At 40.6% G+C, this 130,422-nt stretch overlaps 5 protein-coding genes across 8 annotated transcripts in view; 3 read left to right on the forward strand and 2 right to left on the reverse strand.

Annotated features, from left to right (window-relative positions):
- The window catches only part of lrwd1 (leucine-rich repeats and WD repeat domain containing 1), a 14,060-nt gene extending 7,328 nt beyond the window's left edge, over positions 1 to 6,732 (forward strand). For 2 of the 3 annotated variants that reach the window (XM_058613517.1, XM_058613519.1), the window contains exons 11-16: positions 353 to 425; positions 1,584 to 1,727; positions 3,016 to 3,122; positions 3,214 to 3,375; positions 4,591 to 4,685; positions 5,585 to 6,732. In XM_058613517.1, the coding sequence (XP_058469500.1) occupies positions 353 to 425; positions 1,584 to 1,727; positions 3,016 to 3,122; positions 3,214 to 3,375; positions 4,591 to 4,685; positions 5,585 to 5,743 (740 nt within the window). In that variant the 3' untranslated portion in view covers positions 5,744 to 6,732. The remainder of the gene's footprint in view (positions 1 to 352; positions 426 to 1,583; positions 1,728 to 3,015; positions 3,123 to 3,213; positions 3,376 to 4,590; positions 4,686 to 5,584) is intronic. The other variant, XM_058613518.1, reaches the window with a different exon arrangement.
- A 25,342-nt stretch (positions 6,733 to 32,074) lies between these two features.
- On the forward strand, positions 32,075 to 69,237 carry kcnk10a (potassium channel, subfamily K, member 10a). Its single transcript, XM_058613520.1, has 7 exons — positions 32,075 to 32,580; positions 34,204 to 34,589; positions 53,198 to 53,315; positions 54,578 to 54,738; positions 59,886 to 60,078; positions 61,196 to 61,338; positions 63,339 to 69,237. The coding sequence occupies exons 1-7, from the start codon at positions 32,526 to 32,528 to the stop codon at positions 64,005 to 64,007; spliced, it is 1,725 nt and encodes a 574-aa protein (XP_058469503.1). The 5' UTR covers positions 32,075 to 32,525; the 3' UTR covers positions 64,008 to 69,237.
- A 5,792-nt stretch (positions 69,238 to 75,029) lies between these two features.
- Positions 75,030 to 79,180, reverse strand: LOC131443681 (prostaglandin E2 receptor EP2 subtype-like). The gene is made up of 2 exons (XM_058613526.1): positions 78,284 to 79,180; positions 75,030 to 77,563 (listed from the first exon to the last, which is right to left on the reverse strand). The coding sequence occupies exons 1-2, from the start codon at positions 79,058 to 79,060 to the stop codon at positions 77,228 to 77,230; spliced, it is 1,113 nt and encodes a 370-aa protein (XP_058469509.1). The 5' UTR covers positions 79,061 to 79,180; the 3' UTR covers positions 75,030 to 77,227.
- A 6,160-nt stretch (positions 79,181 to 85,340) lies between these two features.
- On the reverse strand, positions 85,341 to 101,040 carry LOC131443682 (mRNA decay activator protein ZFP36L1-like). 2 transcript variants are annotated; one of them, XM_058613528.1, is made up of 4 exons: positions 100,838 to 101,040; positions 98,329 to 98,406; positions 97,931 to 98,085; positions 85,341 to 90,567 (listed from the first exon to the last, which is right to left on the reverse strand). In XM_058613528.1, the coding sequence occupies exon 4, from the start codon at positions 90,463 to 90,465 to the stop codon at positions 89,572 to 89,574; it is 894 nt and encodes a 297-aa protein (XP_058469511.1). In that variant the 5' UTR covers positions 90,466 to 90,567; positions 97,931 to 98,085; positions 98,329 to 98,406; positions 100,838 to 101,040; the 3' UTR covers positions 85,341 to 89,571. The 2 variants fall into 2 exon arrangements, with proteins under 2 accessions (XP_058469511.1, XP_058469510.1); XM_058613527.1 differs by lacking the exons at positions 97,931 to 98,085; positions 98,329 to 98,406.
- An 8,133-nt stretch (positions 101,041 to 109,173) lies between these two features.
- nus1 (NUS1 dehydrodolichyl diphosphate synthase subunit) lies at positions 109,174 to 117,326 on the forward strand. The gene is made up of 5 exons (XM_058613532.1): positions 109,174 to 109,742; positions 110,760 to 110,888; positions 114,398 to 114,550; positions 116,328 to 116,427; positions 116,791 to 117,326. The coding sequence occupies exons 1-5, from the start codon at positions 109,343 to 109,345 to the stop codon at positions 116,879 to 116,881; spliced, it is 873 nt and encodes a 290-aa protein (XP_058469515.1). The 5' UTR covers positions 109,174 to 109,342; the 3' UTR covers positions 116,882 to 117,326.
- Positions 117,327 to 130,422: the final 13,096 nt, after the last annotated feature.

Genomic DNA, 130,422 nt, shown 5'->3' on the forward strand with positions numbered 1-130,422 from the left:
CAGAAACCCCCTGGAAGAAGTGGGTGTGTGTTTGCCTGTGTCTCATTTGCATGTAAAGGGACCATGCACGAAAACCGAGCGTTCTGAAAGGGGCGGGTTTAGCAGGGTTATTGAACTGCTATGGTGCTTCATCCTTATGGTATTTTGACCAAGGCATGTCACTGACATGTTCATTAGGACACCAGGGAACTATTTTAATGGGGGAAATAGGGTATAATATGTCCCCTTTAAATAAAGGGAAAACACTTGAGTCCTCTCTGAAACACTGAAGTTGGTTTCTCATCGTTCTATTTACACCAGTAAAGTTTTGAGGTGTCACAGACGTGGTATATTTCTACATCATCTCTTGCAGCGGGATCATATGATAACAGGATATTGATGTGGGACATTGGTGGAGTGGACAGCCAGTACAACTTCAAAGTTGTGTGAGTATAGAAACGTTTGTAATTCTTAAGTTGGAAAAGTGTTGATATGTACTGTTTGCACTAATGACAGCAGACTCACGATTCCTGTAGAGATGTTTTTGGCTGCACTGGACACTTTTCATTTATGTATTCCATAGAATTTATACTGTCCTTAAAACTTGTAAGTTCACGGATGGTAGGAAGCTGCTATACTGGGACAAAGTCAGTAGTCCAGTCACGATGTGTCGCTGCAGTAGCTTGACTTCATTGTGAATGGAAATGAACTCGGTGACTCACATGAGTCTAATGTGGACTTTATGAGGTGAGCCACGGCACTGCTCAGTATCTACAGTATAAAGCTCGTTATTAGCTTCCTGCTAATGACTCAAAGTTGAGTTTCCGCTGCTGCATCTTCACATCAAAAATATTTACAGTGTGACTTTTATTTTGAAGTACTTACAGGAAGTGAAATGTGTGCTCAACTCAGTGGAGCTGTGTTTAAATTATCAGGTCATATCTTTGTTTGTTACAGCTTACGTTCATTCAGAGATGTGAACGTTGTTGTTGTGTGTTGTGTGGGAGGATGGTTTCAAGTGTCTATGTCACTATTGGCACATTTCCACCGGCTCTACTCGCCTCGCCACGGTTTAAGTAGTATTTCCACAGTATTTTTAGTACCTGCTCAGGCGTGCTGACTATGTGATGATTGGTCAGAGTGCCGTCACAGGAAGAGACGTCCCACACACAACTCAAGCCGAACAGTGCTGAACTGTAGATCAGTTAAAACGACTTAACAATCCTAAAAACATGGTTTGATCTCCAACAACTACAGGAGTCTGGTGTAAAGTCACTAGTCACTGCAGTTTCACTCAGCTGTTCAGTGATGACTCCGCCCACATTAAGTAGGTACTTTATTTTTGTGCAACCTAATGGTGTCGTGTGTCGTGTCGTGCCGAGGCGAGGCGAGTAGAGTGGTGGGAATACGTCATGTGACCCTCTGCAACAAAGACAAAAGTCATCATATGATTCCTTTGGTTCTTTGTTGATATGGTACCACACTGTCTGTCCATTTTAGCTGTAACACTTTCCATGATAAACCTCTCTTTCTCCTTCTGTTACCATAGTTTGTGTCTGTGTCTGTAATATTTGAATGAGATTGTGATATTTCTGCTGGTTCAGTCAGTTACTGCTGTTGGAAACCAGTGCCACACCTCTGCACATCTGCCTCCCTCCCACCTCCCCCAGCACTCACCTGCTCACAGGCTGTGAGGACGGACTGCACTGCTTCAACACACAACTTGGTGCCAACAGCACCACCAAGAGGTAAAGACACCAAAGTGTGACCTGCAGACATTGTTACTAAAGCATTTCTGGATGAATCAGGTTCAGCTTACATCAATACATACAAATAAAAGCACAGGAGTCTGTTTCCCCACATCTCCCTCTCTCTGTTGCATGTCTGCTCTGTGCTTTAGAAAAGGAACGTGTGCTTTTAAAGTCAATGAAAAACATTCCCTGTGGTGAAGGCAGAGGCCTGTGATTGTGATGAGAATGAGAGGCTTAACGTTTTGTTCTGTGTGTGATTTGAGTTACAACATTGTTTTTAAAGCGTAACCAAACCCCTGGTCTGAGGCTGACTCCGCCCAATGCCTGATTTTGCTAATCTACAAAAAGTGGACATGGAGTTATCAGTGAGTGGGGGGGAGGGGTTTGCACCGCAGGGGGGCGCGGTGATCCGGTGACAGCGGCTGCTTGCTGTGTTGTTTCCACTGGCAGTTTAGAGTAGGGCTGTAACTAAGGATGTGGTTTGGAGAGGGTTTTTATGCTTCCATTTTTATTTTTGTGTTGAGGTACACTATTAAATAAATACCAACAATGGTTCTCATCAATTTCTTGTTGGCATCTGCTAAGCTTGCAATCCTGAAGAGCTGCACAAACCAGGTGTCAGGTGTTGGCTGGACTGAACCAGGCTCAGGTTAAAGCACTCGTTCTACAGACTGACCTGTAACCTGGTCCTGTGTTCAGGGTCAGTGCAGTTTGTGTGTGTGTGTGTGTGTGTGTGTGTGTCTTCTTCTAACTTATTAGGGAACATTAGGGAGTAGCAACGGTATGTGAAATAACATAGATCCAACTAATGGATTTTTAATTAGTTGCCAACTATTTTAGTAATGGAATTGAATCGATTAGTTGTTTGAGCTCGAGCTGCGTTCAGCGTGAGACACGCATTTCACACGCCACACATGACATGTCTCACGCTAATGAGTGATAAAAGTCACCACACATAAATGAGTCATCTATGAATCGATGATGTGAAGGCAAACTACTCTGTGTAGTTCGTTCATACAGCTGTCTTGAATTAGCGACCGATCAGCCAATCAGAAAATAGCACTCCCTGTTGCCGGGTAAATACACAGGTTGCAGAGTTTTTTTGGGGTTCTTCTCACACGGAAATACTCTGTAAATGTTGTAAACACAACAAACAGCAGTATTTGTACAGAGTGAATAAACAGGATTCTTTCTCAACACGGGATCTTTTATTATGAAAAGTAAAGCAGATGTTTTATTTTCCTACGTCCTCTGATTACTCACAAGACTTGATATAATCTGACAGCAGGTCCAATGAGATGGAGATAACCTTCCCCATATACGAGAGGGAAGACAAAGACCATGACTACCACACTGTGGATGGCCTGAGTTTCCTTTCTGATGACATAGTGGGTAAGAGAGTCTCTGCCTGTGTTCCATTCTTACACACTCAGCAGTTCCTTTTTGTATTGAGGCACTTGCCTTGTTTTTCTTTATGCTGCAGCCTCCAAGAACTACTTGCATGGTTCAATTTACCTGTGGAGCTGGAGCAGGACTAAGGCTCAGCGGCCTGATAAGAAGAGCAGGACAGTGGTTGCTGTGGTTCTTGCTGAGCTGCAGTGGGCCAACACTGAGATTCCATACCTGGCTCTTAACACATGTCCTGGTAAGTCCACTTCATCATATCTGCAGAGCCACTTTCATCATTTGGGTTTCATTCTTTAACTGGAGAAAGGACACACACACACACACAGACAGACAGACAGACACACACACACACAGGCAGACAGACAGACAGACGCACACAGACAGGCAGGCACACACAGACAGACAGACACACAGACACACACACACAGAGACAGACACACACACAGAGACAGACACACACACACACACACAGACGCACAGAGACAGACACACACAGACAGACAGACAGACACACACACACAGGCAGACAGACAGACACACAGACACACACACACACAGACAGACAGACACACACACACACAGGCAGACAGACAGACAGACAGACAGACGCACACAGACAGGCAGGCACACACAGACAGACAGACACACAGACACACACACACAGAGACAGACACACACACAGAGACAGACACACACACACACACACACACACACAGACGCACAGAGACAGACACACACAGACAGACAGACAGACACACACACACAGGCAGACAGACAGACACACAGACACACACACACACAGACAGACAGACACACACACACACAGGCAGACAGACACACACACACACACAGACAGACACACACAGACAGACACACACACAGACAGACACACACAGACACACACACACAGACAGACACACAGAGACAGACACACACACACAGGCAGACAGACACAGACAGACAGACAGACACACACACACACACACACACACACAGACAGACAGACAGACAGACAGACACACACACAAACAGACAGACACACAGACAGACACAGACAGACAGACACACACAGACAGACACACACACACACAGACAGACACACACACAGACAGACACAGACAGACAGACACACACAGACAGACACACACACACACAGACAGACACACAGACAAACACACACACAGACACACAGACAGACACACACAGACAAACACACACACAGAAAGACAGACACAGATACTTCCCTCCCACTCTGTGGGATGAATCTCAGTGGCCTTCATGCTAGGACACCAGATCTCCAGTAATATCAAATGACTGGAATTTTGATGTGAGATTTTAAATTTGTTTAATGATACAAACTTTAAATGATCTGACGTTTTTAAAAGGAAATGAGGCGACGGGTGAGTACACTTGTCCCACACAGTCACTAACGTGTGTGTTCTTCCACTTGTAGGTCAGGTCTATGTCGTGTGTGGTGATGACAAAGGCAGACTGTGGACATACCACATCTCCCACCTCCACACTGGGAAAGCCATACCACCCACTGAGGTATCATCTTCTTTAAATGGTCTCTCACACACACAGGGATAGTTTGAGTTTTTTGAAGCATGCTTGTATCAGTTACTGAAGCAGTCAGCACCAAGTGCACTGTGCAACCTCTGTCCCGAGAACCTGCCTGAGAAACGGAGACTTGCTCTCAGGGATACAAGGTACATGATCACCTAATGAAGTCTACAAGACTGTAAGACCACATTTTCAACTGTTTCAGCAATTCATTGATTACTAAATTAATCACAACTGCTTTTATAATCGATGAATTGATTGGATTTTATATATATTAATATATAACTCCCATTATACAGTTCTAGCACTAACTTGGCTCTACTCCACTTGGTTAGGTGTCACGCATGTACCTCGTCAACACGGGTGGGCGGGGCGTTCATCATCCTGCATGACTGCATGACTGCGTATCGTGACAAATGTATTTTAGTACAGTCCCTATACTAAAATGCGGCTGAATGAGTTTGTGATTGGACTCGCTGGCTTTCTGCAGTGTTGTTACTAAAGACTTTTCTGTTAAACACTGAGATTTTAGTGTTGGAGAATAACATGTTTCAGGATCTCAATTCTTTTTAAACGATTCTTGTGTCGTCATGACACCAGTGACGGTAGTCTCTGACCAATCAGTGGCCGGCCGGCGTGCCAAGTACTGACCCTCATGGAGAAGCAAAAACCAGATCTGAGCCGTGCTAGAAAAGCAGATAAACTCAGCAGATAAACTCTGAAAATAACATGATTAAACAGAGATGGCACACTTCATCCCATTCACGCAACAAGCATCTGGCACCCTCTTTTGGTCATAGCGGCAAGTGCAAGCAAGTGCGGAAGCGCACACACACACACACACAGAGCCACCAAAAACAATAGTTGACTTATTTGTTTTGCAGGTGCTCGAGTGGCCGACGCCTTTAAGGACGGATCACAGCCAAATGGACGGCCCCTCCATCAACAGTGTAGCAATGGACCCTGAGCTCCAGTACTTGGTGGCTCTTAGTGACAAGAATATGGTGATGGTGTGGAAAAGAGACCAGTGCTCCTCCTCCTGACCAACGTTCCTCCTCCTGACCAGCGTTCCTCCTCCTCCCGAGCAGCGTTCCTCCTCCTGACCAGCGTTCCTCCTCCTGACCAGCGTTCCTCCTCCTCCTGACCAGCGTTCCTCCTCCTCCCGAGCAGTGTTCCTCCTCCTGACCAGTGCTCCTCCTCCTGACCAACGTTCCTCCTCCTGACCAGCGTTCCTCCTCCTCCCGAGCAGTGTTCCTCCTCCTGACCAGCGTTCCTCCTCCTCCGGAGCAGTGTTCCTCCTCCTCCTGACCAACGTTCCTCCTCCTGACCAGCGTTCCTCCTCCTCCCGAGCAGTGTTCCTCCTCCTCCTGACCAACGTTCCTCCTCCTGACCAGCGTTCCTCCTCCTGACCAGTGTTCCTCCTCCTGACCAGCGTTCCTCCTCCTGACCAGCGTTCCTCCTCCTGACCAGCGTTCCTCCTGCTGAGCAGCTGAACTGACAGACACAAAGTGACTGATCTTCTCTGGGAGAGATGATGATGAATCTGTTACCGTGTGTTGAAGCTATCATTCACAATTTTCTTTATTTTCTAAATGAAAATATCTCATGAACTTCTGCACCATAAAATTGCAGAATTTGATTCTCATGAACGAGTTTAGCTACGATACGCCATTGTCTTTATGTATCTTGAAAGAAGAGATAGAATTTAGTACTTTACTTTATTGTTATTGTACTTGTTGAGGATAGAAAGTGTAGAAAGAGATCAAATCTAAAAGGTCCAAACAAAACATGGTTCATTTGATCTAATGTGTGATTTAGATCACAACAATCTTTATTTGTGCCAAATAACAGTTTCAGTTATGGCTGAGCTTATATTTATATTCAGTCGTGTCTTTTGTTGATCTTTGCCACTCAACATGATTCCATTTATTATTGTAGGCTTTCAGCAATTCATTGATTACTAAATGAATCACAAATGCTTTTATAATCAATTGGTTTGATTTGTTTTCAATAATTAAAACATTGAAAAAGATTTTTCAGCTTCTTAAGTATGAATATTTGGTTAGTTTTTGCTCCAGATAATGAAGAAATCCTTCAAACTTGATCATTTTGGATTTGTTAACAAAACAAGACATTTGGGAACATCGTCACTTCCAGGTTTGAGAATCAATATTTTATGGACCAAACAAGTAATTAATCACAACATTTACTGAAGTACCCACAAGAAACAGTTAGCTTAATGCACATGATAAGCAGAAGCTCCATGTGAAATCCTCCCTGGTGTGCTGGTAACATTTACAGTGTTATGTTACCTTGTAATGTGCTGGTGATCCAATCAATCCAAGTGCTGTACAGAATAAATAAAAGACATAATAAGTAAAAGGTTCAAAATGAGAAAAATTTAAATAAAAAACATAAGAAATCGTAGCCATACAATAAAAAACAATAATTCAAATAAAAATCAGCGTCTCATGAAGTGTCAAAGGCCAAAGAAAAAAGTTGGGTTTTCAGGAGGGATTTAAAAACAGACGAGGACGAGGCCTGTCTTATGTGCAGAGGCAGATCATTCCAAAGGTTTGGAGCTGCGGCAGCGAAGGCACGATCCCCTCTGAGCTTCCGCTTGGTTTTAGGCTGATCAGCTGACCTGAGAACGAGCGGGTGAATATGGGTGTAGAAGCTCAGCGAGGTAGGGCGGGGCTAGGCCATTCAGGGATTTTAAAATGGATCCTGAAGTGTATGGGCAGCCAGTGGAGTGCCAGTTAAAAGACGTGCAGCAGCGTTTTGTACCATCTGAAGACGGGCAATGGAGGTCGCACTAACCCCCACATAAAGTGAATTACAGTAATCCAGCCGAGTAGTGTGAAAGGCGTGAATTACCATTTCAAAGGGTTGCCTTGAAAGAATTAGCTTTATTTTGGCCAGCTGCCGCAATTGAAAAAAAGCTTGATTTAACAACAGACCTGATCCGGTTGTCAAGCTTCAGATCAGAGTCCATTTTAACCCCCAGGGCATCTTTATGCATGTCCCTCTGAACTGAGAACCACTTTTCATGAACATAAGATCCAGACACGTAAAAGGCATGTTTAGCCTCTGCTTTGATCCTTGCTGCAACCCAATTGCATCTCCCTGACATCACTGCTGACCCATCATAACCTTGACCTACAAGATTAGACTTGTAATCAAGGCCATATCTTTCCAGACACTGTATTATTTTCTTACTGAGTCATTACATTACATGTCATTTAGCAGACGCTTTTATCCAAAGCGACTTACAATAAGTGCATTTAAACATTTGGGTACAAATAAGAGCTAGAAGTAAGTAAGAGCTTCAAGTAAATCAAACTATGAAGTGCTAGTCATAAGTGCGATATATATATATATATTTTTTTTTTGTCGTCGTCGTTATCGTCTTAGTCGAGGTAGAGTCGGAAGAAATGTGTTTTTAGTCGGCGGCGGAAGATGTGGAGGCTTTCCGCTGTCCGGATGTCGATGGGGAGTTCGTTCCACCATTTGGGAGCGAGGACAGTGAACAGTCTCGAGTTCTGTAAATGCCTCTGCGATCCTCTCAGTGAGGGGGCAGCGAGCCGGTTTGCCGATGCAGAGCGAAGTGGGCGGGCTGGGGTGTAGGTTTTGATCATGTCCTGGATGTAGGCTGGACCCGATCCGTTTGTAGCATGGAACGCAAGCACTAGAGTCTTGAAGCGGATGCGAGCAGCTACAGGAAGCCAGTGAAGGGAGCGGAGGAGAGGTGTAGTGTGGGAGAATTTTGGTAAGTTGAAGACCAGTCGAGCTGCTGCATTCTGGATGAGTTGCAGGGGTCGTATGGCACACGCAGGGAGACCAGCCAGGAGGGAGTTGCAGTAATCCAAGCGTGAGATGACAAGAGCCTGGACCAGAACCTGTGCCGCCTTCTGGGTTAGAAGAGGCCGTATCCTTCTGATGTTGTACAACATGTATCTGCAAGATCGAGCTGTTGCAGCAATGTTGGCAGTGAGGGAGAGATGGTCATCAAGTGTCACACCCAGGTTCCTTGCGGTATGAGACGGAGTTACCACAGAGTTGTCGAGGGTGATGGTCAGATCTGTGGTGGGAGAGCCCTTTCCTGGGAGAAAAAGAAACTCAGTCTTGTTGAGATTGAGTTTCAGGTGATGGTCAGACATCCACTGAGAGATGTCGGTCAGACAAGCGGAGATCCGTTCTGCTACATTTGTGTCGGAGCTGGGAAAAGAGAGGATGAGTTGGGTGTCGTCGGCATAGCTGTGATAGGAAAAACCATGAGAGTGAATAACAGAACCAAGAGAGTTGGTGTATAGAGAGAAGAGGAGAGGGCCCAAGACAGAACCCTGAGGGACCCCAGTAGCTAGAGGACAGGGTTCCGACACAGATCCTCTCCAGGTTACTCTGTATGTTCGGTTTTGAAGATAGGACGAGAGTAGGGTAAGTGCAGATCCTGAGACACCTAGTTCTTGAAGGGAGGAAATAAGGATCTGGTGGTTAACTGTGTCAAACGCTGCAGAGAGGTCCAAGAGGATGAGCACAGAGGAGAGAGAGGCAGCCCTGGCAGTGTGGAGTTGCTCAGTGACAGCAAGGAGTGCAGTTTCGGTCGAGTGACCTGCTTTAAAACCAGACTGAAGAGGATCAAAGTCCTGCTGCATCTAATTCAGTGGCTCTCTGGAAATCTATGAAGCTCTCGTGAACTGCACCATTATAATTGTGGTGACTATCCAAAAACAAAAACTTATTTGTCACCTGATGGTGGTTGGAGGAGGAACTTTACTCGAGTTCAGAGGAAAAACAAAACGGAAAAAAGGTTGTGCAAGGTTGGTCTCTTTGGGTGATGTTCCCATTTATTGCAGCAAAAAAAGGTTATTAACAAACAGAAAAATTGAAGGTGTAGATGTGGATTGTGGCAAACAAAAGATTCCTGGCTTTCCTCTGACTGTCGGTAAGAACTGTGAGCCCACCACCATTCATCTCAAACTAATTACACCTCATTTCAGGCAGCTCGGCTGCTGCTGTGTCAAGCAAACAAAAGAAAACAGTACTGCACCCTTGTGGTCAAAAATAAAACTTGCACAAGACACTAACTCAAAAGTGGCTCGTACACCCCAGCCCCATAATTGTGTTGGTGTGCACTTACAATTACATATGTACATACATTTCAAAAGGAGCCAAAAAAGGTGTATGTGCAAATCTTCTTTCTTCATTGGTCAGAAGTCAATGTCCATATTTCAATCTTTATTAACAGTCCTTAATTACATATATATCCAATAACATGCAGAGCTTTGTGACAGGTCTCTCCAGAAAGCCTGTCTTGGTCCTAAGCTGGACTGACCGTACAACTCCTCTCCTGTCTGGAAAGGTTTTGGTCACTTTGCCCATCAGCCATGAACTTCGTGGAGCAGAAGGATCCATGATAATAACAGTGTCATTAACAACGAAGTTCCTGCATGGTTTGGTCCATTTTTGTCTTTCTTGGAGAAGTGGAAGATACTCCCTTACCCACCGCTTCCAAAATAAATCTGACAGATGTACTGCTCGATTAGTCATGCATGTGAAGACCACTCTGTATCTTTTGACCAGGCTGCGACCTCTTTTGATTTCAAATGGTCCAAAATAATCCACACCCACGTTAGTAAATGGTGGCAAGTCTGGCAAGATTCTTTCCACTGGAAGGTCAGACATTTTCTGTTCTCCAACTCTCCCCTGAAGACGACGACAAATAACACAGTCAGCAAGGATTTTTCTGCAGGCAGAGTTTGCATTCGTAATCCAGTAGGTTTTTCGACGAGCAGATATCATGTGATTACGTCCAGCATGACCCACTTGCTTGTGAATGTGTTGTAAAATGAGTTTAGATATTGGCTGATCCTTAGATAGAATTATGGGATGTTTCATTGTCTCAGGCATGGATGCCTTCCTAAGGCGGCCTCCTACTCTCAACAGCCCATCTTGGAGTACAGGATCCAACCTGTAGATGTCGCTGTTGGTCTGTACCGATAATGCTCCTTTCTCCAAGAGAGAGATTTCCTTTTGAAATCTTTGCTGTTGGCAGAGGCGAACAATTTCCAGTTCTGCATGATGTAAATCATCCCGGGTCAACATTGTCTTTGCTTTGTGTTTCTGATGTCCTTTGTTTTTATTGCATGAGTGTTCATGAGGTGATTTACCTTGTTTCCTTCGTTCTTGAAGCAGATCTTTAAACTTCAAAAACCAGGCGACTGAAGTTTTCAGTTTTTCCCAATCTGAAAAATAGTTGAGAAGCTTGTTCGTAGCATTGGATGCATCATCAACAACAACACAAGCATTAATCATGATGTCTCATTTGACCTCAGGGTCATCCAGGGTGACAACAGGTGTGTTCACCTCCTGTTTTGGCCAGTTTCTTTCATCAGTCAGCAGAAACTCTGGTCCTTTGAGCCATCGCTCACATTTTAGAAAATCATCACTCTGTTTGCTACAAATGTGTGGAATCTCTTTGTTTCACTTGAAATGTAATTGAGCACAGTTGTGCTATCGGTCCAGAAAATTGACTGGTCCAATTCCAGTTGAAGCTCCTTTGTAATCATCTTGTCCAGTCTGACAGCTAATACAGCAGCTGTAAGTTCAAGTCCGGGTATTGTGGTTTGTTTCATGGGAGCAACTCTGGACTTTCCAACCATGAAAGCAACGTTTACTTCTTTAGAGATGCCTTTCAGTCTCAGATAAGAAACAGTGTCACTGTCAGCCACTGTGTCCACTTCTGTAAAAAGGTTTGTGATATTTTGTCATCCCAACCAATTTTTCTTTTGCACAGCTCATGTAGCATCAGCTTGGGAGGCAGTGTGAATGCCTCCCAAGCTGAGGATCGTAGATAGAATTAACCACTGACAAGATTCCATGGCGTGTACACGGACGACTTTCAAGTGCAATCTTGAACATGAACATGTCTGATTTTGCACACCAGTGCAACCCAAGAGCTCTTTCCACAGGTAAGTTGTCTTTATCCAAATTGAGCTCTTTGGATGCTTTAGAACGATCTTCTTCAGGGATGCTTGCTATAACTGCTCGACTATTGCTCATCCACTTGAGCCAAAAGCCTTCCTTTGCACATGCAGAAGTGAGATCTTGCACCATCTGCAAAGCTTCTTGTTCTGAGGACACAGACTTTAAACAATCGTCCACTTAGAAGTTTTGTTTGATGGTCTGTAACACTTTGTCACTGTAATGAGCCACGTTGTCATCAGCAACTCTCTTTAGTGCATAATTGGCGCAGCTTGGCGAAGATGTTGCCCCAAAAACACAAAACTTCATTCTGAAATCCACCAAAGGTTGTGTCACATCTCCATTATGCCACCCCAAAAAACGAAGAAAGTCAACATGTTTCTGGGATACACTCACCTGGTGAAACATAGCTTGAACGTCGGTCATTATGACAACTGGTTCCTGTCTGAATCTCAGAAGAACACCAAAAAGGGAATTTGTGAGATCCGGGCCTTGTAACAGCTGGCTGTTCAAGGAGGTGCCTTTGTAACTTGCTCCACAGTTGAATACAACTCTTAATGTTTTCTTTTTAGGATGATACACCCCATGATGTGGTATATACCAGATTTAGCCTTCAGTTGTTGTTGAGGCACCTGCTCCGCGTAACCAGTTTTAATGACATCATCAAGGAAGTGCACATACTCCTGATGATATTCCTTGTTCCTCTGAAACTTTCTTTTCAAGCTCATGATACGTTGTTCAGCAATGCACCAATTGTTTGGCATTATGACATCATCATCCTTAAAGGGAAAGTCAACACAGTAGTGGTTACATTACATTACATTACATGTCATTTAGCAGACGCTTTTATCCAAAGCCACTTACAATAAGTGCATTTAAACATTTGGGTACAAACAAGAGCTAGAAGTAAGTAAGAGCTTCAAGTAAGCCAAACTATAAAGTGCTAGTCATAAGTGCGATGTTTTGGGGTTTTTTTTGTTGTCGTTGTCGTCTTAGTCGAGGTAGAGTCGGAAGAAATGTGTTTTTAGTCGGCGGCAGAAGATGTGGAGGCTTTCTGCTGTCCGGATGTCGATGGGGAGTTCGTTCCACCATTTGGGAGCGAGGACAGTGAACAGTCTCGAGTTCTGTCAATGCCTCTGCAATCCTCTCAGTGAGGGGGCAGCAAGCCGGTTTGCCGATGCAGAGCGGAGTGGGCGGGCTGGGGTGTAGGTTTTGATCATGTCTGGATGTAGGCTGGACCGGATCCGTTTGTAGCATGGAACGCAAGCACTAGAGTCTTGAAGCGGATGTGAGCAGCTACAGGAAGCCAGTGAAGGGAGCGGAGGAGCGGTTGGTAAGTTGAAGACGGAGGAAAGGAAGAAGATCAGAAGCAATTGACTGAAGAAGGTGAGAAGGGATAGGGTCAAGGGGGCAGGAGGTGGGGCGGGAAGAGGTTATTAGGGAAAGAACTTGATCATGAGATAGTGGTTGTGTTCAAGACAAGTTGTTTTTTCCATGATCTGGAGAAATCGCATATCCTCTCTTGACATTAAGATGTCATCACATGACCTTTCATTGAAGTCTTGATTGTATTGTGTAATCAACAACTGTTCCACTTTATCAATGGAGATCCTATTGACAGTGACAGTAGGGCAGCCGTTCTTCCCCATATCACTTCCACTTCCTCTAAGTGGGCCGTTCACCACCCATCCCAGTAGGGTTCGAACAGTGTAATGTCCATCGCTACAGCTGTTAATGATTTCCCAAGGTTCCAAAAGCTTTGGGGCATTTGTGCCAATCAACAAATCCACTCCAACATCAAGATTGGGAACTTTAATCCTTTGCAGATATGCCATTTTTTGATATCCTTTTCTGTTACAATATTGTGTCTCGTAACCGGCATGGTTTGCTGAGTGTAAACCTCAGGTAAGTCTAGAAAACTGTTGTCATCATAACCAGCTACTTCCAGTCCAGTCAGAACATGAGTTTTTACAGTATGTGCTGTCCCATAGTTCGCAGGAAGATGTGTGTTTGGATGCTGTCCATGTTCAGTTGTCTCATCAAGCGTTCTGTACAAAAGGTAGCCGAGCTTCCTGGATCAAGGAAAGCGTAAGTTGTCAAAATTTTATTTCCATTCTTAACCTTTAATTGCACAGGTACAATTGAGAGAACACATTCCTGTTTACCGGCCCCAGTACGAGCACGGGTCTGCTGAGGGACAACAGCGTTGTTTGGTTGTTCAGATGTGGTGAATTTAGCAGCAATGTGAAGCATTGTGGGATGCTTGGAGTTGCATACATTACATGTTAGAGGATTTTTGCAAGTCTTGCTGATATGACCTGGAGGGTATTCCATCAACGTAGCTAAGAATTGCCAGACTTAGGTGTTAGCTTGAAGCTTGACTAGGCTCCACTTCCCAATCTAGCTCCAAGTCGTTCCATCAAGTGAAATCAGCTGGCTCCACCTGACACTTAGTCAAGTCTCACCTGTTAAGCCTCAACTTGTGCACGCCCACAGGGAAAATAAAAAGCCCATTCTAGTCGAGCGCGAAAACTGTCAAAAATGCCGAAAAGCAAGAGGAAAAGAACGTGCAGAGATGTTCTCTGCAGCGGAGCAAACCCCCCTCATGGAGGTATATGAGGATTACAGCCACATAATCCCAAAGAAGGGCAATACCGCGGCAATCAATAAAGCGAGGGATGTGGCGTGGCAGAATATTGCCGACAGGCTGAATGCGTAAGTGACAAAGAAAATGAAGTATTTCAGCATCATCATGTTATATAAATCCTCCATCAAAGGGACAAAATATATGCAGACAATAATCTACCAATTGATTTCTTGATGGATTTTGTTTTAAACTAATCAATTATGTGGACCTATTAATGCAACCAAATCCCTAAAATGAAAAGGAAAATCCCCAAAGAACAAAAAGACAGCCCTAATAAGTAACATTCATATGAACATAATTAAAATAGCATTATTGTTTCACTGCAATGTATGTGAAATTCTCCATATTTGATCATTTGGCAGCCCTAGTAGTAATGTTAGAAAGTGATATTCATCACATTTATCAACTGAATGTTATGCAAATCGATGGGATAGCTTTCATTTATTTCCTGCATGGCCAATTGTATAGAATTGATATCCTTTTCATTTAAGCCTGTCATTTTTACATGCTGTATTTGTGCTACTTCTGTATTTGGTCCCAGATGCTATATGTTGAATTGTTGTATTTTCATCTTATTTTATGTAAAGCACTTTGAATCACCTTGTGCTAAAATGTGCTATATAAAGTTGCCTTGCCTACATTTTTGATAATAATAGGCTACATTTAATCAAAGTATTTTACATGACTCATCACATTTATCATACAATTGATGGTAGATTATTACATGAAGAAATGCAATGTTGGTTATCATTCTATAGGAAATAATCCTATGACAGATCTATTGATTATTTATCTAGAATCATTTTAGCAAATCAAGCAATTCAATGGAGACGAGGACCCCTATTACAGTAAGTGAATGCAGGTGACAGCAAATCAATCATCTATCTCCTATCAATCGGAGGCCCTAACCCTTGTTACAGCAAAAGAATGATGATCTCTTTAAATTTCCTTTTATTATATTTTTTTGCTAATTAATTTAATTTTGTATTTATTTGTGTCTTATTTTTTTATTATATTTTATTTTGGTGATAATGTTCTTTCATGTACTTATAGATAATATATAATTATTAGTTTAAATCATTTCTTTAATACATTTTATTATATATTTTATGTTTTACATATTATTTTATCATTCCATGACAGTTGTGTGTCTCTGTTTCTGTCTATTGGACATTCTTTGATCATAGATGGTGCTAAGCTTCACTTTTAGCCTGCTACAGACCAGGTTTGCCCGGCAGCATATGTTACCATGGTTACTTGGCTGGCATTCACATTAGCCACCTTGGTGGAACAGGGTTGAGCCTCAGATTGATGGAACGGAAACCTGAGCCACAGTTATGGCTTAGCCATGGTTGAGGCTTAGCCAGAGTCATAGTTTCCATGGTTACTGAGTTGGGGCTAATCTCAGCCTCTTTGATGGAACCAAACTCTCACTCATATTAGCCAGACTTGGCCATTTAAGGCTCTGTCATAGCCTTGATCATTTGGCATATGATAGCAGCCTCTGATCAGTTCTCTTGGCTGCCCCCTGGTGTACTGTTCTAGGTAGTACAAGCAGTCCTGGAGATTACTGACCTTTCTTTCAACTCCCTGTTCAAATGCCATGATAAAAGATCCATACTGTAGAGGGTCACCATCAAATATGTGTATTGCTCGAGGTGGAAGTGATGCTGAGTGCTGCTGTTGAACTAACTGAGCAGTGATTTCTGTCTGTCGCTGCATAATGTTGCCAATGTCCTGAATTTCGTTTTCATTTGTGATCATTTGTGGTGTGTTAGCAACATTGAATGACCTGTGGTCTTGTAGTGAATTGAAGACAGGTGTATTGCCTCCTAGTTGCCTTTGTAAGGATTGCATTGGTTGTACTGAAGTGAGTTTTTCCCATAGTTGTGTTTGGGCAGGTTTTTCTTTCCTTATGACGTGCATCACGCAGGTGTGAGGGTTGTTGTTGTTGTTGTTGTTGTAATGGTGGCTCTGTCGTTGGACTTTGTGATTTGTCTGTTTTTGATTTTGTAGCTTTATTGAAATATGAGTTCATTCCATCGGCTGGTGCAGAGCCACTTCCCACCACGCTGTTTTCCAGTATGGATATTTTAGCTGTAGCAGCAGCCAATTGTGTTTCCATTTCCAATTGCTCCTTTTGTCCTTTTGTCTGTTCAGCATGCAGTTTTTCCCGAAATACTGTCATTGGGTTGAATATCACCCTCCTGGTCAGCATTTGGTTGAATCTCATCCTGAATTACAGACTCTTTGTCACAGTGTTTTGGAGCATCCTTCAACCATTTGTTCACATCAGACATGACATTTTTATTTGCTTGAATTTTCAGTTTAAACCATGTTTGCTGCCTTTCATACTCTTCTTCAGGCAGTGGCATTTTCATAAATGCACCATGAGTTTCAGCAGCAGCATCACATAGCTTATTAAACTCCTTTAAAAGGTTCTCAACACTGCACAAAGTATCAGTTGTTATTTTGACAAATAGCAGATTATCGATCTGCAGCTTAATTTTGGATGCTTGCTTCAAGGTTAACTTCCAGTTCTTTTGTAGGTTTTCCATTAGAAGTGAAACACCTTTTACAGTTAATTTTCTCTCTCTTTTTTCAACATTACTTTTTGCAGCACACTCCTCTGAAATAACATTTTCAACATCAGCGCTTTCTTCCATTTTCAAACTGTCAATATGTCAACATGTGACGTCAGCAGCAGAACAATATCAGTCATTCACAGGTGGTAATTATTTTCTCCAGTTTCCAATTAACTTGCATTTCATATTTCTTTTCCATCCCATCAACATCCATGAAATCATGAAATCCAGTTCCAACAACACAGTCCAGTTTCCTTAAATCACTCAAACAGGCTCAGGTTTTTCACGCAGTTTTTATTATCTGCTGTGTCTCATTTTACCTTCATCATCTGCAGCACTGTCTGGTGAAGAGAGGAGGTGTTTGCGAGATCCATGGTTCCCAGCAGCCTCCTTCCAATAATGTCCTTTTTCTCCACAGGGCTGGTGAGTTCTTACTTGTGTGGTGACTATCCAAAAACAAAAACTTGTTTGTCACCTGATGGTGGTTGGAGGAAGAACTTTACTCAAGTTCAGAGGAAAAACAAAAAGGAAAAAAAGGTTGTGCAAGGTTGGTCTCTTTGGGTGATGTTTCCATTTATTGCAGCAAAAAAGGTTATTAACAAACAGAAAAATTGTAGTTGTAGATGTGGATTGTGGCAAACAAAAGATTCCTGGCTTTCCTCTGGCTGTCGGTAAGAACTGTGAGCCCACCACCATTCATCTCAAACTAATAACCCCTCATTTCAGGCAGCTGGAAAATGAAAATGGTACTGCACCCTTGTGGTCAAAAATAAAACTTGCACAAGACACTAACTCAAAAGTGGCTCCTACAATAATAGTACCTCAGTACTAATGACAGTTGTTCACTTTTCTTAAGATCTTTTGTTTCATCTGCAATAACAGAAAAAAACTCGCTCTCCTTCACTTCCTGTATTATGGATTCCCGGACCATATCTGACAGGCATTCAAAAATTTCATTCTGGATTGTGTTACTGAGATACTTGGCATTGCCTGATGCATTCATTTATTTTTGCAATCAGTGGATCGTGTCATGCAATCAACTCAATCAGTTGATGGAATTTCCTTTGTTTTGTGAGCCTTCAGTTTCAATGTGTCTGTAAGACGAAGCACTTCAGCAATTGTTTTTATGTACGTCCGGTTTTCCTCCACTTTTTTTTTGTAGGCTTGGTCCAAAGCGTCTCGTATAGAAGAATCTGTGAGAATACTGAATTCAATAACAATCTTGTGAACAAAAGCTGGGTCTTCTGTTGGAGTAATGCACTAGACTTGATCATCATTGATAAATTATTTGTATACGTTTTCTGAAATCTTAAAGCAAAAGAGATCAAATACCCAGTTGGTGGGATGGTGTGGGGGTACGAAGCTTAGGGGGCCTCTTCAGTGTCACTGCAGCTTTGACTATGAGACTCCATCCTTCGTGATCCAACTTATGACTAGGGGAAGTGTCTGATCACACAAAGAAATATTCAATTATTGCATCAAGAAGTTATTTAAACTCTTTTTATTTAATTGCTTAAGGTTATCCATTATGACTTAAATATTTAGCCTACCTGCAGAATGCTGAATTGCAGATGATGGGCCCTCAACCTCATCATTATGCAAAGTTGCATAATGCAATTTTAAAGACATCCTGCTGCCTTTCTTGACATTGTGGACATATCCTGTTCAGTTCAATTAACCTTCTTATGCTATAGGCTACTATCTTTTCCTTCCTATTTGATTGATAGACAGATAGATAGATTCAACTTAGCTCATAAAAACAACAACCATACTTCCTCTCATCAACAATAAAGAGTATTAATATAGACGTAAAGTAATAAAACAGAATTGATTTAATAATTCTGATTAAAGGCGACTGGAAGCTCCAATTAACGCTGCGTTTGTGTGTGTGTATCTGCGTCATTACCTCGTTTATGAAACCCTAGAGTTTCAGAACAAACAGTTCAGCCACTGCTGAGAAAATAGGCTTTTATTGTTTTCCTGGGCTCTGCGAAGCGGATCGGCACTTCCTTAATTTGATGTCGTCATCAGAAATCCTCACCACTCCTCTCACCACCGTAGCGCCTCCTGGTGCGGGCACTAGTCTGGGCAAATCCGGTTGCGTACATTCAACCGCAGAAGAAGAAGAACTACTCTCGTTGTAGCTGCTGAGATGCAGAGCATCCACCGTGCCAGAGGGGGAGCTGTGTATCTGAGAGCTGGCCTATCTATTACGTCACTTCCAGGTACTTGGCCAATCACAGGACAGTGGGAAAGCTCTCGTTGGCTGGCCAATCACAACACAGTCCACGTTCTGGGGGTGTGGTTTTGGTCTGAAACAGCGCAGCTGACGAGAGCGTCAGTGAGGAGATATTTTGATCGGCTCGTTTGCAGCGATTAGGAGGTTTTTAACCATGAAAACAAGTTAATATATGTAAGTAGACCTCCATAACTCACATATACGTGACCATGAAAACAAGTTAATACATGTAAGTAGACCTCCATAACGAACATATATATGTGACCGTGAAAACAAGTTAATATATGTAAGTAGACCTCCATAACTAACATATGTGTGACCGTGAAAACAAGTTAATATATGTAAGTAGACCTCCATAACTAACATATGTGTGACCGTGAAAACAAGTTAATATATGTAAGTAGACCTCCATAACTAACATATATGTGACCGTGAAAACAAGTTAATATATGTAAGTAGACCTCCATAACTAACATATACGTGACCGTGAAAACAAGTTAATATATGTAAGTAGACCTCCATAACTAACATATACGTGACCATGAAAACAAGTTAATATATGTAAGTAGACCTCCATAACTAACATATACGTGACCATGAAAACAAGTTAATATATGTAAGTAGACCTCCATAACTAACATATGTGTGACCGTGAAAACAAGTTAATATATGTAAGTAGACCTCCATAACTAACATATACGTGACCGTGAAAACAAGTTAATATATGTAAGTAGACCTCCATAACTAACATATACGTGACCGTGAAAACAAGTTAATATATGTAAGTAGACCTCCATAACTAACATATACGTGACCATGAAAACAAGTTAATATATGTAAGTAGACCTCCATAACTAACATATACGTGACCATGAAAACAAGTTAATATATGTAAGTAGACCTCCATAACTAACATATACGTGACCATGAAAACAAGTTAATATATGTAAGTAGACCTCCATAACTAACATATACGTGACCATGAAAACAAGTTAATATATGTAAGTAGACCTCCATAACTAACATATATATGACCATGAAAACAAGTTAATATATGTAAGTAGACCTCCATAACTAACATATACGTGACCATGAAAACAAGTTAATATATGTAAGTAGACCTCCATAACTAACATATACGTGACCATGAAAACAAGTTAATATATGTAAGTAGACCTCCATAACTAACATATGTGTGACCGTGAAAACAAGTTAATATATGTAAGTAGACCTCCATAACTAACATATACGTGACCGTGAAAACAAGTTAATATATGTAAGTAGACCTCCATAACTAACATATACGTGACCGTGAAAACAAGTTAATATATGTAAGTAGACCTCCATAACTAACATATACGTGACCGTGAAAACAAGTTAATATATGTAAGTAGACCTCCATAACTAACATATACGTGACCGTGAAAACAAGTTAATATATGTAAGTAGACCTCCATAACTAACATATACGTGACCGTGAAAACAAGTTAATATATGTAAGTAGACCTCCATAACTAACATATACGTGACCGTGAAAACAAGTTAATATATGTAAGTAGACCTCCATAACTAACATATACGTGACCGTGAAAACAAGTTAATATATGTAAGTAGACCTCCATAACTAACATATACGTGACCGTGAAAACAAGTTAATATATGTAAGTAGACCTCCATAACTAACATATACGTGACCGTGAAAACAAGTTAATATATGTAAGTAGACCTCCATAACTAACATATACGTGACCGTGAAAACAAGTTAATATATGTAAGTAGACCTCCATAACTAACATATATGTGTGACCATGAAAACAAGTTAATATATGTAAGTAGACCTCCATAACTAACATATATGTGACCATGAAAACAAGTTAATATATGTAAGTAGACCTCCATAACTAACATATATGTGACCATGAAAACAAGTTAATATATGTAAGTAGACCTCCATAACTAACATATATGTGACCGTGAAAACAAGTTAATATATGTAAGTAGACCTCCATAACTAACATATACGTGACCGTGAAAACAAGTTAATATATGTAAGTAGACCTCCATAACTAACATATACGTGACCGTGAAAACAAGTTAATATATGTAAGTAGACCTCCATAACTAACATATACGTGACCGTGAAAACAAGTTAATATATGTAAGTAGACCTCCATAACTAACATATATGTGTGACCATGAAAACAAGTTAATATATGTAAGTAGACCTCCATAACTAACATATATGTGACCATGAAAACAAGTTAATATATGTAAGTAGACCTCCATAACTAACATATACGTGACCATGAAAACAAGTTAATATATGTAAGTAGACCTCCATAACTAACATATACGTGACCATGAAAACAAGTTAATATATGTAAGTAGACCTCCATAACTAACATATACGTGACCATGAAAACAAGTTAATATATGTAAGTAGACCTCCATAACTAACATATACGTGACCGTGAAAACAAGTTAATATATGTAAGTAGACCTCCATAACTAACATATACGTGACCGTGAAAACAAGTTAATATATGTAAGTAGACCTCCATAACTAACATATACGTGACCATGAAAACAAGTTAATATATGTAAGTAGACCTCCATAACTAACATATACGTGACCATGAAAACAAGTTAATATATGTAAGTAGACCTCCATAACTAACATATACGTGACCATGAAAACAAGTTAATATATGTAAGTAGACCTCCATAACTAACATATGTGTGACCATGAAAACAAGTTAATATATGTAAGTAGACCTCCATAACTCACATATACGTGACCATGAAAACAAGTTAATATATGTAAGTAGACCTCCATAACTAACATATACGTGACCATGAAAACAAGTTAATATATGTAAGTAGACCTCCATAACTAACATATACGTGACCATGAAAACAAGTTAATATATGTAAGTAGACCTCCATAACTAACATATACGTGACCATGAAAACAAGTTAATATATGTAAGTAGACCTCCATAACTAACATATGTGTGACCATGAAAACAAGTTAATATATGTAAGTAGACCTCCATAACTAACATATATGTGACCATGAAAACAAGTTAATATATGTAAGTAGACCTCCATAACTAACATATATGTGACCATGAAAACAAGTTAATATATGTAAGTAGACCTCCATAACTAACATATATGTGACCATGAAAACAAGTTAATATATGTAAGTAGACCTCCATAACTAACATATACGTGACCATGAAAACAAGTTAATATATGTAAGTAGACCTCCATAACTAACATATACGTGACCATGAAAACAAGTTAATATATGTAAGTAGACCTCCATAACTAACATATACGTGACCATGAAAACAAGTTAATATATGTAAGTAGACCTCCATAACTAACATATACGTGACCATGAAGACAAGTTAATATATGTAAGTAGACCTCCATAACTCACATATACGTGACCATGAAAACAAGTTAATATATGTAAGTAGACCTCCATAACTAACATATACGTGACCATGAAAACAAGTTAATATATGTAAGTAGACCTCCATAACTAACATATATATGTGACCGTGAAAACAAGTTAATATATGTAAGTAGACCTCCATAACTAACATATACGTGACCGTGAAAACAAGTTAATATATGTAAGTAGACCTCCATAACTAACATATACGTGACCGTGAAAACAAGTTAATATATGTAAGTAGACCTCCATAACTAACATATACGTGACCGTGAAAACAAGTTAATATATGTAAGTAGACCTCCATAACTAACATATACGTGACCGTGAAAACAAGTTAATATATGTAAGTAGACCTCCATAACTAACATATACGTGACCGTGAAAACAAGTTAATATATGTAAGTAGACCTCCATAACTAACATATACGTGACCGTGAAAACAAGTTAATATATGTAAGTAGACCTCCATAACTAACATATACGTGACCGTGAAAACAAGTTAATATATGTAAGTAGACCTCCATAACTAACATATACGTGACCGTGAAAACAAGTTAATATATGTAAGTAGACCTCCATAACTAACATATACGTGACCGTGAAAACAAGTTAATATATGTAAGTAGACCTCCATAACTAACATATATGTGTGACCATGAAAACAAGTTAATATATGTAAGTAGACCTCCATAACTAACATATATGTGACCATGAAAACAAGTTAATATATGTAAGTAGACCTCCATAACTAACATATACGTGACCATGAAAACAAGTTAATATATGTAAGTAGACCTCCATAACTAACATATGTGTGACCATGAAAACAAGTTAATATATGTAAGTAGACCTCCATAACTAACATATATGTGACCATGAAAACAAGTTAATATATGTAAGTAGACCTCCATAACTAACATATACGTGACCATGAAAACAAGTTAATATATGTAAGTAGACCTCCATAACTAACATATACGTGACCATGAAAACAAGTTAATATATGTAAGTAGACCTCCATAACTAACATATACGTGACCATGAAAACAAGTTAATATATGTAAGTAGACCTCCATAACTAACATATACGTGACCATGAAAACAAGTTAATATATGTAAGTAGACCTCCATAACTAACATATACGTGACCATGAAAACAAGTTAATATATGTAAGTAGACCTCCATAACTAACATATACGTGACCATGAAAACAAGTTAATATATGTAAGTAGACCTCCATAACTAACATATACGTGACCATGAAAACAAGTTAATATATGTAAGTAGACCTCCATAACTAACATATACGTGACCATGAAAACAAGTTAATATATGTAAGTAGACCTCCATAACTAACATATATGTGACCATGAAAACAAGTTAATATATGTAAGTAGACCTCCATAACTAACATATACGTGACCATGAAAACAAGTTAATATATGTAAGTAGACCTCCATAACTAACATATACGTGACCGTGAAAACAAGTTAATATATGTAAGTAGACCTCCATAACTAACATATACGTGACCATGAAAACAAGTTAATATATGTAAGTAGACCTCCATAACTAACATATATATGTGACCGTGAAAACAAGTTAATATATGTAAGTAGACCTCCATAACTAACATATACGTGACCGTGAAAACAAGTTAATATATGTAAGTAGACCTCCATAACTAACATATACGTGACCGTGAAAACAAGTTAATATATGTAAGTAGACCTCCATAACTAACATATACGTGACCGTGAAAACAAGTTAATATATGTAAGTAGACCTCCATAACTAACATATACGTGACCGTGAAAACAAGTTAATATATGTAAGTAGACCTCCATAACTAACATATACGTGACCGTGAAAACAAGTTAATATATGTAAGTAGACCTCCATAACTAACATATACGTGACCGTGAAAACAAGTTAATATATGTAAGTAGACCTCCATAACTAACATATACGTGACCGTGAAAACAAGTTAATATATGTAAGTAGACCTCCATAACTAACATATACGTGACCGTGAAAACAAGTTAATATATGTAAGTAGACCTCCATAACTAACATATACGTGACCGTGAAAACAAGTTAATATATGTAAGTAGACCTCCATAACTAACATATATGTGTGACCATGAAAACAAGTTAATATATGTAAGTAGACCTCCATAACTAACATATATGTGACCATGAAAACAAGTTAATATATGTAAGTAGACCTCCATAACTAACATATACGTGACCATGAAAACAAGTTAATATATGTAAGTAGACCTCCATAACTAACATATGTGTGACCATGAAAACAAGTTAATATATGTAAGTAGACCTCCATAACTAACATATATGTGACCATGAAAACAAGTTAATATATGTAAGTAGACCTCCATAACTAACATATACGTGACCATGAAAACAAGTTAATATATGTAAGTAGACCTCCATAACTAACATATACGTGACCATGAAAACAAGTTAATATATGTAAGTAGACCTCCATAACTAACATATACGTGACCATGAAAACAAGTTAATATATGTAAGTAGACCTCCATAACTAACATATACGTGACCATGAAAACAAGTTAATATATGTAAGTAGACCTCCATAACTAACATATACGTGACCATGAAAACAAGTTAATATATGTAAGTAGACCTCCATAACTAACATATACGTGACCATGAAAACAAGTTAATATATGTAAGTAGACCTCCATAACTAACATATACGTGACCATGAAAACAAGTTAATATATGTAAGTAGACCTCCATAACTAACATATACGTGACCATGAAAACAAGTTAATATATGTAAGTAGACCTCCATAACTAACATATACGTGACCATGAAAACAAGTTAATATATGTAAGTAGACCTCCATAACTAACATATACGTGACCGTGAAAACAAGTTAATATATGTAAGTAGACCTCCATAACTAACATATACGTGACCGTGAAAACAAGTTAATATATGTAAGTAGACCTCCATAACTAACATATACGTGACCGTGAAAACAAGTTAATATATGTAAGTAGACCTCCATAACTAACATATACGTGACCATGAAAACAAGTTAATATATGTAAGTAGACCTCCATAACTAACATATATGTGACCATGAAAACAAGTTAATATATGTAAGTAGACCTCCATAACTAACATATACGTGACCATGAAAACAAGTTAATATATGTAAGTAGACCTCCATAACTAACATATATGTGACCATGAAAACAAGTTAATATATGTAAGTAGACCTCCATAACTAACATATATGTGACCATGAAAACAAGTTAATATATGTAAGTAGACCTCCATAACTAACATATACGTGACCATGAAAACAAGTTAATATATGTAAGTAGACCTCCATAACTAACATATACGTGACCATGAAAACAAGTTAATATATGTAAGTAGACCTCCATAACTAACATATATGTGACCATGAAAACAAGTTAATATATGTAAGTAGACCTCCATAACTAACATATATGTGTGATACAAGCATTCGATGTCGCCTTTAAATTAAAATTGCCCATTCCATTCCACAGTCCAGCCCAACCGCAGAGGTGGTATTTGAGTCTAAGTGTGACTGATTCAGGATGCAGTGACTGATACCTTGATCACCGTTATCTGCAGCCTTTTTTTTCTGCAGTCCTTTTCATCCTGCTGTTTTCTCTCTCCCTATCACTGTCTGCCCCTGAAGAAATCATGCATATTGTTTGGTTAAAAATAATATTGTTAAGTCAGAAAATCACTTTCCTTAAACTGAAACACACAGGATAGGTATCATGCAATTATATCATCCTCTATTGATATGTTACAGCAGCCCAAGTTGTCTTGTTTGCACGTGTATGAAATAAATCTTTTTGAAGACTAAAAACAAACTAACGCTAAATGGCTATCCTCCACTCTAGAAAAGCCTTCACACTTATATGTTATGAAGCAGCTTGTAACTTTTGTTTGAAAGGCGACAGACGCACACACACATACACAGTATGTGCACACTGTTATAGTCCATTAGTCTAGCTTGGGGTTGCTGTGACATTTTTGTTTTTTTCAATTTTTCAATTCATTATGCTAAGCTAGCGACTTATAGGACTTACTTATCAACTTAATTTTAACATTTGTAAATCATTTAACACTACACATTGTGAGCGACTGTTAACTTACCCTTGTTTTCTCCTTTTTAGATGAAATCGTGCAAGTCTGCATGAGAGTGCAGAGAGTTGTGCATCCCGTATATTTTTTGAATGTCGATCCGGACAAACTGATTGGCAGCTCTGGTGGTGGGGCAGGCAGGGTGGCCAATCATATTCCAGGGGTAGCCGGTGCCACCCCCCAGCCACGCCTCTGACCTTTACTCTGCGATCAGGATGAATCAGATCCAGAGTAGACCTTAACTTCCTTCATTGCAACATTTCTGCAGGTGAGAGCCCTGTGGTGGACTGTGGTGTAACGCGATAATTAAACAGCACTCTTGCACACTTTAGTAGCAATGCTGCCCCCCCCCCCCCCCCCCCGCCTTTTTCATCATTGACTTGAACGTCTGGACTGCGCGCTCAGCCCAGCCGCTGGATGAAGCATGATATGGAGCAGATGTGAGGTGCTCAATACCATTTTTTCTCAGAAAGTCTTTGAATTCCGCACTCACGAAACATGAACCATTATCGGACACAATTGTCTCTGGTATCCCCTGATTACTGAAGCTCTTTCGCAGGCATTCAACTGTGATGGCTGAGATGGAGGTTGTTACAGGATAAGCATCCATCCACTTTGAATGCACCTCCATCAGGATCAGAAACATGTGTCCCATAAAAGGTCCTGCATAATCAATGTGTAATCTCTGCCACGGTTTGCTTGGCCACTCTCACAGGGCTGGAGCAGGCAGGTTACGGTGTTCTTGGCATGTGACACAACTCTTAACTACAGTCTCAATGTCTGCGTCCGATTTTGGCCACCAGAAGTAACTTCGTGCCAAAGCTTTCATCCTAGTGTTGCCAATGTGACCATGATATAATAATAATAATAATAATAATACATCAAATTTATATAGCGCTTTTCTAGACACTCAAAGACGCTGTACAGTTGAAACCAGAAGTTTACATACACTATATAAAAAGACACATATGTTTTTTTTTCTCACTGTCGGACATGAAATCAGACAATCACTTTTCCTGTTTTAGGTCTGTTAGATTACCAAAATTATTTCTATCAGAATAATGAGAGAAGGATTTTTTTAGACAATTTTTTATTACTTTCTTCAAAGTCAGAAGTTTACATACACTAAGAATATAATGCCTATATTGTATGAATGAAAAATAAAAGCAATGTGTTTAAATGTGGAAAGAGTCTTGAATTATGGACTATCTGCCGTACAACAAAGAAAGGAACAGAAAAATACTGTTGTCAGCTCCGTACACAGATTTATTCTGAAGTGCCTGAGCAGCACCGGAGTGTTTATAGTGCCACCTGCTGTTCAGGTGGTGTAATGTGTACTATTTTTAACCAAAATAAACATTAACAGTTTATAGTATATAGAATAACCTTTTTTAATTTAGCACAATATACTCCAAAAAAATGAGGGGGTGTCTGTTTTACTTAAGACACATGTTCCAGCCCTCTACAATAGCACAGAGAGGTCATCGAGAGTCTGATGACTAACAGTAATGGAAACTTTTCGCCATATTAGATGAAATAGCAAAGCATGAGCATTTTGGATGCATGTGTCAATGCAAAATACACATTTAAAATACACATCCTGGTTTATCTGCAGGATACAGACACATACACAGCATGTCGTAATCTGAGAGGCAGACTTCCAGCAGTTCTGACACTGTTGCAGGATCTTGCACTTGAAAGACATGGTGAAAGATCAGTGGAGGCGAGGGGTTTTCGTTCTCGGATAGATTTGCAGTTCTTAGGGATTTTGGTTACCTTTGGTTAAGGGCTTGGTGATGCCAAATGTCTTTCTGACATGCTCCAGTCCAGCACTTGTGATCAGTGGCCATCAGGAGCACCGGGACGCTTCCCGATGGCCTGATGGTCATCCTGGCCTGACTTGAACAGTCGCCGGACTGAGTGGACTGACATGAGTGACCGGACGCCCGGGCCAATCAAATCAATCCATCTAGTTACGTAACGACGCCGCTCGGCGACCTGTCGGCGTCACACAACAATCAATTAGCTCCGCTGTCTTCACTCTAGTAGTCGAGAGAAATGGAGGGACAGAAGAAAAGGAAAGGTGGAGCAGAGAGAGGGAGAGGGACAGCAAATGGAAAACCTTTGCCATAGACACAGTGACATGTAAAATAAGTGACATGTTCACCAGGAGGGAAGGTCAGTCATAAACACTATAGCTTTCATTGTGTTTATCGTTCAATCACCGTCACCACCGCAGACTGTGTGTCTCACGGAGGGTTAATTCCATCACCTCTTAAGCAACAATAGTGGAAGTCACATGCGCCGCCCCAGCCCCCTCCACACACACACACACACACACACACACACACACACAGGGCCGGCTCTTGGCATAGGCGATATAGGCGGTCGCCTATCAAAAAAAAAAAATTCCCAGTCGCCCTCATTTGTGTGTTCTCTCTTGAAAATAATAAATATTAACAAATGAATAAACAATAATGTTCCTAAAATGTGGTGCTGCTGAATCACATGACCGGAGAGCAATCTCGCCTAGGGCACAAAATTAGGTAGAGCCGGCCCTGCACACACACACAGGCACGCGGCCCGACAATCAATCCAGAATACCTAAAGATGAATGAAAAATATGATTTTGTTGCATAATGTTTGAGCCACTACACGATAGTTTATACATGCTGAAATAATAAATCATAATTAAATACAGCTAGCTTTGTTTTTTACTCTTAATCTATTAGGCTGCAGTTTTCTTTATTGTAATTCTGCACCATAAATGATAGTTTGACTATCATTATAATATATACAAGCTCTATATAGTACGACTGTAAACTTTATAGGCTGTGTTCACAGACACCTGTCTTTCTGGGTTGTGTGTGCAATCATTAATAATATAAAATCAATCAATGAATATATATATATATATATATATATATATATATATATATATATATATATATATATAATATATATATATATATATATATGTGTATACCCAGAGACCATTGAGCCAAATAATAACACAAATTTATTTTAACTATCAAATAGGGTAAGAATACACAACTAGAGGTATGGTGGTCTGCATGAGAAGGGTGGCCTGGAATGGCATCTGAATTATTGTCCCAGTCTGCCACTGCTTGTGATCTATAGCAAGGCCTGTGGATCGGGTCGGTGCCCTTCCAGACACTTTCCAGGACTACGGAAATGAGAATTAGTTGGAAAAAGGTTGAGGAGCTTACTGAGCAGTGCAAAATCAGTGTACAAACACAGTATAAAAGACATCCTAGAATAAGCTCACGATTGCTTGACTCACTGGTGATGAGCACTGTAGGACAGAGAGACTGTGATGATGAGGGATTCCCAGATCACTCTTTTATCAGGTGATTGTCTCATAACTGAGCTGAAGAAGCATTTTTCAAAGAAATGTTGTGAGATCATACAAGGTGCACCGTCTCTAAACCCAAAGAGTGCAACTTTCTTGAATGAGGAATCTTTTTTGTTTCTGGCCTTTTCACAGACATTTGAGTCAGATTCGGGTGACTTCAAACATGAGGTTCACCAAACCAAGCGACTTCATTATATGTCATTAACCTTGTTCTTTCTCTACCTAGTTTGTGTATTTCCTTCCTGTCCTCTCTCTCTGTGTCCTCATCTTGCAGGCTGAAGGATCCAGAGCTCAGATTATTATCTTATTATTATTATTAGCAGTAGTATTATTGGCACTATTATAATGCTATAATCCAAGTTGATATCAGTAATTTTTTATTTTTTAACAGTCTCTGCTGCTGCTTGTATAAATGATATTGTAGTTCTATAAACATGTCATCACTGACTCAGAACTGACTAGAAACCTATTGACTTTTTGTCGTGTTTCATTATTATTTTAATTATTATTATAATTATTATTATTGTTCAGTCCTTTTTGAGGTGGTTAACATGCATAAAAACTCTGGAAACTTTGCATGGATGTCACGGCTATAATAAGGCAGCTGATGCCGCTCAAAGTATACGTGCAGGTGCTTCACTAAGCAAGTTACATCTAGATTAGATTACTGTAACTCCTTATTATCAGGATGTTCCAACAAGTCTGTTAGAACCCTTCAGTTCATTCAAAATGCTGCAGGACGAGTTCTGACAGGAGACCATATAACTCCAGTGTTAGCTTCTCTACACTGGCTCCACCCACAGTTTAGAATTCAATTTAAAATCCTCCTCCTCACATACAAAGCACTTAATGGTCACGCCCCTTCATACCTGAAAGACCTAGTCTTACCTTATCACCCTAACAGACCACTTAGGTCACAAAATACAGGTTTACTTGTGGTTCCCAGAGTCTGTAAGAGCAGAATGAGACAATTTCTGCTGCTGCTGCTTATATAAATGACTTTGTAGTTCTATAAACATGTCACTGTCATCACTGACTCTGTATAAACTTATAACTTTATACAATCTCCACTGATGCCTCGTGCTTGCTCTCTCTGTGAATTGTTGGGTTTCTCTGCTCTCCATTATGTTGTTTATGAGATTATGTATCTTGTGATTTGGCATTATACAAATAACATTGAATTGAAATTCTACTTCTTATTATTGTTGTTGTTGTTATTGTTATTATCATCATTATTATTGTTGTTATTGTTATTATTATTATTATTATTATTGTTGTTGTTGTTGTTATTAGTATAATTATAATAAGATCAACTGTACTGGAGTGTGCCTAAGCTTACACCAAGGAACTGCGCAATGAATTTTTCGTCACAGGAATATTAGCCATTAGTTTGACTTTACTTCGATCTTCTGTCTTCACCTTTCCCTATTTTCTTTTCTTTTCTTTTCTTTGTTCTCCCTTTATTCCTATTCCCCTTTCATTTAATTTCCTTTTCTTTCGCTAGAGAAAGAAGACCTGTCATGTGTTCAATGTTCCAATAAACCGAAGTCGTGTCTCGTACACGCAGCCGCCTGAGCACGCTGGTGCGGCGCATCGTGGCGTGAAGACCCAACCAAAGCGCAGCAGCATCAGAAGCATCAGCAGCAGCAGCAGCATCAGCAGCATCACCAGAAGCAGCATCAGCAGCATCACCAGAAGCACCAGCAGCATCAGAAGCAGCATCAGCAGCAGCATCAGCAGCAGACGCAGCAGCATCACCAGAAGCAGCATCAGCAGCATCACCAGAAGCACCAGCAGCAGCAGCAGACGCAGCAGCATCAGAAGCAGCATCAGCAGCATCACCAGAAGCAGCATCAGCAGCATCACCAGAAGCACCAGCAGCATCAGAAGCAGCATCAGCAGCAGCATCAGCAGCAGCAGCAGCAGAAGACGCAGTCTTGCAGTGGATCCTGTTGTGATCACTCTCAGTGTTGCACTGCTATTACAACCTAACGTGAATACGCTAGAGAGGACAAACCTGCACAATGTAAAGGTTAGATTTCTTTAATGGGCACCGTGTCCCGCTGCGCGCCCACGGATGGTGTTTACTACACACTGCAGACGGTGATGCGGCGATCAGTGGGTGTGCGCTTCTTAACACCGAACTGCATCCAGCATCTACAGCATCTACAGCAGCAGCAGCAGCAGCATCTACAGCAGCAGCAGCAGCATCAGCAGCAGCTGAGGGCGATGTGTTTTTACTCCCTGCCCTACCACATCCTCTCTCGGTTAAAGTGTACGGATCCGAGCTACAGAACAGATTAAAACGTTTATTTTCCGCAGCAGCAACAGTCAACGAATCAAGATGAAATTTCCCTCTGAGAATCCAAGAAAACCAGGGAGCATGAACCCTCCACCAGGTTAGACCATCAGTTCAACTCATGCATTGTTGTTGTAAATGCTGCAGTGTGGGATTCCAGCTGTTCCCACACTTCATTCTGGACATGGTTAGTTGTTTCTCTGGTGTAGTGGTTAGCACTCTTGCCTTTGCACCAAGGAGACTCGGGTTCGAGCCCAGTGCAAAAACATGCAATATGGGGATTAGGTAAATCGGTCACTGAACGCTTGTTTGTCTCTATGTGTGTGGCCCTGATGGATGGACGGTCAGTCAGTGTTCCTGTCTTTATCATCACTGAGCTGAACAGTAAATGAACAGCCAGCCTATACATGCTGACGTTTACTGTGGATCAGTGTGAACACACACACACACACACACATTTACGCAGCTTTTCTGGTTAGGAATAGTCTCATTTAGAACCAATTCTAAATTCCTTGAACTGTGGCTGCACAGAGGCTCTGGAAGAAGACGTAAACACGAGTGTTCCAGGGTGATGCAGTAGAGAGAGATGTGCTCTCCTCACATTACCTCATCCAGCCCCTCAAATCCAGCATGTGTGTCACGTCCTGCACCACATGTTCAACCAGCCGTTGCATCTTGTGCATATGCAGGTGCAGCGCTATGAGGGGCCGTCAGGGACATTATTCAGAATAACCTCTCTCACACACACACACACACACACACACACACACACTAATGAAATGCTCTCACACATACAAGTGAAATGTCAGTATATTATATAAGAGCATTTCAGTGTGATGTGTGGGAGGATTTCTGTAAAACTGGAACTAACATACGCCACACACAGGTGAGCGGCTGCTGATCGTAGTGTTCCACAGTGATCGTAGTGTTCCACAGTGATCGTAGTGTTCCACAGTGATGTCTCGTCTCACACTGAAATGCTCTCATATAATATACTGACATTTTACTTGTATGTGTGAGCATTTCACATGTGATCTCAGTGATCACGACTCCCCAACTGATTATATCTATAGATATATCTATATATCTATATCTATAGATATATAGATATAGATATATCTATATCTATACCTATAGATATAGGTATGACTTTTTTGATTCAAGGTTTATTCTTATTTTTCCGGAGCTTTCAAATGCTCCCTAACCTTTATGCTCCACCTGTTACTGAGCAGTTAAGTTGCTGAACAAGATCACGATAAGCTCTTGAAATTCTTAGATAAAACAGACACAAGAATAAAGGGATAGTAAAGGTTTTTGAAGTGTGGTTTGTATTCGTGTTGTAAAATATTCTATGTAGAAAAATAAAATGAAAAATAATTTATACAGTGATTGGCTTCAACAGATTGAATGATTATTTGTAACTACTATAGCTATAGAAGCTGTGTATCATTCGTTCTTTTCATATTCAATTGAGATTCTAAAATCAAACAGTTTGTTATTTCCTTATTCGTTTATGAATCTGACACCAAAAAAACATGTAACGGGTCATTTTTTGTACTTTTGATTTATTGCTCAGATCAAAAATAGGAAATGAAATAACGGCCACGGAAAGATTTTGATTTTGATATTTAAGTTGTCCGATTTGTCTGAACCGGAAGTTATTGTCTTCTTCGTGTGTTGCACTTTCATCTGTATGACACAGAGTGCATTTTCTTTGTTTCAGTGCCAGTCCAGACCAACTTGGTCCCCCCAAAGAAGGTGCAACCGGGCATGCTTCAGTCCAGCCTGGTTCATGCCAGTGTTGCCACCATGCAGAACCCAATGGGCTGCTCCCTGCCGCGGCTTTCCGCTTCCCCCCGCCCCCCCAGCATGGTGGCCAGCATGGAGGCGGCGGCTGACGGCTCTGCCCCATTCACCATGATGAAGCTGAAGACGGTGCTGGCAGTGTTTGTGGTAGTGGTGGCCTACCTGGTGGCAGGGGGTCTGGTGTTCCAGGCACTGGAGCAGCCCTTTGAAAACAACCAGAAGATTGCCATCACAGCAGAGAAGGCTGCCTTCCTGCAGAAACACCACTGTGTGACCCCAGATGAGCTGGAGGCGATCATAAAGGTAAGGGCATCTGCCACTCCATTCTCCAGCCTTTCCTTGGTCCTGCATGCGCTCCCTAGTGGCCATTCAGGTCTACTGAAACCTGAGATTCATATTGATCTGAAGCCATCCAAACTCTGCCAGACACCCTGGAAGTGGATCCAAACCGCAGTGACCTGTCTCACACACTGACACACCCACACACTAACTTCTGAAAGTCTTAATGGCTGCTGTACATCCTTTAAACTTATTTTTTGATGTTTTGGTCAGAATGAAAGGCTTAAACTTCAGGTGAATGATTCATTGATGAACTGGATGTCTTTGTCTTATCTCATAGATTCCAGTTTGTTCATGTTAATGATAAAGCTCACTGCAAACAAAAGTTAATTGTGGAGTTCCACAAGGCTCAGTGCTTGGGAATATACTTTTTACCTTATATATGTATATATATATACATACATATACATATATGTATATGTATATGTATATATATACATATACTGTATATATGAACACGCACACACAGCCTATGTATTGTGGACACTGTGTTTGAGTCTGGAAAGATGCAACAACATAATCACTTCATTCACAATTGTGCCAGAAATACCCTATTGTGCCATTTTCCAAGCCACAGTTGTATATGTTTTGTTTTCTCATGGATTTACACAGTGCACAGTACATTGTTCATTTCTCTTTAGTTTGTCTTGTTGTCATTCTTAACTAGCACTGAGAGACTCGGACTCCTACATGTTGTGAAGCCCTGAGACAAATAAAACTCCAATGGGAGCAAAATTCTATCTGATCAGGAAACAGACTTCAAAATAACACTAGCAGCGTGCTGTAAATCCAACTGCAGCACTAGGAGATTAAACTGTATCGAAACGTTTAATATACAATAAAGAGACATTTTTGTTCAAGAAAAGAAATGGTTTTTTTCTCTAGAAATATTACATAATACAGCTACAGTTAAGGCGCATTTCCACCGGCTCTACTCAACTTGACTCGTTTTGCCAAGGCACAGTTTAAGTAGCGTTTCCACTAGCCTAGTACCTGGTACCAGGTACTAAAAATAGTTCCTGGTACCAGGTACTATTTTTAGTACCTGCTCAGGCGAGGTACCAAGCTTGCTTAAAAGCAGGTACTATGCGATGATTGGTCCGGCTGCCGGCCGCTGAGTCCCGTCACAGGAAGAGACGTCCCATGCACAAACTACTTTACTACTTAACAATCCTAACAACGTGGGTTAATCGCCAACAACTACCAGGGAAACCTCTATATTTAACAGGAGTCTTTTAAAGTGGAGTGGTGTATTTAGGGACAGCGCCGCTGATCGTGAGCCACAGACCACTGCTGCTGAAGTCAGTGCCGAACTGTAGATAAATTAAAACTACTTAACAATCCTAAAAACGTGGGTTAATCTCCAACAACTACAGAAGTGTGGTGTAAAGTCACTAGTCACGGTGACTTTGTATAAAACAAAGTCACTTTGTATAAAACAAGTCACCGCAGTTTCACTCAGCCGTGCAGCGATGACTCAACCCACGTAGGTACAACTTTTTTGTAGCTGACCTGAGTGAGTGTGATCAGAAATGTGCACTTTCTTGCTCTGTTCAGCTCTATTATTTGCCTCTGATGAACAAATGCTGTTGAGACAGCTGAGTTTGTGGCATTTTTCATGTGATTTATGTGAAAAACCATATTTGAATATTCAGCCCAGTTGCTAGAATCACATTGGTTAATTGTACCTCATTTACTTACCAGTGAGTGAATTCTACTATAAAATACGTTGTTTGGTTACCGTGGTTGCCTATAGTTAGGATACTAACCCGATTTGAAAACATATTTGAAAGAATGATACAAACATTGTTGAACCTCGTGTCAAGCAAACAAAAGACTCAGTGGAGTCGAACCGTACAAGGACAGAATACATTTTTAAGTCAATCAATGTGTGGCTTTCAGTGTTGATACTGTGTCAGTGACCACAGAATCAATCAATGTATGTGAAACAAAATACTCACATTCATTGTGAAATGATAGCAGCATTTAGACAAGGAGGCGAGTAAATAAGGAGAAGGTGAGAGGAGAAGGAAGCAGTAATGCAACACCACTGATCCCAAATGCCAGAAAATACAACACAACCAAATATCTGAGGCAGCAGAGTTTGACACATTTGTGTTCACTGCTAAAAGTCTCAGAGGTCCGTTAGGTTCAACACTCTCTCTCAGTAGAGCAGTATACAATTATTGAATTACTTTATTCACCAATCTCTCCCGCTCTCCTATCTATACATGCAAGGGACATGTCCAACAGGTCTCTGAACAAGCTTCAAACTTACTCAGGGCACCAGTGTGATGGTGCTGTGCTAATATAAAACACCAGGGGACATATACGGTATGCTCAAGCAAGGAGGAGCCAGGACGACAGGTCATCATTCATACACTCTTGAGATTGCGTATCAAGCCACAGTAGCAGCTGACCTAAGAGATGAGATCATACTCCTGGAGGAACGCACACTCTTGCCAAGGCCAAGTGAAAATGTACCATCAGAGTCTCTACGACAGGACTTGAACTTGGCACTTGTAATTCTCCTTATCGATGATATCACTGAGAGCCACGCGCTGATATATGCAGCAGCAGCATCAGTAATCATCAAAACCCTTGTACTCAATTCCATTGTAAGTCGCTTTGGATAAAAGTGTCTGCTAAATGAAATGTAATGTAATGTAATGTAATGTAATGTAATGTTATGGTCGATCACTCTCAATGTTCAATCTGTCAAAATGACCGGAGAATTCTTTGTTAGTGCAACCCCAGATATAGTGCTATCATTTTATGCAGCTCTTGTGTTTTCTAATTTAAAGGCAAGATGGAAAATGAGGGGAAAAATTAAAAAAGATCTTAACTATGTCAGCATTTAACAACAGTATGTAATAAGAAAATATAATGTAGTCCCATATGTAAAGATATGGAGCTTTCATCCTTAAAAAAGCCTGGAAAATAGAAATCTTTGCAATCATCCCAATTTATTTTTCACATGCCTTTCAAGGCTTCCATACTAACTGAATCTAAACTGCATTATTTTTGCTTTATTGTTTATTCAACACGGATAATGCATGACCCAACAGTGCACCACGTTCATTTCCATCTGTCACCCCTATGAAATTAGACATTTGAGTTTGAAACCAGACAAAGACGAACATTAATATTACAACCATGAAAAAAATAAACAAATAACAGAGAAATAATTCATGCACAGCCAAACAAACAAGTTTCATACATGCTTTCGTCTCTGGGTGGTCTGCTGTGTTAAAGCTCTTACTGGATTTGATCAAATGTTTTGGAAACAAAGGAAACGACCAGAGGGAAGATGCTTATTATGCTTATTATGGACTATACATCTTCAGGATGGATCATAAGCTGCATATGTGCTGGGTTAGTGTGTACACTCACATTTGCTAACACCAGCCAGACACTTGTAAAGCAGCGTAAACCACAATAGTTTGGCCTGGACAATGATTTCTCTCAGCAGCAGTGAAACCCTGTATGATAATGTCCAGCAGCATAAAGCAGAGCACAGCCACTGCAGCGGAGTGTGGATTAGTGCCAGCATCACTTCATAGCCCACACCAGCACCAGCAGCAGCAGCAGCAGCAGCAGCAGCAGCACATAACAGTCTCAGCTCTAAAACTAACCATTCACATACCTTTATAAAGAAAGTTTAATTCTACTTCACTTATAATGAACTTTTTTCATGTTCATTTCTCTGTGTATATTTATCTTATATGTAAAAATGACATTTATAATTATGAGATAATGATGTTATGTCTGTTTCGTTGTATTGAATTTATCTCTATCTGTGAGCATTGTTTAAAGAGGCCATAGCATGGTCCTATCTCACATGGTCCTATCTCACTCCATATCTCACTATGTGAGATATGGAGGTGTACTTACAAACATGAAGTCGTTTTTATGGTCAAAAACCTCCTTGTCGCTGTAAACGAGCCGATGTAAACGTCTCATCACTGACGCCCTCGTCAGCCGCGCTGTTTCAGATCAAAACCACACCCACAGAACACGGACTGTCTCGTGATTGGCCAGTTACCTGGAAGTGACGTCATTGGCACGTCAGCTCTCAGACCCGCGGCTCTGAGCCAGAGTCAGAAGACACTGTGACAGTGAAAGACTGCTGCAGGACGCCTGGAGCTTGGATAACGTTGTGGTTACCGATATGATAAACACACATGCTAACACTAGCGTAGCGTGTAGCTTAGCGTGTAGCCGACTATCGCTAATGCTAAACGACAAAACGTATTGTTGGCACTACTCCTTCTTTAGGTGAAGTTTGGTGCTGTGTCCTGCTTTATATTGCTACTTTCAACCATAGAAGAAGAAGAAGAACTACTCTCATTGTAGCTGCTGAGCGTATCGCTTGTATGGAGCATGACATGGTAAAAAATAAAATAAATTGTGCCCATGAAATAAGTATGACGTGTGCACAAAATACTAATGAATAATATTATCATTCCTGGACACCTGGGTAAGCAAATCGAGCGGTGTTGTGTTGTTATTGTTGTACCTGCGGCGGTAAAGAAACCTGCCTCTCGGTAATAATGGTTCCTTGCAATGACAGGCTTTTCAGAATGTCTTTGTAGCTCATTCCCAGTCAGTGGCGGACTGGCCATCGGGAGCACCGGGACGCTTCCCGGTGGCCTGACTTGAACAGTCACTGGACTGAGTGGACTGACTGGAGTTACCGGACGCCCGGGCCAATCAAATCAATCCATCTAGTTACGTAATGACGCTGTTCAGCGACCTGTCGCTGGAATGGCATCAAATTCCCGGCCTGAATTGTTGTCCCAGTCCGCCACTGTTCCCAGCCTAAAATAAAACTCTATCACGCTATCTCTGTCCATCGTGTAGCTTTAGCCACTCTACTGCCTCTACCTTTGACCTTAAAGGGGGTGCACTCGATTTGCTTACCCAACTGTCCAGGATTTAAATGTTTTTGGACAGTGGATGGAAACCGGAGTACCTGGGGAAAACCCATGCATACACAGGGAGAATATGGAAACTCCACACAGAAACTGGGATTTTAAACGGCAACCCTCTTGCTGTGAGGCAACAGTGCTAGCCACTAATCCGCCATGTGGTGGTTTATATAATAAAGGCATTCTTTATATAATAAAGTCATGAGAGTCTGAGGAATTGATTTACATACCTTGTCAGTGCTTCCAACAGGTACAGCTCTTTAAGGCACTGACACTTATTTTGCCTCAATGAGTTGTGAAGTCAGCTCTTCCACCCGTCTTCCCTGTACACGATCTCTTTATGGATCATGTGCAGGGTTCATTTAGGTGGAGCAAAAATGCAAAAAGGAATACTCTTTTGTCCCTGCAGGCTGCTGTAGACACATGGCGTATATTATTAAAGCCTATAAAAGACTTATTCTAAGAAAAAGCATAATTTTTCATCAAACCAGGTCAGTGGTGCAATTGCTTTTCATTATTTTTAGCTCGCGATCGATTGAATACAAGTGCATTTTTCTATTTTAACAATGTTTACAGTCGAAACAATAGTGTGGCAAAGGCACAGCTTTGCTCCACCTGAACTCATAAAATGCACAATTGGAAGTTATTTCTGCAGTTGCATGCGTTAGTTCTAAAAGCAGAAACTAGAAGAGGTCATTAGGAAAGTGGGCTAAAACCATGGAGCTATCATGTATCAGATCAATTCCCTCTCTAGAAAGGTGTGGAATGGAGATTGGCTGAGTGCAGCTGTTAAGCCTCACTGACTTCACATCATCATTCTGGGATCTGGGATGCTGCTAAAACAAGCAGCTACTCTTTTAACAGCCTCCATTGAACAGGCAGATATCACACACAAGTGCTGCTCTTTTAATTCATTTGAACTTTATCAAAAAATAGTGTGACCAATTGCTATTGTGAACTGCTACTAAATTGGTGTCTCGTTTTTCAGTGGTGCTGTCAATGTTATTTTCATTATTTCATTAGAATGGCTACGATGGAAATCAGAATGCTAGCAGACTTCCTACTACCCTTAAAGTTGATGATTGTTTGAGCTCACGTTGCTAAATTTTCAACTTGTATTATATGGTAATTAAAAATGTGTATGATTAGGGCTGCACAATATTGGAAATCATGCCATAACATTGCTCAATAATCAATAATATGAACTATAAATCAAACAAAAACAGACAAAAATACAATGAATTTTATTTTGTTTCTTATAGGTGCAAAAGGTTTATACAGGAAGCTGTAGCTGAAGCCAGGGGCTCTTATTTTGAAGGCCAGGCTTAAAAGAAGTGATGATGGGTGAATTTGACAGTGTATAAGTCAGAGCACTTGTAGCAGCTATGGATTTGGTTCACAATCACCAGTATCCTTTTTCCCCTCAGAGATGACATTGTCAAGGACGACAGCACTTTTCTCAGTTTACAGAGACTTGATTTGTTTGCTGGAGAGATGAATAATGTAAGACTGTATCTCTTTGTGTTAGTTTTTGATACAACTGCTTTGCCCTAGATAAATAATGGATGACAGTCCATAATTTAGGCAGATCCATAATTAATTTCAATAATTGAAACTTGATTCATTTTGTTTACCAGCTGCAACAGTGTGGTTGATCATCATTGTATCACCTTGAGTCTAATGGGGAGTTCACACAGAACACAAAGTCATTTTTCAAATCACGATACTTCAAGTAAACTACTTTTCTGTGGGATTCCCAGCTCTTGACATCAGCTGCTTTCTTAGTGTGGCCAAGAAGGAACCAGAGGAAACTGTGCAGATATGGTCATGTCCTTATTTAATTCTCATATATTTCTGATAAAAGTCTGACCAATCATTTTATTCGAGAGAGGGAGGGAGGGAGGGAGGGAGGGAGAAGGGTGAATTTTCATTAACAGACTGTTTAAGTTTACATTATTCAGGTGATGGAGAAAATATTTAAAATCTGTGTACTTCTCTTTTCAAATGCTATCACTGAAGGACAAATATCACAATGTCTAATGTTGCACAGGGACAGTTACTGGACTAATCTGAGTAACCGTAGAAGAATCTGGAGTAAAAAGCAGAGATACTTCTTTGTTGCAGGCCTAAAGACCAAAAGCTGCTATGCAGCATCCCATTTACCCATTTACCCATTTACCACCACCTCTATTTGATTATCAGAGCATCTTCTCCTCTTGCCTTTAAAAGCCAGGTCACTTGCAGCTTGATGGATTGATATTATAATGGTGCATGATAGCGGTAATAAGTCAGGTGGAAATGGTTTCACTCTGTAAGATCACATTACTGTCTTAATATTCCACCTTAAAATAACTTCAGACCAGAACTGTGTTGGATGGTCATGTAGTTGCTTGTTTTTTGGGCCTCAAGAAAGCAATGGTCCAATATAACTGACCAGCAACATGCTCATTGGTTCTCGCTCTCTCTCTCTCTCCCTCTCTCTCTCTCTCTCTTATGGAAAGCCGTTTTAACATTTACAGTTTTTCTCGATTGCTAAGACACATTTCTTTAAAGCTGCTCTCCTTTTCTCTAAACTGTGAACGCAAAAGCCAATTTTAAAGCTACATTCACAAAACCTCAGACTCTTCTTGCAAAACCAAACTTTCACCTCAAAACAGTTCAATCTGTGCTCAAAACTGAACTTTGTTGTCAAATCGTGCCCCAAGTCAATCAAAATTAAAAACACTACTGAACAGTCACTAAACACTACGTAGAAAAATAGAAAACACAACGCTCAGGACATGAAGCTAGAGAAATAAATGTTTATTGTTCACTGTAGGCTAAATGCATTTTGCAAAACAAAACACCTGTGCATTTAGCACTTGTACAAAAAGACAAACAACAGAAATCTTGTGCATTTGCAAGTACAACAATATACAAATAAGTGCATTACTCAGCCACATCATCATGTCTCCGTACTGGGTCAGGCCACAGGACTTCATCCACATCACAGGCCACATTTTGTCTGGCCAGGCAACGGGGGAAAAAACCTCTGGCATGCCGTATCCAGGCTTGGCATGCCTCCACACCTATGTCACCACAGGCAGGTTTCGTGGCTTGCAGGAGATTTACCCTGGTGTAAGGTTGGCGTTCATATACCTTCCACCGCCATGAGGAGAAGAATTCCTCAATGGGGTTTAGGAAAGGGGAGTACGGTGGAAGGCAAAGATTGATAAAACCTTGGTTCATATTGAACCACTCTCTAACCTGGAGGGCTCTGTGAAAACTCACATTGTCCCAAACAACAACATAGATGTGATGCTCATCCTGCTGCCCTAACAGAGCATCTCGCATGTGATTGAGGAAAGTGAGGAGCTGGTGAGTGTTGTAGGGCCCCAGGTTGGCATGATGGTGGACAACCCCACGATTGCGGATGGCAGCACATAATGTGACATTGCCACCACGCTGCCCAGGGACACCAACAATGGCCCGAAGGCCAATCACATTACGGCCTCTCCTTCTCCTTTTGGTGAGATTACACACAGCTTCATCCATGTAGATGTATTCATGAGGTCTTTCCATTGCATCCAGTTGAAAAACCCTCTGTAGAAATAGATATAGTTTTGTAAGTGATACAGAAAAGGTGATTTAGGCCACTACACTAAATCACTACTGTGTCTGGATATATACCAACCTTTGCTCTTTGACTCTGTCTGAGTTGCGATCAAAGGACACTCTGTACAGCTGTTTCATGCGCAGTCTGTTGCGCTTGAGGACACGATCAACAGTAGAGAGGCTGACACTGTTGATACCCTCAAAATTGACATGGTCCTCAATGATCTTCTGCTGAATTTCACTCAGTTTAATGGCGTTGTTCTCACGGACCATATCAACAATTACACTAATTGTTGGTGTGGGGAGAACATACCTGTCCTCCCACCCCTATGTGGCAGTCCTTCAATTCTACAAAAAGAGAACATGCAGTTACAAAATATATACATGGAATACTAGGCCTACAAACAGTTAGACCAACCCTCCATTACAATACTACAGTACATTGGTACAGTGATGTACTGAAACATATAATTATTTACAATATACTGTGGTACAGTATATAGTATGTCATACAGTAATTGCTGTCAACATTTACATACTGTACTAATAATGTCTAAAAAGGTAATTACCTGTTCTCTTCTCTAAATCTTTAGATTATGGTGGACACAGTGAATCTACTGATGTTTGGTTGTACCCTTTGTCCGGCCTCCCTCATGCTCATACCATGGACAAGAACAACCCTAACCCTAACCCATGTATTACAGATATCTGTAATTGAATTCTTGCTAGTCATAAAGAACATATAAGATATCCACAATTACATTCTTCCTAGGACAAACTCCCATTTCAGACATCTTCAATCCAGTTGTTAATAGTCATAATTTTCATTTCAGATATCCAAAATTAAAAACTATTACAGATATCCAGAATGTAATTTTGACTATCCAAACATACATTGTGACTTTTAAGGGTTAGGGTTAATGTCATTATGGATATCCACAAATGTTTTGTGACTATCTGTTGACATTTTCACATAAAAAGGGTTCATTCCATAATAGCATTTCTCCTAGAAATGGAGAAAGAGAAATGTCTCGTTCATCGCCTGCCTGGACATTAGCTGTAGTTAGCATTCTCAGTTCATCGTTCGTGTCTGGAGACAGTAAATGTTTGATTCTCTCAAGATCAAGAAAGAAAACCCCAGCAGGAGAGAAAACACATACAGAGTCACAGACACACACAGAGTCACAGACACACACACATACAGAGTCATAGACACACACACACATACAGAGTCATAGACACACACACACATACAGAGTCACAGACACACACACACATACAGAGTCATAGACACACACACACATACAGAGTCATAGACACACACACACATACAGAGTCACAGACACACACACATACAGAGTCACAGACACGCACGCACACATAGTCACAGACACACACACATACAGAGTCACAGACACACACAGAGTCACAGACACACACACATACAGAGTCACAGACACGCACGCACACATAGTCACAGACACACACAGAGTCACAGACACACACATACAGAGTCATAGACACACACACACATACAGAGTCACAGACACACACACATACAGAGTCATAGACACACACACATACAGAGTCATAGACACACACACACATACAGAGTCATAGACACACACACACATACAGAGTCACAGACACACACATACAGAGTCATAGACACACACACACATACAGAGTCACAGACACACACACATACAGAGTCATAGACACACACACATACAGAGTCATAGACACACACACACATACAGAGTCATAGACACACACACACATACAGAGTCACAGACACACACACACATACAGAGTCATAGACACACACACACATACAGAGTCACAGACACACACACATACAGAGTCACAGACACGCACGCACACATAGTCACAGACACACACAGAGTCACAGACACACACATACAGAGTCACAGACACACACACATACAGAGTCATAGACACACACACATAAAGAGTCACAGAGCAGTGCAGTAGATTGTGTGTGGAACAATCACTAATCTGTAGTACTATTAGTATACTTATTCAAATAAAAATAGGTTTGTTTTTGTCCTCTCATTATGTTACGATCTAACACTTGGTTTGTTCACAGATTTCATTTCAGGGTATGACATGTTAGATTATTGAACTTGGTGAATCAACCTAATTCTAAATAGAGCTATTCAAGTCATCTGGTGCGAATTCTTGTATTTTTGTTTAAATCGCAATATGCAACGCAAAACAACAACAACAACAACAAAACAATGCAGCCCTGGTGAAAGTTATCTTGGATTGGATTGGATCTTGCCAAAAACACTGACCCACAACAATTCCAAAGATCAATGTAAATAAAATTACAGTAGGGGCATCTTTGCTGACTCTTACACTTCAAACTGTCCTGTTGCCATAAAAATTATTTATCTATCATTCTACCTTCAGCCATTAAAAAGGCAAACACCTGAGTGAACAAAGAAGCAGTCAGCTGTGCTTTCAAGATCGTACACCAGTCACAGCTGTGGTTCATCTTGACAAAGAGACAGATGTGACTGGGCACAGAAGAGCAGTCAGCACAAAGATTTCATACCTATACCAAGTATTGTCTCCACGAGAAAGACCTTTACTTTGATTAGGTTGTTATCTAACACCATGGTTCCCAACCTGGGGTCCAAGCCCCCTTTAGGGGAGTGCCAGAGATCACATGGGTGGCGCAGGGCTTGTGAGTTTGTGAGGTTAATATAATTATATTTGTGCATCCCAATCAGACACTCTGCTGGATAATTAGAAGTCAGTATCACCCAAATAAAAACAAAACATAATGTTTTTTTTGGTCCAACGTTCAATTTACAATTTAGCTCCATTCACATCACACAATAAATCACCAACACCTGATCACGTTCCTGTTGTGTGAGAAACACAAGTACCAAAGACTCACCATTATCAAAAAAAGAAAACAAGGCAATACCTTGGTTTTGATTTAATGGAAGTACAGCACAGTTTGTACACACTGAGAATAGGAAGAAAACCTGCTGTTTATTTTTGCATATAAACTTTGTACTTGTGTGTGCCCTGGACAGGGGTTCGGGTCCGGGGCGCCTGGTATGTCCTAGAAACAAGCACGGTGGGCTTCAAGGAGAAAAGGTTGGGAACCACTGATCTAACACTACCTAAAGGAAGTCTAACTACCTTTAAGCAGGCCTTAGTGTACACATCTTTCCTCACCTCTCACTTTGTCTCTGAGTTTGTGGAATTCGGGAGTTCCCATTTGTGTTTGTAACAGTGGGTCTGAAATCAGACATTGAAACCGCTCTTCATTGAGTCCCAGGGCAATAAACCATTATAGGTTCACCCTCCAGTCCCGCCACCTCAGCATTGGGAGTTGGAAAACCCCTGCTGCCCCTCCCTCTGCGCCTCCTGAGGAAGAGGAGGGAGCATTATCAGATGCAGACGGCCGTGGTTGTTCCTGTACAGTCCTGAAGCTCTTGTAAGGGCTGGAGGATCTGGAGTGCTGCTTGATGGCTGCTCCTCATCCTCATAAGCTGGAGTGGCTGTGGGAGGAGTGGTGGGAGCATGGCGGATGCCTGTTCAGGTGCTGGGGTGACTTCGTCGGGGCGGACAGGCGTCGAGGTCGGGATCCAGTGTTTGAGCGGTCAGCAGTGAAAGCTGGGGATAAAGTACAGAAGAAAGAGGCAATGCATTTGCCACCTCTGCTTCTTTATCTATTTTTGCCTTTTCCTCTTTTTCCTTTTCGTCCTTTTTTTCTCTCGCATTTTGCTCTTTTTACTAATTCTCTCCTTTCCCCTATTTCAGCTTCGGTTTTCCACATATTAAGTTTTATTTGCTTTCTTGTATCCTGCTACATTTTCACCTCTGCCGATTTTTCCTATATATAATATATAATATAATTTTTTTCCTCCAGCTGTTAAATTTTTATCAGGCTAAATGAGCCTTGTTTAGGAAACCCAAATTCAACGCTCCGTCAATGCAACAGATTTACACTTTCTTGTCCCCATTTCTTCCTCATGACATCTACCATTGGCCCCTCAGGCTCGGATACCTCAGGCTTCTTACTTTGCCTGTTTCCCATTCTCCTGAGCCTGCAGTGTGCACACTTTTACCTCACAACAAATTCCTACCACACGGACGTCTCCGTGCAGCCGAATACTTTCGTTCAGTACAAAGGAAACTAAAAACTTCTGAAATATATTCAGACACTTGGTCCAAGCAAGTAAAATAGCCAATCTTGGAATACTCTGGGACCTGGAAAATTAAGTGATTTTTAATTACTGATTTATTTAATCCTTATTCAAATTTTTTTTCCCATTTTTAGAATGAAATTTCTCTTACCAGACAATCTCGGACAATGCTCAGACGATCACTCGTGGATCCCATTTCTGACACCAAGTTGTTGTGGCAAAATCTATCGTAAGGTGTCTGATTATTGATTATTGAAGCTTTGCAAAGAGAGAGTCAAGATGGACTCAGAAGCCAGTCAAGGATGACTCTGAGGCACAAAAGGAAATCTGTGTAGTGTATAATTGGTGTTTGCGCCGTAAGGGTTATCTGTGCAGCTGGGAAAGATGACCTTGGGTCCCACGATCCGACAGGTCCATGAATCAGGTTTTGTGTGGGTATAACTCAGCTTGCTAGGTGTTTAGACTAAGGTTGTAACTATGCTAGGGAGAGAGATATCTGGGAAGAGCTACAAGTGTATAGGTCAAAGGTGAATGGCCTAGTATGAAGCTACAGGAATGTGTATGTGATCAAAGATGTAAAGAAATGGAATGGAATGTTATTTTCCATGACACTACCCTACAGATGGGGGATGAACAGGCAGACACTCAGGTGATCTGGAAGAGTCTGAGTATTTATTTCTCTCAACACATATTTGGAGGCAGCCCATGGCCAAGTGAAAACGGAACAGGGCTTGTGGCCAGTTTGAGTCCCCATCAGGTCGAAAAAGGGCTGGGGTACTCCTGAGCAAGGTACCCAACCCCCCATTGCTGCCCAGGTGCCGCTCAGTGTGGCTGCCCACTGCTCCTAATTCTAGGATAGGTTGAATGCAGAGAAAGAAATTCACAAATTCATCTTGCGGGCTGGATTGAACCTTCTTGTGGGCCTCTTCTGGACCACTGGCCATACGTTTGACACAACTGGGTTAGAGGGTGCAGCTAGACATCCACTAGGCAGCATAGTTCTGGGAGAGACCAAGTGTTGGCTCTGTTGCTGTGTTTTAATGTTAGATTGGTTTAAACCCCACTTTTTTAATGGAAAGTATGTTGATGAAAAACATGGTTACCATCATCTTCATTCGGGCAGCCTATGGCCAAGTGGAAAAGGAACTTGGCTTGTAACCACAGGGTTGGCAGTTTGAGTCCCCACCAGGTCAAAGGGCTGGGGTATAAAATATAAATGTTTAAAAAACCTTGAAGTTGAACTTTTGACGAGAGACTGACTCACTGTGGATGTGAAGAACCAAGTGTGTCCTTGTGTGTTTGACCTTTAGCTGGTCATACAGCTATCAGTGACAGTATCAGTTAGGCTTCTCCATCTGCCTCGATGAATCCTAACAGAAAACACTGGCAGTGGTTAGGATGATGTCACTGATGTCCCTCAGCCAAACTCACACACTGTGCATCATGCAGCCACACTGTGGAACTGTAACACGAGAAACACGAGGGATTGACTGATGATGACCAGAATCAGTTCATCTCATCTAAACAGTCTGTATTGTCTCTGTGACACTCTGTATATAACTTTTTTTGGTTAAATAAGGTTTGAAAACCTAAACTTTACAGAGGCCTTGAAAGAACATGACGGCCTCAAGAAGGTGATGAGTTAAATGCCTTTATATATATTTATATATTTTGTGTCCACTGAATCACATCATCAGTAAGAATTCAGCCATTAAAGCCTTCTCCAGGGAAATGACCTGACAGACTGGGAAAACATAATGATGTGTTTCATGGGGTCCCACTCTCCTGGAGCAGTCAGGAACCCTTGTTCTAGACCCCAATGTATCTATCAATCTATACATATATATATATATATATATATATATATATATATATATATATATATATATACATATATATATATATATATATATATATATATATATATATACCTTCAACACTATCATACCACAGACCCTGATCCATAAACTATTTTCACTCGGACTTTTGCACTAATGTTTACTTTATTTATTATACACTACCTCAGGACAGTTATTTAAATAGAATTATATTACTCTATTAGTTACTCTTATAATCACACAGCACCTTACCTCCAGAGGTTTTAAAGTTTTAAATCTTTTTTTAAATTTTATATTTTTTTTAAGTTAAACTGTTGGTTCTTTTCATTCTTTTCTTTTTATTGCTGGGCTGACCGGGTTCTGGAGAGACTGGAATTTCGTTCTGACCTCATGTCTTAATGTATATATAATCTTGAATATATGTATATATATGTATATATATATATATATATATATATATATATATATATATATATATATATATATATATACATAATCTATCAATCCAGACCCAAAGGCCACAAAACTAAAGCTCCTGTCCTAACAAAAGGTAACTACATGAACAATATAAAGGTGTAAACTCCGTTATTTAAAGATACAATATGTAGCATTTCTGCAGTAAAATATCTAGTGACAACAAATGCGTACATATTATTGAGTGGTATATTTACAGTAGCCAAAAAACTTTTTAAATCCATAGAAATACATGGTAATTTGTATTCAAGGTAACAGACTGTTTCATTGGTCACTTTTTAATGATGTCATCCACTTTGCAGAGATAAATATTACACTTTTAATGTGTAATATGTGTAATTTTAAAACTTAACTGAATCATCTATTCCTTTAACACTTAGACTTAATAAAATAAAAGCCTAGAGTTTGTGGACCTATCACTTAAAAAGGAAATGAGCCAAGTGCTGCTCATTTGTGTTTGACTGATAGAGAGACACCTGGTGGCAGAAATGACTTTTAAACGACTCTAAATGAAAACCCAAACTCTTCTGCACAGATACTGCTATGAACTCATTTCATTTATTTACAGAACAAGATGATCAGTTAAACTCAGGTTGGTGCAAACAACATGGTGCCGGCAAGCACTTGGTCACCTGCAGTACAATCTGTGTGTTCATGAGTGTGTGTGTGTCCGAGAGCAATATTCCAAGAAGCTCAGGCCGAGGAGGAGGTGTAGCAGCCATTTTTAATACTACATTAATAATCAATCCCAAGCCACAACCAGGATATTCATGGTTTGTAAGCCTTATTCTTAATCTATCTCATCCTAGTTGGAAATCACAAAAACCAGTTATGATAGTCACAGTTTATCGTCCACCTGCACCTTATTCAGAGTTCCTATCAGAGTTCTCTGAGTTCTTATCTGAGTTAGTGCTTAAGACAGATCAAATCATAATTGTAGGGGATTTCAACATCCATGTAGATGTTGACCGTGATAGTCTTAGCTGCACATTTAACTCACTGTTGGAATCAATTGGTATTATTCAACACATTAATAAACCAACTCATTGCCTTAATCACACCCTCGACCTTGTTTTAACTTATGGTATTGATATTGATAACTTAAACATAGTTCCTCAAAACCCTCTCCTTACTGATCATTATTTACTCACATTTAATTGTACAATAATGAACTACAATAACATAAATAAGAAATACTGTCTGATAATAATATGAATACATTCAAAGAGACAGTGCAACCTTTATTTAACTCGGTGCCATATGTCAGTACATCTGAAGGTACCTTTTGTGATTTTACTCCCGCCCTCATAGATAACCTTGTTGATAGTACAGCAGCCTCACTGCGTACTACATTAGATTGTGTTGCCCCTCTGAAAAAGAAGGTGGTGAATCAGATGAGACGAGCACCATGGTTTAACTCCAATACTCGTGCTCTTAAACAGACGTTCCGTAGATTAGAAAGAAAATGGCGTTCCAATAACCTAGAGGAATTTTATATAGCCTGGAAAGATGGTTTTGTAGCTTACAAAAAAGCCCTACACAAAGCTAGAGCTGCCTATTATTCTTCTCTAATTGAAGAAAATAAGAATAATCATAGGTTTGTTTTCAGCACTGTAGCCAGGCTGACACAGAGCCACAGCTCCACTGAACCATCTATTCCTTTAACACTGAGCAGTGATGACTTTATCAACTTTGTTGTGAATAAAAAAACATCAATTAGAGAAAAAATGGATCATCTCCTCCCTCATATTGGGACTGACTCATCTTTTAGCACAAGAGCTTTAGAAGCACCAGGTGCACAGTTAGACAGTTTCTCCCCTATAGATCTCCCTGAGTTAACATCATTAGTTTCATCATCTAAGCCATCAACCTGTCAGTTAGATCCTATCCCCACCAAACTGTTTAAAGATGTGTTTCCTTTAATTAACAGCTCTATATTAACTCAAATTAATCTATCCTTATTAACTGGATATGTGCCCCAAACCTTTAAAATAGCAGTTATTAAACCCCTTCTCAAAAAAGCGACCCTTGACCCAGATATTTTAGCTAATTACCGACCTATATCTTATCTTCCCTTTGTTTCTAAAATCTTAGAAAAGGCAGTTGCTAATCATTTATGTGAATATTTGTGCATTAATGGCCTGTTTGAAGATTTTCAGTCAGGTTTTAGATTAAACCACAGCACAGAAACAGCACTAGTTAAAGTTAGTAATGATCTTCTCTTGGCCTCAGATAATGGTCTAGTTTCTTTACTTGTCCTGTTAGATCTTAGTGCTGCATTTGACACCATAGATCATAATATTCTACTGCAGAGACTGGAGCAGACTCTTGGTATCACAGGTGCTGCCCTCTGCTGGTTTAAATCATACTTATCTGATAGATTCCAGTTTGTTCATGTTAATGATAAAGCCTCACTACAAACAAAGGTTAATTGTGGAGTTCCACAAGGCTCAGTGCTTGGGCCTATACTTTTTACCTTATATATGCTTCCTCTAGGGAACATTATTAGAAAGCACAACAAACACTTTCATTGTTATGCAGATGACACACAGCTATATTTATCAATGAGGCCGGATGAACTAAATCAGGTTGTTCAACTCCAGGAATGTCTCAGAGACATTAAGTCCTGGATGACCTGTAACTTTCTACTTTTAAACTTTTATACTCGGCCCTAAACACCTCAGAGAAAAACTTTCTGATCACATTGTCACTTTAGATGACATCACCATGGCTTCCAGTGCCACTGTGAGGAACCTTGGAGTTACTTTGACCAGGAAATGTCATTTGATTCACACATAAAACTCATTTCCAGAACAGCCTTCTTCCACCTGCGGAACATTATGAAAATTAGAAACATTCTGTCTTTACAGGATGCTGAAAAACTAGTTCATGCTTTTGTTACATCTAGATTAGATTACTGTAACTCCTTATTATCAGGATGTTCCAACAAGTCTGTTAGAACCCTTCAGTTCATTCAAAATGCTGCAGCACGAGTTCTGACAAATGCTGCACATCTCTGAGTCTGGTTCTGTCAGAGATTTCTTCTTCTGTTAAGAGGGAGTTTTTTCTCTCCACTGATGCCTAGTGTTTGCTCATTGTGTGAACTGTTGGGGTTCTCTGCTCTCCATGATGTTGTCTATGTACAGTGTCTTGAGATAATTTATGTTATGATTTGGCGCTATACAAATAAAATTGAATTGAATTGAATTGAATAAACACCTGCTTAATGTACTTTAACATAATTGCACACCAGAATTAAAACTAAAAACTACTTTTACAGTCAGCACTTCTGTGCCATTCTGATCATTTGTGCACATGCCTACCTCCTGGTTTTTGTTCACTATCTACAGAACTGCCCATCACCCATCACTGGGTGGTGCTTTAATCATGCCTGAGCTGAATGAACCATACTTAAATTCTGCATACCAGAATTAGCAATAATAACTACACTATAATGAACACCACCAGCAGTCACTAAGGAAGGAAGAGATTATAATTCTAATGAGACCAGAGGGGAATCAATGTGTCCTTGTTTTTCCCTGCAGCACTCCGTGGAGGCTGTGAATGCAGGAGTGAATCCCGTTGGTGACACATCCTACAACTCCAGTCACTGGGACCTGGGAAGTGCCTTCTTCTTTGCTGGGACTGTCATCACAACCATAGGTACTGTGATTACAACTTCATTACATTTCACTTAAAATACTAACATTTCGGGGTCACAGCACAGAAGGACATTTCATACACGACAGATGACCCGAGACCATCTCTCCATCTCTGAAACTCACAGTGTAGTGCATTTATTGTCCAACTTTCTTTTAGACTCTTTCCAGCATTAGGTGTTTAGAAAGAACATGAATGCAAAGTAATATGAGCATCTGCTCTCTCTCTCTGTCTGAACTGCCCTGTGATTAGTCAAAACCCCAATGCTTTAACTTGTTAATATCATTACTGTGATTTTGCGTAAATCGTATTGCTTCGGGTACAACCAATAACTTGACTCATTTATCATTTGAAATTTTTGTCACCATTAATGGCTGTCACCCCTCCCGCCCCCTTTCACACGCCCCCCACAAAAGTGCATGTGAGTGACAGGAGAAGAGGCCGTGAGAAGATGTCAGCCGACTCATCTAGAATAAAATGTGGTTACCTGATCCACAAAGACTTTTTGTGCATAAATACCTCCAAAAGAAAACACAGCGCAACGTCTAAATCCTGCAAAGCGACGCTAACGGAGACGGCTGAGACCACGTCCAACTTTTACTGCCTCGGTCTTGGTCTTGTCTCGGTCTCGAACCCTCAAAGTCTTGATCTTGTCTTGGTCTCGACCCCTCAAAGTCTTGGTCTTGTCTTGGTCTCGATACACTGTGGTCTTGATCTCAACTTGGTCTTGTTTAGGTGACATGATAAACTAGAGAAACCACAAAACTCCTCTGAATGGCACCTGCAGTGCACCAGTTAAAGCTATTTTCCCTCCACAAAAGCAGCCATTTCCTCTAAGTCCGCCTGGTTCTTTCTGCAGAAAAGATGCATTTTCTAGCTCTCTTCTTCTAAAACAACAGGTTAGAATATTACGACTTTTATCTTGTATATTCTCATAAATTAAGACTTTATTTTTTTTCTCAATGTGGCCCTAATAGTCTGTTGTAGCTACCAAAAACTCATCATTAACACTGGTGATTTGTTATAATCTTGTTACCGACGGACTGACTTTTATCCACAGATTCAGTCTTAGTTACTTTCCTTGGTTTCATGGCTTGAAATCATAATGATGATGTTAAAACTACATTTTATTTGTACTAGAAAAAACCTACAGATGTGATAGAAGTAGTGACTAAGTGTTCATGCATTCGGCCAAATGTCTAATATGCATGTTGCACATCCACTGAAATAAGCTAAACAGTGTAAAACTGGTTTTGCTCCTCCAGGCTATGGGAACATTGCCCCAAGCACAGAGGGAGGGAAGATCTTCTGCATCCTGTATGCAATATTTGGCATTCCTCTATTTGGTTTCTTGCTGGCAGGCGTCGGGGACCAGCTTGGTACAATATTTGTCAAAAGCATCGCCAAGGTGGAGAAAATGTTTCGGGTAAGTTATACTGCATATACTGATGTGTGTTACATGAGATTTCCTGGAGGTCAGCGAATGCGTCTTGGCAGTAGCGTACCGTGGGATTTCAGTCAGGGCCTTCAGTAAAAAAAAAAAAACACGCACAAACACAAGCACATACAAAACACACTATTATGCACTATATCCACAAGACAGTTGATCTGCAACAACCATAGCCACACGCACTCCACTGCGCATCTATAGGCTACTGCATCATTACCACCACATCTTAGACTTAGACTTAGACTTCCTTTTATTGTCATTGCACAGAAAACACAGCAGTGAAAACTGGCAACGAAATTTCGTTGCTTGGCAGCAGATAAGAAACCAACACATAGCATTGAATTTTGTCACTTCTGAGTTTTGATGGGAAATGTCTTTTATCTTACTGTAAATGTCTATACATGTATCCAACTCTTCAGCCTAACTATGATTAATAAAACAATAAATAAGTAAGTGTTTTTATGTATATAAATATCTATAAAAGTAGTGCAAAAAGAAAACAGGAATGGAAACTGTAAGCAGCAATATGAAAAGAAAAAAGAAAAAAAACAGTTAAATATTGCACAGAGAGTGTCGGGGGGACTGCTAAATTGTTATTTGGAATTTAGCAGTCTGATGGCCAGCGGAAAGTAACTGTTCTTGAGTCTGTTTGTTCTGCAGCGGATGCTGTGGAACCTCCTGCCAGACGCCAGCAGGGAGAACAGTCCATGGTGGGGGTGGGTGTGGTCAGTGAGGATCTGGTGAGCCCTGGTTAGGCAGCGCCTGAGTGCAATGTCCTTGATGGGTGGGAGTGGAGTCCCAATGATCTTCTCCGCTGTTCTCACCACCCTCTGCAGAGACTTCCAGTCGGAGGCCTTGCAGCTCCCAGACCAGACGGAGATGCCACTGGTCAGCAGGCTATCGATGGTCCCTCTGTAGAAGGTGGAGAGGATGGGAGGGGGGAGAGACACCCTTCTCATCCGTCGCAGGAAGTGTAGGCGCTGCTGGGCTTTCTTCACCAGGGAGGTGGTGTGAAGTGTCCAGCTGAGGTTGTCTGTGATGTGAACCCCCAGGAACTTGGTACTGCTGACGACCTCCACCGTTGTGCCATTGATGAGGAGTGGTGTATGGCTGGGTCGGGATCTTCTGAAGTCGACGATGATCTCTTTTGTCTTGTCAACATTCAGGAGCAGGTTGTTCACCCTGCACCAGTCCACCAGATGTCGCACTTCCTCTCTGTAGGCCAGTTTGGTGTTGTCCTGAATGAGGCCCACAACTGTTGTGTCGTCCGCATATTTTAGGATGTGGTTGGTGTTGTACCTGGGACGACAGTCGTGGGTCATCAGGGTGAACAGCAGGGGACTCAGGACGCAGCCCTGTGGGGAACCGGTGCTCAGGGAGATGACACTTGAGGTATTGTTACCCACACAGACAGACTGGGTTCTGTCGGTGAGGAAGGCCAGCAGCCAGTTGCACAGGGGGGTGTTGAGGCCCAGGGGGCCCAGTTTGTGTACCAGGTCCTGGGGGATGATCGTGTTGAACGCTGAGCTGAAGTCCAGAAACAGCATCCGCACGTGGGTGTTCTTGTCCTCCAGGTGCTCCAGGCTCAGATGGAGAGCAGTGGAGATGGCGTCCTCAGTGGAGCGGTTAGGTTGGTACGCAAACTGGAGCGGGTCGTATGATGGAGGCAGTATGGAAATGATGTGGTCCTTAACCACCCGCTCGAAGCACCTCATGATGGTTGGCGAAAGTCATTAAGGCATGTGATGGTTGGTTTCTTGGGCACTGGGATGATCGTGGCAGACTTAAAGCACGGGGGGACAACAGCCTGGATCAGTGACGTGTTAAAGATGTCTGTGAGCACGCGGGCCAGCTGGTCTGCGCACTCCTTGATCAGCCGTCCTGGGATGTTATCAGGGCCAGATGCTTTAACTTTTCTCAGGGCTCTTCGTACAGCAGTGGTTTCGAGCCTGAGTGCCTGTTCATCGAGGTGGGGGGGTTGCTTTCCCCGCTGGGGTGTTGTTCAGAGCTTCAAATCTCCCAAAGAAGTTGTTGAGCTCATTGAGGAAGCTGATGTCGTCTCGGCAGGGTGAGGGTGTGGCTTTGTAGTCTGTGACGGTCTTGATGCCCAGCCACAGTTGTCTGGAGTTGCTGGGGTCATGGAAGAAACCTTGGACCTTCTGGCTGTGGGCGCGTTTTGCTGCCTTGATGGCCCGGTTCAGATTGGCCCTCGCTGTTCTGAGTGCCACCGCTTCACCGGATTTGAAGGCAGCATTACGCTCCCTCAGTCTTGTGCGCACCTCCTTAGTCATCCAAGGTTTCTGGTTGGCCTGTGTGACTATTGTCTTTTCTCCTGTGACCTCTTCCATGCACCATTGGATGTAGCCGGTCACAGATGCAGCATACTCCTCCACATCTGTATGTTGACTGTCTGTTGCAGCCTCTCTGAACATGTCCCAGTCAGTGCACTCAAAACAGTCCTGCAGTGCAGGCATAGATCCCTCAGGCCACACTCTCACCTTCTTCACAGCAGGCTTTTCTCTGGTGAGCAGGGGCTGATATGCTGGAATTAGCATAACAGAGAGATGGTCTGAGGAGCCGAGGTGGGGGCGGGGGGCTGCTCTGAAGGCCTTCTTGATGTTGGTGTAGACCAAGTCCAGTGTGTTTTTCCCTCTGGTAGCAAAATCCACATGCTGATGGAATTTTGGAAGAACAGTCTTCATGTTGGCCTGGTTAAAGTCCCCAGCAACAATGAAAACGCCCTCCGGGTGTGTGGTTTGCATGTCACTGATGGCACTGTAGAGGGAACTTAGCGCTAGCTTGGTGTTAGCGCTGGGTGGAATGTACACAGCAACAATGGTGACGGTGGTGAATTCCCTGGGCAGGTAGAAGGGTCTGCATCTCACAATCACAAACTCAATGTCCACAGAGCAATGACTGGAGACCAGGGTAGCGTTGTTACACCAGCTGTTATTAGTGTAGATGCAGATTCCACCCCCTCGGGTTTTACCTGTGAGAACGTGACTCCTGTAGGCTCTGAATGTTGTTAGGGACAGATGAGTTTAGCCACGTCTCAGTGAAAATGAGGATGCAGCAGTTTCTTGTTTCCCTTTTGGTGGTTAAGTCCAGCTTCAGATAGTTCAGTTGGCTTTCCAGGGAGCGTACGTTGGCGAGCAGGATGGAAGGAAGCGGCGATCGGAACGGGTTAGCTTTTAGCTTAGCTGTAAGTCCGCCGCGACAACCGCGCTTCTGTTTCCTCCCGCACCGCCTCCGGTGTCTCTGTAGGCGCCGCCCCAGCCCCCTCCACACACACACACACACACACACACACACACACAGGCACACGGCCCGACAATCAATCCAGAATACCTAGAGATTAATGAAAAACATGATTTTGTTGCATAATGTTTGAGCCACTACAGGATAGTTTATACATGCTGAAATAATAAATCATAATTAAATACAGCTAGCTTTGTCTTTTACTCTTAATTTATTAGGCTGCAGTTTTCTTTATTGTAATTCTGCACCATAAATGATAGTTTGACTATCATTATAGCTCTATATAGTACGACTGTAAACTTTATAGGCTGTGTTCACGGACACCTGTCTTTCTGGGTTGTGTGTGCAATCATTAATAATATAAAATCAATCAATGAATATATATATATATATATATATATATATATGTATATATATATATATATACATATATATATATGTATACCCAGAGAAGTCTGTGTGTGTGTGTGTGTGTGTATGTGTGTGGTGACCATTGAGCCAAATAATTACACAAATTTATTTTAACTATCAAATAGGGTTAGAATACATAATCAGAGGTATGGTGGTCTGCATGAGAAGGGTGTCCTAGAATGGCATCTGAATTATTGTCCCAGTCCCACTGCCTGTGTGTTTCCTGATGGTTTTGTATAACAGGCATTTGTTGGGGCCGGAGCTAATAGCTATGGACAAGGCAACTTTCCTTGGATTTCATGTATCTAAACAAGCTTCTGAAAAGTATAAAATATGGACAAATGAATGTTTAACATATCATGAACGATTTCTGGTTGGAAGACAGTTATGCCATCTGCCATCATCCTAGTCTCAGCAACAGCTGTAGGCAACAGATATATCTAGGTTTAGTTGGACCTGACAGCTGATGAAAAGGAAACATTTGAAGGACAAGATAAGACAAAATAAGATAAAACAAGAGAAGGAGATATACAATAAGATGAGGACTAAGTAAGACAAATCATGGGAGGAGACAAATGTGAAGCATCAGTTCAGCCTCACACACAGCTGAAATAACCTGATTTAAATAACAACCTGCCTTCTCTTTCATCCTGCTCAGTTCCATTTGCAGTTAACACTGTGTTCCCTTCTCATCACACTGATTTTGGAATGATACATTAATGAGTGTGTGGTGCTTGCCAAGGAGTCCAAACACCATCACAAGACTGAAACTGAGTTTCATACACTTACTGCTTTATAGCAGGGGTTCTCAAATGCAGGAGCACAGGAGTCAGAAGGTCATTGCCAGTGGGCTCATCTTTGTTTTGTAATATGGAACAATTCATGGGGTTGATTTCTAAACTTAAAATTGATCATCAAATGATTCCAGGGGAAACACATGAGGTTTATATACATATGCATATATATATATATATATATATATATATATATATATATATATATATACATACAGTATACACATGTATATATGTATTGTGAGCTTCCCCACTCACAGCTCATCCAGAGGAAGGAAAAAGTCGGCGTGGTGGTGGAAAATAATCTTTTATTTTGGTCCAACAGAAAAAGTCCACCAAACATACAGAAATAATACGCTGTCGTAGTTGCTGTCATAGTCGCTGTCAGAGTCTCTCTCTCTCTCTCTCTCTCTCTCTCTCCTTCTGGACCCAGCCTACTGCAAGAGACCAGAACCAGGTTACAAGTGTGCTTATATAGCTGACTGATTACCTGATTCTGTCCAGCTGTCTGATCGCCGCTCTAACCATACCCCACTGCTACATGTATATATGTATATGTATATATGTATATACATATGTATATCTATATAGATATATATATATATGTATATACCTTTATACCTTTATACCATGTGTGACAGACTTTCTCTCATATCATAGAACAAACACAACCAGATCAGTCAGACTAAGATCCGTGTGGCCTCCACCCTTCTCTTCATCCTGGCTGGCTGCATCCTCTTTGTCACCATCCCAGCAGTGATCTTCAAATACATAGAAGGCTGGACAGCTCTGGAGTCCACATATTTTGTGGTCATCACTCTGACAACAGTTGGAATAGGTGACTATGTGGCAGGTGAGGACCGATCATTCATATGTGACATATTCATGAGTTGAATTTGAGTGTTTCCTGCTCCGTTTACTTACACGATTTTGATGAGCACCTGCTGGCAGAAATACTAAGCATATATATATTCATATATTTCATCATGCTTAAGTCAGAGAATACTCCAAATATTGACCTGTTGTTTTAAATACTATTTCCTGTGTTTTTCCATTTATCATGACTATTGTGGGCCACATGTGGTGCAATTTGCTGGAGTTATGTGTCATTCCCTCTTGATGCCACAACCCCATATCTAAGATTCCAACCGATTCAATGAGCTCATTTAACTGAAGCACTTCTATAATGTCTTGCTGTAGCATATTTAGATGTTTACCATAAACACATCTATGCCAGCTTTTAGCTTATGTGGTGCCTGTGAAGGTTAGAAACCAGATTTAATCCTGGTTCTCCACCAGTTAATTAGTACAGGGAATACACTGACGCTCTCTACAAGAAGGGCCAGAGTTGTCTCTATTTTCTGAGGCGCCTGAGGTCCTGCTGGACTATGCTCAAGATCTTCTATGATGGTCTGTGGTGGCTGGTGCAATACAGCAGTGTCAGAGAGGAGGATGCTGTCAAAGCCGCACGACATCTTGGACAATGTCTCTCCACCCACTCCATAACACACTGGTCACACACAGGAGCACTTTTAGCTGAAGAATGATTCTGCCAAAATGTCCTACAGAGCGCCATAGGAAGTCATTCTTACCTGTGGCCATCGGACTCCACAACTCCTCCCTCCTTTAATGTGGGATATACTGTACGTGTTGGGATCTGTGCAATAACCAACTTATGTATAATAACTCAAATTACAACCATCTCATCCATTCAATACTGTATATATGTACATATTGACATTTTATGTTTACGTTTACTCTTGTTCATTTCTTTTATTATTCTTAAATATTTCTATCCTTGTTTCACGCTCTTTGAATAGTAGCAGCTGTAACACAAGAATTTCCCCTCGGGGATCAATAAAGTATTCTGATTCTGATTCTGATTCTGATTCTGAAACACACACAGCCCTTTTCCACTGGTGGACATTCAGGCTATTATTATTTTTATTCTTATCCTGTCTTCTCATCAGGGGGAAACCGACGGATCGAGTACCGGAAGTGGTACAGACCACTGGTGTGGTTCTGGATACTGGGTGGTCTGGCCTACTTTGCCGCTGTGCTCAACATGATCGGTGACTGGCTGAGGGTCCTGTCCAAAAAGACAAAAGAAGAGGTAAAGTGGGCCCTCGTAAAAAAACATGATAACTGCACAATACATAATGGATTCATTATTTTGTGTATGAATTGATGCAACTGCAAATAGTTCCTCCTCAGATTATTTTTAAATGATTTGTCGGTCTGAAAAGTACAAATTACATTTTGCAGTAGGTGAACATAACTGAACAATGATCCTCCATTATTTTGCTGCAGAAATACAATGTATTGTATTACCTTGTCTAGCTTGTTGATCATCTCATGGTGCTTTGATTGCGCTAAGATTAAGCCTTGTTATTTTTGAAAGAAAATGATTATTAATTATTAAGCACAAACATATAACTATAATACTGCATGCCCTGAGAGGAATACACCTATTTAACATTTAGATGAAACTAATACCAAATATCTCTCTATTTCACTCAGGAGTCAAATTATGGAACTACTTTTTGTTTCATTCTTTTCTAATGCCTTTTCAACCAAACTTATTTAGCTGCAATTACTTCTGAGCAAAGCAAACACCTGCTGACACCACGTTCCAAATTGTTATGCAAGTGATATTTTTCTCTAATTTTTCTAAACAGTCGATGCAAATGACAGTCCGCATTATTTTCAAGTCATTAACTGTTAGAGTATAATTTGAATGTTATTGAACAAACCTTCCAATGATAACAGCATTCTTTTCAAAAATAAAAAACTAAGACTAAGACTAACTAACTAAGAAACAGAGTTTCAAAACATTTTATAGGTTGTAAAGAACTGAAAATGGTCATTTGTTGAATTTATTTATTGAAATCAAAAGCTATTTCAATCAAAAACATCTTAACAGGTCAATTACATTTTAACATAGGACCCCTTATTTGATAGCAGCTTCACAATTCTTATGAGTTTTTGGAGAGTTTGTGTTTGAATGTCTTTGCAGGATGTCAGTAAAGCCTCCCAGAGCTGCCTCCCACCCTCATAGATCTTTTGCTTGAGGATCCTCCAAAAGTTCTCAATAGGGTTGAGGTCAGGGGAGGATGGGGGCCACACCATGAGTTTCTCTCCTCTTATGCCCATAGCAGACAATGATGTGGAGGTATTCCTTGCAGCATAAGATGGTGCATTGTCATGCATAAAGATGATTTTGTTACGGAAAGCACGGTTCTTCTTTTTGTACCGTGGAAGAAAGTGGTCAGTCAGAAACTCCACCTACTTTTCAGAGGTCATTTTCACACCTTCAGGGACCCTAAAGGGGCCGACCAGCTCTCTCCCATGATTCCGGCCCAAAACATGACTCTTGGCTGTTGGTGGACATGGTGGCTGTCCACCAACCATCCACTACTCCATCTATCTGGACCATCCAGTCGTGTACAGCACTCAGTGAACAAGACTGTTTGATTATTAGTCTTCATGTATTTCTGGGCCCACTGCAGCCGTTTCTGCTTGTGAGCATTGGTTAAGGGTGGCCGAATAGAAGGTTTATACATAACTGCAAGCCTCTGGAGGATCCTACATTACCTACTCAGGCACCAGCAGCTTCAAATACCGGTTTGCTGCTTTGTAATGTCTTTGTAGCAGCTGTTCTCTTAATCCGATGTTTTTTTGTCAGAAACCTTCCTCATTGTGCCTTTATCTGCATGAACCTGAACCTCAGCCATAGATCTATTAACAGTACGATGATCAAGCTTAAGTTTTCGTGAAATATCTAAGGTTTTCATACCTTGTTCAAGGCATTTAACTATTTCATGCTTTTCAGCATCAGAGATCCTTTTTCTTTCAATAATGTGGAATGTCCTTCTTTAGTAGTTTTTCCTTTAATTGGGCCCACCAGGCAAACTGATTAACACAGGTGTCTGAGATTGATTTCAGTGATCCAAAGAGCCCTGAGACACAACACCATCCATGAGTTTAATTGAAAAACAAAACAAACATGTAATCTTTATGACACTTAAATACAATTTGCATAATAATTTGGAACGCAGTGGATAACCAGTGCAGGGATTCATAATAACTTTCTTTCTGCTGTCTTTGGCTAAGGTTGGAGAGATCAAGGCTCATGCAGCAGAGTGGAAAGCAAACGTACGTGCAGAGTTCCGGGAGACGAGACGGCGTATGAGTGTGGAGGTGCATGACAAGCTGCAGCGAGCCGCCACAATCCGTAGCATGGAGAGACGGCAGCTGGGCCTGGACCAGCGCGCCGTGTCCCTGGACATGCTTTCCCCTGAGCGACGTGCTGTCTTCAACAGTCTGGACACTAACACTTACAAGACATCATCCCAGGAGAGCATTGATACCAAGCTGAACAACCTTCGGCTGAGGGGCGCTGAGCACTGCGATCGAAGCTCTGACCACCAAACCACGTCTGAGGAGAACATTTTCAATCGCCTGGGTTCCGTCACCAAGTTGGCCAAGCGCAACAGGAACAGGGACCTGAAGAAGAATATCCCGGACGAGGCTCGCCGGCCTCACAGTGAGGCCTACGGCTGCTTAATGCCCACTTTTGACTGCAGTGCAGAAGAAGGGAAAAGGAAGGAAGAAGGAGAGGATGAGATTGAAGACAAGGAGTGCAACACTAGCTTGTCTGATTTCCCACTTTTTGTGGAAATATGCAAACCACAGAATGGGTTTTTACTAGAGCAGACCAAAGAGAATGAGAGCGAGGAAGCACTTGAAGCAAAAGAGCTGCATATTCACATGGATCCATAGACCGAGTGCTCTCCTGCAAGAGGAGCTTTTAAACGTCACCAGTAGTGCCTTAAGTCTCCCTGACTCCTGTGTGTTGAAGCAGGGACTGTCCCTGTCCCTTTGTGCTACATATTGTAATGTTCACACTATTCACTGGGCCCTATGGATATAATATATATATATATATATATATAAATGTAAGACATGGTCAGGTCTCTGCAACTGTGCTATGCCAAATAGTTGTTCGCTACTGGGTGTTCAATTAATCTTACGTCTGTAGCTGTGGCCATTATTTCTTTCAGTTATTTGAACAGTACTGAGCTAAAGTGATGTGATGCAATGCAACATATGACAAACGTGATGACATGGACCAACAGAACAAGTGCACCGATCTACTCAGCTCTCCCTATGTGTCACTCCTGTAGCATTTGTGTATTGTGCAGAGATGACACTGTTGACATTTGTTCAGTCAGTGGTTCGAAAAATATCTCAAAATTGTATTAGTCAGACTAAAACCAGACTTTTAAAATACTATTAAAAGTATTATACTATTAAAGTATACTATCAAAAATACTAAATAAACATGTTATCCAGCTGAAAGTTTACTTTATTGACTAACACCCAGATGAAGCCACTGGGAGTTAAATCACTATTACGTGTGTAGTATGTTCAACAGCCCAAAACTGCACATGTTCCACAGTTCCTGCTTCAGGAATTTGACCCAGGTTTAAAAGTCGAAGTCATTACAAAGAAGAACATGAAGCCACACTGTTGCTTCTTTGGACTGATGATGAGACTGAAATTATGATCTGTAGACCAATCAGAAAGAATCAGAAAATCAGAACATCGTTATCGTCATTGTAACCAGTACAACGGAAATTTTAAGTGCAACCTTATTCAGTGCAAAAATAATAGAACAATATGAAGCAAAAGGAAGTGAAAATAATAATAATCTAGTGGAAAGACACAGCTGAAGTCAACCAGAACACACTTTCTAATTCTAAGAAGCTTAGAGGGGGCCTATTGCCACCGAGAGTAACACAGCCAGGGACAAATCAATGAATTGCAAAAGGGACAGTAGATCAATTAAATGGCAAAGTTCAGCTGCATGGAAATAAATACTTATTAGCAGTGCTCTCCTTTGTTTTCATCTTCTGTGTGTTATACTTTCATTTGTGGCATTAGAGAAGTTGAGCTTTTTTTCTCATGTTACAATAACCTGTATACACTTGTTTTTGATTTTTAGGAAGTTGTATGCTTGTCAGCTCTGTTGGTTTTTTTTGCTTGTTTTTTACCAAGTATCTTGGTTACATTCACTCAATCACTTACATTTGAAACAGTTCAGATTTGTTACAATTCTAACCAACACTTCATCTTTGTGTTGACTTAAGTAGTTTCCACCTAATTTGTGTTTTACTTTCCATCCAACATGTTGCTATCCTCTCTGGACCTGCACACCAGTTGTTTATAAGAAGATAGTTTAAAGTGCAGAAGTCAGTATGTTCTTGTTTAGCCTGATTTCCAGGTGCTCCATTCGTTAAACAAACACACTGTTTTCTTTTGAAATGTGACAGGAACACACTGAAACAAGAACATACTGACTTCTGCACTACTGCACTAGTGTTAGATGCCCTGCCTCGCCAGGTTAAAGGCATCATTTGGGCTTTTTAATGTATGCTTTCATGAAAATATACATTACATACAGGTGACTGTGTTCTGCATGCTGTCTGTGCTGAGGGGCAGCTGGAGATGTGCAGGTGAAAGCTCAGTAAAACATTGCAGCAAGAGGAAACTAAAGTTTGTGTCACAATTTTTAGCTGGGATGGTCTACTGCTGCCTCACAAAATACCATATTTGGACTTGTGGATCAACAACTCCTTTGTTTTACAGTAATAACATCTCGTGCAGTCATGAGCTTATTTTTTAGATGATGAGCTGACATATTTATCATTAGCTACTGTAAGTATTTTGTTAAGAAACTTTTTCTGTTGTCTTCAGTCGTTGCCATGTTTCACTGAGCTTCCAGCTGACGACCTCTCAGCTAATGTATTCTTCCTTGGGTCATGTCCCGTTATCATTACTGATAGAAATAATGGCCAAAACCTGGACATTTCCAGATTTTTACAACTCTACCCAAGTAACAGTCAGTCTGAAGGAATGATCCTGTAACACTGGAGGATTTGCCTTCAGGGGCTTACAAGATGAGTTAGCTTTACAGTCTGTCTAAGATGAAAAGACACAATGGTGAAAATGACATGGAATTCATAATTAGCACTACTGGATATGTCTTGTTTAAGAAGAAAGAAATATTTTTAAACGAGGTCTGACATGTGCAGATGGACCTTTCACTTGGTGCTGTGACTATAATGTGGCTCAAGTCAGAAGATGAGTTACACAGAAAAATGATCAAATAAAAAGTCACCCTAAAAAAAGAAAAGTAACAAGAGAGAATCTAAATGTAACAATTCTACTATGTGATTGTTGTCATGCTGTTTTCGTGTTACCTATTGAAACTCAAGTCTTTAAAATGTGCATTTTACTGTATTTGAAAACTACTGAGAACAAGTCACATGTTAATTGTTCATGGTCCCTAATCTAAGCTGTTGTTTGAGTATAATGTCCAAACTGCTACCTACACCATGACCTCTTTAAATACTATCTCAGGGCTTGTTTGTCCTAATGTTGGTTGGTGATGTTGTTTGACAGGTGATGCAATGACACTTTGAGATGATGAGGAACAATGAATGAACTTGTGCTCCATGAAAGTGAATGGAAGAAAAGCCATAATGCAAGAGAAAGGAGTGTTCCACCATTGGGTACAGGAAACAACAATGTGGTGATGGTGTAACATTATGAAGTGCACTGCTATTACTGTGAGAGTACACTATGTACTCATCATCGCACTTGTTGACATAGGCAAATCGTTCGTAAGTGTATGTGTATGTGTATGTGTTTGCGTATGAACACAAGAGTCAGGCAGGAAGTGCCTGAAGTGAATTTGTGGAGCATGGATTTAGGTTTATCCCTCATTTACAACTTGTGAAAATTGAAATATCAAGTGTAAGTGTAAGGACCTGCATGGAGCTGAGTTGGGACAAACAGGTGGCAACAACCATGGCTGTCCATCAAGCAAACATGCCACAACACATACTTCTGTAGAAGCCTTAATACCTCTTTGGTCAATTTTATCCTCACCATGAAAGTACACATAAGACGTCTTGAGAGCCGAACTTCAACAGAGATAAACTCTACAGAGAAGTATGAAATGTTTTTAAATGGATTTTATCTCAGTTGGAGGTCATTCACAGGCAACACCAAGTTGTCAATCATACTAATGCAACTTAAAATTGGTGATGTCCTGGGGACCGTAGACTGCACCAAACCACTGTTATCCAATGTAACACAATTTATATCATTTATCATTTTCTTGTCCTAACAGCTTGCCTTTACTTTCTTTTTTGACTCCCTCAAAACTGTGCTTCATGGTTCTTAACAACCAACTCACAAGTACACTGTGGAGGCATCAACTTCAAAACTTCTAATTCACTTGAATGGAGCAGCAGCAATCCATGCTGACACCATTAACTCCTCAGGAAAATGTCAATAGAAGTAGAAGCTCAAATTCCCATAGACTCCCATGCAAACTGAGCTCTTTTTGCAACCAGTGGAGGTTTTACAAGATTATATAGAAGAAGATTATATATCTTTGCAGTCTATACTCTCAGGCCAGATGTATGTTTTCATCATTTTATGTTTACATCTGAGTTTGCAGAGGACCATTTTGGTCCAAGAGGCAAAACATGTCATCTGCCCATGTCCAGATGGTATACACTTAAATAAGTCATGCGGATCATGGGTGGTCCATTCAGTCCAGTTGGTGGCACAATTTTCAACATAGAAGATTATAACCATGGATTCTTGCTGAGATATACTACCCCCCACACCTGGACAACCTACATCACTCAAAAATAAAAGAACTGGAGTGGAATGTGAGATCAACAACAATCAAGAACTAAAGTGAAGCAGAGCCTCACTTTAGTATGAAGGGAACAAGTAGAAATTATTCTTTTCTCTTTGTAGACACAGAAAAGTGGAAAATATGGAGGGGCCTTTATGGAGCACGCACACATAGGCGTACTATTAGTACGCACTACGTACTACGTAGTGCGTACTAAAAGGGCAGCCTTTGGCCAAGTGGAAAGGGAACTTGGCTTGTCGCCGGTTCAAGTCCCCACCAGGCCGAAAGGGCTGGGATACCCCTGAGCAAGGTACCCAACCCCCATTGCTCCCCGGGTGCTACTCAGTGTGGCAGTCCACTGCTCCTAATTCTAGGATGGGTCAAAATGCAGAGAATAATTTCCCTAAGGGGATTAATAAAGTATCTAAATAATAATAATAATATTAATTCTTGATGGTGGGCAGTGTCTATCATGGTTGACTTCTTGGCAAGAGTTGAAAAAGTGATGTTGTTGTTGGGTGCACTCTGTCTGACAAAAATAGACAGTGTAGTGTTTGAGCTAAACAAATAATGTTAACATCTCAAATATAAAAGAATGTTTGCATAACATGATTTGATTGGCCAGCACCCGCTCTGCCACTTTCTCAGTCATTTCTCAACACAAGCTAAGTGAGGCAACGCACCCAACCTTCAGTTCCTCAGCAATTCTTGGCACTGCCCTATTTAAAGTGAATAAGAAGCATTTCAGTTGATGCCTCCAGGGCATGTGTGAGTGCAGTATTACCAGGTCCCATTGCATCAACTGCACCTTTCAGCCATTGTGGTGGCAGCTAAAGCAAATCATATTTCCCCACAAATGACCACTATAGGGAAATGACACCACATCCATAAAACAGAACTGTGTCATTTTGATCAAATTCCCTTGTTAATGAACTCACTCTCTGTGTATGCACATATCTGTCTGAAGTGAAGCTTTAGACTAGTGTGTATGCAGAAAAGAAAGGACAATAAGTGTTTTCATATGCTTCTAAGAAATACAAAAATGTTCAAAAGAAAACCAAGACCTGGAACAAAAAAGGCATGCTTTGTTGCGAAACTATATATTACAGTGTATATGGTGTTGATTGTATACCAACCACTACATGCTTTACAAGATGATGCTCACCACGTGTGTTATGACGCACAACCAACTAGTGCTCTATTCTTGGACGTTGCTCACTGTATCTGTCATGCAACCATTACATTCAATGTAGTGATTGCCTTTTGAAAATAAAGACCACTGGATTAGTGCTATTTCTGAGTGTGAGGAAGTTTCTTTCAAGGTCCTACAGAGGTGGTGCTGAGTATCATGTAGACTCTTTCACAGCTACTATCAGTGGCTATAATCAGTTGAGCCAGAGGAGAATGGATTGCTTTCACATCATTGCCTGTGACCTCTCCTCACTGATATCATACCCTGGTGTTTGTTGCTATTTTCTGGGTCTGAAAACTCCCAGAGAATGTCCAAAAACAACGGACAAAAACCTGAGATGTACCATTGTATCATATTCAAATACCTCATTGGCTTAGGTAGGTCAACACTCTCAGTTTGGCTTTTCACTTTTATATACTGCATATACATCTTCTACTGCGGGGGGGGATATATATAAATATAAATATGAACATATATATATATATATACATATATATATACATATATATGTGTGTGTATATATATGTGTATATATATATATAAACACATATGCAGTAATATACATATATACAGTCTTGGGTTTGTTACAGTCTTGGGTTTATTGTTAGAGATTGTATCACAGGAAAGAGGAGAGGAAGAGGGATTTGTTTTCCACATGTTATGTCATTATTTAGGAAGTGTAGTGCCCTCTAGTGGTAATAAACTAACTCTTTGGGTGTCACTCTGCTGATATTTTGTATCTATAACTATGTGGTAACTATGAAGACGTGGGAGAGCACTGGTGTTTACATCTTCTTAACCAGCAGTTTGCAGATCACTGCCATTTCGACTCACAGATGTTGTAGGAAATATTTGTATTCAAAAAGGTTTAATCCAAAAATACTTTTGCTTTGAATAATGATATTAGCACTTACACAAGGTCATTCTGTTTGAACTGCAGTTGGACTTCAGCATTTTTTTCCAAGACATTAGCAGTGTAGTCACCGTCCTATTAAACCCAGTAAAAGTTTTTTTTTGACTTCCAAACAAACATTATTGCCACCGCAGTTATTGAGCCTGTTTGTTGAGTTTTGATTGGAACATTTGACTGAGCTTGCATCACAGTCTATTGCACATAAATCAAAATAGGCCTGTCTCTCACTACACAGTTGTGGACTCCTCCACTATGTTGGTAAAAAAATAATTGATATATCAAAATAATTGATATATTATTTGGCTTATTTGTTTGTTTTAAAACTGCTCCATCATGTGCGACTTTAATTTCATCATAACACCATCCTCATTTCAATTATTCCCTGTCAGAAAACCTTTTGGTTTTTGTTTACAGTTTCTTTTTTTTTTTTTATGTGTTATTTCAAATCTTCCTGCCACAGCGTATCATCTGCCTCCATCATGAACTCTCTGTGTCTTTCCTCCTGCCCGGCAGCTCTATCTTTAACATCCTTTGTCCAATATAATCACTATTCCTCCTCTGCTCTCAAACTGTTCGAACTAAGCTGTCCCTCAAACATGTCCATTTCTAATCCTGTCCGTCATGGTCACTCACTACTATCTTGTAGACCGCAGAAGTATGAGCATCTTTAATTTAACAAATTAAATGAGTGTGTTTGTGGTTCTTTTACTTCTGTAAAGAAATGAACTCCTGTGTATGAACATGTGTAAAATCACAGACGCACATGAAGGATGGGTCTGCTGAGAGGAGGTTGGTCAGGACAGTGAGATAGTGAACCAGCATGCACCATGAAACTAAACAGCTCAGCCGTCATTCTTTTGATTATTATTATTATTTCCCACTGTGATCTCTCCATAAGAGAAAAACTGAAAACTCAACTGTGCAGTCCTCCCAAAGGTCAAAGGTCAGCTCTATGTATCAGCAGAGAGAGGCCTCCAAAACCCTTTAAATATCCTAACTCTGGGACTCACAGGCAGACTGACAGAGGATGCCCAGCTGTCTGACATCTGGCCCGATGTGTTCATGAGTGAGTGAGGAAAGGAAGAAGATCAGAAGCAATTGACTGAAAAAGGTGAGAAGGAATAAGGTCAAGGGGGCAGGAGGTGGGGCGGGCAGAGGTTAACAGGGAAAGAACTTGATATTGAGATAGAAGAGTGAAAGAGGATAGAGAAGGAGTTAAGGAGATAAGTCTGACTTATTTAAATGTAAATGTCAATGGAATGGACTGAGCCTCATGTGGAAGTTGAAGCTAATTCAAGAAGGACATTGTAGCAACTTGGATGGGATACCCCTGTCTCATGTGTTTTTACTTACTGCCTGTGGACCAAATGTTTTTGGACTGAGTAAACTGATGTGCCTCTGTCCTTGTTGTCCTGTATCTTTAGTCTTTAATCACCTGTTACATAAACTGTATACAGATCCTTACTCCAGGGCCATTAACAGCTGCCTTTACTACAGAGACATTTAAACATGAGTCAATATCATCAGAAAAGACTGCCTCACGTGTTTCTGCCTGTGCTCATCTTATGAGTAAGAGCTCTAATCTTGATTCCAAGGAACATAAATAATCTGCCTGGGTTTATACAGTATGTTTACTCCTCTCAGAGACCCAGAGTTATATCGGTCTTCAACAGCTTGAACTTCTCTGCTCATGTCATATGTCATGTCATGAGTAAACTGAAAGTACCCTGTAGCTGTGAACCAAAGTGAAATGTAAACACTGTTCTGGGAAACATGTGTCATGTCTTGTTCTTGTCATATCCTGTTAGTCAGCCTGGGAAAAGCCACATATATCTGGATAAAACCTGCAAACCAGGAAACAGCTTATGCTGAGGAGGCTGAACCGCTCAAATATAAATGAAACTATTTTTGGTGCATTTCAAATGCTAACCCTATTAAGACGTCACATGAAAGTCTTGGTACCAGCAGTGGAACAGCAGTGGTTCTGTTCTCAGAGGGACACAGGGTTTGAATCTCCGATCTGAGTGGTTATTTCATTACTGTTGTCTATCATCTTGAACCTGTCGTTCTCCTCAGAAATTAAATGAACAAGATATTTTCTCCCAGAGAAGATGCTGCTCACTAGATATGTTCACATCTCTTTATCTGTGAAATTCCCAGTCAATACTCAACAACCATTCAAAGTCACTTCATTCACCTTTCTTCTGCATTCTGATGGTCAATTTGAACTGAACCGCAGCTCATCTTGACAATGTCTACTATGTCAATTAAATGCATTGAGTTGCTGCCATGTGATTGGCTAATTTGTGTTAACAAACAATAGGTAAAATAGCTGGTGAGTGTATCCTTAAATATTTACATTTATTAACTTACTAATAAAAGGCAGCAGCTGTGTGGACACCTGACACACAGTTATTATATAATCAGGTTCAAATCGTATCTATAGATACGATCATGATAAAAAACACTTTTAGTTCTAAATGTCACTGAGTCGAGATTCTCTGAATGATGTTCCTTGCTTGCCGGTGGCCAGACTCCGCTCAGGGAAACATATTCTTTTTGTGTGTGGATGTTGGGAGAGAGAAGAAACTGTAGTCTGGTGTGGTTTCACAACAATCATATGGAGCTGGACACAACCCTGGAGCATGTCCCACATGTCCGTAGGTCTAATGCAGTACAATTCTCTCAAAAGCATTAAAATATGAGTCAACCTCTCTGAATGTTGGGACTAAATGCTTTTAGAGACGTCGAAACCCTGTTTATGGTTGACCATCTAAGAAGATGCTAATTAATCAAAATTGCATTGGGCTGTCAAATAGGGCCAGTGTTTAGAAGAGATTTTCATTCTCATCTCTATTTCAAGCTGCTTTCACTTCATCTCTTTCTCCCCTTCTATCTGCGTACTTGAAGTTTGAATTCATTCTCCACTTTATGCTCCTTTTTCTGTGCCTCAGTCTGAAGGCGAGCCAGGCGGACCTTCAACCTGACGCCACACTCGAGTCCTGCACCTCTGGGGAAAAAGGCTCAAAACGAGGCATGTTGGAGAAGCTAATGTAGCCTCTAAGTCCAGGGGCCTGTTTCAGAAAGCAGGTTCAACAAACTCTGAGTTAAAACCTTAACTCTAGGTTGACCAACTCTGAGTTTTCGGTTTCAGAACAGCTGATCAGCATTAGTTCAATCAACTCTGAGTATGTTCACTCTGAGTTAAGCGTGTGCATTGGGAATAAAAAAAGCCATCATCAATGGAGCTCTGATTCACCATGGCAACGGGTAAACAAAGAGCACAGCCTCCATTTGAATCCAGTTAAGCAGAAATATGAACTCTTTCAGAGTCAGATTTTTAGCACAACAAACATCATTTGATTGATAATAGTGAGTTATGTTATGCATCTCATATCAGCGTCTTGACACAAACGGGTAACGTTCTTTCCTGTAGTCTGAAGCAAACCTTTCAGCTCCGGTGTTGCTCTTCTTTTGGTTATTATCTCTTGCTTTGATTGAAAATCCAGATTAGCGAATCTTTTCAGCTTGGAAATGTAATCGTCCATTGTGATTTAGCGGATTATTATGAATAAAAAATAACCACGTTCAAGAACGAAGAAGATATCACAAGAATCTACAGGCTCACAGCGCCCTCTGCCTTGAGTCAGGCGTACTGTATACTGTATATATCTCATACATAATCCAGATTTTGGAAAGTCAGAGGACATCGTCAAAGAGACGTGCCTCCCCTGAATGCACGTCACTCATATTAACACATGACCATGACATTTATGTGAAGAGACGAGTCAATAAATGAACACTATTACATGTTATACAGTGTATTCCACTCATTCATCATTTAATGATGTTGAAATGCTGCAGTCCTACCATTATGTGACATTTGATCTGATATTTATTCAGCTGTAACTTGACGGGGACAAATGCATGAGAGAGAAACTGAAGATGAGAATATGGATCAAAGTGATAAAATATAGTTGACTTATCATTCTAAAGTCCCTCTCAAGTGTCAATGTTCAAACTGACTCACTTTTTGAACTCGATTTTACATTCAAACCTTTTGCTCAATGCTATTTCATGACTATATTTCCACGTGTAAATATAAACACAGTCACTGAAAGTTTGCGTCTGCAGATGGATTTTAAAAGTCACTTCTAAACGACAGTGAAGTTAAAGTGTTTCCAGCTGCATCAGAAATATTCACATCAGCTATAATCTCCATCATGATGTCTACAGTAGCAGAGAGTGTCTACAGTGATGATGAGCCTACAGTAACACACAGTCTTAATGTCACACAGTCACAGTGTTGGTGTAATTGTAATTGCTCACTTTGTTGAAATACTTTTACATTTTTACTTTTACTTCTAATACTTGAGTACATTTGATATCAGAAAATGACTTTGATAAGTACAGTAAATGTCAGGTACTTGAAGACTTTTACTTGATCATATTCTAAAAGGTGACTTGAACTTCTACCAAAGTCATTTTCTGGTAAGATACTTATACTTTATACAAGCCTGAAATTCAAACCTTAGATGCAAGCATGTCAGGAAGTTCCCCTCTGTACTCCTTCTGATGCTTGTACCACAGTTTCCTGTTGTGCAACATGACTGTGGAGGAAAGGTTGGCTAAGTCGGAGAAATTGCATCACTGTCACTATGGGACTATGGGTTAGAGCCCAGTACCAGCTGTAGACATGATCCAGCTGAGTAGAGGAAGAGAACTGTTATGTTGAGCATTCCTCTAGAGAGAAAGTTCACCATTCTTTTCTTGTTCAATAGATCTTCAGCGTATTTAACAAAGAATTCAGACATTCAGTTGCAGCCAAACCAGAAGGAGCTGAGTGAAGACTGGACTTTCATGGTTTGAAGTCTACAACAGGTCTATGGGGAAATGACACAAAAGACACAAGAGCTATCTTTGTGTATCAAATATGTTTTATTTAAGACAAGACATATCAACACAATCCATGTCGACACAAATCAAACACACCAACAAAAATATATATATAAATAAATAAAACCCCATAAATATAAACAAGTAAAAAGGGTATATATTGCAAGACAATGACAAACCCAATGGAAAGTAAAGTAGACAAAGTCAGATCTAAATAAAAGTGAACACTTACAGTTCAGTTCCACCATATCTGCATGCATTAGGTGAGGAGCTCTCACTCTGATCATCATTGTATAGTTCAATTAGGGACCTCCTAGCTAATGTTTTAGTTGTAGTCATGTGCTTCTGTGCTCCATGTTACCTCTGTTTATTTGTCCTTCTGTTAGAAACTTCCTGTCTACACTTTTTCATAGATCAATACGATCATTCCATATGTTTCTAAATTCAATTTAGGTGAGAATCTGGCCACTGAAGAAATGTTCAACCTTAACCTTTTGAACACAATTTATGTATGCACAATCAGACCATCTACGGCAACATCGGAAACTGAGTGATGGCAACATCGCTCAGTTTCCTGCTTTTCAAAGTTCTGAAAGATGAGTGATAGAAAATGAGCTGCACATAGATGCTCTGTATGAACGTGTGAGTGAATGACAAAACTCTAGTTTGAAGCAGCTTTGAGTGGCCAAGACTAGAAAAGTGCTATATAAATACAAACCATTTACTGTAAACATCTGCACCTGCTCTGCATTTGAGTGTTTGTCTGCAACAGTAGCAAAGAAGCCTAGACCCTGCATTTTACTTAAATAAGTTATCCACGACAAATCAAGGAGTGGTCGGCTTCAGAACGCCCTCAACTTTGAGATCTGAAGTCAGTCATGCACGTGCAAATGCTCACGTGTGTGTGTGTGTGTGTGTGTGTGTGTGTATATTTCTACACACGTGTTTGTGTGTGTTTCTGATTTCTGATTTTTCCAAACTCGTACATCTATGCACCATGAAAGCACATGCAGGTCAGTTCAGTGGTTCATATATGGATTTCAATTATCCACAATGTTGAGAGAGTGAGACTCACATACAAAAATGGCACACTGGTCACACACTGAAGCTTACAGTAAGTGTTGTGCCTTAGTTAGCCCCCCACACACACACACACACACACATCCCCTGTATTGTGTATTGTGTGTATTGAGACCACTTGGAGCTCAGGGCAGAGCTGTGATCCAGATAAAAAATCAACTATTGCAGCTTTGAAGCTCAAGTCACTTTGCTTTAATGTGCGATCAGTTGCTTTTCATTTCCCCTGAGGAGTTTGTGAAACCTCAGTTTCAAAATATTCTTGCACAAATTTGAATGACACATTAATTCTCTACACAAACACATGTGTTGCGTAATATACATGGACACAAGAAAATATACATTCATACAAAAGGAGATGACAGCATCATAACCCTAACACACTCAACATATTACTGAACCTCATTGGATTCCATGAAAATCAACCATTTAGCAAACTGAGCTCCCCACTCTGAACCAAAGAGATGTTAGTTATGATCATGTTTGAACTGATTACAGCACGTTTGGAAGAGATGCAGTTGGTACCAGTTCTTCATAGATCAGTACTAAAGTATTGTGAGTGTGTGGCTGTTGATATTTGATATTTATGTTGCATTTATTCAAAAATCACAGGCATTTTTAAACTGTCCACTAATGCCATGGCTGCTGGTGTTAGGTGATTATATTTGAGGTAACTCTACAAGCACTGTTTGGGCTTGTTTTACTACTTTTTGGTGAAATGCAGAGTAGTTGGAAGTCAAGGACAAAATACAAAAAGAACAGTCTTTAGTAGAGCTGTCACTTGCATTCAAAATTTGAGCTTGGGGAAGAAAGTCCAAAATTCAAGTTCAGATATACGGAGTTTGGCGTTATATTGGGGTCGTGCAGCAGAGGGTGTGGAAAGTGCAGCTTGGCCTTATGTTGTGTTCACATAGGACTCACATTTGTCACGTGATGAGTTTACAAACAAAGTCAATGCACACAGGTGAGAAGACAAGATTGTCGCAAATATCGCTCCAGTTGAAATTTGACACAATAGCCAATCAACATTGAGATTCTCCAGATGACGTACAGAGGAGAAACTCAGAGCTCTACACCACAAGTTGCTATATTGTGGAAATGTCTGCAGAGAAGAAACTGCCGTTGTGTGTGGTTTCACTTGGTGAGTTTTAACATTGACTTTTGGAGCTCCGTATGCAGGAGAACCACTTTCACATGACGAACAGCTAATTTGTCGATTTACACGTTGAGGCCAGGCCAGGAGTTCCTGCAGTGATACCAACTACAGGCATTTCGCCCCAGCTGTGGAGGGTGTGCTCATCATGTGAAGGTTTCGCTGTTGCCCTCATGTTCCTCTCACCTGCTGCTTCTGTGGACTGACCAGTCGATGTGGATGTCTGCAGTTTCTGCAACTTCCTCCAGATGATTTTCAGAGCCGATGGGCGGAGGATGATGAAGACCCAGGGATTAATGATGGAGTGAAGTGACAGGAAACGGAGAGCTCTGAGGTCAGCTGCATGACACTCCTCATGGCTGCCAGTGAGATTGATGTAGACCCGGATCTACAGAGGTTTGTGTATTTGTGTGTGTGGAGGGGAGAGAAAGATATAAATATTATAATTATATCACATCACATTTAGATGAGTTCTGATTAAAGTCCTTATCAATGCATCACAGATTTAGCACAAACACAAACACTGACTCTCAGTGAAAAGATGGGACACAAGGTGAATAGAATACAATATATACTTTATTAATCCCCTTAGGGAAATTATTTCTCTGCATTTGACCCATCCTAGAATTAGGAGCAGTGGGCTGCCATACTGAGTAGCGCCTGGGGAGCAATGGGGGTTGGGTACCTTGCTCAGGGGTACCCCAGCGCTTTTGACCTGGTGGGGACTTGAACCGGCGACCTTCCGGCTGCCCACTCAGACACCGAGTTTAGTGTCCATCCATATCTAAGGGTTCTGCACTGACTACCTCTGGTTCTGTACCTCAGTCTGGATCTACTCAGACAGACAGAGAGGATATGAACTTTTATGTTAAGAGGTCTCAAACCTGCAAGTCTCCCAATCTATTGTATGCAACCCACCATTTAATACCAACATACATGTTTTTGATATTCATGCATTTGCATCATTTATTTATATATGTATGTATATATATACACATATTTATGTAAATCTCATGAAACTTGCTTGACAGATGAAGGTAATTCCTTGCACTAGTATTCTGTGTTGAATGGATGAACCGCGCTCATGTTAAACCATGTAAGTTCTTACCACTAAAGGGAAGGTGCAGCAGATGTAGAACACAGTGACCAAGGCAAGCGGCAGGAGATGCGCCAATTCCTCCGTCATGGAGCGAGATCTGCGGCCGCAACGACGCATTTTGCCCCTTCTGTGCATCATCACCAGGAGGTAAATAACATATATGTTGCACGCAATCGTGGTGGAGATTATAAGGAGGATGAATGACGCATACAATCCGATGTAAACTTTATCCGTTCCATCCGTGTGTCCCATCTCCAGAAAACACCATGTCCCTGGGCAGTACTGCACATATGCACCGAAACCCAGGAGGGGAGGGATGCAGAAAATGATGCTGCTTATGTAAATGAGCAAAAGAGTGATATAAGTACAGCGTTTGCTCAGGTGCTCTTCGTAAAAATAGGGGTAGCCTATGGAGAGGTAGCGCTCAAGCGCCATTGCGCACAAGAGAGCCAGCGTGGAGAGGCTTAGGAAGGTCATACTGAAGCCAAAGTAGGAGCACATTTCCTTGTTGGCACTCATCCCCACCAGAGTTTTCTTCTGAGCATAAGCTGACAGAACCACGGGGCTGACAGACACGGAGCCCAGAAGATCCGTCAGAAGGAGCGCAGTCACCAGGATATGGTACAGGGACGCACTGCTCTTCCTGCGCCGGACCTCCAACAGCACCAGAGCCACGATGTTACCCAACACACCAGCCGAGAACATCACCGCCGAGGTGAGGGGTTTCCCGGACTCCACGTCAACGATGTCATGGCATCTGTAGTGATCTGTAGAGGTGTTTTCCATAGGCACTACAACCACACACCGGCGCGTATCGACGACGTTTCAGGGCGGACTGAAGACCGTCAGCGCTCATATTGCAAACACAGTCTGTCCCACCCCACGCACACACACGCACACACACGCACGTACACACACACGCACGCACGCACACACACGCACACACAAATCATTCTGCCTAGCAAACACGTTTAATTTACACAATCCAACAACAAACAATTACGAATGGAAATCACACATGAACGAGAAACACGTAAGAAGATTAACTTCAAATAAATTCCAAAGCACAAAGTGAGACAGTGGTAAAAAAAAAAAAAAAAAAGATACTGCCTACTTGTGTGGCATCACATATTTTCATTTCAATTAAAGATGTGGGTTTTCAAATCAAGTGTTTAAGTGCGAGGTCAGGTAAGGGGCCATGTAATATAATATAATATGATATAATATAATATAATATAATATAATATAATATAATATAACTGTAAGATATCATATAATTAACAGACTTAGATTTTATGAGTTCAAGCTTTTGTTAATTGGCCCAAATCAGTTTTCCCATGTGTCCTGATGAGACAAACAACCATCCACTCTCCCACTCAGTCAATTTAGAGTGTCCAATTTACCAAATCCCCATATTGCTCTATCGCAGCACATTTCCATTCATTCAGCTCCTTCTTCAATCTCTTACTAACTGTTTACAGGAAATAAAAATTAAATTAAATTTACACGCCACATCACAACATAAATGATCTCAAAGCACTGAACACAGACAACATCGTTGAGAGCAGAGAAACCCAACAATTCACACAATGAGCAAACACTAGACATCAGTGGAGAGAGGAAGAAATCTCTGACAGAACCAGACTCACACATGTGCAGCATCTGCCTCGACCGGTTGGGGTGAAAGGAAAAATAGGGGACAGAGGAGAGGAGAGGGAGAGCCAGAAGAAAGAGACAGGAGCAGATATACAACAACTGTATCAAGTTCTAAGTTTAGACAGGACAGTTAGAGTCAGTGATGACATGTTTATAGAACTACAATGTCATTTATATAAGCAGCAGCAGAGACTGTTATTATATAAATTGTACTGATACTAAGTTTAATTATAGCATAATAATAATGGTGATGATATGTATGATAATAATAATAATAATGGTGATTATATGTATGATAATAATAATAATAATAAAAATAATATAATGGTGATTAGAGTTACAAGGTTTAACTACAACTGCCGCAGGAAAGAGAAGAGGAGAATTGACAGCAGAGGCCAAAAGCTATTGGATACGTGAGGTCCAAGCCGACAGTTTTGAAAGAGAAATAACAGAGATAAAGTTGGAGGAGATGTGCACAAGGTTCAAAAATCAGGGAATTTAAACCATTTCTTGATGAACATGGACTAATCTGTGTGGGAGGAGGGCTGCATCAGTCAGACCTGAGCTTCAGAGAGCAGCACCCATGGCTGTTATCCCCAATTCACAGATTTGCAGAAATGATCATCAAATACAGCCACGAAAACGTCATGCATTCAGGCATGAGAGACACTCTTGTACAACTGAGGGAAAAGTATTGGATTCCCCATGCATGCCAGACAGTTGGTGAAGAAATGCATTGGAGCTTGCACCATTTGCAACAGATTCAGGGTTAAGGCTGCCCAACAGGTAACTGCGCCCCTGCCTCGAGACAGGATCACAGAGTCGCCCCCATTTGAAGTCACAGGCCCTCCATATGTGAAGGTAAGAAAGACTGTAAAGAAAGCCTATGTCGCATTATTCACATGTGCTGTGACTCGTGCTGTGCATCTGGAGCTGGTGTCAAACCTGTCGACAGAAAACAGAAAACTTCCTCCTGGCTCTAAAAAGATTCATATCCAGACGATTTGGACAATGCCCAGACGTTCAAACGGGCCCAGCAAGATCTTAAAGAGCTTTGGAAAACAATGAAAGAGCCCGAGCTTCTAGAATACTTCTCAGAAAAGGGCCTTGTATGGAAATTCATCGCAGAGCGAGCAGCCTGGTGAGCGAGAGTGTCGTCACAGGAAGAGACGTCAGACACAAGGATCAGGCCGAACACTGACCAACTGTAAATCAGTTAAAAACACTTAGGGACAGCACTGCTGATCGCCACCACTGATCGCTGCATAAACTGCCGCTGTATGTGACTGTATCAGACTGAGTCTGTGCTCCGGTCATGGAGGACGTACTGAACAAATATTTTTAATTAGGACGTGTCGTCGGTGAAATACGGTCGCTGACTAAATACGGCGACCGCTGGCCGCAGTCTGATGTGAAGTGGTGCGAACACACAAACACACGTTTGCTGACTTTATCCGGCACATTAGCTTCATATATAAAATCCTCTGAGGCTGGAAGTTTGTGTAAAACACTGTGCTCCACTGTGCAGCCACCAACAGCACACTTGTCCCTCCGCGTTGACATAATACCGCTCTTCCTCACTCGCCTGCACTCTCGCATTTTATAGGGACAAGGTGGAGCTAAGGTGGAGCTAAGGTGGAGCTAAGGTGGAGCTAAGGTGGAGCTAAGGTGGAGCTAAGGTGGAGCTAAGGTGGAGCTAAGGTGGAGCTCTCCAAGTAAACTTACTGGTGGGTGGTAACATTCGTGGTGAAATGCGCATGCTGCCGTCATAATGCGCAGGGAATTCAACATGGCGTGTTTTATCGCCTATACTTACACTAAGGGGGACCACTTTGGCGACTGGTAGGGCCTCCAGAGTCCCAAATATAAGTATTGAAAGGATTAAAAAGTTGATTTTGCATAATATGCCCCCTTTAAGGCCTGTCTAAAAAGAGTGATGCTGTGATTGCTGAGCTTCCCACCTGATAAAAGCCTGCTGGCTTGGATTGTCTCTCTCTCTTCCCCTGGGATCGTCAACCTGCCGCCCATGCTTTTGTTTTGTTTTACACAACATGCACCACATATTGGACATCGCACCCAAGCACCCTCATACACCACTGACACTTCCACACTTCATTGTACGTTTACTTTGTATTTTGTTAAATACATTTGTTTTATTTTCCCGTGTTTGGTTGCGGCCCTAGAGCCAGTCGTAACAAATATCAATACCATAAGTTAAAACAAGATTGAGGGTGTGACTAAAGCAAACAATATTATATAAATGTGAGAATGATATTGTATAAACGTGATAAGTACAGTGTCCTCCTATAGTATTAGAACAGTGAGGCCACTTCCTTTATTTTTGTCATAGACTGAAAACATTTGGGTTTGACATCCAAAGATGAATATGAGAGGAAAAATACACATTTCAGCTTTTATTTCCAGCTCTTTACATCTGGATCTGATACACAACATAGAAGATAGCACCTTTAGTTTGAACCCACCCATTTTTCATGTGAGCAAACGTACTGGAACAGAGACTTAAAAAGCATTCAAGTAAATAAGACTTAATATGTAGTTGCATCAAGCCTGTGACTCACTGACGTCACCAAACCTGTGCATTCTTCTGCTGTGATGCTCTTCCAGGCTTTCAGTTGTTAGTTTTGGGGGTTGACTCCCTTCAGTCTCCTCTTTAGCAGGTCAAATGCAGCTCTATAGGGTTGAAGTGTGGAGATAGACTTGGCCAGTCTCAAACCTTCTGAACTCCTTTGTTATCTTGCTGCATGAACATCTTTAAGTTGTCTAACTAAATGTTTCTGTAGACTTCGGACTTCATGTTGCTGCTGCCATCATGTGTTACATCATCAATGAAGATGAATGAGCCCTGACATGAGCTCCACCGTGTTTCACAGAGGAGCTTGTATGTTTGTTTCTGTGATACCTTCACTCCTGCTCTCTGGAGGTTGTTGCTGAGGTCACTAACAGTTGTTTTAGGTTCAGGACGTTCCAAATGCTTGTACTGGCTATGGCCAATGGCTCTCATTGATTTCCCATCTTCTCTCAAATTCACAATTGCTTGTTTTTGACCCATAGACAGCGCTCTGGTTTTCATGTTGGTTCCACTTCTAAATGCAGTCTGCACATAGAGAAGACGTGTGTCACCAAGCGAACAACAGCTTCAGTGATAAAGACCACAGAGTTGCTGGCAGAACTGTGGACTGACTGAATGCAGTCACCCTAATACAAATCAGTGATTCTTGAGAAAAGGGACAAAAAGTCATAGTTTGCATTCAAATAAAGACATTCATTATTTTGAATAGACTTTGAATGTTCATTTAGTAAGACCTGTGTATAATCATGAAATGAATTTCTTATACATTTGTACAGTTTCACTGCAATTTGTTGAAAGACCAGCACTGTCACCTAAATCTGTAGAGATTGGGCTGTCCTCAGGAAGAAAAAAAACTGTCAATCAAAGTTGTGTCATCACTTTGTCAACGATTTTTAATTCTAAAAAGCTATAAACCTAAGGACCTCCTTCCTACTTGGAGATCTTGGTGGATGCAGCAGTAGGACACACATGGTCTCATAAGTTATTTTTTTTCTGTTATATAGTATAACTGCGGTCACAGCTTTAATGTGTCAACACTGTCATCTTTGTTAAGAATTGTGGAATAAATGTTGATAGTTGCTGAGGAAAATCTAAATGGCTACAGTTCATAAGACATGATTAAATTGGAAAAGCACTTTTATTTTTATGTGTATCCCAAAATCTGAAAATATATAATACACTGCCCTTAAAGGTTCTAAGCCTCAAATAAGTTCACGGTTTATGTGTAATCAGTTTCTGTTTTCAGGTGTTTTGTTGTGTCAGACACAGTTGACAAATATCACGTTATGATGTGGATAAATGTCAGTTTTAATAAAAAGCACTTTAATGAGAAACCTGTTCCCTTACACCTGTTATTATATATATATATATATATATATATATATATATACATACGTATATATATATATATGTTAGAGCTTATCATTTTATATTATATTAACTGGTTTTATACTTCTTTGTATGTTCTATACTGTTCTATGCTGTAAAGTAAGGTTGGCTTCTTCAGGATTTCATGTAGAAAATAAAAAAGTATTTGTTTTTGAAAATGAGCTGCACTGAAATCATCATCATATTTGCAATTCAAACAGTTACCTCTCAGTTTGATATAAAAATAAAAATTCCTTTGGTTTGATGTGGATCTGTGTTCAGTCCAATGTCCAATCACACAAGGGGTGAGTAGTGGTGTTGTGGTGTGTGTGTGGGGGTTTTCTCCAGGTTGTCCGGGTTCTACCTATCGCCCTATGTCAGCTGAGATTGGCACAGCACCCCCCACGACCCTCTGGTGGAGGATAAAGCGGTAGATGATGGATAGACATTTGTGTGCCATAGCAGTTTATGGCCACTGAGAGGTGCAATAGGGTGTTCTGCATTAAAATCAGCTGAAAGTGAAGACAAAGTTCTGCACCTGTGTAATGATATCCAGAGATCATAACTACACGAGTCACTGATTCTATCACATAAGTTTGGTAAATCGTGCTTTTATTTAGATTGTTCACATCCATTTGAATATAAAAAATGCAGCTTGCAAGAATAACAATAAAAAAGATAATCTGTGGTGAGTTCATGGCTCTGAGCTGGGTGATGCCTAATTTTGGATATCACCGGATAATTAATCAATTTATTTATTTATATGTTTATTTCGGTCATGTCAGTTAGATCACTCATCATCACACATCATCTTAGTGTAGTTCACACAATACACATAACCGAAAGGGAAAGCGGGAGAAGCAAAAGCTTATCTAGTCCCGCCCCCATTACCCACAGAATACATGTAATAATCTCATGCAGGTACTTGTCCTGAAACTCTGTGTCCTGTCAGAAAGCTTGTCTAAGTATCAGAGCATCATCATCTTAAACATCGTGACGCAAACACACATGAATGAATCTTTGATATAATCGCTCTCGTCACTGAGTTGATTGAAACCACTTTTTCAACCTCAGCTGTTTCTAATCATCAACACCTGCAATACCAACATAATAAACATTCTGATCAAATATGAACATCAGTCTTCATAAAATCATAGAAGACTAATCAGAATAAAATATCACATGTAATCACTGTAATATTTGAATGCAGAAAAAAAAGATGTGCACGGTAAAATAAAGACCATGAATAACTGTAAAATATCAGTATATAGTACTATGTTTAGCCTGTCTGCAAAGAATAAATCGCTATGGTAACTAAAAATGTCTAACATTGCTTTCATGCAATTGACTTGAGGCTAAATTCAGCAGGATAAGGAACAAGTAAACAAGCTCTTGAGTTGAGGTTAAAATTGTGGTGGATAGTGGTCCTAACCAAGAAAAACCTATAACACATTCAATATAAATATGTTTTATTTGTTGGAACTGCAATGTCATTACAAAATAAACCATAACCATACATGATTACATTCAACATTACACGTTTCATTCCTCCATAAATACATGGATATAGAAACATATGAAGGCACAATATTTTAGGAAACCTGGAATGTATTCATAGGCACTTCATGGGGGGGGGGGGGGTCACCATCATGGTTGTCATGACTCAAAGTGCTACTTGTGTGTGTGCAGGATTCAGGCACGCTTTAGAAAAACAGAAGAGAAAAGCAGAGAAAGAACTGAGCAGAGTCAGAAGTGAGGCCTGCACACACTAGACAATATCCAAGTTACTATGAATTAAATTCATATCCATGTTATGATATTAATACATTTACGTATACGACAATTTCCAAGCAACGTGCAAAGTATTAATTAATAATAAAATTCATCTGATGAAATATTTTTCTAAAAAAATAGTGATGAGCTTCTTTATTTGAGGAACCATTTAAAGGATTAGGAAACACTAGATTTTCTGATTAATCAAACAACTGGTCATTCAATCAAAAACAAAATAGCTGACAGTTTGATGAAACCCCCCCAAAAAACAGTAATCTTGAGTTGCAGCCTAATTGAAAGGCCTTGAAATAATTTTAACAAATATTATTTCCATGCATTCACAGTGAATGTGTCACCTTACAGGCCACAACTGCTGACCCAAAGGCCTGCACTATAGAACAGGATGAACACACAACTTTATCTTTACGTTATCCAGTTTAACTGAGAATAAAAATCATATGACGGTGCTTCATTGCTTCCATTATACAGTTGTAGCACGGCTTTTTGTTTTGGTAAATGGAGCGCAGACCTGGATAATCACCAGAGAGAACCTCAGCCTGCCGTCCTCCATGTGGAAAGAACAGGATAAATAGAAAAGATAAAGCTTAGTGTTTAAATTAAGATTCACTTTCAAAATAAGTGTTAGGGAAAAAAATGGCAATATAGTAGTTTTTGTACATTAACTGTGATAAAAATAATAATTTAACATAAATGAATATAATCTATTGTTTCATTTGACAGATAAATACAAAGTAAAAATGCTTAAGATCAGCAATAAATACATTTTGATAAATAAGCAGTGACATCCACACTAGAAAATAAACTAGACAATAACAACAACATAATACTACTAATAATAATAGTAATGAATGAGGTGGAATCAACAGAAGGATTTGAGCTCACCTGGTTGCAGACAGCTAACTTATATCTCACCTCAGACAGAGAATACATGAAAACGTTTGAAAACTCAAAACTCTGAAGATTTAAGTGGGAAATTAACAGCAGGCCAACATTGTCTGCTGGCAGGTCACACACAAAATACTGAAGAATAAACATATGGGGGGAAAAAAGTAGTGTCCATGTTATCCCACTTGGAAGGAAAGTGTCTTCAGTGGGTGACCTACAGTAACATGGACACAGATGCTTCTGTTCTTTTTGTGCAAATTATGTTAATAATAATGAGGATGGGCCACACGGTTGGTGTAGTGGTTAGCGCTCTTGCCTTTGCAGCAAGAAGGCCCGGGTTCGAGCCCCAGTTGGAACAAGGGCCTTTCTGCATGGAGTGTCCATGTTCTCCCTGTGTGTGCGTGGGTGTTCTCCGGCTCCCTCCCACAGTCCAACAAGATGCAATATGGGGATTATGTAAATGTGACACCGTAGGTGTGAGAGTGGAATGGTTGTTTGTCTCTATGTGTGGCCCTGCGATGGACTGTCCAAGTGGAATGATTGTTTGTCTCTATGTGTGGCCCTGCGATGGACTGTCCAAATGGAATGGTTGTTTGTCTCTATGTGTGGCCCTGCGATGGACTGTCCAAATGGAATGATTGTTTGTCTCTGTGTGGCCCTGCGATGGACTGTCCAAATGGAATGATTGTTTGTCTCTGTGTGGCCCTGCGATGGACTGTCCAAGTGGAATGGTTGTTTGTCTCTATGTGTGGCCCTGCGATGGACTGTCCAAGTGGAATGATTGTTTGTCTCTATGTGTGGCCCTGCGATGGACTGTCCAAATGGAATGGTTGTTTGTCTCTGTGTGGCCCTGCGATGGACTGTCCAAATGGAATGGTTGTTTGTCTCTATGTGTGGCCCTGCGATGGACTGTCCAAATGGAATGATTGTTTGTCTCTGTGTGGCCCTGCGATGGACTGTCCAAATGGAATGATTGTTTGTCTCTGTGTGGCCCTGCGATGGACTGTCCAAGTGGAATGGTTGTTTGTCTCTATGTGTGGCCCTGCGATGGACTGTCCAAGTGGAATGGTTGTTTGTCTCTATGTGTGGCCCTGCGATGGACTGTCCAAATGGAATGGTTGTTTGTCTCTGTGTGGCCCTGCGATGGACTGTCCAAATGGAATGGTTGTTTGTCTCTATGTGTGGCCCTGCGATGAGCTGTCCAAGTGGAATGATTGTTTGTCTCTATGTGTGGCCCTGCGATGGACTGTCCAAATGGAATGGTTGTTTGTCTCTGTGTGGCCCTGCGATGGACTGTCCAAATGGAATGGTTGTTTGTCTCTGTGTGGCCCTGCGATGGACTGTCCAAGTGGAATGGTTGTTTGTCTCTATGTGTGGCCCTGCGATGGACTGTCCAAATGGAATGGTTGTTTGTCTCTGTGTGGCCCTGCGATGGACTGTCCAAATGGAATGGTTGTTTGTCTCTGTGTGGCCCTGCGATGAGCTGTCCAAGTGGAATGATTGTTTGTCTCTATGTGTGGCCCTGCGATGAGCTGTCCAAGTGGAATGATTGTTTGTCTCTATGTGTGGCCCTGCGATGGACTGTCCAAATGGAATGGTTGTTTGTCTCTATGTGTGGCCCTGCGATGGACTGTCCAAGTGGAATGGTTGTTTGTCTCTGTGTGGCCCTGCGATGGACTGTCCAAATGGAATGATTGTTTGTCTCTGTGTGCAATGGACTGGCAAACTGTCCAGGGTGTGACCCACCATATGTCATCTGAGATTGGCACAGCACCCTCCGCAATAAAGCGGTAGATAATGATGGACTGATGCTTTTGAAAATTAAGCAACTTATCCACCCAGTGTTCAGTGTTTTGGGACAGAGTATTAATATTAAAATTGAACTTAATAAATAATATGCATGATGGATCTATACATTGTGAAGCTTACATTGAAGGATTAGTAGTTAATATTCTGATGGTGTACTTTGGTAATGTTCCAATCTGGTTATAGATTTATAACCCATTAAACATTTATGTTCCATAAATGACATAAATATTTTACCCAAATCTTTCAGCCTAAATGAGGCAGACAAGGACAACCTGAACTTAACAAGTTTGTCAGTGCAGATACGTAAAATAATGTGTTGTAAATAAGGTGAACATTTATACTGAATTGTATCCACAGACTCTACACTCAGAACCTAAGAGAAAGACAACGGTCAACCAGCTCAGTAAAACAAGGCACAGAGCAGTCTGTGACTCAGATCAACACAATCACATGACACAAGCAAAACAACAGTTCCTGTTAGTCATGATTAGAAAGCTTATTGGTGGTAGCAATAATCTTCAGACACATTGGAAAATTTACATCCACTAATTTTCTCCCGTTTCATGTCAAAGTTGAACACACAGTTGAAATGCAGTGCATTACTTGTCAGGTATAAGTTTGCAACAATCTCTGCGCTGCTTTTCAAAATCATATCACCATGGCACCACTGCAGAGCATGTACCAACAGTTTAGAGCTGAAACGATTAATCGTTTAATCAACAACTATTTTGATAATCGATTAATGGGTTTGAAACGTTTGTCATGATTAAAACAAGATTTCCAATTGTTTAAGCTTCTTAAATGTGAATATTTTCTTAATTTCTTTGCTCTGGATAACAAAGAAATCATTAAAAGTTAATATTTTTGGTTTGTGGACAAAACAAGACATTTGAGAACATCATCATTTCCAGGTTTGACGAACACCAATCAACATTTAAGGTTTTCTGATATTTTTGGATCAATCGTTTAATCGAGAAAATAATCGACAGATTAATCGATTATGAAAATAATCGTTAGTTGCAGCTCTACAACAGTTCATCATGAAGAGACTTAGAGTCTGATTTGGTGGGGCTAGTTTAAGTTAAAACAATCCTCGAAAACAGAGAAAGCATTTGGTCGATGTCCTGACGTTAGAGAGGTAACATTCATTCTCTCTCTCCCTCCACTTACATATGAGGCTAAAGGAGGAGACTCGTTAATCATCAGAGATGGAGAGCCTGCTAAAGATGGGTAGGCGGTGGGAGGCATCCAAGAGGGGGGAATCAGACCCACTCTGACTGCCCATGCTGCTCTGGTATCCCTCCTGGTCAGACAGAGAGTCTGGGGGGCTCTCTGATGTGGGCTGAAAAAAGCCAGGGGTGGTTGGAGAAGGCAGGGCCAAAACATCAGCTTCGGACGCGATTGAATGGCCCAGGGTCGGACCAAACAGGTTGGCGAGCTCCTGGCTGGAATAGGTAGGAGGGTTGTTCTGCCACTCTGTAAGGTCTTCAGTGGAAAACACGGGTGGAGGTGTGACAGACCTTGGGCTGTCCTCTGGGCCAGCAGAGCTGGGGAAGCCAGCAAAGCTGACGCTGTGTTGTAGCCTAGGGCGCTCCATCTTGTTGAAAGCAGAGAGGGGAGGCGGCCTGCGGCGTTCCTCTGCGTTGTGAATGAAGTGGCAGCGGGGACCATAAGGACAGAAACCAATGGTATGGAAGGTGCGACACAGTTCTGTCTTGTATTTTGGGTGACGGCTCATGCTGCGCAGCTCATGCATGCCATGGGCAAACTGGCACTTATCACCATACTTGCACGTGCCGTTCCCCTCGAAGGGCCGACATAACTCAGTTTTATAGCGGTTCGAGTTGACTTGGCTACCTGAAACCACAGTCACCTGATGAACGGGACGAAACCTGTCCCCCAGCTCCGAATAAGAACGCTCACGGAAACGGTTCTCCTTGTTGTTGCTGCCGCTGCTGCTACCAAGCAGCACTGGTGGATCCATTTTAAGGCTGTTGACATGAGTGAACTTTGTACTGGGGAGGCTGACTGAGTGAAAGCGTTGGAACAGGCCACCTGTAGAGGGGGCCCCCACTACTACCCTGTCCATCAGAAACACAGCGGGGTTGCAGGAGAGGTTTGCATTGGAGCACGGGACTGACGTCTGCCCAGGTCCCTCAAGACTGTTGCTGTGGTTCAAAATCGAACTGTTCTGTAAAAAGAAATGTGTGACAACAGAATCAACACTTCATCCTTTGTGATGTCAATGGATAGTTACAGTTGTGTGCTGTGCTTATCAACCCTTCCCAAATGCTACAAACGCACCTATAGTGTTAGTCACCGCTTAAGCACCAGCTGAATTCTGATTAAGTTTTGCTCTAAATGAGAGCAGAGGAGTTGCCTGTGTTAAGTTGTTAAGTTGTTTTCCTAGTTATGCCTACGTCCTTATGATGCATGCAGAGTTTGCTATGCTACACGTGCATAACATAGCTTACACACCGGGGTTTTCTTGACGACAACGCGAATGGTTACCATTAGTTGGGAGCAGCTTCGGATTAGCAGGTGGAAGTAATGTCAGGGCTCCAGACTGGGACCGTCACATTTTGCGACCAAAATTTGATTCAGTGTGAGGAAATTTGTCTACTACTCGAGCATTAGTGACCTAATTTGCCAGTTATTTTAATATAAACTAGGGCTGAAAGATTAGAGTAATTAGAATATAAACAAAATATAAGCGTCTGAGTGATACAAATTTTACAGACCATAATCTCGTAGCAGTAGACCTGTCTAGGCACAGCAGCGATAACAATGTAATTTACATCCGTTCAAAGAACATTTAAAAAATAAGGGGAAGTATTAAAATTAAAAACTTTATTTATATTTTAAAGTAAGGCTTATGTTAGGCCTGAGGAACTGATTCTGAAAGTTAAGATGTACAGTTAAAATGTTTTATATAAATGTAATTTATTAGTTTTTAATTGTATTATTGTTCGTTAAGAGGGTTAGGGTCTTATTTTGACATTGAATTTAAGAGAGCACATTGTAATGTCTGCACTTATTAAAGTATCAGTAATATAAGTATTATATACATTATATATAGTATTATTAATATCAGTAATACAGTGAAAATGAGAGGAAATGTGAATATTTGCATTGCAAGGTGTGTGCCCCTTAATTTTCTGCTTGTGCTACTAAAATGTTTAGTTAAGGGCCACTGTGATTCTAGTTTAAAAAAAAGTTAGTTAGGAGTACTGAACGTGTCGTCATGCTACAATGGCCACAACCACAACCAGTGGCGTAAGTATCAGCAGTGCAACCGGTTGAGCTGCCCCACGGCCCAGACACCGTCAGGGGCCATGAAGGAAGAAAAACAAAAGAGCCAACTGTGAAGGACCTGGCTAAGATTCTAATTGTGGAAAACAGCACCATGGCAACATCTTTTACTGATGTTTGCACTGCATTGCTGTTATATCTCACCCTACCTGTCACTGTCGAGACTGCAGAGTGCTCATTCTCCAAGCTCAAGTTGATAAAGACGTATTTAAGGAGCAGCATGGGACAAGAAAGACTCACTGGACTGGCTATACTCTTTATTGAGAACAGCAGAGCAAGGTGTAACCCAGGTTACTAGGCCCTTATTAGAAGTCCAGTTACCAGTTAATTGGTCAGATCAATAAATTAATAAATTCATATTATTTTATGTGACAGACAAATAGTTTGATTTAAAATAATCTTACACCAAATGAATAAATAGGATTTATGATTTAAATCTAAAATATGTCAATAAATAGATTAAATATATATATATATATATATATATATATATATATATATATATATATATACATAATGTTTGTTTATATCTGCTTAAAAGTAATATTTTGTTCATTTCAAGTGTGTCGAATGTGCTTTTCTCAAAGTGTACAAGATACGGGTGACATGAGGAGTTCACGTAACGTAACGCAGCGTAACCAATCACACGCTGTCAGGGTGTACGTGCACTTGTGTTTTCATTCTCTCACTCTCTCTCTGCCGAACTGTCGTCAGGGTGGCTACATGCTAGTCTTTTGCTGCAGATGTTATTGTTTTATGTGAGAGAGTCAGATATTCAAGCGTCTGAGTTTCATCCTCAGCGCAGAGAGCGAAGCCTTTTGCCGTGGGTTGATTAGTGGACTGTGTGTTTTGTGACGGAAACGGAAGAGAACGTAAATTGTGCTATTAGCATCCGTGGCGCTAGCTCATGCTATTAGCCACGTATATTTCGCAAAAAAATTTTGTGAGCTTACACATTACTGAGCTCCCGTGTCCCTGTCTCTTCAAAAGCAAAACTTGGACAGATGAGAGCCGTGTATTCTGTGTATTCTGTATTTTTTTGTTTTGTTCTTTAAATCAACACAATACCTTTAAAACGCACCTGTTGGTTGTGTGAATTCTTTATTCTGTCACTCAATGCATATTGCTAATACCCTTTTCTCCTATAGCGGTCTAGACTTCTGGTTCCTGGCCAATGAGGTAATTAGTGCACCGATAGAATAAACATCAGTCAAGACTGGGAGCTATCTCCCAGTCTTTATCATCAACAGTTATAGCTGAGGTGGGTTACAAAGGACTTTGGACCTGAGCAGTATCTTAAATTATTTTGCTGAGTGCAAGGCCTGTAAGATGAGCTTCTAATGAGTGAGTACAGCTTCTCTTTGTTATGAAGTGGAATTAGTGGGATTTAAATCTATGGCAATGTACCTCCTATGTTGGAAAAATGTGCACCTACTGTCTATAATCCTTGTCTGGGTTAATTTCTAGTTGTCGTCACCCTTAAAATAAATGTTTGATAGTTTGGAGACATCATCAGGCTGTGGTAGTTTGAGCCCAAGTCAGGGCAGGCTGTTAGATAAGTGTTGATATGGACCTTTGGCCGCTGTCCATGGGGCTCAAAGGCTGGTTGGCAGGATGAGTGTGTGGCCAGTCACCTGTAACGTTAGCCTACATGGTGATAATAGCAGTTCTCTCGAGTGGCTGTGTGTGTGCAGTGTGCACGAGCGTGAGCACTGCACTCCCTACTATTTAGAGATTTCTTTAATACATATGTTCAGGTGATTTTTTTTCTACACACACACACTCACACACACACACACATTATTGGCATAATAATTTCTCTGTAATGTTCTGCATCTGTGGTAACTTGACCATTTTGAGTTACTTGACCTTACTTCATGAGTCACCATAATGGTCTTTCAAAAAGCCTCAGAAAGCTCCCCCTTGCACTTTGCACATTTGTATGCAATCCTTGGTGCATTTATTCTTTTTGTTGAAGGCCTATATGGCTAAGATATGCGCAATGGCAATATTGTTTCAATACATATTTTCTTAATTGATTTATTCTTTGAAGCATGAATATTAATTTAAACTTTAGTGAGGCAAGTACACAGCATTAGTTGCGTCACTCAAGCACACACAGATTTTCTGCCAACACACACACAAACACACAACTAGGGATATAGATTTTCTTGGTACGATAATTTTCAGAGTATTAATCACGATAATACGATTGTCACAAATATTAAGCGTTAATTGATTTTACAACCCTATGAATGTGTAAAGTCTTATGAACACTGCTTATAGGTCTTAAAGTTTCATTTATTTATATCTTTTGATGCCAACATAACACAATAATGTAGCAACAAAGTAAAGTAACCAAAAAGTACAAGATAACGATAATGACATTCCCATTGGAATAAAAAAAGAATCACCACTGCTCTGTCAAAAATAAAAAAGGCACGTACAGTGAAGTGAAAAAGTGTTTGCCCCCTTCCTGATTTCTTATTTTTTAGCATGTTTGTCACACTTAAATGTTTCAGATTATTAAAGAAATTTAAATATTAGACAAAGACAACCAAGTTAACACAAAATGCAGTTTTTAAGTGATTTTGTTTATTATGGGGAAAAAACTATCCAAACCTACATGGCCCCATGTGAAAAAGTAAAGACCTTTCTAAAGCTTTGGGACTCCAGAGAACTACGGTGAGGGCCATTATTCACATATGGAGAAAACATGGAACAGTGGGCAACCTTCCAATGAGTGGCCAGCTGACAAGAATTGTCCCAATAGCGCAGCGACGACTCATCTAAGCGGTCACAAAAGAACCCAGAACAACATCTAAAGAACTGCAGGCCTCACTTGCCTAAGTTAAGGTCAGTGTTCATGACTCCACCATAAGAAAGAGACTAGGCAAAAATGGCCTGCATGGCAGAATTCCAAGAAGAAAACCACTGTTGGGCAAAAAGAACATTATGGCTCGTCTCAATTTTGCCAAAAAAAATCTTGATGATCCCCAAGACTTTTGGGAAAATACTCTGTGGACTGACGAGACAAAAGTTGAACTTTTTGGAAGGTGAGTGTCCCATTACATCTGGCGTGAAAGTAACACCACATTTCAGAAAAAGAACATCATACCAACAGTCAAATATGGTGGTGGTAGTGTGATGGTGTGGGGCTGTTTTGCTGCTTCAGGACCTGGAAGACTTGCTGTGATAAATGGAACCATGAATTCAGCTGTCTACCAAAAAATCCTGAAGGAGAATGTGCGGCCATCTGTTTGTGACCTCAGGCTGAAGCGAACTTGGGTTCTGTAGCAGGACAATGATCCGAAACACACCAGCAAGTCCACTTCTGAATGGCTTCTGAGTGGCCTAGTCAAAGTCCTGAGCTGAATCCTATTGAGATGCTGTGGCATGACCTTAAAAAGGTGGTTCATGCCCGAAAACCCTCTAATGAGGCTGAATTACAACAATTCTGCAAAGATGAGTGGGCCAAAATCCCTCCACAGCATTGTAAAAGACTCATTGCAAGTTATCGCAAACGCTTGATTGCTGTTGTTGCTGCAAACGGCGGCCCAACCAGTTTAGGTTTAGGGGGCAAACACTTTTTCACACAGGGCCATTTAAAAACCGCATTGTGTTTACTTGTGTTGTCTTTGACTAATATTTAATTTTGTTTGATGATCTGAAACATTTAAGTGTGACAAACATGCTAAAAAATAAGAAATCAGGAAGGGGGCAAACACTTTTTCACACCACTGTATTTCTCTCAGAGAAAACACGTAAATGGCTACAGTACCTATACCTGGACTTGGAAAGTTATTGTGGCTTGTTTATTTCATGTTTAAAATGACACAGTGGCACAAATAAATTTGTAATAAATTAAACGGGCATCTTATAATGTATAACGTAATGTTAAGTGAATGCAGTTTAACTCGTAACGTTACACTGAAAGCCGAAGTACATAATTAATTGCAAATGACACGCTAACATTTAAAGATCCCATAGCACGGAAGTGCCAATTAACGCTGCATTTTTGTGTGTATCTGCGTCATAACCTTGTTTATGAAGCCCTAAAAGTCCATAACAATGAGTTCAGCCACTGCTGGGAGGGTTTGATTGTTTTCCGTTGACGAGTTACGTAACTGGCGAATTTCACCACTCCTCTAAACAGCAGCGCCTCCTAGTCTGGGAACTAGAGTCCGGGCACTTCCAGTGACGTACTTTCAACCGTAGAAGAAGAAGAAATACTATTCTTCTTCTTCTTCAATATAAAGCAGGACACAGCACCAAACTTCACCTAAAGGAAGGAGCAGTGCCAACAATATGTATATAACTGTCTTTGTGTGCTTGTTTTGTCGTTTAGCATTAGCGATAGCCGGCTACAGGCTAAGCTACACGCTACGCTCGTGTTTCATTTGCATGTGTGTTTATCATCTCGGTAACCACAGCGTTATTTAAGCTACAGGCGTCCTGCAGCAGTCTTTCACTTGTCACAGTGTCTTTTGACTCTGGCTCAGACTCCGGATCAAATGCGCAAGGGATTACGGCATTACTCAATGTTTTAAAAATTGCTAGTGGTGCATCTGCCTTTCCAGAGGGGGAGCTGACGTGCCAATTACGTCACTTCCAGGTAACTGGCCAATCACAAGACAGTGGGAAAGCTCTCGTTGGCTGGCCAATCACAAGACAGTCTGTGCTCTGCGGGCGTGGTTTTGGTCTGAAACAGCACAGCTGACGAGAGCGTCAGAGATGAGAAATTTTCATTGGCTCGTTTGTAGCAACTAGGCCTTTTTTTTTTTACCATAGAAACGACTTCATGTTTGTAAGTACACCTCCATATCTCACATATAAGTGAGATGCTATGGCCGTTTTAATTTCCTACCAATTCAATGTTAAGTTAGTTGAACATAAGCGTAATCTAACCCAGTTACTGTGTGTTTACCTTTACTCTGGCATACAGAGCTAGGTGGTTATGCCGCAGATGATGAAACATATGACTCTATTTCCTCCTTTCATGGCAATTTTTGTGGCATGATTTGCAGGCTGGTGCACTGTCCACAGTGACACCATGGTATTTTTTTTTGAAGCCCAAAAACTCCCACACTGCTGATTTGGATAACTCTTCTTCTGCCATACTATAACAATCGGGAACGGCTCTATTCAGCAACTCGCATGGAACAAAAACAAAGCAACACAAACGGTAACACGCGGCTGTTGTGTAACTACCTACTGGAATTATGGTGGAAGCGCGGAACCATATACAGTACATATGGTTCCGCGCTTCCAGCATAATATTTTCTGATGTTATTGAGGAAACGTTACTATTAATATACCGTAGCGTTTAATACTGCAATTAATTGTGAAATAAAGTAATCGTGACATCCTTACACACGACTAAAATGAATACCTTTCATTTCTGGACAAAACACTCAGTACGTTTAAATCCACATTTTAAATCAAGCTGCAGCCGTATAAATTTGATTTGTGTCTATACGACACTTTACGAATTGAGCAAACGAAAATGAACAAATTGCAAATAAAATATCAACTTAATCATTCAAAATTATTTTATTTTATTTGTTGAAAATACACTTTTTGTTCGCAATGATCAGAATTTTGTTCTGCTTCGACTCTTGTGTGTGCGCTCCCTAGTTTATTTGTTTGCGATTCTCATTCACATGAGCGGGCCTTGGGAAGCTGCCTGCTGATTGGCTACTGAGACAGCTCAATGCACTAGAAGTAGTAACAGACTTGGAGTCGCTGTCCGTCTGGAACTCAGACAAAATACTAAAAGTATCTAACGTTTGTTAAATACTTATAGGGCTGGTTATCAATCAAAAACGTTCGATACCGTACCAATACCTTCATTTTGATACCGGTTCCTGAACGCGACTTTTGTCGATACCGTTTTATAATATCATTTCTAAAAAGAAAATTACATTACACATTATGGTACAAATCCATCCTTAGTTTTTATTTTTCAGTTTTGGCATTTTTACATTCAATGCAGTTTTTTTTACAAAAAAAATAAAAAAACATTATTTTCAATGCAAAAAGAACAATTGCAAACAAGAGACAAGTCATTTTCACTAAGGATCTCACAGAAACTTAGAGATGTAAAATCAATGTCTTATCATCTCCCTATTTGACATTAGAACACAAAACATAATAACACGGTTGTATTATTACTCAAAAACCATAACCTACGCTGAGATAACCTAGGCTTAATTGGTCAACAATAGCAACAGTTTACTCACCTCAACTGTAGAAGAGGGCTGCAAACCTTTAACAATAAAGTTGTGACTGTGGCACTCGTCTTGTTTTCTTTACTCATTTTCTTTTTCTGCCAGTGTGAACAGATTCACACCGACTGGCCTTGTCGTCCTCCTCCTCACATCAGGGTCAGAGGTCACTGTGAGGACAAGATAACCATAACAGTGAGCTGTTTAACAGCTGATGCAATAGATTTGAACAGGTTAAGCTTTATCAGTTACTGTCTATATTCAGTTAGCTTTCCATTTAGTGAGCTATATAGCCACAACATAAAACTACATACTAATATCTTAAGTTAGCGTTACATGGATCCCAGTTCAAGCACATGTTATGCTGCAGTAACGTTAACTTCAGTAAACAAACATACAACACATAAACTTACCTGTTGAAATCCTCGAAACAGCGCTGTCAGTACTCATGGATGAAGCAGAGTCCGGTGGTGATTTTAAATCAGGCCGCTCTGTAACATCCACAGTACAGCTGTGGTTGAGAGGAGGTGGATGGCTGCGCTTCGCTCTTCTTACATTCAAATACTGAGCAACTTTCTGCTCTGAGGTTGATGCAGTGCACGTCCGGGTGCTTCGTTAAACGTCGTGTTGCCGACCTTAGTGGCAATATCTATTTTACAAATATTGCGTTGCGCACTATATTAATATTACTTTTGTTGAAATGGAGCCTCACTTTCGACCTCCGAGGCATTTTTAGCCCCTTCGTCACGAGTCACAACACACTTACAGTATGTGTAGTTAACAACACTGATACACGTGAACGTGGTCTGTGGGCGTAACCCCCATTGTATTCTACCACATGTAATGTTACAGCCAATCACCAGCAGCATTATCAGATCTTGATCATGTGACTAACTCCGTAGGTATCGAAACTTAGGCCTTAAAAACAAGGCATGTTTTGATACCGGGTAGTATCGAAGCATTTCGATCGGTACCAAAAAAGAACCAAAGCTCGGTTCCCAGCCCTAGATACTTACAATTATTTTGTTGGATGTTGAAAGAGAAAACTTGGGGAACAAGTTCCAGATGGACAGCGACTCAAAATTCCGATCATTGCAAACAAAAAGTGTATTTTCAAACAAATAAAATACAATATTTTTGTATTCTTTTATATACAATTATTATTATTGTATATATATATATATATATATATATATATATATATATATATATATATATATATATATATATATATATATATATATATATGTATATTTTATTTTCAATTTGTGTGTTTTGAGGTTTATTTTTGATTGCTCAATTTATAAAGTGTTGTTTGCTTCGTCAAAAGTGTGGTTTGAAAATACTGACACAAATCTAATTCCATACGGCCATAGCTCAACTGATCTGTCAATTTGCCAAGTCTGAGTGTACAGGTGGACGAGAAAAATCCATTTACTGACCATGTACGTTTGAATCCTGTTGTATCTCTCCATACTCCAATACTTTATTCTCTCCACTGGCTACCCGAGTTACAGAATTGATTTTAAAATGTTTAATGCTTGTTTTTAAAGTCCTCGCCCCAGCCTATTTAAGAGAAATGTTAACTGTTTGCAAGCATGGGAGAGATTTACAGGCATCTAACCAGTTTATGCTTGACATGCCCAGGTCTAGATTATAGAAACATTTGGGTGGCCAAGCCTTTTCAGTTGCTGCCCCGACTCTGGAATAAGCCCCACCCTGAGATTTTTACTCTTTTAGTTCACTTTTTATTTGTGTGTTTTTAATTGCTATTTTCATGCTTTGACTTATGTTTCATGAATTATTTTTACCTACATTTGGTGTATGCGCAAAACTCAAGTCCGACTTCATTGTAGCTCTATTTTAGTCAACTAACGTGTTTACATATGGGCTGAAATATGTTACATATATTACATTACATTACATGTCATTTAGCAGAGGCTTTTATCTAAAGCGACTTACAAGGGAAACTGAGTTTGAATCATTTAAATTTGAATTTAAATGGCTAAACTTGAATAATTGCATTAAAAACTTTGAGGAAGTTTAACCATGTAAATTCAAATATAAATGATTCAAAATTCAGTTCCTGATGGCACATATTTCAGCCCATATTTACATGACATAAAAAAAACGAATTGTTGTCTTGGTTCAACTAAAATTTGACTTTTAACATGCATGCAAGCACACTGACTGATCATAAGGTTATACAGTTTCCTAAGCATTTATGGATGTCACAACAATCTGTATAAATAGCTAACATCCAGTATTAAACGATATGTTTAACACACCAATCATACCTTGTAATCTCAGATGCAAAAATGACAAGGTGAAAATAAATGAAGAGCCATTTAGAAGATGATTGAGTCGTCTCTGATTGGTTTGCTGTCATCAATGATTGATTAATGATACTCATTTGAGTTCCGTTCACTCGCTTGTGCTTTTGCAATGACGTGCTACACAAATCGATGCTAAAAGTGAACCGTCTCAACTCTGAAAACACGGCAGGAAACTGTGCAGCACATGAGTCTGATACACGCTCACGCAGAAGCTGCCTAGTTCTGTTACGGTGACGCTTATCGAACTGAATAAACGGACGAAGTCGTTTAGTGTCACGACAGCAAACACTCATTTACGTCATCGTCATGTGCGGGTTCAGGCCAATGTTCCAACGTATAACACAACGTTAAACTGTGACTCCCAAATGACACTAACCGCGACACAAAATAAGTGTTTCACTGTACAATGTACTGTAGCGGGTGGACAAACTAAACGGTGACACACGACACGCGGTACGAGCCAGAGAAACGTCACGTCGCACTCCTAGCAACTGCAGTAGCTAAGCTAATGCTGGTATGTGAGTGTGTGTGTGTGTGTGTGTGTGTGAGCTGGCGGCTCCAGCCGGATTAGGCGTCATTTATTCACCTTGTTGGGAACTTCTGTGCACTCCAGGAAATGTGACACAACAGTCGCTGTCATTTTTGTAGAAAAAAACAAACAGAAAATAGTTGCTGTTTGTCGTCGTTGTTGTTGTTGTTGTCGTGTTGTTGTTGTTGTTTACCCTGCAGAGAGCCCCCTCTGCCGCGCAACACTGCTGCGCAATTCCTTTTCAGCAGGCAGCGGCCATGACTGAATAGTGGGCGGGGTCACTTTTTTCTTCTTTTTTTCCTGAGGTTTTATTGGCGGACAACGATTTTGTGCATTACCGCCACCATCTGGTATGGAGTGTGGATCGAAACGTTGATCCAACTGAACTATTACTTATAAGTGAAAATAATAAAATAAATAATAATTATATCTATATCTATATATACAGATATGCATACTACAAATCACACAAAAAACAACAACCTATATATGCATACATATACATACACCTATTCATAAACACACACACACATCCTATATCCTCCCAATCAACTTTGTGGTTTTTAGAAACCAAGTCATATTTTGTAGCACTCACTCCGAATCTTCCGCAATACCTCTACCAACTCCAATTACTCATCAATGTCTCTCAACTTTTAAATCATTACTTCTCTCTCGCCTTTGGTGTTATAACATGATGAATGGATTCCTCCTGCCCACAGTGATCACATCTGTCTGTATTGTGTTTATTGATGAGAAACAGGCATACCGGCCATCGTCCCGGTGGGCCGTTGACCCAATATGGGCCAAATTGGGCCGGCCAATTGGCTACAGAGGGCTAGCAGTGTGTTGCCAGCATCGACCCATATTATTGGTCTATGTTTGTCATTGTCAATCAATCATGGGCTGACAGGCTCAGAGAGCCCTGACAGGGCCGGAGTCGCGGGACGGGCTGCTGCTGAGCTGAAAATGGATAAGCGTAAGAAACGCCCGGGTGGCGCTGAAAAACTGCGACATAAAAAGCTGAAGTCTCTCTGGAGGTGGACGCTGCTAAATGTTCGAAATTGACAGACTTATTTGGTGCCGGGGTCACCACCCCAGCAGGTGCTGCTGCGCCGGGAAACAAGCGAGTGGAGGCACACACGGTAAGTAATGTAAGCCTGGGGCTGGCTAGGCTACATTTTGAGACATGTCCAAAAGATAGTAGAAAATGTTTTTACATTGAATGTGATGTGACCTAATTAACTGCATAATTTGTGATGATTAGAGACTTAATAATGTATCCATGTGAATAAATGAAAGCAATGATAGGTTTTCTTTTACAGTTTTTTAAAATATTACAGGGTAAGTAGGTTTTAGTTATTTATTCGTCGCTCATTAGGATTTATTTTCAAACGTATTATCGATGTATTGACGATCTGCTGTGTTTACTGATAAATGTGATGAACACATGAATTAGAGTGAAAGAATCTGCAGTTATACAATTATGTTTAACACGTTGTTATTGTTCCTAATAATATGATCATGAGTTTATTTTATTTTAATATTTTATGATTATTACATTTACCATAAATTGTAATTATAATGATAAGTTAGCTTTATGTGTAAACCACCTACAAAAACAGTTAGACCTTTGAAATTTAAACCAAAATAAAAAGCCTAGCAATGAGACCAAAATCATAATCATAGTTAATATTCAATGGTATTGTTTTTTTTAATCATCTTAAAAATACTTAATGTTGTCATTATTTTCTCGGACAATAATTTATAAAATCCCTGAGTTCTGTGACAGCAACATTTTTATTATTATCATACAGTTGATCAGTGAATGGAAGAAAACAACATAATTCCTGCAACAACGCATATAAACTAATATTCACGGTCAATTAAATGAACCATTAAATTGATCATTTTAACATGTAATGACATCATTATACTTTTCACTTTACTGTATTCACTATCATTGGTTTTGACATTCACTTGTGGCTAAAACATGCATTTGTCAACTGAAAAAAAAGTCAAAGTCAGCTTTATTGTCAATTCTTCACATGTACCAGACATACAAGGAATCGAGAGGACGTTTCTCCTTCGCCCGCGGTGAAAACAGTTAAAGTGCACAGGCACAACAGATGGACAGACATTTCCTAATACTAAAACTAAAATACTAAAATTACTAACATTTAAACCTATAAATATAAAAATATACACAACAACAACAATACAAATAGTGCAAAAAAGGCAGATGTAATGGTAGTAGCATTTGAAAGATTATAATAAACAGTGTAACAGTATAGTGTGTGTGTGTGTGTGTGTGTGGGGGGGGGGGGGGGGGTGTTCAGCTTCCTGACAGCCTGAGGGATGTGGCTGGGGGGTGGAAGGGGAGAGAATTTAGCTTCCTGACAGCTTGGTGGATGAAGGTTTTTGTGAGTCTGGTGGAGCGGGCCCGGAGGCTCCTGTACCTTCTTCCAGACAGCAGGAGGGTAAACAGACTGTGAGCAGGGTGACTGGCGTCGCTCACAATCGAGGTGAGGCGGTTGGAGTATATGTCTTGTAGGGAGAGGAGTGGGGCACCTATGATTTTTCCAGCTGTATTCACTATGCGTTGAAGTGATCTCATGCTGTACTCAGTACAGCTCCCGCCCCACACAGTGATGCAGCTGGACAGGATGCTTTCGATGGTGCCCCGGTAGAATGAGCACATGATGGTTCTTCGCCAGTAATGCAGTGTTGTTGGTCCAGGAGAGGTCCTCGCTGATGTACACCCCCAGGAATTTGGTGCTGCTCACTCTCTCCACAGCAGCACCATCGATGGTCAGCGGTGGGTGTACGGACGGTGTGACCTCTCCGGAAGTCAACAACAATCTCCTTGGTTTTTCTGACATTCAGCAGGAGGTTTTTGTCTCTGCACCACATGGTCAGAAGGTCGACCTCCTTCCTGTAGTGGGTAGATGAGACCCACCAGAGTTGTGTCGTCCGCAAACTTCACCATGTGGTTTGAGCTGTAGGTTAGTGTGCAGTCGTGAGTCAGCAGGATGAAGAGCAGGGGACTGAGGCCCCTGTGCTGAGTGTGATGCTGCTCAAGGTGCCGACACTTACTGCTTGTGGCCTCTCACTGAGGAAGTCCAGCAGCCAGTTGCAAAGGGAGGTGTTGAGTCCCAGCTGGTCCAGTTTACAGATGAGCTGTTGTGGGATTATGGTATTGAATGCTGAGCTAAAGTCTCTGAACAGCATTGATGTGTCCAGGTGGGTGAGGGCTGGGTGGAGAGCAGAGCAGGTTTCATCCTCTGTGGAACGTTTGGCTCGGTATGCAAACTGAAAGGGGTCCAGGGTGGGGGTGAGGATGGACTTAATGTGAGACATGACTAGCCGTTCGAAGCACTTCATAATGATGGGGGTCAGTGCCACAGGGCAATATAGGCAATAGAGTCTGGGATGTTATCGTTTAGCCATGTCTCAGTGAAAACAAGCACACAGCAGTTACTCACTGTCCGATTTGCTGACCTCAGCAGTCGTATTTGATCCATTTTGTTGTCCAAGGATTGTACATTCGCCAGGATGATGGACGGTATGGATGGGCGAGATGGGCTAGCCGCTAGCCGAGCCCGGATACCTCCGCGTTTGCCCCTCTTCTGCTTCCTCGCACACAGTAGTGTGTCTGTGTCAATGTCCAAAACTTTATGAGTATTGCTCTTGCAGATGTCTAGCAGGGCCTGTCGACTGTACTGATATTCCGACGTATACAGACGAGACGAACACAACAAACTGTCGGTCAAACGTACCGCCATCTTGGTGTATCACTGATTTGACTGAGAAAAAACAAACTGCTCACAACAAAAAATTAAAACTAAATGGAACAGTTTATAACAAAACTGAACTTGAGTGTGAATAAGAAAGACCAGTCTGTTTGGTCTTTGTATTATTTTCAGATGATATTATGATCAGGATCAGGAACCCAGAGCCTGGCTATGCTAAGCCTCCTCTGTCGTTAAGCCCTCAGGTCACGTAGCAAACGACTGTGCCACCTTGTGGCTAAACATCAACACTGAGGTCAGCATAACTTAATCACAAGTTCTCATTTTCAAAGGATTATTAATACAACACTTTTTGTGTGCTTGGTTGTACTGTGGTTGTATGAGGGACTGTCATTTAGTGAATGCTGGCTTTGTGCTCCCCCTGCTGGCCTGCTCAAGACTGAGCCTGTGTTCTAGCATAGTACCTGGTACCAGGTACTAAAAAAAGTACCTGGTACCAAGTATTTTTTTTAGTACCCGGTCTAGCGCGCTGAGTACATACTATACGTGACACTACAGACTGTCGGCCACTGATTGGTCACAGTGCCGTCACAGCAAGAGACGTCTGACGCAAGAATCAAGCCGAACTGTAGATCAGTTACAAAGACTTAACAATCCTAAAAACATGGGTTCTCCAACAATTACCAGGGAAATGTCTAAAATCTCAGTATTTAACAGAGGAGTCTGGTGTATTTAGTGACAGCACTGCTGATCACATCACAAACCCTGCCGCTGTTTTTCCGTCCAGTGACTGTATCAGACGAAGTGTAACAAATATTCTAATGATTCATTTACACTGAAAACAACTGCTTTAAGTCACTCGTCACTAGTTTGTGTGTGTAAAACAAAGTCACGGCAGTTTCATGCAGCCGCGCAGTGATGAATCTGCCCACGCTGAGTAGGTACTATTTTTGTAGTGGAAAACCAACCTAACCTGTGCCGTGGCGTCACGAGCTGGGACCATAGTATAAAGAGATGAAATGCAAAAATGTTGGACCAAGGAACAAGTCAAGTCAAGTCATGTTTTATTGATATATATGTGAATTTCTCTGTGAGATGAATAAAGTATCTATCTATCTATCATATAGCCCATTTCATACACAGAACAGTAGCCCAATGTGCTTCACATAATCATAACAATCACATATTATATATCTAAAATGTCATGTCATAAGACATCAAATCGATTAAAATAGTTAAATGAAAGCATGGGAATTCACAGGGAACATAGTACACAGAAATGACAAAAGCTAAATAAATAATTACAAAACAAATGAATAAAAGCAAAACACAGCCCAGATAAAAACATGAAAGCTAACAGACCACGGGTGCAAGAGTGGGTTAGTGGAAGGCACTCTATATTATATATGTGATTCAAGAATGAAAAGTAACAGGAATTAGGCAACTGAAAGGCTGCTGGACTTGATGGTAAATGCCCTGTATTTATATAGCACTTTTCTGGTCTTGATGACCACTCAAAGATTTTTGACATATATACCAAACAAATTTTAATAGAGTCATAATTTTGCGGACATGTTCTGGAGATGTAGTGTAGTTTCTAGGGTTTTGGAAGGTACAGAGCTGAGGTCAAGATTTTCTTTGACGCTATTCTGATCCACACTCCATTCCAGAAGGTGGCATTGACGCTCTTAAAAGCTGTTTACCAACCACCATTGAACAAAGAAGATGAAGGTAAACCGCTCACTCTCTCACACCAATGTCCATAGATAAAATGTGCTTTTTTAATGGAACACACACTGCTGCCTCTGTAAGTATAGGTTTGGAAGTGTATGAACTTAGATGAACACATTAACACAGCTAAGCTTTAATTCTTTAATGTATTAAAGGTGGACATTAAGAAGCAAACATGAGATCCCTGAGGAGAAAGGTCATTCTGGGGGTTAGACGCAGGATAGTTATACAACATGAGGATCCATTATGGACATGGCACGTCAAGGAAGAACAGATGTTTCTTGTTTGACAAACTGACGCCATTGTCCAAGTTGTTGTTGTGATATAAGTTGATGAGACTGTATGGAATATCCGGACAACATGCTTTTCAAGCCCGAGGTCATGGTGCGCTAGCCCCGACAGGAGCGGCAAGAGAGAAGTGAAATGATTTGATATACATATGTTAATGCATTAATTCATTAATTCATTAATTAAATTAACAGTTTTAAGTGTAAAGAAATAATTAATTACTATTGAGCTATAAATGAAAAAAAGAGCGGCTTCAATTTCACCTGTATTCACATTACACACCTATTTATTTTCACATTGTATTTTGATTATTGAAATGATATGCAAATGAATTATGAACAGTCAAAATAACCACTATGGTATTTCTACATTATACATTGTACATTATTTCAGGTAGTTCAAATGTTAATGATAAATTGGTGGACAAAATTGTTGATCATAAATAGTGCAGTGGACATGTCCCCGGCGTATCTGACGCCTATCGCTCCACATGTGATGATGTGGGCATTTAATAATTTTATTGTCATAACATATTTACCATGGACATTATTTTAAATATGCCCCCAGGGCCGTGACTGCTTTTTCCCTGTGTGTATGTGCCTGCATGTGAGTGTGAGATGGGTTGCAGGTGTGCATGTGTGAGTGAATGACATGTGTGAGTGAGTCTAGGTGGATCCTGGGAGCTGATTGGTCCTGCCCAGAAGGAATCTGAATAAGAGGCCTGAACATCCCAGCTGCAGTGGACTTCCTCAAACCACTCAGGAGCTGCTGCTGTTTTCTCCGACCAGATTGACCCTCATGCTGCCTTGCTTCCTTTATGTTTTTCTTTTCTTCAGAAAGTCAGCTTATTCCCTCCATGAGGGATTTTACTGACCCTCTAAGGACCTTGTTCTATTCTGAGAACACCTGTTGCTGGATGAGAAGGATAAATGCTTTGATTAATTCAATTCAATTAATCAAAGCATTTATCTTTAGATTTGGCGCTATACAAATGTTATATACATTATATTATATATTTAATTGAATTTCATTAACCTTTAGTTAGTTGGCAGTGTGTATATTTCTACCTTTTCCCCAAAGCCTCATGTTAGACAATAGTGTAATAAGTGTTTGTTTCTGGAAGCTAAATGAACTGTACTTTTCTTTGGAATCTGGTGCAGGGAGTGAGTGCTTTACAAAGCAATGTTTAAAGATATCATAGACTTCTCTCTCTGTTCCCACTCTCTCATGCACACACACACACTCACAGAGGGAGAGAGAAGCGGTGCTTTCTTCTGGTATTGTTTCTATGGTACTTTTGTAAGTCATGTGCTGTGTATATCGTTGCTTTATCGTCCACAGGAGGGTCCCAGGGGGTGCTGTGCCAAACTCAGCTGACATAGGGCGACAGTTTGCCAGTCCATCGCAGGGCCACATATAGAGACAAACAACCATTCACTCGCACATTCACACCTACGGTCAATTTAGAGTGACCAATTTACCTAATCCCCATATTGCATGTTTTTGGAATGTGGGAGGAAGTTGGAGAACCCGGAGAAAACCCACGCACACACGGGGGGAACATGCAAACTCCATGCAGAAAGACCCTCGCTCCAACCGGGGCTTAAAAATAAAAGTATCCTGAAATAAATAAAAGTGGTGTTTGGAAATAAAAGTCTCCTGAAAAGAATAATTTTATTGATTTATTGATTTATTTATTTCATAGCCATATTTAATTATTCATTTATTTATTTCTGTTTTGTTTTTTTCTGGTTTTAATTATTTATTTAATTTTGACTGAGCTGGCTCTCCATAAGATGTCACTAGATATTACAAACTTTCACAGCCTGTTTGTAAAGGGTGTACACGGGTTTCAGCATAGTCACACCTGCCTGGGAGCAGCTTGTAGCACAATATGACGGATGTGAGAGGATAATTGAATGCATAAATAATTCAGCAGCATGCATAGGTAATTGATGCCTAATATGTCTATAATTAATTAAAATAGCTCTGACATTTCTGGATATCATTTTAATATGCTTTTTAAAAGTTAGATTAGAATCAATAATTGTGCCCATGTATTTGAAGTTGTCAACAATTTTAATCCCCTCTCCTTTGACAAAAATATCAGGTTGTTGCTGTGTTTATCTTGTTATCTTGAGAAATACATAGCAACTGTTTTACTGACATTGAGAGTCAGACAGCTGCTAATTAACCAGACTGTGTGTCGTACTGCAGTGAGTGTTGATGCAGCCTGATCTCTATCCTTAGCATGTGTCAGCATACATTTGTATATGCACTTCTGGGCAAATCATCCGTGTGGGACTCCAATGGTGCTATTAGCAAAAGAAGAGCATGCATCATTAATTCTGGTGCACTGCTGTCTTGAATCTATATAAGACTCCATCCATGTTCGAGTCTAGACGAAAAGTTCAACTTTGACAACAGAACATTATATTTACAGTGTCTAAAGCTTGTCACACACAATCCTTTCAGTTACTTTGGAGAATCTAGGAAGTATACAGATGGCTCTGTAGTAACGTCAAATGCGTAGTTAGTAACGTCAAATGCGTAGTTAGTAACGTCAAATACGTCATTGTCATCCTGTCCAATCAACAAGCTCCGTGTATGACGGTGACGCCGAGGGTTCACAGGTCAGAGGTTGCTAATGCGAGGGGAAGATGGCGGTCGGCAGAGTGAGCCGTTGGCACCACTGAATCACATTTAGCAAACGGACAGTGTTGGCGACTCGGCGCCTCTGGTGCTCATTTCACCGCTGTCTGGTAAGACTTTGGCGTGCAATTCCTTCGGGGTAATGGCGCTGATGTGCGGCATGTTATGGCGGCTCTTGCTAGTTTTGGTCCACGTCAACAGAGCCCTTGTTTCCTGGCTCCGTGTCCGGCTTCGGAGCTGGAAGGGCCGGATGTGGGAGCGGGCGGTGGCTGCGCTGCTGCTGCCGGTCGCCCTTGCTGGCTTCCCGGACCACCAGAGGAAGTTGAATCGCAACACCGGTGCGAACGCTAACACGCTACCCGGCAGCGGCACTTCCACTCACCGCTCTCGATGTCTGTCCGACGGCAGATCTCTAGAGAAGCTGCCGGTCCACATCGGCCTTTTGGTGGCGGAAGAAGAGCCGAGCTACTCTGACATAGCCAACCTGGTGGTGTGGTGTGTGGCTGTGGGAATATCTTATGTCAGCGTTTATGACAATCACGGTAAACACTCCCTATGCTGGTTGTATGTCTTTATTTAATTCACCTGTCCACAACAGTGTGATAGAATACATTTAACCCAGTGGGATGAGAAGAGCATCACAACTCAAACTCATGAAGTTATTTAGATAACGGGAGTATGAGGTACTTCACATCAATAACATTTCAACCGTAAATGCTCGTCATTCCTAACATTCCTACATGCACGAGTGCAACACACAAATCAGCTGTTTGGCAGCATCGTCAACTAATTGTATGTATAACATCAAAGCAGAACACTTTGTGTCCTAGTTTGTATTGGTGTTTCAAAGTCCTTCACTGCATATGTTAACATCAATGTATCTGCAGTAATAACAACAAGTGTCTAATCCCTGCTGTTGGTGTATCACGTCATTCTTTTCCTTGTGTTTGATCAGAGTGGAGTTCACTGTGTCACTGACCATAAGTCAAACAAGCAGGAAAAGTCTCCTCCCTCCTCATGTGACTCGAGGTTATGGAAGTTTGTTCCACATTTCTGTTTCAATTGGCATGGACGTCAAGTGACTGTTATTGCCATAGCCTTACAGTTCAATACATGTGTGTATGGCAATTAAAAACAATACTGTACAACAAAATGTGATCGTATAATGGTAAATAATATGTTGAAGTTCATGAGTAAAGGACACACTGTCACATTATAAATCTGAGTCAGACACTTACAAACCACCATACTATGATATTCTTTATATACTTTAACTATGCTTGAATATGAGATGGTTAAATATCTGTATGACTGTATTTCCTGTTTACATGGACACACCCGAGTACAGAACACAAGTGTTTTCTATTATTTGTCACGTCCGATCATCACATTTGAATAAACATATTAATTACAATTATTCAAGGTAAAGTTATAGAACAAACAGTATCTTGAATTGATTACGGTCACAAGGGAATGCAATTAATGTTACATAGTTGGATTTATGCTTGTGTATCACTTGTATTACACATGTAATATCGACACTGATCTCTCTCCCTCAGGTATTTTTCAAAAGAACAACTCCCGCCTGCTAGAGGAGATAGAGAGGAGGCAGCAGAAATTTCTTGGTGGAGATGGATCTAAGCACAATGTGGAGTTCCTGAGCAATGGCACTGACAAACACCACAATGGTAAGGGTGTAGTTCTGCTGTTCTTTCAGCACTTTAATAGTCTACAGTTGTTTTTCAGTTCAACAGATGCGTGCGTGTGTGTCCAGGTATTACTAATGTGGGGACCTAACCCTGCTCACACAGTCACATTATGGGGTCTGACGGCTCTGACAGGGATTTACATCATGAACGCATCTAAAAATATACTATGTCAACTAGTGATATCAGCACAAGAACTGTTGAGGAATATTTAGATGATTTGTCTCATGTCCTCACAGACTGCTGCCATTGTTTCGGGCGGGTTATGCCTGCAGTTGTAAAATGAATCAACAATTATTAGACTAAAACAATGAAATATGCCAAATTTTGTCCATAGAGTTTGACTGCAAAAATTCATTTTCTTCCCCATGTTTGTTAAAAACAACTATGCGCAGGCATGCTCGCCCAGCAAGATCAAAAAATAATATCCCAAAATCGCACAAAATAAACTCTTAAATTGTCAGACATGAGAAAATGTAAGTTTGCGGACTCCTGGTGGGAGAGTCCTGAATTTCAGCGATGGCGGAAGCCTGTTGAGAACAACCGGGAGGCTTTTTGTATATATTGCAGAAAGAAGATAAGCGTAGCCTCAATGGGCATCAACGCTGTCGCATGTGCACGGGCCGCAGAGAGCAGAAGCAGTTGTCTGTCGCTATTTTCTGTGCTCCACCAGTGACAACAACACAACTCAGTAATACGAAAGCTGTCTGCCGACATCTGGGTGGCTATGGGCGGCACACCAGCGCTACGCGTGGAGGTAATCTGGTGTCTGAACACTGCGGTGAACCACCACTCATTGAATTTTAACGAAGGCATCGCTGACATTTTTAAATCAATGTTTCCGGATTTGGCCGTAGCACAGACGTTCACCTGTGGCAAGGACAAAACCGGATACGTCATTAGATTTGGTCTTGCACCGTCCTTTAAGCAGCAGTACAATGACGCCATCAACAACCTTGCCTTTTGGTTTAATTTATTCTTTCGCGCTTTGTTCCTTTGTATGGTTGTGCTCTATAGATTTTATTGCAAACTAAAACTGTTTTGTAAGTTAAATATGTATTGCTGATTGCAGCTTGAAGTGGCAATAAGGTCTTGAAAAAGTCTTAAGGTATTGAAATTAACTTCAGGATTCCTGCATATACCGTGTTCAATCTAGTATCTGTCTAGTGGGTTGGGCTAAACCAAAATAGTGAAGACAAGGGGGGTGTTCTCTGAAGACACGCTGTTACCTGTGAAACAGGGGTGCTCTGAAAACACCCCCTTAGCACTTGGTACATTCCTCCTGATGAAATCAAATTAACCATAGACTGTATGAAATGAACACAGCAAAAAGTCTACCAATGAGAATTTTAGTCGAGCCAGAATGTATGGACTCATAAATGGACCAGTTGACCGGGACTTTCACATGCAGCATCTAAAGATGCTTGAAAAATGCATGGAAGAAGCCAGAGGTTGTGTTTTTGGGGGTGTGCCTCTGTTGCATCGAACAGTACTACAACTAAAACCTGAGAGCTGCTAAGATTACTGATGTGCACAGAAGAGGTGCAATTAAACTATTTTGAATGAAACATTTTCAGAGTTCCTAATATCCTTATGACTCTTCTTGCTTTTCCATTACCTAGTCCGACGAGGTTTTAAGTGAGCTGAGCCGATACTAAAATGTGACGTCAACAGACTGCCGGCCACTGATTGGTCAGAGTGACGTACTCAAACTTAAACAATGCCATGTTGAAAAGACTTCAAAATCTTACAGAAACATGTGTTAATCTCCAACATTTAGCAAAGGAAATTTCTAAAACATTATTTAATGGTGGAGTCTATTTGTATTTAGCGACAGCACTGCTGGAAGTTGGCATTCGTGAGCCATAGTTCAGTCCAGTGACTGTATCAGACAGAGTCTGTGCTCCGGTCATGGAGGAAGTACTGAACTCATTTTTTTAATGGAACTACTTTGTGTGTTTGTGTCGCGTATGAAACAACACCACGGCAGCCCCGCCCATGTTGAGGAGGTGCTATAGTAATGGAAAACAACATGCCTGATACCAAACCAATTAGAGTGGAGCAAAGTCGTGCTAGAACTGTGTAATGGGAAAGCACCAAAGAACTGCACTTCCACTGTTTCCAGACACTTAATGAGAAGAAACGGTTACAGGAGCAGACAAGTTTTCCAGGGAACTAAAGTCAGAAACTGACACTGGCAGATTATTAATGAAACTAACCTCTGTCTAATTTACCAGTTATTTGTTTGAGTGAATCCTGCCCCATAACACTCTCTATCATGTACAATCATGGATAGGTTTTAGGAGCAGGTACTGAAGTCTTGCACACTATTTTGGGGTTTGGAGGAAAAATGGGGACAGAGGCAAGGAAGTGGAGACAGAGGTGAGACAGGTGAGGTGGGACAAAAGAGAGAGACCAGGAGCAGATATACAACAATTGTATCAAGTCATAAGTTTAGACAGGAACGTTAGAGTCAGTGATGACAGGTTTATACAACTATAATGTCATTTATATAAGCAGCAGCAGAAATTGAAACAAATTATACTGAAACCAACTTGATGATGATGATGATGATAATAATAATAATAATAATAATAATAATAATAATAATGATGATGATGATGATGATGATGATGATGATAATAATAATAATAATAATAATAATAATAATAATGATGATGATGATGATGATGATAATGATAATAAAAATAGCCTCAAAACTGGATCAGGAGAGTGAGAACAAGGTTAATGACATATAATGAAGTCATATTCTTACCTTGAGTGTGAGTGCATCACATAATGCCCCCAGCAGTGTAGGTCTATAGCATAACGAATGGCGTATTTCCACCGGCTCTACTCGCCTCGCCACGGCAAGTAGCATTTCCACTAGCATAGTAACCTGGTACCAGGTACTATTTTTAGTACCTGCTCCGGCGAGGTTCCAAAAGCATGCTGAGTAGGTACTATGCGTTGATTGGTCAGGTGAGTGCCGTCACAGGAAGAGATGTCGCCGAACAGTAGATCAGTTAAAACTACTTGACAAATAAATACATAGAGAGGCTCCACCTCCTGAACTGTCATTGGGAGCTGGTTCCAAAGGGGAGGAGCCTGGTAACTGAAGGCTCTGCCTCCCGTTCTGCTCTTAGACTCTGGGAACCACAAGTAAACCTGTATTTTGCGACCTGTGATCTGTTAGGATGATAAGGTAAGACTAGTTCTTTCAGGTATGAAGGGGCCTGACCATTAAGTGCCTTTTTTCAACAATACTTCAGTTGCAACATAAGATGACCAATGATTGGTGTTGCAAAATCTATCATATTCTTACCATGTATCATGTTTGACAACCGTTTGACTCTTACTGATGTGTTAGCATGGACAACATCCCACTTCAAACATGCAGAACCAGCAGGTTGTCACTATCTGTGACCCTGTGAAGGTACATCATTTATGTGGATTGAAGGTTATCGTGTGTGTGTGTGTGTGTGTGTCAGTGGTGTCCTGCAGGCCGACAGTGAAGGTGTTGTCTCCAGAGGACGGGAAGCAGAGCATCGTCCAGGCAGCGCAGCAGCTCTGTCGCTCTGTGGAGAGCAAAGAGAGGAGCTCCAAAGACATCAGCGTCACCATGCTGGATATACTGCTCAGAGGTACCACAGACTTTTTACTATTGAGTATCTGCTGATACTGGGTCCACATCAGATACTTTAATGTTACAGAGCTGCTCAGTGCAATATTTTAAACAAACAAAAAAGGAGCGATGATCAAAATGAAGAACAGAAGTATTGGAAATCTGTTTGGGGCAGCCCGTGGCCAAGTGGAAAAGGGAACTTGGCTTGTAACCGGAAGGTAGCCGGTTCAAGTCCCCACCAGGTCAAAGGGGCTGGGGTACCCCTGAGCAAGGTACCCAACCCCCATTGCTCCCCTGGCGCTACTCAGTGTAGCAGCCCACTGCTCCTAATTCTGGGATGGGTCAAATGCAGAGAAACAATTTCTCTTAATAAAGTTATTAATAAAGTATAAATTCTATTCTATTGTATTCAATACTGTAGCGCAATTATGTGGAATCAAAATATGCATTAAGTGGATTCTTTGGTATCATTATCTGTGATTATCTGTTTACAAAAGGAAACAAACAAATGCTCTGTTTGAAACTAAATTTGGATTATGCACAATATTGATTACTATGGTGGATCATTTAATACATTCAATAAGTTTGCATCCCCAATTCATTTATACTATAATAATTACTTAATTCTGTATTATCAGTCTAATTATTATCAATATTGTCTGGGCAGCCCATGTCCAAGTGGAACGGGAAGTTGTCCTGGAAGGTTGCCGGTTTAAGTTCCCGTCAGGTCAAGGGTTTGGTTCCACATGTTTCTACTGCACACTCACTCGTACTACTGAAACTCATTAAAGGAGACATATTATGCAAAATCAACTTTTTAACCATTTCAATACTTATATTTGGGACTCTGGAGGCCCTACCAGTCGCCAAAGTGTGGAAAAAGAATACTCAGTCATGTTTTCGTGGTTCCCCTTAGTGTAAGTATAGGCCATAAAACACGCGATGTTGAATTCCCTGTGCTTATGACGGCAGCATGTGCATTTCACTGCGAATGTTACCACCCACCAGTAAGTTTACCTCGAGAGCTCCACCTTAGCTCCACCTTAGCTCCACCTTGTCCCTATAAAATGCGAGAGTGCAGGCGAGGGAGGAAGAGCGGTATCATGTCAACGTGGAGGGACAAGTGTGCTGTTGGTGGCTGCACAGTGGAGCACAGTGTTTTACACAAACTTCCAGCCTCAGAGGATTTTATATATGAAGCTAATGTGCCGGATAAAGTCAGCAAACGTGTGTTCGTGTGTTCGCACCACTTCACATCAGACTGCGGCCAGCGGTCGCCGTATTTAGCCAGCAACCGTATTTCACCGACGTACAAACACACACATTGTTAAGAAAAGGTCACATAGAGGTCATAACTGACCATTCTGACACGTCCTAATTAAAAATATTTGTTCAGTACGTCCTCCATGACCGGAGCACAGACTCAGTCTGAGCGAAGGGAACACGAGCTGAGGGAGTGAGTGCAGTAAAAAGGAGAAACCCCCTGGAAGAAGTGGGTGTGTGTTTGCCTGTGTCTCATTTGCATATAAAGGGACCAGGCACAAAACGGGGCGGGTTTAGCAGGGTTATTGAACTGCTATGGTTCTTCATCCTTATGGTATTTTGACCAAAGCATGTCACAGACATGTTCATTAGGACACCAGGGAACTATTTTAACTTGGGGAAATAGGGTATAATATGTCTCCTTTAAGCCAAACCTGATGGTGTCTTTATCCTGACCCTGACATGGAATCCGCACATACGACACTTGTTGTGTGTTGTGCTGATGACATGCTTCCTGTCTGTGTTTCCTCCAGAGTCAAAGAATATTCCTGACCCTGAGCTTGTGGTGAAGTTTGGTTCCGTGAACAGCACGCTGGGCTTCCTCCCCTGGCACATCAGACTCACTGAATTCATGTGAGTTACCGTCTGTCTACCTGACCTCATTCTTGTCCTTTCTGTCCCCCACCTCTCCTGTGTCACCTAAACCAGTCGAGGCAGATGCTGCACATTTGAGTCGAGATTTCTTCTTTTTTCTCTCCACTGCCCCCTAGTGTTTGCTCATTGTGTAAAATGTTGGCTTTCTCTGCTCTCCATGATGTTGTCTATGTACAGAGACTTATGATAATAATGTATGTTGTGATTTGGTCTTATACAAATAAAATTTCATTGATGAATAATAATAATATGCTACACACAAGTCAGGAAACTGAAGAGTAGATGGCGCTGTTGAGCTTTGTGTGTGTTGTGTGTGACATGTGTGTTCTGCTCTGTCCTCAGCTCCCTGCCCTCCCACAGAAACTTGTCCTATGAGGACTTGTTGGGGGCCCTTCAGCGGTACAGTGCCTGTCAGCAGCGGCTCGGCCAGTGACCTTCTTCAGGTCAACAGTCAGGGGAGAGTGTGGACAGGACCTTGCTGTGTCCTTCACTGGCCCTGTCCCCATATCCTGGATCTCTAACAGACTAAAGGCGAGGAAGCCAGAACGGCCAGCAGCTCACTTCCTGTCATCAGTTCTGGAATTCTAACAAAGTGAAATTTCCAGGACTCGTAGAACATGTTCTCTGACAGAGAGAGATACAAACCCGGCTCTGTCCTCTCACAGACTCTGTCATTCAGTCTCCAGCTGCTGTGAAAAATGACTTGCATTCTTCACTCAGCAGACAACAAAGAAGAAAAAGAGAGGCTTTGTGCCATCCTGGGAAATACAGCTGCATTTTAGGGAGAAGTTCAACTAGCAGCACCACAGGAGTTGAGATTAGGGACATAGTGGTTACTCATGTGTAAATAAGACAAATAAATGTGATCTGTGTTTGTTCCTGTCGTCTCCAGCTTGCAGTCGTGTGTTCATGTGTTGTGTTGCTTCAGATACATTCAGAGGTTGTGTGTGTGTGCGAGTATTACTAATGTTGTGGGGACTTAAAACTGTTTACACAGTCACATTATGGGGACTTGTCTTCCTTGTGGGGACACAAATCAAGTCCCCACAACGTAAATAACTACATTTTAAGGTGAAGACATGTTTTAAGGTTAGGGTCAGGGTTAGAATTAGGCCAGTAGTAATTGTGGTTAAGGTAAGTCTCCAGGAAATGAATGTAAGTCAATGCAATGTCCCCTCAAGTCATGAATGTCCAACGTGTGTGTGTGTGGGTGTGTGTTTCATCATTAGACAACGAGGCTTAAACTCCAGGCAGTAAGTGGACACTGATTGATCGGTGTTCGTCAAACCTGGAAATGATGATGTTCTCAAATGTCTTGTTTTGTCCACAAACCAAAGGATTCATTTTTAATCATTTCTTCGTTATCCAGGCCAAAGTAATAAGGAAATATTCACTTTTAAGAGGTTGTCGATTAATTTAGTAATTGATTAATTGTTTCAGCTCTATTTGGTTTAGTTTGTCAAACTATTGCTTTGAGCCAATTTCATGTTTTTATGACGATTTGTTCTAGATTTGAAAAATATTTCTCTCAATAAGAGATGAATGCAACATACAACCAGTAACATCAGGAAAAACTGAAAGGTCAAACATGATTAGTCATATTTGTTCAATGTAGAAGAATGTTGAGGGTTTTTGAAGTGTGGTTGTATGAGAAGCAGCCTGAGACACAAAAGCTCACTGTCACTGAAGACATGACACGAGGAAAAAATAAACAAAATATCCGTGATATACTGACAATAGATCTTTTTCTGACTGGATAGTGAAGTTTGTATCCATAGAGAAAATCAGTGATTTTAACATCGCAGCACCCAGGAGTTCTCGATCCACTGCTGCCTCCACTAAATTAAAATGTTCTCATTTCAAACACTGGTGTCGCAGCAGCAGTCGAGCAGAAGCTCCCTCTCCAATGCAGAATGAGAGTCATTTGGTGGAATTTGACTGTTCAGTTTTGGAAGTTATTTTTCTCTGTGTTTATCAGAGAGAAGATTTTCTAGAGTAACTGTTTCAACCACATGTATTTGGTGTACACTGTGCAGTCTGTTGTCTGGCTGGTAACTGTCATCCCTGAGGTTAATGCAGTGAACTACATGAAAAAGCAGCGTTCTGATGTCCAACAGTCCCTGAGGTGTGCACACAACAGCTCTAAAGCAAGATGATTAAAGATCAAACAAGGTGACAAGGCATAGCCTTTCACTAACCTATGCTTTTTCTTGTTAAATAATGGATTCTTTGTACTTTTGTGGCTTCTGGAAATGAACAATCAGAGAGAGAAATCCCTCTGGAACAACACACATCAGTGAAGATTAGACCTAGTGTGTGAGGAAGGAACTTCTAATCATATGGTGGACAATCTATGTCTGACAACGTAATCTTCTCTGGTTCTTGGCCCAATGTGACCAGTGATGACATGTATAGCCACATGTCGTCATTCGAGGTGGTGTCCAGAAAACAACATTGGGTTTTTAGATAACTGGCAAACCTTCTGGGGGAAACCTGGTCTCATGAGGAGAGACGGCGTCCATCCCACTTTGGATGGAGCAGCTCTCTTATCTAGCAGCTTAGGACATTTTATTAGAAACCCATGACAATCCAGAGCTGAGACCAGGACACAGAGTTGCAGTCTTTCATGCTTCTCTGTGCTTCTTTTCGAGCAGTCACCAATTAAAAACCCCAGAGAGACTGTGTCTGCCCCTCGACCTACTAAAGTAAAAACTAAAGTAAATAAAGTAAATAAATCAATAACAAACAGAAGAGGAGTTAGACATTCTAACTTAATAAAGATTAATACCAACAATAAAATAGAGTCAAATAATACCACTTTTAAATGTGGACTATTAAATATTAGGTCTCTCTCCTCAAAATCTGTTTTAATAAATGATCTCATTTCTGACAATTGTATTGATTTATTCTGTGTAACTGAAACTTGGTTACATGAAGAAGATTACGTTAGTCTAAATGAGTCAACTCCACCCTGAGCTGCTTCTGCAGCTTATTCCATGAAGACGGTGCAAAAAACTTAAAAGCTGTTTTACCCAGCTCTGTACGAGGTTGAGGAACAGTCATAGGCACCATGTCCTGAGACCTTACCGCATGGGGGGCACATTTTCGGGACATATACAATGACAAATAACAAGGGAGTTTACCTAAAATCGGCTTATAGATAGAAACATACCAATGACTAAGTTGTTGCATAAAAAGAGAAGGCCAGTTTACTCTTGAGTACAGTGGTGAGTTAAGGCTCTGCTGTTTGTAATGAACCTCAAGGCTCCATGATATACAGTGTCCAACATATGTAGACAGTGAGCTGATGCATTAATGTACAACAGGTCACCATAATCAAGTAGACCTCCATAACTAACATATACGTGACCGTGAAAACAAGTTAATATATGTACGTAGACCTCCATAACTAACATATATGTGACCATGAAAACAAGTTAATATATGTAAGTAGACCTCCATAACTAACATATATGTGACCATGAAAACAAGTTAATATATGTAAGTAGACCTCCATAACTAACATATACGTGACCATGAAAACAAGTTAATATATGTAAGTAGACCTCCATAACTAACATATATGTGACCATGAAAACAAGTTAATATATGTAAGTAGACCTCCATAACTAACATATACGTGACCATGAAAACAAGTTAATATATGTAAGTAGACCTCCATAACTAACATATATGTGACCATGAAAACAAGTTAATATATGTAAGTAGACCTCCATAACTAACATATACGTGACCATGAAAACAAGTTAATATATGTAAGTAGACCTCCATAACTAACATATATGTGACCGTGAAAACAAGTTAATATATGTAAGTAGACCTCCATAACTAACATATACGTGACCATGAAAACAAGTTAATATATGTAAGTAGACCTCCATAACTAACATATACGTGACCGTGAAAACAAGTTAATATATGTAAGTAGACCTCCATAACTAACATATACGTGACCGTGAAAACAAGTTAATATATGTAAGTAGACCTCCATAACTAACATATATGTGACCATGAAAACAAGTTAATATATGTAAGTAGACCTCCATAACTAACATATATGTGACCATGAAAACAAGTTAATATATGTAAGTAGACCTCCATAACTAACATATATGTGACCGTGAAAACAAGTTAATATATGTAAGTAGACCTCCATAACTAACATATGTGTGACCATGAAAACAAGTTAATATATGTAAGTAGACCTCCATAACTAACATATACGTGACCATGAAAACAAGTTAATATATGTAAGTAGACCTCCATAACTAACATATACGTGACCGTGAAAACAAGTTAATATATGTAAGTAGACCTCCATAACTAACATATGTGTGACCATGAAAACAAGTTAATATATGTAAGTAGACCTCCATAACTAACATATACGTGACCATGAAAACAAGTTAATATATGTAAGTAGACCTCCATAACTAACATATACGTGACCGTGAAAACAAGTTAATATATGTAAGTAGACCTCCATAACTAACATATACGTGACCGTGAAAACAAGTTAATATATGTAAGTAGACCTCCATAACTAACATATATGTGACCATGAAAACAAGTTAATATATGTAAGTAGACCTCCATAACTAACATATACGTGACCATGAAAACAAGTTAATATATGTAAGTAGACCTCCATAACTAACATATACGTGACCATGAAAACAAGTTAATATATGTAAGTAGACCTCCATAACTAACATATATGTGACCATGAAAACAAGTTAATATATGTAAGTAGACCTCCATAACTAACATATACGTGACCATGAAGACAAGTTAATATATGTAAGTAGACCTCCATAACTAACATATATGTGACCATGAAAACAAGTTAATATATGTAAGTAGACCTCCATAACTAACATATACGTGACCATGAAAACAAGTTAATATATGTAAGTAGACCTCCATAACTAACATATACGTGACCATGAAAACAAGTTAATATATGTAAGTAGACCTCCATAACTAACATATATATGTGACCATGAAAACAAGTTAATATATGTAAGTAGACCTCCATAACTAACATATACGTGACCATGAAAACAAGTTAATATATGTAAGTAGACCTCCATAACTAACATATATGTGACCATGAAAACAAGTTAATATATGTAAGTAGACCTCCATAACTAACATATATGTGACCATGAAAACAAGTTAATATATGTAAGTAGACCTCCATAACTAACATATACGTGACCATGAAAACAAGTTAATATATGTAAGTAGACCTCCATAACTAACATATACGTGACCATGAAAACAAGTTAATATATGTAAGTAGACCTCCATAACTAACATATACGTGACCATGAAAACAAGTTAATATATGTAAGTAGACCTCCATAACTACCATATACGTGACCATGAAAACAAGTTAATATATGTAAGTAGACCTCCATAACTAACATATACGTGACCATGAAAACAAGTTAATATATGTAAGTAGACCTCCATAACTAACATATATGTGACCATGAAAACAAGTTAATATATGTAAGTAGACCTCCATAACTAACATATATGTGACCATGAAAACAAGTTAATATATGTAAGTAGACCTCCATAACTAACATATACGTGACCATGAAAACAAGTTAATATATGTGAGTAGACCTCCATAACTAACATATACGTGACCATGAAAACAAGTTAATATATGTAAGTAGACCTCCATAACTACCATATACGTGACCATGAAAACAAGTTAATATATGTAAGTAGACCTCCATAACTAACATATACGTGACCATGAAAACAAGTTAATATATGTAAGTAGACCTCCATAACTAACATATATGTGACCATGAAAACAAGTTAATATATGTAAGTAGACCTCCATAACTAACATATACGTGACCATGAAAACAAGTTAATATATGTAAGTAGACCTCCATAACTAACATATACGTGACCATGAAAACAAGTTAATATATGTAAGTAGACCTCCATAACTAACATATACGTGACCATGAAAACAAGTTAATATATGTGAGTTGACCTCCATAACTAACATATACGTGACCATGAAGACAAGTTAATATATGTGAGTAGACCTCCATAACATACTAGGAGCCCCGTCAGTCGTGAGGCTGGCAAGCTTTGCCTAGTCCAGATCCAACTCTTCCATGGTTTGACATGCTTTGTCGAAATTAGTTTGGGGACCACTGGTCCACAGTATTAAACGCTTTAGATAGATCAATAAAGAGAGACACACAATGCTGTTTTTTATCTAGAGCTTCTAGGATGTCATTTAAAACGTTCATGGCAGCAGTAGTGGTACTATGATTTTTTCGGAACCCTGATTGATATACAGATAATATTTGATGAGTATGGACATAATCTTTAACCTACTCACTAACCAGGGATTCCAGCACTTTTGATATCACTGAGAGGTTTGAAAGTGGTCTGTAATTATTTATAATTATTGGATCACCTCCTTTAAGTAGGGGTAGAACATAAGCAGCCTTCCAGCTCTTAGGGGTTTTGTTTGAAGCCAATGAGAGATTAAAAAGATGTGTCAATGGTTCGGCTATTAAGTCTGCTGCTAATGCAAGTGATCCGGACCAGACGGTTTTCTAGGGTTCAAATCCTTTAAGGCTTTGTGAACCTCAGCAACAGTAAAAGGGGTAGGATTAAAAGTGTGGTGTACATCGCTAGCATTGTTACCCAAATTTGCAGATTTTACTGCAGAATGTGTGGCAGAATTGAACTTTGACTATACAAGAGGGTAATTCATATGAGTTTTTAGAAGCAGATAGTGATTTAATTGCTCTCCAGAATTTTCCCGGATCATTCAAATTTTCTGTTGTGATAGTTAGATACTCAGATTTGGCTTTCCTGAATAGAGAAGTACATTTGTTTCTCAGCCGCCGAAAGAGAAGCCAGTCAGCCTCAGTGCCTGACTTCCTTGCCTTTGCTCAAGCGGCATTACATTCAGAAAGCTCAGCTGTGAACCAGGGGTTATCCCGACCCTTAATTCTAAACTTCCGCATAGGAGCATGTTTGTTTAGAATTTCATGAAAGGTCTCATGGAAAAATGACCTAGCCATTTCAACATCGTCAATAAGGGCTATTCTACTCCAGTCAAATAGATATAGATCATATAGAAAACCCTGTTCAACAAACATCTTCAATTTACGCCTTTCAACAAAACAAGTTTTACATTTAGCAATCTTAATGTCTCTTATTGCTGCTATTACACAGTGATCACTTACATCATTAGGGAAAACACCTGTAGCAGAATATTTAAAAGGGACATTAGTCAAAATTAGATCAATAAGGGGTGACTTCTCAGGACATGTTAGGTTTGGTCTGGTGGAGGAGGTAATTATTTGTGTCAGATTTAAAGAATGGAGGTCTGTAACAAACAACTATCATGATATGATGGTCTTTCGTAAATTTCAGGCCAGGAGCTCAAATTGTTGACTGAAGGATTCAGTGAGCACTAAATTAACATTCATTTTTCGTTTGGTGTGAATAGCAACACCACCCCCCTTATTAGGGCGGTCAGCTCGAAAAACATTATATCCATCAATGCATATATCCTTATCATGAACAGATTTAGTTAACCAAGTTTCAGATAAAACAACAATATCGGCATCAGTTGAATTTACCCAAATCCTTACCCTGTCCAATTTTCAGATTAAGCTCTGCACATTAATATGTATGATACCCAGGCCTGATATACATTTAAAGTCTGCAGGTGTGTCACATTGCTGAGGCATATCAGGACCAGGATTTGGCTGAACATTTCCAGATATAAGTAACAGCAGCATGACCATGAGTCTATGCCTAGTTGACGTGCCTGACATAGGCCTTTCATTTTTTAAATGTAAAGAGCTTACAAAACCAGGGAGTGAATTTACAGAGATATTAAACCAGTCTTTCAAAATGAAAAGGCAGTTAAGACGGAGGAAATTCACTGCATTATATGAGCATAGGGATAAGTGCACAGGCATAATAAATTTCAATTTGAGTGGGACAGAGAGTGTATCCCTATGTGTACAATCTAGAGGAGGAACCAATACATAGTCTGCCTCACTTGCTGAGCAAGGCCCAATATCCACATAGTCAATGAAAGTTATCAGGCAAAGAAAGGTTAAGATTCGATTAGTTTTCACTGTATGCAACTTGAGCTCCGAATATTAGCCCTCAGGACTGCAGGTAGTTAGCCTCAGCTCACTCAGGGCATCCAGCAGGTAGCAAGCATTAGCTCACTCAGGGCCTCCAGCAGGTAGCAGCTCACTCAGGGCCTCCAGCAGGTAGCTAGCATTAGCTCACTCAGGGCCTCCAGCAGGTAGCAATCATTAGCTCACTCAGGGCCTCCAGCAGGTAGCTAGCATTAGCTCACTCAGGGCCTCCAGCAGGTAGCATGCATTAGCTCACTCAGGGCCTCCAGCAGGTAGCTAGCATTAGCTCACTCAGGGCCTCCAGCAGGTAGCCAGCCTCAGCTCACTCAAGGCCTCCAGCAGGTAGCAGACCGTGTAAACTAGTATTTTTAAATCACCCTAAAGTCAGTTTATACTGTTATATTCAAAGTACTAAAGTGTACGTTTAAAAAAGAAGATTGTAGAATAAAATTAGAATACGAAAGCACTTAAACTGTAGGACTCAGACAAACAGAGACTAACATGCTGCCATCTTGGATTCCTTACAGGATGCTGAAAAACTAGTTCATGCTTTTGTTACATCTAGATTAGATTAGACCTAGCAGACTAGTCTTTGTCTGCTAGGTCAAAGAGAAAGTTGTTATTGTTGCTGTTTTGACCTAGTTTCTATTGAGTCATCACCATCACCAGGTGTGAAGTGTCATTGGCTACAGGGGAGTGGCCAACACAGCTGAGTAAGATTTAAACCAGAACCAAACCAGCATTTCTCAGTGTGCATTTGGACTCTTTCTCAACCCCACCTCCTGATCTCACCGCTCTACAAAACACAAATTCATCTCCTTCTCTATCCTCTTTCACACCTCTATCTCAGGATCAAGTTCTTTCCCAAATAACCTCTGCCCACCCCACCTCCTGCCCCCTTGACCCTATCCCCTCTCACCTTCTTCAGTCAATTGCTTCTGATCTTATTCCTTTCCTCACCCACCTCATTAACACATCTCTATCATCTGGTTGATTTCCGGACTCTCTTAAAGAGGCCATAGTGACCCCCCTCCTTAAAACCCGTCTGAAGTAAATAACTACAGACCTGTCTCTCTTCTTCCTTTTCTCTCCAAAACTCTGGAGCGTGCTATCTTTAATCAACTCTCCTCCTAACTTCACCGGAACAACCTTCTCGATCCTCTTCTGTCTGGTTTTAAAGCAGGTCACTCGACCGAAACTGCACTCCTTGCTGTCACTGAGCAACTCCACACTGCCAGGGCTGCCTCTCTCTCCTCTGTGCTCATCCTCTTGGACCTTTCTGCAGCGTTTGACACAGTTAACCACCAGATCCTTATTTCCTCCCTTCAAGAACTAGGTGTCTCAGGCTCTGCACTTACCCTACTCTCATCCTATCTTCAAAACAGAACATACAGAGTAACCTGGAGAGGATCTGTATCGGAACCCTGTCCTCTAGCTACTGGGGTCCCTCAGGGCTCTGTCTTGGGCCCTCTCCCCTTCTCTCTATACACCAACTCTCTTGGTTCTGTTATTCTCTCTCATGGTTTTTCCTATCACAGCTACGCCGATGACACCCAACTCATTCTCTCTTTTCCCAGCTCCGACACATCTAGCAGAACGGATCTCCGCTTGTCTGACCGACATCTCTCAGTGGATGTCTGACCATCACCTGAAGCTCAATCTCGACAAGACAGAGTTTCTTTTTCTTCCAGGAAAGGATGCTCCCACCACAGATCTGACCATCACCCTCGACAACGCTGTGGTAGCTCCTTCTCATACCGCAAGGAACCTGGGTGTGACACTTGATGACCATCTCTCCCTCACTGCCAACATTGCTGCAACAGCTCGATCTTGCAGATACATGTTGTACAACATCAGAAGGATACGGCCTCTTCTAACCCCGAAGGCGGCACAGGTTCTGGTCCAGGCTCTTGTCATCTCACGCTTGGACTACTGCAACTCCCTCCTGGCTGGTCTCCCTGCGTGTGCCATACAACTTCTGCAACTCATCCTGAATGCAGCTGCTCGACTGGTCTTCAACTTACCAACCGCTCCTCCGCTCCCTTCACTGGCTTCCTGTAGCTGTTTGCATCCGCTTCAAGACTCTAGTGCTTGCATTCCATGCTACAAACGGATCTGGTCAAGCCTACATCCAGGTCATGATCAAAACCTACACCACAGCCCACCCAATCCGCTCTGCATCAGTAAACCGGCTTGCTGCCCCCTCACTGAGAGGATCGCAGAGGCATTCACAGAACTCGAGACTGTTCACTGTCCTAGCTCCCAAATGGTGGAACGAACTCCCCATCGACATCCGGACAGCAGAAAGCCTCCACATCTTCGGCCGCCGACTAAAAACACACCTCGACTAAGACGACGACGACAAAAAAAAATCAGTTGCTTATACATCACACTTATGACTAGCACTTTATAGTTTGGGGTGTAGCCCGATGTAGCTGAGATTGGCACAGCACCCCCCGCGACCCTCTGGTGGAGGATAAAGCGGTAGATGATGACTGACTGACTGACTTTATAGTTTGGCTTACTTGAAGCTCTTACTTACTTCTAGCTCTTGTTTGTACCCAAATGTTTAAATGCACTTATTGTAAGTCGCTTTGGATAAAAGCGTCTGCTAAATGACATGTAATGTAATGTAAAGATTACTGTAACTCCTTATTATCAGGATGTTCCAATAAGTCTGTTAGAACCCCTCAGTTAATTCAAAATGCTGCAGCACGAGTTCTGACAGGAACTAGAAAGAGAGACCATATTTATTTATTTATTTATGTTTATTTCGGTCATGACATTTAGATCACTCATCACACATCAGTGTAGTTCACACAATACACATAACCGAAAGGGAAAGCGGGAGAAGCAAAAGCTTATCTAGTCCCGCCCCCATTATCATCATACGATACATAATTATTCTTTTCTTATGACATTTTGACAAAAACATGTTTCAGCATCAGATAGCACTCAGAGATATAGTCTAGCTCTAGACAGTCAAATCAGACTCCATGTGTGTCTGTACATGTGTCCATAATATTCCGTCATGAGTGACAGTCTCGACTTGTTGCCTGGCATGTTCAACTTCCCAAAAGTCACAAAATGATCCAATCAATAGAGGTCAATTCGTCATTTTTTTTTTTTCCCTTTAGTCATCCATCTCATCTGTAGGATTCGCCCCGTCTCCACACAGTGTCTACAGATTTCTGTCTCTGACCTTTGTCATACTTTCCTCCTGGGTCATGCTTTATTGATTAATAGTCATATCTACATACTTCTTTTTAAATACACTCAGTTTTGCTGATTTTTTCATCTCCTCATCCAGATTATTCCACTGTCTGATCCCCGTGACCGATACGGTAAAGGATTTTAATGTAGTTCTTACCCTTCTCTGCCTGAACCTCATGTTCCCTCTTAGATTGTGTCCCTCCCCTCTGTTCAGGAATAATATCTGTAGATTGTGAGGGAGGTTTTTGTTGGCAGCCCTGTACATCATCTGTACTGTGCGGTATTTTTAAGTCAGATAATTTGAGTATTTTTGATTTGATAAATAGTTGATTTGTATGTTCTCTGTAACTGGCATAGTGTAGAATTCTCAAGGTTCTTTTTTGGAGTATAAACAGGGGATAAGTAGTGGTTTTGTAAGTGTCCCCAGACCTCTGCACAGTATTGCAGGTGTGGAGAGACTAGTGCACAATACAACAAGTATAGTGCCTTCTGGTGTAATAGTTTTTGTGACACACTCCTTTTAAGTGGCTGGTGTGTAGCTTCCAACTTAACATATCATCAATAATCACTCCTAGCACTTTGTACTCACTAACCCTTTCAATGTCCACTCCATTAACTTGTTTGTTAATACTAGTCTTACAGCCTTTTTTCCCATACAGCATATATTTAGTTTTCTCTAAATTTAGTGATATTCAGTTTATTCATATTAAACCACACATGCAGCTTGGCCATTTAATTATTGACTGTTCCCACTAATTGGTTTAGGTCTTCCCCCGAACAGAAAATATTAGTGTCATCTGCGAATAGTATTAATTTCAGAATATTGGAAACCTTGCATATGTCATTAATGTATAGTATAAACAGTTTTGGACCCAGTACTGACCCTTGTGGGACCCCACAAACTATGTCCAAGCAAGTCGATGTGCTATCGCCCATCCTAACGTATTGAGTTATTTTATGAAGATAGCTCTTGACCCATATAACTCCAGTGTTAGCTTCTCTACACTGGCTCCCCGTACAGTTTAGAATTCAATTTAAAATCCTCCTCCTCACGTACAAAGCACTTAATGGTCAGGCCCCTTCATACCTGAAATACCTAGTCTTACCTTATCACCCTAACAGACCACTTAGGTCACAAAATACAGGTTTACTTGTGGTTCCCAGAGTCTGTAAGAGCAGAATGGGAGGCGGAGCCTTCAGTTACCAGGCTCCTCCTCTCCTGTGGAACCAGCTTCCAATGACAGTTCGGGAGGCGGAGCCTCTCTCTGTATTTAAAGTTAGACTTAAAACTTTCCTTTTTGATAAAGCTTATAGTTAGAGCTGGTTCATGGAAACCTGGACCATGTCTTAGTTCTGCTGCTATAGACCTAGACTGCTGGGGGATTTTCCTGTGGTGCACGCACATTCACTCTCTCACACTCAGGGTATGAATATGACTTTTTATATGTCATTAACCTTGTCTCTTTCTCTCCCTAGTTTGTGTCTTTCCTTCCTTCCTTCCCTCTCTCTCTCTCTGTATCCTCATCTTGCAGGTTGCAGGATCCAGATCCAGTTTTCGAGGCTATCCATATCATACATATCATCACCATTATTATTGTGCTATAATTAAAAGTTGATATCATTGACTGTATAAACTTGTAACTTGATACAGTTGTTGTGTATCTGCTCCTGGTCTCTCTCTCTCTTCTGTCTCTACCTCATCTCCCTCTTGTCCTCTCTCTCCCCCCTTTCTGTCCCCCACCTCTCCTCTGTCCCCCATTTTCCTTTCACCCCAACCGGTCGAGGCAGATGACTGCACATCTCTGAGCCTGGTTCTGTCAGAGATTTCTTCTTCTGTTAAGAGGGAGTTTTTTCTCTCCACTGCCCCCTAGTGTTTGCTCATTGTGTGAACTGTTGTGTTTCTCTGCTCTCCTTGATGTTGTCTATGTACAGACCTGAGATCATGTATGTTATGATTTGGCGCTATACAAATACAATTGAATTGAATTGAAAAAATAGTCAGTGATGAGTAAAATCTGCAGTTTAATGTCTGTCTCCCTCTTCTGGCATGACTGTCGAAGACGATAATTCACCTCCACAGCCTATTTCAAGTATTTCATAAAGGCCACATTGTCCCAGAGCAGCAAGGCAACGTACGGGTCTGCATTTAAGAAATGTCACACTGACCGTTATCTCATGCATGGTGGCGCAGTGGTTAGTAGTGGTGGTTAGCACTGTAGCAGGTTGGTCCCTTGTGGCGGCGCGCTCAGTCGCAGCGGCTCTCTGATCAACCCTCCATCTGACCTCGACATCTCGTTGTACAATACCAGTATGATGACAATAAAGTTGCTTTCCTTCCTTCCTTCCTTGGTCACATATAATCCTTCTTTTCTGTCTGGAGCATCAGAACCTATGTTTTTTTCTTCCATACTCCAGCGCTACTGCAGCTTCCTCCATTTTGACTGAACAACCAGCATCAGACACACACACACACACACACATACTTCATGCATGTGAAATAAATGGATGCCCCTGAGAGTATTTCGTAAAATATTACATTATGTCAATTGTAATCATGCTGAAAGGGAAAGTTGAACTATGGCCAGTT

This window comes from Solea solea, chromosome 17, assembly GCF_958295425.1.
Source record: "Solea solea chromosome 17, fSolSol10.1, whole genome shotgun sequence".
Classification (NCBI taxonomy): Eukaryota; Metazoa; Chordata; class Actinopteri; order Pleuronectiformes; family Soleidae; genus Solea; species Solea solea.

Coding starts and splice junctions, on each gene's coding strand:
- LOC131443682 (XM_058613527.1), bottom strand. CDS start 100,891: ATGACAGCGACTGTTGTGTCACATTTCCTGGAGTGCACAGAAGTTCCC. Junction 90,568..100,837: donor GCACAGAAGTTCCCAACAAG/GTGAATAAATGA, acceptor TTCTTTTTACAG/AACAGTTCGATTTTGAACCA.
- kcnk10a (XM_058613520.1), top strand. CDS start 32,526: ATGAAATTTCCCTCTGAGAATCCAAGAAAACCAGGGAGCATGAACCCT. Junction 34,590..53,197: donor AGCTGGAGGCGATCATAAAG/GTAAGGGCATCT, acceptor TTTTCCCTGCAG/CACTCCGTGGAGGCTGTGAA. Junction 60,079..61,195: donor AATAGGTGACTATGTGGCAG/GTGAGGACCGAT, acceptor TCTTCTCATCAG/GGGGAAACCGACGGATCGAG.
- nus1 (XM_058613532.1), top strand. CDS start 109,343: ATGGCGCTGATGTGCGGCATGTTATGGCGGCTCTTGCTAGTTTTGGTC. Junction 110,889..114,397: donor CACTGACAAACACCACAATG/GTAAGGGTGTAG, acceptor TGTGTGTGTCAG/TGGTGTCCTGCAGGCCGACA. Junction 116,428..116,790: donor ATCAGACTCACTGAATTCAT/GTGAGTTACCGT, acceptor CTCTGTCCTCAG/CTCCCTGCCCTCCCACAGAA.
- LOC131443681 (XM_058613526.1), bottom strand. CDS start 79,060: ATGGAAAACACCTCTACAGATCACTACAGATGCCATGACATCGTTGAC. Junction 77,564..78,283: donor GCTGCACCTTCCCTTTAGTG/GTAAGAACTTAC, acceptor AAACCTCTGTAG/ATCCGGGTCTACATCAATCT.